The following is a 144179-nucleotide window of genomic DNA, read 5'->3' as shown; positions in this document are numbered from 1 at the left end:
AAGGAAATGAGGGGACAAAGGAAGACTGGATGTCGACGTAGGTGACTGGATGACTGGATGATGACTGGGAAGACTGGATGACTGGATGTTGACTTGGGATGACTTAGAACGAGGTAACAACGCTGGTTGGAGATCATAGAAGTTCGTAGAAGGTAGTTCCCTATCTGTCACTCACTCGACGTTGGTGTCGATGTAGTGACACTAGGGGTCACTCTTGGGAGCCCGAGACACCTCTGGTCTTTGATAAAAGGCCAATGAAAATTGGCGAGTGGTATTTGCATGCCACTCCCCCGAACATACGGGTATAAAAGGAGCTGGTATGCAACCACTCATTCAGATTTTCTCTTCGGAGCCGAACGGTCATGCTCATTGAGCTGAATACTACTGTTCATTCACCTCTGCTGGATCTGACGGCGCATTTCAGCGGCTTCTCCCTCCTCTGCACTGGTGCACTGCAGAGAACGCCCCTGGGCGCTTCGGCAGAAAAACTAGAGAGTATATTTTCTGAAAGAGCATTTTTCCCCTCTAAAAGAGTATATATTTCTCTAAAAGAGCGCACACACGGAACGTCTTTTTAAAGACGCGTCTTTTTAAAGATGCTTTTCCGATTGTGTGTTATTCCTGGTTGTGCTCGTTATCTCTTGCCTTCTAACGGTCACGATCACTGTTTTTCGTGTCTGAGCACTGCTCATGCGGAGACAGCGTTCGTGGATGGTCACATTCTCATTGCGAGAATGTGTCCATGGCAACGTTGCGGTCGTGGCTCGCCTTCGTAAGGAAGCGAGCCACCCCAGAGGCTCCCGCCTTGGTCCTTTTACCCACGGGTTTGAGGCCAGCGCGGCTAGCACTGGGGGCGATTTGGGGACCCCAATGGGACCGCCTCCGCCGGGTATCCCCCCGCGGAACTCCCATTCCCCAGCACGCTCGTCTGCCCCGATCGGGCTTCCGGGTGAGTCCGCCGGCTCGTCTCACGGCGAGTTCGACCTCTTATTCGGAGCCCGCGAAAGTGATGAGCTCTCGAGCGCAGCATCGGAGAGCGGGCTCGTCCAGTCGGAAGCCTCGGCTGGGCTCCTCCCTTCGGGGTCGATCGCCCAGTCACAGGCTGACGCGGAGATGACGACATGCTTTCCCGGACAGCCGCGAGCGTCGGTTAGAGTGGATTTCACCGCTCTTCCCTGAACCCTCGCGGCTCTGTGATTGGTTCCTGGGCTCGCGGCGCCGCTCAAAGCCACGCCCCGCCCCGTTCCTTTCTTCCCGGAAGTGCATGAAGAGCTGACAAGTTCGCGGGAGGCACCTTTTACTGCCCGGTCCCGATCTTTTCAGCTTTCCCGCTCTCACTACCCTCGATGGTGGGGCGGCCAAGGGTTATTCGGCAATCCCCCGGTGGATAAAGGCGCTCGCGGTGCACCTATGCCCGCAGAGCGCCGCCACCTGGCGTGGGTGCCCAAAGCCCCCGTCCAAGGCCTGTAGGTTTACGTCGTCTCTGACGGTCAAAGCCTACGGCGCTGCTGGACAAGCCGCCTCCGCCCTGCACGCCATGGCTCTCCTGCAAGTCTGCCAAGGCGCTAAAGGAACTGCACGAGGGTAGTTCCGCCCCGGGATTGATGCAGGAACTGCGCTCGACGACCGACCTCGCTCTCCGAGCGACGGAGGTCACGGCGCGGTCTCCCGGGCGGACGATGGCCACACTAGTGGTCCAGGAGCACCACCTTTGGCTCAACCTGGTCGAGATGGGTGAGGCCGACAGGACACGATTCCTTGCTGCCCCCATTTTCCAGGCGGGCCTATTCGGCGACACTGTCGAGGACTTTGCCCAGCAGTTCTCGATGGTAGAGCAGTAGATGGATGCTAGCCAGCTTGTCCTGCCCCGGCGTGGCTCAAGATTCCCCCATCTACTCATCGCCGAAGGCGTCCCCCTGCGGTGACTGCACCGGCTCCGCCGCAGCCCGCCCCTCCGGCCCGGCCCCGGCGTGGAGCCCACCGCAGGAAGCCGACGCCACCCGTCTCACAGCCGGCACCGAAGAACCCACGGAGGTCTTCGAAGCGCCCCTGAGACGGGCGACCCAGGGACAACGAAACCCGCTGCTCTGGAGCTGGTAAGCAGATCTTCTTTTTGTTACCTTTTGCATTTAATTGCGCTGCATGCCCAAGTGGCTGCAGTACTCAAGAGCTCCGCAAGAGTGGTTTCCTTGTTCCCTGGGTCACATATTCGGTGTGTACGGCTGGCATCACGACCACCGTCCACCACTCCATTTGGCAGGTTGGCGCTCCAGCGGCGGTCTCCCGCCCTGAGCGCCCAGCTGTGGCACAAATCCGCCACCGATGTGACAGTCTCCACGGGTCATGAGGACAGGCCTCTTCCTCCCCCGTCCCAGGCTGTTCCGGGGGTGGTCACAAGGAGCCAGGTAAGTGCTTCGATGTCCTCGGACTCAGCACGGCCACGATGGGGTGTGGCACCTCAAGCTCCGCCCCGCCGCGAGGCCCCACCCGCCGGTACATCCGATGACGTTGTCCCTTTGGTCCCCCTTGCGCGGAACTCGGGTGCATGGCTTGCGCTTTCCAGTCCGTCGCGAGGGCTGGTCCGGACCGTCCGACTCAGCTGCACGATTCACTTCGCTGGGCATCCGCCCAGGTCCAGCGGTGTCCACTTCACCTTGAAACGCTGCTACCTTGCGCGGAGATCGCTACCCTCCTACGGAAGGACGCGATAGAACCTGTCCCTCCAGCCGAGATGAAGAGGGGGTTTTACAGCCCCTACTTCATTGTACCGAAAAAAGGCGGTGGGTTGCGGCCAATCTTGGACCTGCGAGTACTGAACCGGGCCTTACACAGACTCCCGTTCAAGATGCTGGTGCAAAGACGCATTCTAGCGAGCGTCCGGCATCAAGATTGGTTCGCGGCGGTAGACTCGAAGGATGCGTACTTTCACGTCTCGATCCTTCCTCGACACAGACCCTTCCTGCGGTTTGCGTTCGAGGGTCAGGCGTATCGGTACAAGTCCTCCCTTTCGGCCTGTCCCTGTCTCCTCGCGTCTTTACGAAGATCGCAGAGGCTGCCCTTGCCCCGTTAAGGGAGGTGGGCATTCGCATTCTCAACTATCTCGATGACTGGCTAATCCTAGCTCACTCTCGAGACGGGTTATGCGCACACAGGGACCTGGTGCTCTCACACCTCAGCCGACTAGGGCTTCGGGTCAGCTGGGAAAAGAGCAAGCTCCTCCCGGTTCAGAGCATCTCTTTTCTCGGTTTGGAGTTGGACTCAGTCTCCTTGACGGCGCACCTTATGAACGAGCGTGCCCAGTCGGTGCTGGCCTGTTTGAAGGCGTTCAAACAGAAAACAGCGGTTCCACTGAAACATTTTCAGAGGCTCCTGGGGCATATGGCGTCCTCGGTGGTGGCCACCCCGCTCGGGTTGATGCATATGAGGCCGCTTCAGCACTGGCTCCAGGCTCGAGTCCCGAGACGGGCATGGCGCCACGGGACACACCGCGTGGCCATTACGTCGGTCTGTCACCGTCTTTCAGCCCTTGGACCGACCTCTCGTTTCCACGAGCAGGTGTTCCGCTAGAACTGGTCTCCAGGCGCGTCGTGGTCACGACAGACGCCTCCAAAATGGGCTGGGGCGCTGTTGGCAACGGGCACGCAGCTGCCGGCCTCTAGACGGGTCCGCAGCTGCGTTGGCACATCAACTGCCTCGAGTTACTGGCAATTCTGCTCGCCCTGCGGAGGTTCCGGCCGTTGATCCAGGGCAAGCATGTGCTAGTTCGGACAGACAGCACGGCAGCGGTAGCATATGTCAACCGCCAAGGCGGTCTGCGCTCCCGCTGTATGTCATAACTCGCCCGCCGTCTCCTCCAACGGAGTTAGCAGCACCAAGTCGCTGCAAGCCACTCACATCCCGGGCAACCTCAACACTTCGGCGGACGCGCCGTAACAACAGGTTACCCTCAAGGGAGAGTGGAGACTCCACCTTCAGGTGGTCCAGCTGATTTGGAGTCGATTCAGTCAGGCACAGGTGCACCTGTTCGCCTCCCAAGAATCCTCCCACTGCCCGCTCTGGTACGCCCTCACCGAGGCCTTCCTCGGCATAGATGCGCTGGCACAGCTGGTCCCCTGGCATTCGCAAATATGCGTTTTCCCCAGTGAGCCTGCTCGCACAGACCCTGTGCAAGGTCAGGGAGGACGAGGAGAAGGTCGTCCTGGTAAGCACCCTACTGGCCCGCCCAGACGTGGTGCTCGGACCTCACGCTCCTCGTGACAGCTCCCCCCGGGCAAATTCCCCTGAGAAAGGCCCTTCTTTCTCAGGGAAGGGGCACCATCCGGCACCCGCGCCCAGACCTCTGGAATCTCCATGTCTGGCCCCTGGACGGGATGCGGAAGACCTAAGCCGTCTCCCACCTGCGGTGGTAGACACATTCACTCAGGCTAGGGCTCCCTCTACGAAGCGCCTGTATGCCTTTAAGTGGTGTCTGTTCGCTAAGTGGTGTTCTTCCCATCAGGAAGACCCCCAGAGGTGCGCAGTCAGATCAGTGCTTTCCTTCCTGCAAGAGAGGTTGGAGGGGAGGCTGTCCCCTTCCACCTTGAAGGTGTACGTTGCTGCCATAGCAGCACACCATGACGCAGTCGACGGTGAGTCCTTAGGGAAGCATGATCTGATCATCAGGTTCCTAAGAGGCGCCAGGAGGCTGAATCCCTCCAGACCACGCCTTGTTCCCTCATCGGACCTCTGTAGTTTTTCAGGGTCTACAGAGAGCCCCCTTTGAGTTTTGCAGTCAGCCGGGCTTAAGGCACTCTCCTTGAAGACTGCCCTCCTGACTGCGCTCACTTCCATCAAGAGGGTAGGTGACCTGCAAGCGTTCTCTGTCAGCGAAACGTGCCTGGAGTTCGGTCCGGGCTATTCTCATGTGATCCTGAGACCCCCGACCGGGCTATGTGCCCAAGGTTCCCACCACTCCTTTTAGAGACCAGGTGGTGAACCTGCAAGCGCTGCCCCAGGAGGCAGACCCAGCCCTGGAGTTGCTGTGTCCGGTGCGTGCTTTGCGCATCTATTTGGATCGCATGCAGAGCTTTAGACTCTCTGAGCAGCTCTTTGTCTGCTTCGGTGCACAGCGGAAAGGAAGCGCTGTCTCCAAGCAGAGGATCGCCCACTGGCTCATTGACGCCATAACTATGGCATGTCTCGCCCAAAACATGCCGCCCCCGGTAGGGCTACGAGCCCATTCTACTCGTGGTGTAGCGGCTTCTTGGGCCCTGGCCAGAGGTGCCTCTCTAACAGACATTGCAGAGCAGCGGGCTGGGCAACACCCAACACCTTTGCAAGGTTCTACAACCTCCGGGTGGAACCGGTTTCGTCCCAGGTAGTGGCACGCAACACAAGCGGATAAGCCCGGGATAGCCGGCCGGGTGTATCGCTTGCACATAGCGCCTTCCACCTCCTTTTGAGCTGAAGATGTGCGCTGTTAATTCCCAGTAGTGTTCACAAAGGTTGTTCCCTGGTTGACTTCCTCCGAGCCCTGTGGCAGTCGAGTTTTCGGAGAGACTCGCTGCCGGCCCAGTACACGCGCTCACTAAGAGCCCGGTTCTGGGGTAGGTGCTCCGCATGTGGCGGTTCCCTGTAAGGCTAATCCCATGCGATCTATATCTTCCGCTAGTTCGTTTCCCTACTGGCAAACTGCGTCTTCCTTGGGCAGAGCCCCTCAGTCTCCATGTTGTAGTAACTCCTCCCCCATTGGGTAGGATCTACCTTGAAGGCTCTCCACATGGTTGGAAAGACCATGTGATGTATTCTTCCACTTAAATATCCCCCCTCTCTTGGGGCGAGGTGTGGTCTCCGCGGTGTCCTCCCCTTGGGAGGGACACCCCCCGACTAGACCTGGCGGCCCAGTCGGATAATCCCCCTTCTTTTTTAGGGAGTGGAAAAAGAGAAGGGGAAAGAGGCCATGACTGGGTTAAGCCTGTCTCTATCTCTGGGTAGTCGACTTGTCCCCAAAAAGGGCCGTTCCACACTCATAACTGTGTTGGGGGAGGTTACGTGTCGACCTGGTGTGCTGGCTATGAGGCACACAGCAAGTCTGCCCACCACACACCGCCAGTTCACGTAACACAGTTCAGCCTTGTGGCGTTTTGTATAGGGATCCCTAGTGTCAGTACATCGACACCAACGTCGAGTGAGTGACAGATAGGGAACGTCATGGTTACTGGTGTAACCTCCGTTCCCTGATGGAGGGAACGAGACGTTGGTCCCTCCTGCCACAACGCTGAACTACCCGCTGAAATGGCCGGACCTTATATCGGCTCCTCAGCGTAAAACCTGAATGAGTGGTTGCATACCAGCTCCTTTTATACCCGTATGTTCGGGGGAGTGGCATGCAAATACCACTCGCCAATTTTCATTGGCCTTTTATCAAAGACCAGAGGTGTCTCGGGCTCCCAAGAGTGACCCCTAGTGTCACTACATCGACACCAACGTCTCGTTCCCTCCATCAGGGAACGGAGGTTACACCAGTAACCATGACGGTTTCGAGGTAGGTAGTCTTATAGCTTCTGACAAGGCCAGACAATGACTGAGGGTGTGTGTGCTCCTCTTATAGTGCTGGTGATGAGGGTTGATGAGTGACAGGTGTGCCTGATTAGTACTCCGGTAAATGTGAAGGTTGAGTGAGTGTGGGAGAGCCTGGCATGATCATGACACACTGAAGAAAGCCATATAGGTTTGGAGTAACATTAGATTAGTGTGTAAATAGTGACAGAATTTTAATTTTTGGGTGAACTACTAAATGATTATCTTGGGTCTTTAGTGAATCGGGACCTCATTCCACCCTCTTTACATCCATTCTTTTTTTTTTTTTTTTGGTTATGCCCCCTCCTCTAAAGTGTTCATTTACCTTTCTCATATTAATAGTGTGTGTTACAATTAAAATTGGCAAAAAAATTAATAAAATAAAATAAATCGAATTGTTTAATTACCAACAAGTGCATGGGGTCATAAGTGACACTGTTATCTGATGAAGAAGCAATGAGGAAGTAAACTATAGCAAGTACAGCACAACACACTGAACAGTATGTGTATATTACTGAAATACAGTTTGACAGGCAGTTGTATTGCTAAAAACCGAGGCATGTAATGTTTGGCAAAACACTTATGCATTTAAAGGTTTAGGGGTAGATTAACTAATGATGAATTGTGGCCGGTAAAAGCACCATTTTTTTGCACGTGCTCTCTGCGGCGAGCTAGCGCCCGAATCACTAATATAATTATGCAGATAAGGCAATGGTGCAGACCACTGTATTTGACACACCCTGCTGGGAAGGTACAGCATCACATTGATCCAGACAACTGAATCATCTCTTTAACATGCAGAACTTGTGCTTGACAACACCACACATTTGGATATATGGCAGGTTATTATAACGCTCTTCTCCATCATTTGATGATTATTTGATTAATTCCTGCTGATATGATCAGTTGAAAATGTTCACAAACATCTCGTTTAAATAAAATAAATTTTACTGCGTACTTTCATTTAGCGGTAATAGCACAATCTAAATTGGATTGCACTTGCTAAAATAGATTGCGTGTGGTTTGTGAATAAGATGCAGGTTTTTTAGTAATTGTTTAGTGAATCTGCCCCTAAATCTCTGGGATTTTTTCACCTGTTTTTCATCTGTTCTGCAAACATTGTAAGTCAAATCATTTAGAAAAATCATAGCTCATCTCTTCTCAGCAAGCCACAGGATTTGAGCTATTGTTCATGTTTGTAGCACAAACAGTGCAGGATGAATAATGTGCAAATATTTGTCCAGAAGAAGAACAGGGATAGGGATTTTGATAAATCCAAAAGTCAGAGCAATAGTAATAGTGGCGCCTTGCTATTGCAGGCACTACTGACAACAAGTTTTCTAAACAATTTTCCATTGGACACAAAACAAATAGTCCCACCCTAAACTCACATCATTGGCTGAAATGGAGTTAATTAACAGAGGTTCGGGAGGAGCATGTTCATTTTAATCTGACAAATCACAGCCCACGAGCAGGAGTATATAAGCCGCTGCATACCTGCTTCCTGTGACAACTCTCCTGACATGAGAGTCTTTCCGGCATTCAGCCCCACCCATTTCCCCATGAAAAGACCCAGGCAGATGGATCATCGGATGCAACTTCCCTGCAAAGCATTCGGCTCCACCAGAACAGCTCTTCCATCCAAACAGTCTCGTTATTCAACAGAAGCTGCCACTGTTGAACAGCTTCTGTTGAATAACGAGATGGCTACCACGAGATGGCTACCACGTTAAGTGTTTATATATATATATATATATATATATATATATATATATATATTTTTTTTATCCTGTCTGTCTTTCTATGCTCCATTCGATGAAGCAGTTTATAGCACGTTTGCTGCCGCAAACTGGCTGCTCCTGCACTTTAAAAAATGTAAAACAGCTCTCTACGACTGCTCATATGTTCTCTCATCTAAACTTTCCACCCGGAAAGCAGTGCCATCTGCCTCCGCGAACGGGCGCCTTTCCGGCTTCATGCCATTAGAATTCAATTTTATTTGAAAGCGAAAGAAACAAAGATTAACTATACAATCCAACCACCATTTCAACCCCCAGCATTTTTAATCAGGTTCTGCCGCACAGGTGATGCCTGTCAGCCTCATTACCATGCCACAGCTTGTTTAGGGGGTGTGCTTTATTCAGCGATTGTTCCTAACATGAATATCATGATTGTTTCTCCCTCCAAAGTGCCCTTCGGAGCATGATTTATTTCATTCTGAACACAGGGGCATCATGCAACACAGAACTCCCTTCAATTGACTGATAATCTAATGACAAATTAGTTTCAAACCAACGCAGACATTTTAACGCAAGCTCGCTGCCGCAGTTATACACGGACTCTGTCCGAACAGACACGAGCCGAATTTGGCTCCGCAAGAGGCGGATCATGCACTGCATTCCAACTCATTCATAATCATTCGCTTCCTCTCAGCATTATTGACATATATTGATGTATATTGTACAGCAGGGGGCAGTCATACTCCTAAGGAGCGAATGACCACAACTATATCCTTCAGTAATGATTGCAAGTCCATTTCTCCTGCATATCTGCATGCAGTACAGAGCCGAAGCTCTTATTTCTCAGATCATTTTATGCTGTTTTTCACATTGTTTGTTAAGATGTACTGTATTTCCCAGCACATATCTCCTGCATTTCTGTATGCAGTGCAGAGCTGAACTCAATGCATTCCTAGATAATTCACACCTATTGCTATGTGATGCATTTCCTATGCAAGAAGTATATTGTACTACAGGTGACAGTTATACTCCTAAATAGCGAATGGCCTAAAGTGAATCCTTTAATGATGATTGCAAGTCCATGCATATCTGTATGCAGTACAGAGCCAAAGCTCTTATTTCTCAGATCATTTTATGCTATTTTTCACATTGTTTATGAAGATGTACTGTATTCCCTAGCACATTTTTTCTAAAGTTTGACCTAAATATAATTATTTTGTCTTTTCTACAGCAATGCCTGAAATCGTGCCTTCTGCAGGGCCTCACCAATATTACTTCCAGCAGGTCTCTGTGAGAGCCCATTTAAATTCCTGTCACTGGATTGTACGCAGGTTTACATCTCACTTTCTCTATCTAGGTGTCTTTCCAAGACTTCACCATTACCTACCAAGGAGCCAAAGATGGCAACCATTTTAGTTAAGAAAGCACAACTGCGGTGCTTCTGCCTTCGGCTCAAAACATCCCTAAGCAGCACAAATGTGCTGTACATGTGCCACAACTGCGGCATCTTTTCAGTCATACAACAAACCCCCATGACACCACAAAGCAGCGCAAACGTGCTGTACAGGTGCCGCAACTATAATTATAATAATTTGTAATTATATTTATTCATCACACATTATACATTTGCAAATATACAGTGAAATTCTTTTTTTCACATATCCCAGCTAAGCCGGGGTCAGAGTGCAGGGTCAGCCATGATATGGTGCCCCTGGAGCAGATAGGGTCAAGGGCCTTGCTCAAGGGCCCAACAGTGGCATCTTGGCAGTACTGGGGCTTGAACCCCTGACCTTCTGATCAGTAACCCAGAGCCTTAACCGCTGAGCCACCACTGCCCCTGTCTGGGAACTGCGGCACAAATATGCTGTACAGGTGTCGCAACTGCGGTGTCTTTTGGACCATGCGACAAACTCCCCCCACACCGCAAAGCAGCGCAAATGTGCTGTACAGATGCCGCAACTGCAGTGTCCTTCAGACCATGCAACAAACTTTCATCACACCGCAAAGCAGCGCAAATGTGTTTTTTCCAGGTGCCGCAACTGCGGAACATTTCAGGCCCTGCCACTAAATCTCCCACAACACCGCAATCATGTTTCCTGTTTCCTCTTATGTTTCCTCTTATTAAGACTCGAGGGGCACAGCTCATAAATGTATGCCCATCAAACCGCTATTCAGCAAGTTTTTTTACTCTGTGCCACCCACCATTTGAATGCAGTGTGGGCCCTCCCGTTCGAATGCTATGCAGGCTTTCCCATCGAATTGCAGTGTAGGCTCTCCCATTCGAATGCAGTGTGAACCTCAGTGCATTGGTCGCAGGCTCTCCCATTCGTATCGCAGCGTGGGCCCTCCTGTTTGACCGCAATGCAGGCTCACCCGTTCAAATCACAGGGTGGGCTCTCCCATTCGAATGCAGTGTGAGATTTCACATCATTCATTCCGTGGGCTCTCCTGTCCTAAACGCAGTATGAGCTCTCCTGCTCGAGTGTAGTGGTGGTGCAGTAATCTTAAGAGCCTTTTAGCTTTTCCTGTTAACCATGGCATTGGCATTTCCTTTGCTCATGGTCTAAATGAGCCTGACACAAAATAAGGTGTGCCTAAATGTGTTAGTTAAGAAAGTTGTATTCTTAACTAACCTTTCACTTCCCTCAAAGCTGCATATAAATGTAATTGACATGTTTTCCATAATTAACCTTCTGCTTCCCTTACAGACGTATATAAAGGTACATATTCCTGACTAATATTTGCTCCCCCTACAGGTAAGTACAAACTAACCTTTGCTTCCATTACAGGTGTTGATGATTCTAATGAAGTCTGTTGTGCCCTACTCAATACCGCAGCAACAGTGCCCCGCCATGACAAATGTAATAAAGTTGTATTCTTAAAATTTTTGCTTTCCTCAAAGCTGCATATGAACATAATTGACACGTTTTCCATAACTAAACTTTTGCTTCCCTTACAGACGTATATAAAGGTAATACATTTTATGTATTCCTAACTACCATTTGCTCCACTACAGGTAAGTACAAACTAACCTTTGCTTCCATTACAGGTGTTAATAAATCTAATGAAGTCTTTTGTGCCCTACTCAATACCACAGCAATAGTGCCCCACCCATAACAATTGTGTGTACACAGTTGTTAATATTTTCTCCACAGGCACTTTCAATGTCTATGTTCCATACTTTCATAGAAGTGCATCTACAGCAATGGAAACACAGCAGTGCACCCACAGGAGCTCCTTCACTATGCCCCCAAATGCTCAATCCACTGCTGCCGCAGTGCTTTAAACTATGCTCCCACAGAAGGCCCACTTTACTCTACTGCCGCAGCAGCTTTTTTACCATGCTTCCGCCGAAGCCTTTTTTTTTTCTTCGCTTCTCAGCAGCTGCAGCTAGCATTACAGGAGATAGCGGTGGACAACCTTCTCTTCTCAAAGCACCATATTTCCCTATCTACTGGTAGTCTATTGAGTGAGGCTACCCCCGCAAACAAGCCCCGTTCCTCTCATTCTCATTTTCCCCATTTTTTTTTTGCTTGCTGGGCTTACCCGTTAGAATTCCGTGAGCGCTCTCTCTCTATGGAGCAGTCTCCCATTCGAATCACAGTGTGAGCCCTCCCTTTCGAACACAACATGAGCCAACTCTCATTCTCATTCTTCCCGTTCGACTGCTTGCTGGGCTTACCCATTCATTTGCTGTGAGCGCTCTCTCTCTATAGAGCAGTCTCCCATTTGAATCGCAGTGTGAGCCCTCCCTTTCGAACACAGCGCGAGCCTTCTCCCCGTTCGATTGCTTGCTGGGCTTACCTGTTCGAATGCCGCGAGTGCTCTCTCTATGGAGCAGTCTCCTGTTCGAATCGCAGTGTGAGCCCTCCCTTTCGAATGCAGTGCAAACCAACTCCCATTCTCATTCTCCCCTTTCGACTGCTTGCTGGGCTTACCCGCTCGAATGCTGTGAGCGCTGTCTCTTTATAGAGCAGTTTGAATCGCAGTGTGAGCCCTCCCTTTGGAACGCAGCCCGAGCCAACTCTCATTTTCACCTTCCCTGTTTGCATACCGTGAGCCCACCCACTTCTACGATGAGTGGTGGTCTCTCATTCGAATCGCAGCATAGCCCTCTCGATCAGCAATCGTACAAGAACAAACCTTCAAACAAATGCTTAAAGCACTCCCTCTGTAAAAATTTTTTGGGGGGAAAACAATTCAGAAGCATCCGCCAAGCCAATTTACCAAATAGAATTGTTGCTGGCTTGCTGTTCTAAATAATTCCTGCCATAGTCATGGTACTGTTCTTTCATCTTAACGCCTTTTTGGGGTAATCAGGACTCGAGTCGAGTCTCGAACTCCAAGCCCTCCAGTATTTGGACAGCAAGCCAAATACGTTTACTGCTTCAACACAAGATTACATTAACATACGAACTACTGAAATGGAGTGAATTAACAGAGGTTTGGGAGGAGCATGTTAATTTTAATCTGACAAATCACAGCCCACGAGCAGGAGTATATAAACCGCTGCTTACCTGCTTCCTGTGACAACTCTCCTGACATTCCACCTCCACCCCATCTCCACCTATTCTCTAGATTCATTATCTAAATAAGTCCGTGGTGGGGTAGTCAGGACTCGAGTCGAGTCTCGAGCTCCGAGCCCTCCAGTATATGGACAGCAAGCCAAATATGTTTACTGCTTCAACACAAGATTACATTAACATACGAACTACTGAACCAATGTTGCTGTATCTGGCTGGTCGGAATTTCTCTAACAATCAGAGCTAGACTGTTTACTAGGAATTCAACCGACAAATGGCTTACTTATACAGCAGGTGTCTCTGCATATTACCATAATCTAGGAGAAAGTATTTTAACATATAACAAATTACACACCTTTAATGTGCATTATGCACTGTATACACACTATTTTTCTCACTCTATAAGCTCAATGCAAACCTACAGACACAATCCCATAATGCATTCTTAATGACTACTAAAGCTTTTATCAGGGATTGTTGAGAAGTTTTAGCTAGGTTTAAATATATGAACATAATATGCGGTTAAATTCAAAGCACACACAGCATTGAAGCTTTAGGAGGTGACCTGATCAAAAGCAATCTCAGCATTCCCTAACTAGTTTAAACAAGGTTTGTTTTCATAACGAGTCCAAGTCTATTAACATCACAAGCAGGGATATGAGTGGATCAGTGTGGTGGAAAATAAGCATGTTAACACTGAGTCGCTAACCATACCAAGGGACTAAAAATCAATTGTTCCTTTCTGTAATTATTTTAGGAAGGATCTGCTAAAAGGAAAGGCAATACAGCCATGAGAAGAGGTGAATATATTATTTACAATATATGTAGAAAACGGTGGCGCATTCATCTGATCCAATGCATTTTTTTAAATGAGGCCCAGAATGGAATGATTTCCCTGAGGGAGTGAGTCCCTATACAGAGGAACACTCCCATAACATGAAACAAGAAATTATTTACCACACATTTATCATCGTCACTTGGCAACATGATGCTACAATATTGATCTTCTTTTGTTGTGTTGCAATGTATGTAGTACTTATACAGTATCCTTGCAGTATTCTGAAACATGTTGTATTGTGTTTTTCAAATACTTTTCACTCATTTCCAATTGTAATTAAAAAAAGAGATAAAATCTTTAGGAATGGCTGCCTAGAAATGGATAGAACAGATAGAATAACAGGTAGAAATGGATTTTGTGAATGGTCCCCCGTTAGGCAAAATATTATGCATGATACCACTATTGAACTGGAAATTAACAGATTTATCAAGTGATTTAATCTCATTCCATGTCTCAATCCAAATGACGCATGGCGAGGAAGGCTGGAATGCTGCTGTGAATTTTTTGATGCCACTTCAGCTTTAGATCTGACAAAGATATTACATCAAATTGACAGCAGAAAAATAATTGGTGGGAGAAAAATAAATTTTTTTTTAGACTGCACTAGGTAGAGCTACATTGCTATATGGTTGCTAAGGTGCTAAAAATTGCTTTCCCCCCCCCACCTGTTTAAAAGTCTGCACGCAAAAATGGTAAGTCTGATCATTTATAAAAGATATAGTACACTTTTCCTCAACAAGCCACATGATTTGAAGTATCATTTACTCTCCATAGCACAATGCACAGAATCTTTAAATAAGCAATACAGTATATGTGCCTTTGCAAGCACAACAAATTATGCACAATTCTCAGACTAATTTACTAGTTAATGGACAAACAGTAGTTTTTAGTCATTTTTTATTTAATTGTATTACAGCATATTGATGTATTACTTTATTGGAAATTGGAAAAAAGTATTTGTAATTTAAAAAATTTGAAATGTTCTATTTTGATTCTATTTGTGATTGCAACTGGGAAAAATGTATTTTGTAGAGAACTGATACTGAAAATATATTAATATAATTTAGGTTAAATTTATGAATGTGCATACAGTATTGTTCTTATTCAAGAAAATTACTTTTTTCATGTATTACAAAGGAACACATCTGACACAGTTTAGGTACAAATGGGCTTGTTACCATGGTGGTACGTTATAGGAAAAGATTAGAAAAGGTACATTTTTGTTATATGGTACAAACATTGTCCTTGAAGCTACAAACTGAACTGGTACAAATTTGTTTCTTTACCTGAAGGTACAGTTCTGTCCCATTAAAGGGTACCACCCAGTGGGTTTGTACCTTCTTCCCAAGTACAAAATAGTATGTATTTCCAGTTTTGTAATATTTTAAAATAATGCATTTCTGACATTTACACTGATAATTGAGAACATATCAGTTGAAGGCTCATAAATGAACTGCCATGAATGCATACCAAATGAATAGATATGTATCCTTCACAGTCTTAAATGCTGGGAATGTCAGAACTATATGCACGGTTGCATTAAGTAGGTTTACTTTTCTAACAGAATGTGTGCTTAATATCCAAAGCTGTTTTGTCTATTCCAAACCCTCAATATTCAGACATTATCAAAATCTGATAGGCCTATACACATTGATATGTATATTCAACTAAAAACAGGGAGCAAAAGATGAATCAGACTTAATTTGCATAAGAACAAATGTCTGGAGATGTAGAAAAGCATTACTCCCTCAGTTTGAGCCTAACGGTTTTCATATTCTCAGTCTGCAATGATGATCTTTATGCTAATCCTCCATACCACCCACATGCTTTCCTTTAGGGGGGCATTTCCAGTGCAAGTGAATGCATTGTTTACACTCAATTAACAGGGACAAAAGCCATGACCAATCCATCATTTACAGTTATGACCACTGTATATTACACAACTCAAAATATTGAAAAAACACCCTCTTCTTTTAGGCGCAGCGTTCTTAAATGCAACTTTAAATACAGCCATTCCTAGGCAGCTACAATGGGATCCAAAAGTCTTAGATTGCGTACATTTTTCAGTTCAACTTTACACTCAAATTGTTATGTTGATAATATAAATTGTAATGAAAATAAATAAATAATAATAAATGAAAATAAGTAAATACATTAGAAAAGAATGCAAAATAGAAAAAAAAAATCACTTGTGGTCTCAGAGCTTTGGATCTCACAGTATGATGAAAGACTTCATAATCAATGCTCATTGGAATGCTAATAATATATATATATATATATATATATATATATATATATATATATATATATATGATACATGATAACTGCATTTCAGCTTTGTGAGGCAACATTTTGATATCAGGAAACTATAAGAAAACAAGGTAAATACACTTGCTGCATTTAAAGAACAAAGTGTAAATAAGATGTACCTAATTTTTCACCACTATAAGATGACTTTTATCCTGAAAGCCATTTTCATAAGTTGTGCCTATTTTTGGTTGGCCCCGATACAGGCAGGTGGAGAGTTGGGCTTTTCCTTAGGCAAGTGAGTAGGACACTACCCAAGAGTAACCATGGTGATGTGTCAGTAGAACAATGGTCATGTTCTTGTTCTGCTGCTCTCTGCTTAAAGCGCAGCAAACCACCCACTTGTACATCAGCTTGAGCTTGACATGCTTTTCACTACATGGCTGAACAGATGCTGCATATCAAATCGTTGATATTTAAATGGGATAGGAGGGTCACATGAAACCTGTTAAGAACCTGTCTGGGTCATATTTCACCCGGTAATCTAAAGAATTCTTCCTCAATTCTCATTACTGAATTGTAAAAGACAAAATATATAAATACAAATGATAAAATAATACACATATATATATATATATATATATATATATATATATATATATATATATATATATATATATATACACACACACTACCGGGCAAACGTTTTGAAAAACTTGACTGAAATGTTTCTCATGATCTTAAAAACTTTTGATCTGAAGGTGTATGCTTAAATGTTTGAAATTAGTTTTGTATACAAAAATATAATTGTGCCACCATTTTATTAAAAAACATAGTTTATTAAAACTAAAATCTAATAAAAAATAAAAAAAATAAACGTTTTTGAAATTGATGACTTGGACCGAATAATACAGAAAAGCAGCCAATAAGTGCCCAACATAGATGGGAACTCCTTCAATACTGTTTAAAAAGGATCCCAGGATGATACCTCAAGAAGTTGGTTGAGAAAATGTCAAGAGTACATGTCTGCAAATTCTAGGCAAAGGGTGACTACTTTGAAGATGCTAAAATATAACAGTTTTGATTTATTTTGGATTTTGTTTAGTCACAACATAATTATGCTATTCCATAGTTTTGATGACTTTACTATTATTCTAATATGTGAAAAAACTTTTGATCGGTGGTGTATAATTTAAATATATCTTGCGAAGTATTTACAGCATTTCATTTGTGCTGATTTAAAACAATAATTTCATAAGAGGATTTTTTTTTAACTGTAATACAGAAATAATATACAGTAATATACAGAGTTACATTACTGTGTGATGAGAAACCATTGACATTGAGTGGGATTTGCTTTATTGTCATGAAAATAATGTCACAATGCAAAAAGAAGCTACAAAGAGACTTTATTTTCTTGCATTTTCTTACATTCTTTTTTGCTATTTTTATGCTATGTTTCTTGCAAAAATTAAAATGAATACATACATAAATAAATAAACAAACAACCAAAAAACATGCTTTTCACTGTATGGCGGAACAGATGCTCTGTATCAAAAAACCTTAAGAACATGCCCGAGTCATATTTCAGCCTGAAATCAAAAGAAAGAAATAATAAATATACAGTATGTTGCTTAAAGAAAATGATGCCTTCTTTAAGACTGTTAAGATTTGTTTGCATCGTAACATTATTTTCATAAAAATATGGCATGTTTTATCTGAATCTCATTAATGTTATGCAAAAAATAATGACATTTCCCTATCTGTCACTCACTTGACGTTGTGTCGATGTAGTGACACTAGGGGTCACTCTTGGGAGCCCGAGACACCTCTGGTCTTTGATAAAAGGCCAATGAAAATTGGCGAGTGGTATTTGCATGCCACTCCCCCAGACATACGGGTATAAAAGGAGCTGGTATGCAACCACTCATTCAGATTTTCTCTTCGGAGCTGAAAGGTCATGCTCACTGAGCAGAATTCTCACGATTGTTCATTCACCTCTGCTGGATTTGACGGTGCATTTCAGTGGCTTCTCCCTCCTCTACACTGGTGCACTGCAGAGAACGCCCCTGGGCGCTTCGGCAGAAAAAAGAGAGTTTATTTTCCTGAAAGAGTATATTTCTCTAAAAGAGTGGCACACACGGAATGTTTTTCTAAAGACGTGTCTTTTTGAAAATGCATTTCCGAGTGTGTTATTCCTGGTTGTGGTCGTTCCCTCTCAACTTCAGACGGTCACGATCGCCGTCTTTCATGTCTGGGCACGACCCACACGGAGGCAGCGTTCGTGGATGGTTCATGTTCTCACTGCAAGAACATGACCATGGCAACGTTGCGGTCGCGGCTCACTTTCATAAGAAACGTCTCATGGCGAGTTCGACCTCTTGTTCGGAGCCCGCGAAGCTGATGAGCTCTCGAGTGGGCTTGTCCAGTCGGACGCAGAAGCCTCAGCTGGGCTCCCCCCTTTGGGGACGATTACCCAGTCACAGGCTGATGAAGAGATGATGGACATGCTTTCCCGGGTGGCCGTGAGCGTTGGGCTAGAGTGGAACCCTCTGCTCTTCCCTGAACCCTCGCGGCTCGATGATTGATTCCTGGGCTCGCGGCGCCGCTCAAAGCAGCCGCGCCCCGCTCCAGTGCCTTTCTTCCCGGAAGTGCACGAGGAGCTGACAAAATCGTGGGAGGCACCTTTTACTGCCCGGTCCCGATTTCTCAGTTCCCCCACCTTCACTACACTCGATGGCGGGGCGGCCAAGGGCTATATGGTGATTCCCCCAGTGGATAAGGCGCTCACGGTGCACCTATGCCTGCAGAGTGCCGCCACCTGGTGCGGATGCCCAAAGCTCCCATCCAAGCCCTGTAGGTTCACGTCGTCCCTGACGGCCAAAGCCTACAGCGCTGCTGGACAAGCCGCCTCTGCCCTGAATGCCATGGCTGTCCTGCAAGTCCACCAAGCCAAGGTGCTAAAAGAACTGCACGAGGGTAGTGCCGCCCCAGATCTGATGCAGGAACTGCGCTCTGCGACTGATCTTGCTCTCCGAGCGACGAAGGTCACGGCCCGGTCGATGTCCACATTAGTGGTCCAGGAGCACCACCTTTGGCTCAACCTGGTTGAGATGGGTGAGGCCGACAAGACACGGTTCCTTGCTGCCTCCATCTCCCAGGCTGGCCTATTCGGCGACACTGTCGAGGACTTTGCCCAGCAGTTCTCGACGGTGAAGCAGCAGATGGATGCTATCCGGCATATCCTGCCCCGGTGCGGCTCAAGATCCCGCACCCCATCTGCTGTATCATGACAGATTGGAAAGCGCAAGCCATGCATCTAAGTTCTGCGCGAGGGGGACAAAAGGGACAATGTCTTTGGACGTACCGGCAGATGGGACCTCGCGGCGGGGCGGACCTCGAGGTGCCACACCATGTCGTGGCCATGCTGAGTCTAGGGACATCGAAGCACTTACCTGGCTACTTGTGACCACCCCCGGAACAGCCTGGGACGGGGGAGGAAGAGGCCTGTCCTCGCAACCCGTGGAGACTGTCACATCGGGGGCGGATGTGTGCCACAGCTGGGCACGCAGGGTCGGGGAGACCGCCGCTAGAGCGCCAATCCTGCAAGGGAAAAAAGGTGTACATAAGTGCTTAGGGAAGCACAACCTGATCATCAGGTTCCTGAGAGGTGCCAGGAGGCTGAACCCCTCCAGACTGCGCCTCATTCCCTCATGGGACCTCACTGTAGTTATTCAGGGTCTACAGAGAACCCCCTTTGAGCCTTTACAGTCAGCTGAGCTTAAGGAACTCTCCTTGAAGACTGCCCTCCTGACTGCACTCACTTCCATCAAGATGGCAGGAGACCTGCAAGCATTCTCTGTCAGTGAAACATGCCTGGAGTTTGGTCCGGGCTACTCTCACGTGATCTTGAGACCCCGACCAGGCCATGTGCCCAAGGATCCCACGACCCCTTTTAGGGACCAGGTGGTGAACCTGCGAGTGCTGCCCCAGGAGGAGGCAGACCCAGCCCTGTCGTTGCTGTGTCTGGTGCTTGCTTTACGCATCTATTTGGATCGCATGCAAAGCTTTAGGATCTCTACCAGGGGTGTAGCGGCCTCCTGGGCCATGGCCAGGGGTGCCTCTCTAACAGACATTTGCAGAGCAGCGGGCTGGGCAACACCCAACCTTTGCAAGGTTCTACAACCTCCGGGTGGAACCGGTTTTGTCCCAGGTAGTGGCACACAATACAAGCGGATAAGCCCGGGATAGCCGGCTGGGTGTATCGCTTGCACATAGCGCCTTTCATCTCCTCTGAGCTGAAGATGTGCTTCATTAATTCCCAGTAGTGTTCACAAACTATGTTCCCTGGTTGACTTCCTCCGAGCCCTGTGGCAGTTGAGTTTTCGGAGAGAGCCAGTACATGTGCAAACTAAGAGCCCTGTTCTGGGGTAGGTGCTCCGCATGTGGCAGTTCCCTGTAAGGTAACCCCATGCGATGTATATCTTCCACTGATTCATTTCCCTGTTGGCAAACTGCGTCTTCCTTGGGCAGAGCCCCCTCTGCCACAGTCTCCATATTTGTAGTAACTCCTCCCCCATTGGGTAGGATCTACCATGAGACTTCTCCACATGGTCGGCAAGACCATGTGACGTATTTTCCACTTAAATATCCCTCCCTCTCTTTGGGCGAGGTGTGGTCTCCGCGGTGTCCTCCCCTTGGGATGGACATCCCCCGACTAGACCTGGCTGCCCACTCAGATAATCCCCCTTGTTTTTTAGGGAGTGGAGAAAAAGAAGGAGAAAAGAGGCCACGACTGGGTTAGCCTGTCTCTATCTTTTGGGTAGTCGACTTGTCCCCAAAGGGCCGTTCGACACTCAACTATGTTGGGGGAGGTTACGTGTCGGCCTGGTGCGCTAGCTACGAGGCACACAGTTGTCTGCCCGTCACACACAGCCAGTTCACATAATACAGTTCAGCCAGTTGCGGCATTTTGTATAGGGACCCCTAGTGTCACTACATCGACACAACGTCAAGTGAGTGACAGATAGGGAACGTCCTGGTTACTTGCGTAACCTCCATTCCCTGATGGAGGGAATGAGACATTGTGTCCCTCCTGCCACAATGCTGCACTACCCGCTGAAATGGCCGGACCTTGTCTCGGCTCCTCAGCATAAAACCTGAATGAGTGGTTGCATACCAGCTCCTTTTATACCCGTATGTCTGGGGGAGTGGCATGCAAATACCACTCGCCAATTTTCATTGGCCTTTTATCAAAGACCAGAGGTGTCTCGGGCTCCCAAGAGTGACCCCTAGTGTCACTACATCGACACAACGTCTCGTTCCCTCCATCAGGGAACAGAGGTTATGCAAGTAACCAGGATGATTATTTCAATTGTAAAATATTTCTACTATTCATCATAGTAGTATGTATTGTAATGCCTTTTATTTGCATTGATAAAAAAATAAAAAAACTGTATTAGATATAATTTCTTAATTTTTTCCTTTCGATTTTGGGGTGAAACATGACCTGGACATATTTTCATGAGATTAACCCAAGGAGGTCTAAAATACCTGGAGAAAAAGCTATCCATTAGCATTCACATTATTCACATCAATAACAGTTGCTCAGCTGGTGGATTCATCCCCAGAGGTACGCAACCTGGATTCTTGGACTTGGACTTGGACTTTTTGCTTCATTCATGGGCCCTCAGTTCTGGAAACTTTATTTATTTTTATTTATTTTTTTTGCACTTTATAGAGTATTGAAAATATATGTATGTAAAATTTATTTCATAAGAAAACTTGGCCGTCAATAGAGAAAGATGCTTTTTGCCATCATTATGATGTCTGCCAAACTGCCAAAGCCAACCAGCCAAACCCTGACCTCTCAGATTAACCCAACAATGTAAAACTCTCTCTCTCCAACTCTCTTTTTCTGGGTATTTCTGCCTCATTCTTTCAGTGGTAATTCCATGTCATGGTTCAACTGCTGTCATTAGACTGTTGACGTTATTAAGAACAAATGTCTGTTGTTATAACTTTCTGTAACCACTGAAACTCTGTTTTCCTCAGACAATCGCACCATTTTACAAATTAATCAATGTGTCACAGTTGTTCAACCAGCTATTCTGTGTGTCTTATAGCTTATACAGCAAAATATTCCTGTAGAAAACCTGCAGATAGTGTTATCTCAATAATAGATGGGATTCAATTACAGCACACACATAATAGTTTGTGTAGGGGAAGCGTTCTGGCAGTTATCTGCAGCGATATGTGGGAAACGTTTAATCTGACCTTCTGACCATAACAACAAAACTAAAACAGAGGAATCGTGCAGCATAAGGTGTGAAATTCTCATTATCATGCAGTTCTGAATCAGTGACCTCTTGTTAATCATGTCTTGAAGCCATTCACCAAAGCATTTCTGGCCATCTGGCCACCCAGAAAATTTCTTCAAGTGCTGAGGTTTTGCTTTTTAAATTGATCTGTGGAAGTATCAATGCTTTCTCACCTAACCCTGCTGAAAAGAGCAGCTTAAGCCATCTTACATTTCCATGCTGGTGCAGGCTGAGCTGCTGGTCAGCAGGTGCTATTTCTGATGAAGCTGATTGACCAAGAAAGTCTAGATAGTTAAAGGAATAATTCACTCAAAAATGAAAATTATGTCATTATTTACTCACACTCATGTAGTTGTCTTTCTAGAACACAAAAGATGAAGTTTTGAAGAATCCAGCCACTCTTTTTCGTATTTCCAATTTCATCAATGTAAGTGAATGAGGACCAATCCAAGTGTTGGGATTTTTTTTTTTTTTTTGTGTAGCAAAAAAATATTTCTGCACAAACGTATTCAAACATGCATGCACACAGGTATACAAAAGCTTTAGTGTGTACTGATTAGTGTAAATAAAAAAACTGCATGAGGAAACAAACAAACATCTTTCCACTCATGTGGGAATAACTTAAACCCCCAACAGGCATAATACTTACTTTGCAGCAAACTGTGCCTATATTACCAGAAACGTAGTGAAAAATCTCAGATCTATTTAGAAGAACAGCATGATACTAAACCCTTTCTGCTACTGTCTGAATGTGGTAATCCGTTTGAGGTGAGTATCTTTGTTTTTGTACAGCTAGATGAGCAATACAGCCCTGAAAGTCTCAAAAAAACTTAAGGTAAAATTGAGTGTGTTTTAGTGATGGGTCGTTCATGAACGATTCATTCATTTAGAACGAACCTTTTATGTGACTCAGAAGAACAAGCAGCCTCAGAGAGTGATTCGCATGTGCATTGCGCAACCTCAGTTCGTTTGTTACGTGAAAAACGCATTGGCGCTGTACAGGAAACAGAAATGATTAGTTCACCTCTCGAGTCATCTGGTCCGAGTCATTCGTTCTTTTGTCACGTGACAGCCGTATACACTATGCATTGCTTACACAGGAAACAGAAATGATTAGTTCACCTCTTGAGTCTTCTGAATCGAGTTGTTCGTTCTTTTGTCACATGACAGCCATATACGCTATGCATTGCTTACACAGAAAACAGAAATGATTAGTTCACCTCTCGAGTCTTTTGGTCCCAGTCGTTCGTTCTTTTGTCACGTGACAGCCGTATATCTATGCACATACAGCTGTCACGTGACAAAAGAACTAATGACTCAGACAAGAAGATTCCAGAGGTGAACTAATCATTTCTGTTTCTCATAATTTGTCCTTGGCTGCATTATAAATTTTTCCTTATTTGGGACTTATTTGGGACTTATTTGGGGGGGGGGTCATTTTCAAAGATTCGTTCATTTTGCTGAAAGAGACCCAAAGATTCAAGTCAGTAAAACGATACGATTTTCCCATCACTAGTGTGTTTTAAATGGTAATGCACAAAAGACTAAAAGCAGTCTCAGCTTTATTTATATTTTGGATTAAATCTCCATAGGGTGGTATGGGATGCATCTCTTTTCCACCAGGCTGATAAATACAGTATATCATGCAGATAGAAAAAGCACAAGCAAATATAATCAGCAGTTGGTCTTTTCAAGTAACCCGTACAAACCTGTGCTTTACTCTCTCCAATCTCATTAGCCACTGATACAGTGAATGTTGTTTCCTCTACCATGCAGCAAGAGACATAATAAATGCTTATGGCACCTTATAATGATTCCCTCCCGGCAAGAGTGTTTGCGCATGTTTATTTGGGTCTGGTCAAAACAACAGTATCAAGACAACGTTGATGAGAAATCCAAATAAAGGAAGGAAAACTCATTGATGTCTGATCAATATGTTATTATGTATAAGACAATCAGTGAGCCCATTAAAGCATGCATTTATTCTGACACAAATTCAATATTGCAGATTCTACTTAGAGCTTGTGGAACCATCTATAGTAGTGATTCTCAACTAATGGGTTGCAACCCAAAAATGGGTCGCAGTCTGTTTTGACAGAAGGGTAAATAACAATGCTAAATAAAACTAACCATATAATATTTCATAGTTAGAGTAAATAAGCTTATCAATTTTTTAAAAGAAGAAAATGCTTCCCAAATCTTTTGTTATTGAAGTCAAGGGCAGTGCGCCCAATCAAACTCCAGTCAAACTAAATCAAATTCCAAAAATGCTATTTTAGCAAAAATCCATCATCTACATTAACACTTTGCAGAAGATGGCCAAATTACCCTCATACTTGAAATCCAAGATCAAAACTATGTGAGGTACAAAAATAAAATAAATAAAATAAAAACCTACATTAAATATACAGTATTTATTTGACAAATCACACTTCTTCTGTTGTTTAAGCATGTACAAGTTTGTCAGTTCTCTTACCCTTTTTACATTTTCGGATGTGGAACATGAGAGTATACCATATAGCCAGTGGCGGACTGGCCATTGGTAGAACCGGGACTTTTCCCTGTGGGCCGGCTGCGAAATGGGGCCACATGGGCCGCTGTGTTATGCAGAACACCCCACAAAACAGAGCCGTGATATGCAGAAGGGGGCAGTGATATGCAGAAAAGCATATCGCTTTTATTTACGCAGCTTAATAAGGGGGATACGTGTCAGTCAGTGAAAAGGTTCCATTCAGACCATGTCTTCTTCATAATTTTGCATATTGTTGGACCTATGCAGCTCATTGTAGAATTAATACATTTCAATGTTTGATATTAATGAGATTTACTTTCATTTTTGTACAATACAAATTTTTTGTGCTGTGTTGGGGTTGCCACTTGATTTCCAAAATAAAATCTAGGTCCTGAACCAAAACCAGCTGAGCATGAGTCAACAGTGATATCAGTGATGCCAATTACTTAAGCAATGGTGTAACTGAATCACTTTTTTGTTCCAATTAAATCAGTCTTCCAGTTGACTGCTGATGCGTGCCCGCAAATTCTTTTTAATGTGTAAAAGTTAACATATTGCCCTTTTGCAAATGAACAATGCGACTAATCAAATTTAGCTGTTTCCCTGTGGAAATGCGCATGTTGTCATATGCAGAATGCATTTCATTTCACTAGAGTGGAAAACAATCAGAACATGTGAGCTGCTGTTCTGTAGCTGCTGTAGCATGAAAAGCTCTCGCCACAAACTACATTGGCCATTTTTGATCAATGGCCAGATATGATGATGAACTGATGATTTGTGTCTTGTGTCTTGTGAAATTCAGATTAATTTGGGTTTACATAGCAATTGAATACTGTAAAAGCCTGTTCATGTGAAGAATCACATCTTTTGGTCACATTTATTGCTTAAAAATGTTAATGGGGTCATATCATGAGGAATCAAATTTTTCCATTATATTTTGAAATAAAGTGGTTCATTGAACTATGAAAATATTCTGTAGCTCAAAATGTTCTTACCGGTCCAAAAATACAATTTATTGAAACTAAGCTGCAAAAATGACATGTTTAGAACTTCCTGACATCACACAAATAAATACGTAGAAAACACGTGATCGCCTATATTTATAGATCAACGTCACTGGTTCATTATTTAGAAACTTGCTCCGCCCAGTCACGATAAGGTAATAAGGAAGAAGTAGGATAGCGGGCCCTATTTTAAAAGAGCTAAGCGCAGCGCTATGCTATAAGTCATAAGCCCAAAGTCAGTGGGCATGGCCATTAAGTTCTGGTGTTTTTGTCACCAAAATAGAGCCCAGATCCTATTATTTCTAACACTACAACATCACTACAACACAACATTTGAGTCAAACACAGTCTCTTTGTGTCTTTAATTCCTCATTCATGAAGGAATTGAGTTGCTCACTTTCATTTGGAATGACCCTTTGAATAACATTCCATTCCAATATTGCCCTTTAATGTATGACTTGACTGCTTTAAAGAAAATATTAAAACTCTAGAGGTAATGTAACAATGCAGATGAGTGGTTCTTCACAGTCATGAATTGTATCTTACACTGATCTTGATGTGCTTCATTGACATTTCCATTAGAAAATACAATGTGAGCCTCATTCAGCTCTATTGATTGTAAAGGGCTCTATGTATCAGGATTCTGTGGCCATCCAGTACTTCGGGAAGGTGGTGAGCACTGGTCAGAGATCTTGAGGTTAGTGTTTTATAGCTTTTCAAAGCATCTTAAGTTCAATTCACATGGATTTTTGATGGTCTCTAGCTATAGCTCTGTGATGGAGAAAATCAGAGGCATGGTTCAGTTTTTTTTTTTTTTTTTTTTAGTTCAGTTTCTTTGAAATAACTCTGAAGAATCAGACTGAACAAGAAAAGAAATAGGGACACAGTATCACCAAGATGTTCAATCTTTACAACAATTTTACCACTTTAAGGCTGATGTTGAATGTATGAAGCCATCTGGTCTTTATTATATTAATTTTATTCTAAAATAACTGTAGAACAAAAAAGGTCTTAATGGATATTTATAATTGCCATGTTTACTTCACAATTTGCTTGACTGTCCCTATCAAAATGTGTGTTTTCTTTGCTTGCAACTCCCCTGTTTCCTGACAGCAGCACGAATCTATTAGTGTGTCTATTGTACCAGAAAATGAAGCCTGTTAAGTTTGCGCTGGTAATGCTCACTGTTTGTAAGAGAAAGAAAATGCGGGGCAAGTTTTCTTGACTGACTTGTTAATAGCCATTTTCTTCACATATTTTGTGGGCTAAAAATTGGATTGACTGTAACACAAGATTATAAAAGTATTATTTAACTGTGCCTTATTTATACATTTTCAGCCAGTTCGAAGTATTTGTGAGTTATGCAGACAAAGATCGAATAACAAAAAAGTATCATGGTATTACCATGTTCTTGGTGGTACCATACAATTTATCCCCCCTACCATTTCATCTCCGATGTTTAGAGGTGGAAGTTATGGCATAAATATATAAAGGAAAAAAACTAACTTTTCAATAAATAAATAAGCTTGCATTTTGAGTTATATATTTTTCTGGACATGTACCATGCTGTTTCCATTGTATTTTTTAACAACCCTAACCTTAATCCATATTAAAGACTTGTAGTTACCTAATATTACTCAATACTTTCTTGGATAAGTACAATGTAAGTATACTGAAAGAACACATACTGTAAAATAAAGTGCAACCGCTATTTTCATACTGCGAGGGCACTTTTTTATAAGGGGAGTATAGTAACCATTCAGCACCACAGTATATATCAAAGTACCATGGTATTATCATCCGATACCATAATTGTATTATGGTACTGTCACAGTACTTTTTACAGTTGTGCTCAAATGTTTGCATACCCTGGCAGAAATTGTGACATTTTGGCATTGATTTTGAAAATATGACTGATCATGCAAAAAAACGTCCTGGTTATTTGTGTAACCTCCGTTCCCTGATGGAGGGAACGAGACATTGTGTCGATGTAGTGACACTAGGGGTCACTCTTGGGAGCCCGAAACACCTCTGGTCTTTGATAAAAGGCCAGTGAAAATTGGCGAGTGGTATTTGCATGCCACTCCCCCGGACATACAGGTATAAAAGGAGCTGGTATGCAACCACTCATTCAGGTTTTATGCTGAGGAGCCAAGACAAGGTCCAGCCATTTCAGCGGGTAGTTCAGCGTTGTGGCAGGAAGGACCCATCAGGGAATGGAGGTTACACAAGTAACCAGGACGTTCCCTATCTGTCACTCACTCGACGTTGTGTCGATGTAGTGACACTAGGGGTCCCTGTACAAAACGTCACAACTGGCTGAACTGTGTTACATGAACTGGCGGTGTGTGACGGGCAGACTACTGTGTGCCTCGTAGCCAGTGCACCAGGCCGACACGTAACCTCCCCCAACATAGTTATGAGTGTCGAACGGCACTTTGGTGACAAGTCAACTACCCAAAAGATAGAGACAGGCTAACCCAGTTGTGGCTCTTTTCCCCTTCTTTTTTCCACTCCCTAAAAAACAAGGGGGATTATCTGACTGGGCCACCAGGTCTAGTCGGGGGGTGTCCGTGGAGACCACACCTTGCCCACCTTGCTTGAGCGCAGCATCGGAGAGCAGGCTTGTCCAGTCGGACGCAGAAGCCTCAGCTGGGCTTCCCCCTTCGGGGACGGTCGCCCAGTCACAGTCTGATGCCGAAATGATGGACATGTTTTCCCAGGCGGCCGTGAGCATCGGGCTAGTGTGGAACCCTCCGCTCTCCCCTGAGTCCTCGCGGCTTGATGATTGTTTTCTGGGCTCGCGGCACCGCTCAAAACAGCCGCGCCCTGCTCCAGTGCCATTCTTCCCGGAGGTGCATGAGGAGCTGATGAAGTCATGGGAGGCACCTTTTACTGCCCGGCCCTGACTCCGCAGTTCCCCCGCTTTCACTAACCTCGATGGTGGGGTGGCCAGGGGCTATACGGCGATTCCCCGGTGGATAAGGCGCTCGCGGTGCACTTATGCCCACAGAGCGCCGCCACCTGGCGTGGACACCCTAAGCTCCCATCCAAGCCCTGTGGGCTCATGTTGTCCCTGACGGCTAAGGCCTACAGCGCTGCTGGACAAGCCGCCTCTGCCCTGCACGCCAAGGCTCTCCTGCAGGTCCACCAAGCCAAGGCGCTGAAAGAACTGCATGAGGGTAGTCTGCCCCAGATTTTATGCAGGAACTGCGCTCGGCAACCGACCTCACCCTCCGGGTGATGAAGGTCACGGCGTGGTCTTCACCTGTGGCTCAACCTGGTCGAGATGGGCGAGGCCGACAAGACACGGTTCCTTGCTGCCCCCATTTCCCAAGCGGGCCTATTCGGCGACACTGTTGAGGACTTTGCCCAGCAGTTCTCGACGGTAAAGCAGCAGACGGAAGCAATCCGGCACATCCTGCCCCGGCGTGGCTCAAGATCCCACACCCTGTCTGCTCGTCGCCAAGGGCGTCCCCCTGCAGTGACTGCACCGGCTCTGCCGCAGCCCGCCCCTCCGGCCCGGCGTGGATCCCACAGCAGGAAGCCGACGCCACCCGTCTCACAGCTGGTGCCGAAGAAACCATGGAGGTCCTTGAAGCGCCCCTGAGACGGGCAACCCAGGGATGAGGGAACCCACTCACATGGAGCTGGTAGAAAGACCACTCCATCCCCCGATGGAGGGCCGGGTGGAAAATCTTTTGTTGCCTTTTTGTTTGATTTCGCCGCACGCCCAAGTGAAACTTTTTCAGAGGCTCCTGGGGCATATGGCATCCTCGGCAGTGGCCACCCCGCTCGGGTTGATGCATATGAGGCCGCATCAGCACTGGCTCCAGACTCGAGTCCCGAGACGGGCATGGCACCACGGGACACACCACGTGGCCATCAACGTCTGTCAACGTCTTTTCAGCCTTTGAACCGACCTCTCGTTTCTACGAGCAGGTGTTCCCCTAGAACTGGTCTCCAGGCGCGTCGTGGTCACGACAGACACCTCCAAAACGGGCTGGGGCACTGTTTGCAATGGGCACGCAGCCGCCGGCCTCTGGACGGGTCCGCGACTGCGTTGGCACATCAATTGCCTCGAGTTACTGGCAATTCTGCTCGCCCTGCGAAGGTTCCGGCTGTTGATCCAGGGCAAGCACGTGCTCGTTCGGATGGACAGCATGGCAGCGGTAGCATATGTCAACCGCCAAGGCGGTCGGCGCTCTCGCTGTATGTCACAACTCTCCCGCCGTCTCCTCCGGAGTCGGCAGCACCTCAAGTCACTGTGAGCCACTCACATCCCGGGCAACCTCAACACTACAGCGGATGCGCTGTCACGGCAGGTTTCCCTCAGGGGAGAGTGGAGACTCCACCCTCAGGTGGTCCAGCTGATTTGGAGTCAATTCGGTCGGGCACAGGTGGACCTGTTCGCCTCCCAAGGATCCTCCCACTGCCCGCTCTGGTACGCCCTCACCAAGGCTCCCTTCGGCATAGACGCGCTGGCACACAGCTGGCCCCCTGGCATTCACAAATATGCGTTTCCCCCAGTGAGCCTGCTTGCACATACCCTGTGCAAGGTCAGGGAGGACAAGGAGCAGGTCGTCCTAGTAGCACCCTACTGGCCCACCCAGACGTGGTTCTCGGACCTCACGCTCCTCGCGACAGCTCCCCCTGGCGAATTCCCCTGAGGAAGGACCTTCTTTCTCAGGGACGGGGCACCCTTTGGCACCCGCGCCCAGACCTCTGGAATCTCCATGTCTGGTCTCTGGACGGCACGTGGAAGACCTAAGTGGCCTACCACCCGCGGTGGTAGACACGATCACTCAGGCTAGGGCCCCCTCTACGAGGCGCCTGTATGCCTTTAAGTGGCGTCTATTTGCTAAGTGGTGTTCTTCTCGACACAAAGACTCCCAGAGATGTGCAGTCGGATCAGTGCTTTCCTTCCTGCAGGAGAGGCTGGAAGGGAGGCTGTCCCCTTCCACCTTGAAGGTGTACATTGCTGCCATAGCAGCACACCACGACGCAGTTGACGGTAAGTCCTTAGGGAAGCATGACCTGATCATCAGGTTCCTAAGAGGCACCAGGAGGCTGAATCCCTCCAGACCGCGCCTCGTTCCCTCATGGGATCTCTCCGTAGGTCTACAGACTCCCTTTGAGCATTTGCAGTCAGCCGAGCTTAAGGCACTCTCCATGAAGACTTCCCTCCTGACTGCACTCACTTCCATCAAGAGGGTAGGTGACCTGCAAGCCTTCTCTGTCAGCGAAACATGCCTGGAGTTCGTTCCGGGCTATTCTCACGTGATCCTGAGACCCCGACCGGGCTATGTGCCCAAGGTTCCCACCACCCCTTTTAGGGACCAGGTGGTGAACCTGCAAGCACTGCCCCAGGAGGAGGCAGACCCAGCCCTGTCATTGCTGTGTCCGGTGCACGCTTTACACATCTATTTGGATCGCACGCAGAGCTTTAGAGTCTCCAAGCAGCTCTTTGTCTGCTTTGGTGCACAGCGGAAAGGAAGCGCTGTCTCCAAGCAGAGGATCGCCCACTGGCTCATTGACGCCATAACCATGGCATATCTCGCCCAAAACATGCTGCCCCCGGTAGGGCTACGAGCCCATTCTACCCGTGGTGTAGCGGCTTCTTGGGCCCTGGCCAGAGGTGCCTCTCTAACAGACATTTGCAGAGCAGCGGGCTGGGCAACACCCAACACCTTTGCAAGGTTCTACAACCTCTGGGTGGAACCGGTTTCATCCCAGGTAGTGGCACGCAACACAAGCGGATAAGCCCGGGATAGCCGGCCGGGTGTATCGCTTGCACATAGAGCCTTCCACCTCCTTTTGAGCTGAAGACGTGCACCATTAATTCCCAGTAGTGTTCAAAAAATGTGTTCCCTGGTTGACTTCCTCCGAGCCCTGTGGCAGTCGAGTTTTCGGAGAGACTCACTGCCGGCCCAGTACATGCACTAACTAAGAGCCCTGTTCTGGGGTAGGTGCTCCGCATGTGGTGGTCCCCTGTAAGGCTAAACCCCATGCGATCCATATCTTCTGCTAGTTCGTTTCCCTGCTGGCAAACTGCGTCTTCCTTGGGCAGAGCCCCTCTGCCCCAGTCTCCATGTTTGTAGTAACTCCTCCCCATTGGGCAGGATCTACCTTGAAGGCTCTCCACATGGTTGGAAAGACCATGTGATGTATTTTTCCCCTCTCTTGGGGTGAGGTGTGGTCTCCGTGGTGTCCTCCCCTTGGGAGGGACACCCCCCGACTAGACCTGGCGGCCCAGTCGGATAATCCCCCTTCTTTTTTAGGGAGTGGAAAAAGAGAAGGGGAAAAGAGGCCACGACTGGGTTAAGCCTGTCTCTATCTTTGGGTAGTCAACTTGTCCCCAAAAAGGGCTGTTTGACACTCGTAACTGTGTTGGGGGAGGTTAAATGTTGACCTGGTGTGCTGGCTATGAGGCACACAGCAAGTCTGCCCACCACACACCGCCAGTTCACGTAACACCGTTCAGCCTTGTGGCGTTTTGTATAGGGACCCCTAGTGTCAGTACATCAACACCAACGTCGAGTGAGTGACAGATAGGGAACGTCATGGTTACTGGTGTAACCTCGTTCCCTGATGGAGGGAACGAGACGTTGGTCCCTCCTGCCACAACGCTGAACCACCCGCTGAAATGGCCGGACCTTATATCAGCTCCTCAGCATAAAACCTGAATGAGTGGTTGCATACCAGCTCCTTTTATACACGTATGTCCGGGGGAGTGGCATGCAAATACCATTCACCAATTTTCATTGGCCTTTTATCAAAGACCAGAGGTGTCTCGGGCCAAGAGTGAACCCTAGTGTCACTACATCGACACCAACGTCTCGTTCCCTCCATCAGGGAACGGAGGTTACACCAGTAACCTACGTCTCTAGGACATTCTGATCCGAAAGATATCACTCTCAGCCATTTTGAATAGAAGTCAATGAGGCTGGTTACTAGGGTGCTCTAAATGGTTGCTAGGGCGTGGCTAAGTAGTTTTTCAAGTGGATACATGAAGACTGATTGCTCACCCAAGTGAAACAAGCCAACTGACATGTCTGTAGTCCATTCTGATCCAAAGATATCACTCTCAGCCATTTTGAATGGAAGTCAATAGGGCTGGTTTCTAGGGTGCTCTAAATGGTTGCTAGGGTGTGGCTAGCCAGTGATCAGAGAGATTCTTATTGGCTGATTACTAACCTGACTCAAAAGATCCATTCCCCAAGTGTCTACAAAATTATGTTCTGAAGATATACTTCTGAGCAATTTTGAATGGAAGTCTATGGGGGTGGTTGCTAGGGTGCCGTAAATGGTTGCTAAGGCATGGCTACGCCATTCCCAAAGTGATACTTAAAGACTGATTGGTAGCCCAAGTGAAATGTGCCTGCCCCTATGTCTCTATGACATTCTGATTGGGAGATATGATCCCACAAAATTCATTGTCTTGTCATAATAGGAAAAAACAATTGTTTTCATGGGCAAGAGCCTTGCCATAGTATGCCTATGGGGCATAATTGGGCTGGTTTTAAGGAAGCATTTTACAGTTTTCGGACGCAGCCATATAGAAATGACACGAGACAGAAACGGGAATAATGGGAAAATAAACACATAATATAATTCCAGACATATGTAAACATATCCCTAAAACAATGTGACAGTTAATCATGTCTGGCAACTTGACAAATATGTTTTCAAAATTTTTAGGATATGCAAAAATTAAGGTGACATTTGAATATCTATAATCATTTTGGAAATCACAGATTTATTTGCAAACTAGCATCATAAAAGTCAGAAGACATTGTCAGTGTACCACGTTTCTTCAAATAAATTTATATGCATTCATACACTTATGAAAGCCTTAGACTTAAAAGGATTTCTTATCCTGTGGCTCCCTCTGGTGGACAAAAATATCACAGCTTTCATTTCATTAGTATTACAGCTTTTCATTGAAATGGCTGATTATTTAAAATTTGCTGTTAGCCCCCCGTTCATCATAAATCCATAAAATTTAGTATGATTCCTCAGAATGTCCTGTTTTCCATATTTACACAGTTTTATGAAGTTTGGCATTTGTGCACACAAGATACAGGAATATTAGTCACAATGGGCCACACTAGTCAAATATATCATATTGTATCTTCTAGATGATTTAATGGATCAAAATTCTTTTGATAAATTTTTGCCTGCATGGTCTAGCGCTAACCTGGGCCAAGTTTGGTGAAGATCTGATTTACGCCCAAGGAGTTCGAAAAAGTAGGGTTTTCAGTAAATTAGAATGGCAGAAACATTTTATAAAATGAAATAAAACTGAGCTATACATTTAGTAGAACTTGACGCAAGGATTTAGAGTTAAAAAGCATTTTGATTTTAATGTGCTCGGATGCGAAGTAATTAGCAAAAATGTAAATGTTTTTGTTACAGCACCACCTTGTGGCCGATTCTCACAAAACTTGGTACACAGCCTCATTTTGACACTGCGTATGAATATCTCAAGTTTCGTAATGGCTGGCCATTCAGATTTGATGTTATTAGCTGCTGAAAATTGATTGGCTGCTGACGGCCATGTTTGTTGATTTTTCCAAATGATATATGAGTGATATGTTAGCCTTTGGGCCATAGAAGATGCAAACCAATTTTCAACATCATTGATCATAAGGCTGCGGAGTTATGAGCGTTTTTCAGTTGTAGTGCCCCCTATACACAGAATTTGACGTGACTTGGCGTGCAACCTCAGAATGTCTATGTGTATCAAGTTTCGCTATGTTTGGACTTTTAGTTTGGTAGATATAGGTCAATTTCAATTACATGGACTACGCCTGACCAGTTCGTTGGCTTATATCTTCGTAACACTTAGACAATATAAAATCATTTTGATAACTTTTTGTAAGGAGGTTTCATAGATGATGCATACCAAATTTCATGCGAATCGGACAAACGGCCATGGAGGAGTTCAAAAAAGGAAAATTTCCTGAAAATTCAAAATGGTGGAAAAATTTTATAGACGGAAATGAAATTGGAGATATACATTTTGTAGGGCTTGACTCAAGGAATCAGAGGAACATTTTTCATTCTAGCCCTTACGGTTCCAAAGTTATGAACACAAATGCAAAGGTGCTTATTATAGCGCCACCTAGTGTCTGACGGATTGGTGTGTGGATGCCTGAGTAGTGGGAGGATTTGGAACCATCCTGCCAAGTTTGGAATCTCTACAATTTACGGTCTCTGACGCCAAGACACTTTTAGGGCAGAAAAAAATAATAAAAAGAAAAAATATAGCTGCGAGCAGCAATTAACAGGGTTCAAGCGGTTTAAGGCCTTTAAGCACATGCATAAAAAGATATTATGTTTTATTTATCAAGCATGTAACCACCTAGATCATAGATGGAATAGACCATTTACAACCAATACAGGCAATTTACAAAGGAAATACATGGTTTTTAAAGCTTTTTAAAGCTCATAGCGCCCCCTATGGTCCGATCTCCATAAAAGTCTGCATGCTTGTTTAGAATCATATGTCGCATGTGCTCAGCTAATTTCTAGTTTTTGTTTAGGACTAATGGGCTTATTTGTACTCTTGACCATGCCCATTTTCTAAATGACACTGTTATAGCTACCAAAGGGTAAAGGGTGTCTGATTTCTTTCAAATTTCTCACTGACCTCTAGGGCCAGGAGTCGAACAGGCCCACCGAGTTTTGTGCCAATCGGCTTCCGTTAACCTTGTCTAATAGGTGCTCAAACTTCATTGGCCGATGGTGGCCATGTTTTTTGATCATGTCCTCATAGACAGTCATAGCACCTTGGACAAAGACACTGCATGCCGATTTTCAACTCAATCAGACTAACGGTTGTGTTGTTAGAGCTATTTTCATGTTTTTTCATGTTACAGTGCCACCAAGTGGCCAAACTCCACATTTTACTGTGACCTCAGATTGAGCTCATACACATGTGTACCGAGTTTGGTGGAAATATCTAATTTCGTTTGGATGTTATAGCCATTTTAGTAAAAATGGCCCGCCCTTTTCGAATGTTTTGGCACCCCTTAGTGACCGTGAGTCGAAATTTCAACTTTTATTTTATAATTATTGATAATCAGACTCCAGAGTATATTTCTGCACTGGTTTGGTTCTGATCGGGTGAAAAACCTAGGACTAGTTCACAAAAGTAGGTTTTTAACATTATCTGAAATATTTACCAAACGGTTTGACAGACACCAATGCTTCATGAGGCAAAGTTGTTTAGAATGAGAAGTGCTATCAGATGATATATATATTACTTGTGTTTTTTCACAACACTGCATTATTTACAACCATTAACACCTACAAAAATCATGATAGCACCACCTAGTGGCCGATTTTTTTTTAAAACTTTGCACAACTCTCTCAGACCAAGAGTCAAATAGGTCCACCAAGTTTCGTTCCGATCGGTCATTGTTAACCTTGTGTAATAGCTGCTGAAATTCAACATACGTGAATGTCCATACAGACAATGATGGCAGCTGAGACAAAGACAATGTATGCAAATTTTGAAGTCAATAGGATTAACGGTTTCATAGTTACAGCCAATTTCATGTTTTTTTGGTATTATAGCGCCACCATGTGGCAAAACCATGCCAACTTTTCTGGGCGACCAAAGACTGACCTCTTACATAAGCAAATTGGTGAAGTTATCTCATTTCCTTCAAGAGTTATAGCCATTTATGTCAAATTGGCCACTCCTACTTCCGATGTTTTCGCATACCGTAGCTAGCTCGAGTAGAAAGTTCAAACTTTTTTTGATAACTTTTGATATTGAGATTCCATAAAATAGTTTGGCACTGGTTTGGTCCCGATCGGTCAAAAAACCTAGGACTAGTTTGCAAAAGTAGGTTTTATGAAAAATCCAAGATGGTGGAAATTTTTTATAGGCGGAGCTATTCGTTTTGCACTTGAGTCTATGACAAATGGTCTAGAAGTTATGAGCAGTTTCACATTTTTTTGATCACTGTAGCGCCCCCTACTGACCGATTTCGCCGAGTCCGTGTTTCTGAGTAGCGAGCAATACTACTACCATCTGACCAAGTTTCAAGTCTCTAGGCCTTACGGTTTGCTCTGCCCGATCAGTTTTATGGCAGAATAATAATAATAATAATAATAATAATAATTACAATAGGGTTTCAGCGCTAAACGCTTGAACCCCTAATAAAAATCTTAACAATTACAATAGGGTTTCAGCGCTAAGCGCTTGAACCCCTAATAATAAAAATCTTAACAATTACAATAGGGTTTCAGCGCTAAGCGCTTGAACCCCTAAAAATTTTAACAATTACAATAGGGTTTCAGTGCTAAGCACTTGAACCCCTAATAATAATAATAATAAAAATCTTAACAATTACAATAGGGTTTCAGCGCTAAGCGCTTGAACCCCTAATAATAAAAATCTTAACAATTACAATAGGGTTTCAGCGCTCAGTGCTTGAACCCCTAAAAATCTTAACAATTACAATAGGGTTTCAGCACTAAGTGCTTGAACCCCTAATAATAATAATAAAAATCTTAACAATTACAAAAGGTTTCAGCGCTAAACGCTTGAACCCCTAATAATAATAATAATAATAATCTTAACAATTACAATAGGGTTTCAGCGCTAAGCGCTTGAACCCCTAAAAATTTTAACAATTACAATAGGGTTTCAGTGCTAAGCACTTGAACCCCTAATAATAAGATAATCGGAACAAATACAATAGGGTTCCTGCACCTTCGGTGCTTTGACTCCTAATGAATAGTTAACAGCAACAATCAAAAATTTAGCAAAAAGGTACTGTATAATTTATATATGAAGGCAAGTGCAGAAATAAATGATATATACACATTTAATTACACAAGCCTTTTGGTTTTATATATATATATATATATATATATATATATATATATATATATATATATATATATATATATAAAACAGAAGGCTTGTATATATACAGGTGCATCTCAATAAATTAGAATGTCGTGGAAAAGTGCATTTATTTCAGTAATTCAACTCAAATTGTGAAACTCGTGTATTAAATAAATTCAATGCACACAGACTGAAGAAGTTTAAGTCTTTGGTTCTTTTAATTGTGATGATTTTGGCTCACATTTAACAAAAACCACCAATTCACTATCTCAAAAAATTAGAATACATCATAAGACCAATTAAAAAAAATGTTTTAGTGAATTGTTGGCTTTCTGGAAAGTATGTTCATTTACTGTATATGTACTCAATACATGGTAGGGGCTCCTTTTGCTTTAATTACTGCCTCAATTCGGCATGGCATGGAGGTGATCAGTTTGTGGCACTGCTGAGGTGGTATGGAAGCCCAGGTTTCTTTGACAGTGGCCTTCAGCTCATCTGCCTTTTTTGGTCTCTTGTTTCTCATTTTCCTCTTGACAATACCCCATAGATTCTCTATGGGGTTCAGGTCTGGTGAGTTTGCTGGCCAGTCAAGCACACCAACACCATGGTCATTTAACCAACTTTTGGTGCTTTTGGCAGTGTGGGCAGTTGCCAAATCCTGCTGGAAAATGAAATCAGCATCTTTAAAAAGCTGGTCAGCAGAAGGAAGCATTAAGTGCTCTAAAATTTCTTGGTAAACGGGTGCAGTGACTTTGGTTTTCAAAAAACACAATGGACCAACACCAGCAAATGACATTGCACCCCAAATCATCACAGACTGTGGAAACTTAACACTGGACTTCAAGCAGCTTGGGCTATGAGCTTCTCCACCCTTCCTCCAGACTCTAAGACCTTGGTTTCCAAATGAAATACAAAACTTGCTCTCATCTGAAAAGAGGACTTTGGAACACTGGGCAACAGTCCAGTTCTTCTTCTCCTTAGCCCAGGTAAGACGCCTCTGACGTTGTCTGTGGTTCAGGAGTGGCTTAACAAGAGGAATACGACAACTGTAGCCAAATTCCTTGACACGTCTGTGTGTGTTGGCTCTTGATGCCTTGACCCCAGCCTCAGTCCATTCCTTGTGAAGTTCACCCAAATTCTTGAATCGATTTTGCTGGACAATCATAAGGCTGCGGTTCTCTCGGTTGGTTGTGCATCTTTTTCTTCAACACTTTTTCCTTCCACTCAACTTTCTGTTAACATGCTTGGATACAGCACTCTGTGAACAGCCAGCTTCTTTGGCAATGAATGTTTGTGGCTTACCCTCCTTGTGAAGGGTGTCAATGATTGTCTTCTGGACAACTGTCAGATCAGCAGTCTTCCCCATGATTTTGTAGCCTAGTGAACCAAACTGAGAGACCATTTTGAAGGCTCAGGAAACCTTTGCAGGTGTTTTGAGTAGATTAGCTGATTGGCATGTCACCATATTCTAATTTTTTGAGATAGTGAATTGGTGGGTTTTTGTTAAATGTGAGCCAAAATCATCACAATTAAAAGAACCAAAGACTTAAACTACTTCAGTCTGTGTGCATTGAATTTATTTAATACACGAGTTTCACAATTTGAGTTGAATTACTGAAATAAATGCACTTTTCCACGACATTCTAATTTATTGAGATGCACCTGTATATATATATATATATATATATATATATATATAAAAGTTTAGGACAAAAACTGTCAGTGTTTCTCACTTCTTGCTCATTGTTTTGAATGAATACATCACATTCTTTTGGGTGGTCACATACGGTCTAGTCGCACAAATATTTCAGTGTATCCGAAGCTCAAATCAGATCCGAAATTCTGACTCTGCAGATGGTCGGAATTCCACACAGCCACCGTGCAACACTCCGTTTGAAATGACTGACCTATGGTCGTTTGTCTTATGCAGTAAAAAGGTGGATTCAGTCCAGTAAGATGAAAGAAAATTATCTGCAAAAATGTAGTGAGTACTTTTCAAGTTAAATATAACTGTAAGGAGCAAAAAGTAAAAAAAAATTATTTGGAAATGTAATTAAGTAAAAGTACAAGTATTCTGTTTAAATTGCACTCGAGTAAAGTACAAATCCCAAAAAATAATACTTAAATATAATACTTATTTTTACTCAATTATTTACACCCCTGTAAAAAAATAAAATAAAATAAATAAATAAATAAATACTGTATATATATATATATATAAGTATTTTGTGACAAACCTCACAAGCTTGACAGATTCAGTGAAGTGAGTTACATACCATAATCCAGTGTTTCTCAATCTTAATTCATCTTTAAATTCCATCCATGAAAATAGAATACTAAGTGTCAACATAAAGTTGCATGGTGCACTGTACATGAATATAATTCTTTTTACGCTTTTTTTCTTCTAAAATGTCCTGTGACATAATGTATAGTCCAAAGTGACTTTTTAAAAAATTCCCAAAGAAGGATTTGGGAGGAGTCTGCCCATCTAATCTGTGAATTAGTCACAGAACATGCAGTATAAGCCACTGTATACTTCTCCCTATCGACAATCCTTCCAGAATTTGTCCCCGCCCTATGGTGAGAAACATGTCCGATTCCCTGGTAATAGAGTTCTTCCCCTGAGACGACGATTTCTTCAGTCTCTCTGAGACTCTGCCACCACTTTCGGAGCCCAGACCAGGACCCTCCACTCTTCCAAATACTGAGTGTTCCCGCGCTCACAAGGGTTGCCAGTCTCTGTGGTCTTTCAATCAGTTTCCTAAACATTGCTCCAGAAGACTTCTCTCTCCACCCCAGCAAGAATGCCTCCACTTTCCACAGCTCCTCGTCCCACGAATACTCTAGCTTCATCCTCAACTTCCTCCCACGCGGCAAGTCCTCCAATCCCTGAAATTTCAAAGTGGACATTCAATGGTCTCTGTCAAGCCCTCTCAGATGCAGGGATTGCGTTCCCTTGCATATTCAGTAAAGCTTAGCTTTACGAGAAGTCCTTTCCCAGCAATCCCCAGACAAGACTCATCATCTCAGCATGTAACCCACCTTTCCGCTCACTCTCAAACCTTTGTCGCACCTCCGACGTGAATACCTTCCACTTCCTCTACCCAAATTCCTGGCCATGCCCCTCCGCTTCTCCCGAATCCCTAACTTCCTCATGTCAAATACCTACCACTTAAAACCTCTGCCATTAATTTCAATGTTTATTCCTCGCTTGTTTTATTCTGAAAGGTCCTGCGACATACTGTATAGTCCAAAGCAACTTTTGTATTTTAAATGGAGTTCCCAAATGAAGATTCGGGAGGAGTCTGCCCAACTAATCTGCCAATTAGTTGCAGAACATATAAACCACTGTATACTTCTCCCTATCAACAATCCTTCTGACATTTGGCCCCACCCCATACCAAGAAGCATGCCTGATTTCCTGGAGATCAAAGTTTTCCCTACAGATGACGAGTTCTCCAATCTCTCCGAAACTCTGCCGCCGCTTTTGGAGCCCAGACCAGGACCCTCTACTTGTCCGTCAAGCCCTCTCAGATGCAGGGATTGCATTCCCTCGCACATCCAGTAAAGCTCAGCTTTAAAAGAAGTCCTTTCCCAGCAACTCCCAAGAAAGGTTCCCGACAAACCAGTGAACTCATCTTCTCAGTGCAGAACCCACTTTTCCTCTCACTCTAAAACCTTTGTTGTTCCTCTGACATGCATTCCTTTCACTTCCTCTTACCAAATGCCCAGCTCAGCCCCTCCGCTTCTCCCGAATCCCTCACCTTCTTCATTTCAAATACTTGCCACTTAAAGCCTCGGCCATTCATTTAAATGTTTTTTCCTCAGCAACTAGACATCTTCCCCAGCCTGCTTCTTTCTCCTATCCTCTTTCAGTCCCTGCCATTTGTTTGATCAAAATCACTTGGCTTGCTGAGGTAGACATACCGTATGCTTTTCACTCGTTTGCCCTCCTGTCCAGCCCTGGCTTTTAATGGTAAACTGATTTGACTTGCTGTCTCGGGGCTCTAGATCGAGACTCGATTTGAGCTCCGGAAACCCCCCAGTAAGGAATAGAGTGGGGGAAGTTAGGAAATTAGAGAAAAAGGTGGAGTTGGGGAGGAGCTGGGATGCCTGAAGAATTGTCCCAGGACTATGGTAAGAGGTTGCTTATATATGCTAGTGGCATGATTGACAAGCCTGAATGATTGGGCTCCTCCCGAACTTTCATTTAAAACTTAATTTCACTAGTTCACACTCCCATCCAGCCCTGGCTTTTAATGGTAAACTGATTTGGTTTTCTGTCTCGGGCAGAGGGGCTCTAGATTGAGACTCGATTTGAGCTCCAAAACCCCCAAAAAAGGGATGTTTTATTTTTTTAAGAAGCCCCTAGAAACAGCGAGCCAAAAGTTCACCACCCCAAAAATGTTTTATTTTTTTTAAACTGGGAGTGATGGAATTTGGGGTGTAGGACTCCTGCAGGAGGAGTCACTGCTGTGGCAGTGGAATAATATTTTTGTATGGGGGCTCCTGCGGGAGCTGGGGACAAGCCACTGCTGCGATAGTGGGGAGAAGTGTGAGCCGGGGGAAATTTCACTGCTGCGGCAGTAAGGGGGTATAATTTGCGGTGGCAGTCAGAGCTCCTGTGGGAGCTGAAGGACAAGTCACTGCCATGGCAGTGGAAGGGGATTATTATGTAGGGTATAATTATATAAGGGTTTGGTGTGCTTGCTTAATGTGCGATAGCTTTGTTCTAAAGTATGAGTGGAAGGTGTCTGAGGACCATCTGCTGAGAGTTTTAATTGGGAGCTTTTTTTTTCTTCTATTTTTGTGCTTATTATTGGTAGAGAAAGCAGTGCTAGATTCAACGGCCTGCGAGGTATCAAGGGTTTAGAATAGTCTAGCATGTAATAGTTCCAGAGCACTGTACTGGTTTGTGGATCACAGCAAATAGAAAGAACCCTTCTTTAGAAGAGCCTAGATTGCACTGATAGGGAAATAAATTTATTGTTTTGTAGGAGGCTTAAGTAACAGCCATCAGAGGCCTACAGGCCTTAGAAGGAATATAATTTACACAGAAGTGTAATGAAGTGCATGAGCAGCCATAATGGAAATCAGTGGTCCAAGCAGGTGAATAAAAGGAAGCTTTATTGTAGTGGAGAGATACTATTCTCACCTCTTTACGATTTTAAAGCTGGGGCAGAAGATGCAGAGGCAAACTTCAATTTGTTTGCTGAATTAATTTTCTGTATCATTGTGAAGCGATCAGGATACATACTTGAGGAGAAAAAAGTCATATAATAGTTTACAGAGTTATACATTTGAATAAAAGTTTGCAGAAAGCATTTGTTGCATGGTTATAGGAGCTGTATGGCGAGGTGATCTCAAATGCTGCGAGGAGGCGAGATATAATTGCAGAATGATTCATGAACGAGTTGTGACGCGGAGCGCAACCCACCACTTGCGGAGCCAAACTTGACTCGAGTCTGCTCAGACAGAAGCTGTATGCAACTGTAGTGAGCTGTAGCATGGTCAGAGCTCATGCTAAGAGTTCTGCTCTGGTTTGGAAAGATTTTTGTAAATAGAGTAGTGGTCGTTTGAGAGGAAGCTTGCTTGCTGTGATTGCACCTGTGCTCCAAATGGGATAAATCACCCTCCGAAGGGCACTTTGAAGGGAGAACAATCATGATAGTCTAGATGATGGTAGCATCTTTGAAGGGAATAGGGTGTAGGGATGATTACTTCTGAATGGAATGCACCCTCAACAAGTTGCACAGCAAGGTAATTAAAGCTGACAGGAAGCAACCGGGCTGAAACACTAGAGTGCATTGGAATAATGTTTGAATTAATTTGTTAATCTTTTGATTCCCTCACATTAAGTTAAAGCTGTAACAGAGCTCTAAGTGACATGAAGCCGGAGCAGCGCCCATTTGCGGAGGCAGCCTCACTCCAAATAGGGACCGCTCCAGGTGGAAAGGTAAGATGAGTGGACCTGCAGCCCTATGCAGCCAAAGGGAGCTGTACCACAGGTATAACGGCAAAGCAGTGGCCGCTTGCAGAGGCAGCCTCGACACCAAGGTCTACTTCGCTGAGGAAAGATTAGAATGAAATGAAGACAGTGCTGAGACAATGGTTAAAGTGGCAGCTGCTGTTGCCATGCGATATGGAAATAGTGGGCTAATGCGGCAGCTTGTTGAATAATGTGACAATTGCGATGGAAGACCTTAACTGATAAGGGGAAATAATTCATGCAGAGTAGTGGGTCATCTAAGTCTGTCACGTGGATCTGTCGTAGTTAAGTGGGCGGGGCCAATGCCGGAAGAATTGTCCTGGGACTATGGTAATTGAAAAATTATTGACAGGCCTGAATGATCGGGCTTCTCCCGAACTTTTGTTTAGAACTTCATTTAAAGTCATGCCTATACACGCAGATTTCTGGCACGTGTTCGGCTTAAGGTGGAGAGAATAATTTTTCATTGCAGTTCATTTAACGTTTGGTTGCAAAAGCAGCCCACAAATGTTTGACATGCTGTCCGAAGCACTTTGATACATTTTTCTGTAATCACTCAGTATTCCTTTCTCATTCATCTCCTAGATGACTTCCTCTCTATCTCACCAAATAATTTCCCACCAGCAGCCCACTTGTCAGACATATCATCCAGACAGTTTTCTCAGAACTAGGACATTCCCTCTCACCTGAGAAAACATTAGGAAAACAAAAATCGTCAGGAAGCTTGGGACTATGAATTAACAGGTTGTGTTGGAGAGCACTGGTGAAGATATTAGGATGGTGTAATTTAAAACCATGCAATTCTACAGCTGAAGAATTAGGGCTGAAGGTGAAAAACAAATCCTGGAGATATTTCAATAATCATCCGATGATGAAGAATTAAATTTCTTCTGCAGGTTCTGCAGGTTTGTATGTAAAAACATACAAAAACGAGGAGTTGTTGCGGACAACACCAGTGTCCCATGAAAAAAACGGCCTTTTCCACATTGTTTGGGTTACACCAATTTGTGACCCTTCCGTTCAGTTTGTTTGGGGCCCCGATTACGTTTCAGCGTCTTATGGACAGGGTCCTCAGATCGCACGCTACGTATGCCGCTGCCTATTTGGATGATATCATTATCTTTAGTAGAGATTGACAGCGACACTTGCAGTATCTGAGGGCAGTTCTGAGGTCGCTGCGGCGAGCGGGGCTCACAGGAAACCTGAAGAAGTGCGCGATTCATACATCACATCATACATCATGATCATACATCATGACGGTGCCACGGATGGCCGCCTCGGTGTGAAGCGCTCCTATTCTTTTGTTGTTTTTGTTTGTTTGTCCTGTGTTTAGTAATCTTTTTCCAGTCAGTTATACCAGGGATGAACTGCTGAACATTCGGCAGCATATACCAGACAGTCTTTTCCCGGTTTTTGAATATTCGGATGCTTTGCTGGACATTTTAGTCGAAGGCACAGCTCTGCTGTTCAAGAGACACAGGTGAAGGAAATGTGCCGGCGTGCTGGTCAAGCTCCATCGGCGCGGCTTTCAAACAGCGCTGCCGAGCATTCATCTAGCGAATATACGTTCTCTTTGTTTGTACACCCGTACAAACAAGGACTTTTCAAACTCTGCTGCCTTGTGCACAGAAACCTGGCTGAGTGAAGCCATTCCGGACAGCACATTACATCTGCCGGGCTTTCAGCTGTTCAGAGTGGATTCCACTGTGGAGTTAACAGGGAAAACGAGAGGTGGTGGAACATGCTTTTACATCAATGAAAGTAGGTGTACAGATGTAACAACGTTAAAAAAGATGTGCTGTCCTAATTTGGAAGCGCTCTTTGTTAACTGTATGCCGTTCTACTTACCATGGGAATTTTCTTCGTTTATTCTGATGAGTGTGTATATCGCGCCAAATGCGTGCGTGAGTGCCGCGCTTCAACAGCTGGCTGATCAAATCACAGACACGGAACAACAATACCCGGACTCAGTTATTATTATTGGGGATTTTAACAAAGCATATCTCACACGTGAGCTGCCCAAATACAAACAGCACATTACATGCCCCACCAGAGACAGGAACATACTGGATCATTGCTACACAACAATAAAGGATGCATATCGCTCTGTCCCTAAAGCAGCTTTGGGAATCTCTGATCAAGGTCTGGTTCATCTTCTTCCAACCTACAGACAGAAATGAAAATCTTCTAAGCCTGTAGTAAGGACTGTAAAGGGATGGACCTATGAAGCAGAGCTGGAACTACATGCCTGCTTTGATTGCACTGATTGGAGTGTTTCTGAGGCTGCAGCCACTGACCTGGATGTCTGTGGTCATGAAATCATTTGAGAGACTGGTGTTGGCCCACCTGAAGGACATCACTGGACCCTTTTTAGATCCCCTTCAATTTGCTTATCAAGCAAACAGGTCTGTGGAGGATGCAGTCAACATGGGATTGCATCATATCCTGCAACATCTGGACAGACCAGGGACATATGCAAGGATCCTATTTGTGGACTTCAGTTCGGCTTTCAACACCATCATCCCAGCTATCAGCTCTCTGTTCCCATGTCTATCTGTCAGTGGATTACCAGCTTTCTGATAGATAGGCAGCAGCTTGTGAGATGGGAAATTCACTTCCAGCACCTGTACAATCAGCACTGGTTCCCCCCAGGGATGTGTGCTCTCCCCACTACCCTTCTCCCTCTACACCAATGACTGCATTGCCAAAGACCCCTCTGTCAAGCTCCTGAAGTTTGCAGACAACACCACTGTCATCGGCCTCATCCGAGATGAAGATGAGTCTGCATACAGAAGGGAGGTTAAACAGCTGGCTGTCTGGTGCACTAAAAACAACCTGGAGCTGAACACGCTCAAAACGGTGGAGATGATTGTGGACTTTAGGAGGTACACTCCAACATTATCCCCCCTCACCTTTCTAAACAGCACTGTGGCAGCAGTGGAGTCATTCAGGTTCCTGGGCACTACCATCTCAGAGGAACTTAAGTGGGAGACTCACATTGACTCCATTGTGAAAAAGGCACAGCAGAGGTTGTACTTCCTTCGCCAGCTGAGGAAGTTCAACCTGCCACAGGCGCTGCTGATCAAGTTCTATTCAGCAGTCACTGAGTCTGTCCTCTGCACTTCAATAACTGTCTGGTTTAGTTCAGCTACAAAATCGGATATCAGAAGACTACAAAGGACAGTTCGAACTGCTGAGAGGATTATTGGTTTCCCACTTCCCTCCCTTCAAGAACTATATACTTCCAGAGTGAGGAAAAAGGCTGGAAAAATCACTCTGGACCCCACTCACTCTGCCCACTACATTTTTGAATTGTTGCCTTCTGGCCGACGCTTCAGAGCTCTGAGCACCAGAACCGTAAGGCACAGGAACAGTTTTTTCCCTCAGGCTATCCATCTCATGAACCGTTAAAACTGCCCCATTGAGCAATAATTATGTGCAATTCACAGTCTAGTCTTTTTATATTTATCCAACACATCCAACTTCTTCTGCAATTACATTCCCTTGCACTGTATATAACAGATTTGTATTTAGTTTTGCACTATGCTTGTGTATGTGTGAATGTATGTATGTTTGTGTCTGTGTGTGTATATGCGTATATACTGTATGTATATCTATGTATATTTATATATATATATATATATATATATATATATATATATATGTATTTGTATGTATGTATATGTATATATGTATATATACTGTCTTATTGTGTATTCTATATATACTTTATTTTCTATTCACATTTTTATTATTTTTTATTATTGTCTATATCTTGTTGCTATTTTGTATTGTTGTGAACTGGAAGCTCCTGTCACCAAGGCAAATTCCTTGTATGTTTAAGCACACCTGGCAATAAAGCTGATTCTGATTCTGAACTGGACGGGTGGAGGTACGATATCTGGGGTTCCACTTGGGTCATGGGCAAGTGCGGCCCCAAATTGATAAAACCACAGTGATTGCAACATGCCCAAGACCCAAGACCAAAAAGGAGGTGAGACAGTTCCTGGGGCTGGCTGGCTTTTATCGAAGGTTTGTGCCTAATTATTTGGATATCACCAGCCCGCTGAATGATCTCACTAAAAAGGGAGTTCCAGATCCAGTCCAGTGAACAAGCATTCACGTAGGTTAAAGCTGCACTTTGTGGTGGGCCACTTCTGCATTCCCCTAACTTATCTCTCCCTTTTGTTTTGCAGACAGACACATCGGACAGGGGGCTGGGTGCTGTACTGTCCCAGGTGGTGGAGGGGGAGGAGGGTGCTGTACATTAGTCAGAGGCTCTCTATGAGATAGACTATGTACAGCACCATAGAGAAGAAGTGGGGGGGGGGGGGGTATGGCCAAGCATTCGTCTGGGGAGAGAGGAAGCGATAACTGTTTTCACCTGAGATGAATTGCTGTTAATTGTGATGTTCACGGTGAGAGGTGGGGAGACAAAAAGCTGCCCAAAACCCCAGAGAGGGAGAGAGAGCCGAGCCTGCATGCAAGTGTGACATTTTCTTTAATTGTAAAAAATAAATACCTTTTGAGTTGGATCCGTCACCTCCCGCTTCCTCCTTTCCCACCCCCACAAACTAACCTTAATACAACTTTAATCTCCCAGCATCCAGACATTGGTTTCACAAAAAACTCAAATGCATCCTTTCCTCCTCAACGCATATGTATTCCTCCCATTCTTTCTGTATCGGCGCTGCCACAACAACAACTCAAAGGGGTTTTCCAGACCACCAAATTAAATCGCTCGGCGACTGGTCCTCAGATGCATTTCAGTCTTACATAAGAACCAATATTTAGTTTATATTAAACTAGCTCTCTTGGTTCTGATCTCCAGTTAAATCCCAGGAGCAGGACACATAAATTCACACCTGTCGCAAATTTTAATTCCGTAAAGGTCTTTCCCTACACCACCATTCTAATGCAGTGAGGGACACTGTGAGCTTTATGTATTTACATTCTCCTGTTCGAGTCGCAGTGTGGGCTTTCCTGTTTGAATGCATGCAGGCTATCCAGTTCAAATTGCAGTGTGGGCTCTCCCATTTGTATGCAGTGTGATCCCTGTGCTCTAGTTATAGGCTCCCCTGTTCGAATCGCATCGTGAGCAACCCCGATTAAGCACAACACAAGCTCTGCCATTCAAAATGCAGTGTGGGCTCTCCCATTCGAATGCAGTGTGAGCTTCCATGTAATTTAATCCATGGGCTCCCCCATTCAAATGCAGTGTGAGCCTCCATTTGGATCCAGTGAGGGCTCTCCCGTTCCAATGCTGTGTCATCCCTCATGTTTATTTTCATGGGGTCTCTCCCTTTCGAATCGCAATGTGAGCTGTCCTTTCTGAACAGTTCATGACCAGAGGTACCTCTAGGATTTATATCCCCGAATACAGTGGCCCCACTTGTCCATTCATTGCTGGGGCTCTCACTCTGGGGGAGGCTAGGTATCTACGTCAATATATAACATGGAATACTTCCCTTGGGTGTTGAACTAACTTTTTTGGACGTAGTCTGGTCCATGCCTTTGGGGTCCAGACAGGTCCTATCCCATTTGTGCCACTTGTGAGTTTCCACGGTTTCATGTTTTGTGTGCTGCAACATCACGGATGTGGCGGTCGAGATCCCAAACTTCAAGGAGCCGAAACCCTCCAGTCCAAATGCAGGTTCTTCAGAAGCCAGTCTTGCCTTTTCTGCCGGAAGTGTAGCAGCCTTTAGTGCAGACCTGGGTAACTTATGGCCCACGGGCTGGATCTGGCCCTCCATATGGTTTAATGTGGCCTGCGGCTCATTTATCCTAAAGGATTTTTTTTCGATTGGATTTCAGTTATCTTGCATTGGGACCTAACGTGCCTCCACAAGCATTTAACATGCTCAGGGTTACCAGATAAGAGACGCAACACCCCCAATTTGAGATTTATACTTGTGCAAATTGGAAATATTCCACCTAATGTTATACTTATTTTGTGCAATCTGGCAACCATGCGAGTGCACTCTTTCTAGCTCTTGCTTTCCCCTTTGAACAAACCTATCCATATCTAGTACAATATTCTGCTCAAGGAAAAGTGTTATATGCCCATTCTTGAGGCTGCTTATGATGTTTGGTGCTACTAAGTTTTCAGGTAAACCTTCTCAGTGATGAAATTAAATATTAAAGTAGATCTTGGCATCATTGACACACGGAGTGGTAATCACGCGAGAAAAAGCAAGTGAGATACGAATATGTATGTGTATTTGTTATTTGTGCAATATAGAAATGTTGAAGTCCCTTCAATCCTGGTGGTGTGGGGGGGGGGGGTGGGGGTTAAATCTTATGATAAATAATAGCTCTGCTACAGAGTTTTATGTTAAAACCGATTAAACGTATAAGGATATAATTTCTAAAATATTTAACGAAACACCAAAGATGTATTTATGTGCTTGCGGTCCTTAGTTTACCTACAATAATTTGGGGGGTAAATAAGAGCTCTAGTCTAGCCTCATCCTTGAGCCCCTCCTTTGCGGACAGCAAGCCACACACGTTAAACCTTAACCACTCAAAGATGATAAGGGCAGGTGAACTCATGAAATAGAGTTCCAAAACGAAGGTTCGGGAGGAGCCTGCCCATCTCTTCTGCCAATAAATTGCAGAACATATAAGCCACTGCTTACCTCTCCATAGCGATAATACTTCCGGCATCCCTCCACCTCCCCATCTCCATTTAAGTGATCCTACCTATAGCAATCTTCATCCTTTTAAGTAGTCCCATAGGGGGTAAATAAGAGCTCGAGTCAAGCCTCATCCTCGAGCCCCTACTTTGCGGATAGCAAGCCACATTTGTTTACCTTTTAGCAAATCAAAGATTATATGGACAGGTGAACTCATGAATCAGTGGTGGATACCCCTTCATGGAGTATAAGACTGAAAACGTTTTCTTTAGCTGTGGCATTTTCCACTCTTCGCCAAAATAAAGATACAAATGCAGTTGTGGGAAAACCTTTCCTATATGACCTGAAATACTATGGATATAACAAAGCAAGGAAAGAAAGCCCTTTGTGATCAGCAAACCTACATATTGCTGATTTGAGTCTCAGATTTAATGAAATGCTGAAAGAAAGTTAGAATAAATATTGATTTTTGTGTCGTCCACAAAATTTTGTCACCCATTCTCTGAAGGGTTTGAAGGGTCTGACTGCATGCCACTGATTGTAATTGATGTCAAAAACACTACACAACAAAACACATATGCTTATAGACAAACAGATAAAAACCTCAGTAATAAAGATGTTAGTCATTAACTTGCTAATTATTACAGAGCACAACTGCGATTATGCTATTGAAATATAGCAGAGAAGCGTTTTTAAGTAGCCTATTTAAAGTATTGTGCATAAACACAGTTTTTTTTTTTTTTATGCAAACAGTTTCAAATATTCTTTTCACCATAACATTATTCTGCCATTATTCAGTACTCTCATACCGCTGCCACATGCAACTCCTTGCATCCCCACAGAATGATGTTCCGTCACACCTCTAGAAAAACCATTCAGTTAGTGAACCTGACACTAGTGCATAGCAAGCATGGTTGCAAATTTGCAGAAATATCCTTGACAGTTATTAACATTGATGAATAGGCTACTGTGCAACAAGAATATTGTTTCACTCACTGACGAAATATCAAGTAAAAGCTGTTTATTTGTATGTGAAAGCACACAGAGTTACACATGGGCTAAGTTGTAAACATTTGTTGCTTATTTGTCACATTTTTTAATGAAACATAAACAGAATATCAAATGTGGTTACACAAAATTACTTAAAGCAGATGCTCTTTGATTAAAACAAGCCCAAATGCAACATGATACAATGCGTAGATCTTCATATAATATAACATTTAATACAATATATAACATAGACCTCTTTCGGCTATCAGTACTTGGCTGTGACTTTTTTGTGTTCTTTTTTTCACTCAACAATGCAATTTTGACCAGACGAGTCTTAATCTGGTACAATTTATTGTCTGGAAAACTGTACATGTTTTGATGGTGTCATTTGATTGCAGTATTTTGGCTAATTGCTTGACCTTCTCCATTGCCAATTTTCCATTTTTTGTTGTAAACTGTTTCTTCATGCTTTAGACAACATATACAGGAAATCAAGATGTTAGTTCTGAATTTTTTTTCATCCAAATTCGGACCCGATGTGCAAAATTCCAGACAAGCATGCTGTACCTCTGAGGTCACATTCCTTATGATTTCCGGCTAGCAAGATGCTACATTTGCAAAGAAATTTGTGAAAGAATACTGTTTTAGTCACAATACTGTAATGGTTAGGGTAAAGTTAGGGTTTGATTAGGACAGTGTTCGGGAGTAGTTAACAATGCTACTAACTTCACTACAATTTTAGTAATGTGACAGCTTTTCCTGTAACAAGCAACATTTTTCAATGAGTAGCACTGTAACATCACAAAGTGCTACATTTGTCACATTGTTTGTAGACGCAGCAATGGAGCCCTCGAATACAGCCATATACATTTGAAACTCAGTTGGAAGAGAATGAACTAGCTCCACAACAACAAAAACTATTTTTTATAGAGGTTACATAAGCCACATCCAACATGAAATAAAAATAGCAACAAAGTCAGCTAAACACATTGCATCCGAACATATCAAACAGTTTACTCAAGCCCAGCTGCACCATAAGCCATAAATATCAAACAGTCATCATCAGATGAAACATTTATGAATTAAACTGGTTACTTACAGTTTTGCGGTCAGGTCCAGTAGTGTTTTTAGCTGCCCCATCTTCCAATAACAGTTACATTTACATTTATTCACAAAGCGACATACAAGTGAGGAATACAGCAAAAGTGGTTCTTCCTAAGGAGGCAATAACAAGAGAAGTGCTGCAATACAAAGTGTCAAATTGCTCAGAGAAGTGCAAGTAGGGTGGAAGGTGAGAGACAGTTGCGAAAGACTGGAGTAAGATTTTTTTTTTTTTTTTAGGAAGAAGGAAGACATTAGTGCATTAGTAGGACTGGATTCAGTGCTCATGAAAGAGATGCATCTTTAGAAGTTCCATGAAAATAGTTTGAGAATCAGCTGCTACCGTCAGCGAGGAATGGTGGAAGCTTCTGGAGGTTCACATAGACTTGAAGTAGTGAGTGTAAAAAGGGGGACGCGGAACCAGTAGCTGTTCTGTATGTGAGCATCAATGCCTTGAACTTGACACGTGTAACCACTGGTAGCCAGTGCAGTACACTGAAGAGAGGTGTGACATGCACTCTCTTAGGTATGGTGAAAACCAAACGTGCTGCCATGTTCTGGATCATTTTCAGAGGTTTGAGTGTACTTGCACTAAGTCCTGCTAGAAGAGCATTGCAAGTAGTCCAGTCTAGAAATAGGAAAGGTCTGATTATCCTAATGTTTTACAGTGCAAATCTGCATGATCAAGCTGTCTTTGCGATGTGGTCTTTTTTGGAATTGGGATTGTAGTTAATTGTGGCTGTTTATCACTATATTTTGATTCAGTTATATAAAATAGGGTGTTTTACTATAGAAATTGTATTATTTTATTATATTTTTAATTATACACCTGTCAGCAGTGAGGGAATTACATGTGATAACTGTAAGCAATTAGTTAGGCTTACGGAGAAGATTAATGAGAGACACGCATCCTAACGCTAGTGGAGGTCAATAATAAAAGAGAAGCTGGTAGATATTGTTTCGGATGCAAGAAGTATACACACACTTCGGCTCCTGCAGAAGAGCCCCTGCAGCAGGGCGTTTGGGTGACATCTCTGTGGCAGACTCGCTCAGCAAAGTGACACCACTCTCCCATTCCTGTTAGAGTTTCTAACAGGTTCTCCCCACTGTGATGTACCCACTTGATGTTGATAATGTAGCAATTCTGCCATAGAGCAATGACATCTCAGATCTAGGCCTGTGAATCAATTAAAACTTTATAACTAATTAATCGTACAGTTTTCTGTGATTAATGATGATTAATCTCGATTAAATTATGGTACATGATACCTTACAATAAACAGAAACAAATTATAAAAAACATTATAAATAATATAAATAGTTATAAATACTGTATATTTACTTAATACTTTGTCTCAAAAAACTTGCAAGAAATTGGTTAGTCACCATTTATTTTAATTATTTAAATATGTACATGTTAAAAAAAAATATTTTTTGCAGAGAGAGTTAATTAGACAAATTTTACAGGTATTAATCTTTGATACAAGTATACTATATATATACTTGGCATAAAATCAGTGGACATGTTGTAATTAAAAGTTGGGTAAAATCTTCTGCCGTTTTACAGTGCACATTTTTTTATTAATAGGATGAAATGGGCAGTTTCAATTCATATCAACCTTTATTGGCAAGAGAAGCTTAAGTGTACATTGCCAATGCATTATTAGACACTACGAATACAGATATAAAACATATTGAATGCTGAAGTTTAATTTGCTGAAGTTTAAAATCTAATTTTTTTCTGGCTGCCGTTCTGTTTCTACAAGTATACCTTGCTGAATGACCAGGTCCTTCTCAGTCACTGTAGCGCACACGCTGGGTCTCTCTCACGCAGTTTTGGTTTTGAAACTGGTTCTGATGAAAGTGAGTGAGCATATTTGGGTGATGCGAAGAGATACGGCAGCTTGCCCGAATCCCTCGCATGCCTGGTTCACAGCTTGCTGGTGAATTATTCATTCTCTGTGCAGTAAATCCACTCCCTTGTTTATTATGTTGGGACATGTATCGTGGGTAATGAATAAGTGTGTGCTGCTCCACACCATCAGTTTCTGTGCTAGGATATGCAGTCGAGTCAAGTGTGTACCTCCTAAACTATTATATTTGCCAATTTTAACCACAGAAAGTGGGGAAAATCATTAGTGAAGTTTCGCCCATTGAATAAAGGTGTCTGGGTATGTTCCTGGCAGCCAGCAGATGCCCTAACCCTGCCCCCACCCTGATCCTAACCATATAGAGCCTGTAAGTCTGAGTAGCCTGCTAGGAACAACTCGATACACCTTGCTCTTATCACATGAAGTTTCAGGAAGTAAAAAAATTGTAGTGCATTAATTGTATTCCTTTTGTATGCGTTAAACAATTCCTATTAATTGCAGAAAGTAACACGTTAATTTCAAGCTACAGAAAGGCTCTAAAAGCTACCAGGTCGACATATTAAAGAAAATAACCACAACAATCCTAGGTGTTTATTCAGTGGCTAAATTGACAGGAAACAAAGCTTTGACTGAACCAGATATTTGATCGCAGAACAGCAGCAATGACAAATTAAGTTCAGTTAGGGAACTCTGCTTCACTAACCACTCAGAACCCCTTTTTTCCTCATCGAATTATATATAACCCGCCCACGCAATGTAGCGACACAGCTGCAGCAGCATGGTAACACGCAGCGTTTCTAAAGACTCCCACAGTCATCATTTTGCTATTTTCTCCTTGTTTTTCCACCTCCATCTCAAGCTTCAAACCCAGAAAGTTCCCTTTCCTAGAAGATCGGGGAGCTGATAGAGTATCGTACGAGATCCTGGAATCCCTATCCGCAAACACACTGAAGGAAACGTCATCTTCTGGGCATGCCCGATCCTACTAGGCCGAGTTTTAACATCTCAACGGTGTCGCCGATTTACCCGCGCTGCCACTAAATGCAACATATAAACTGCAGCTGAGGACCCTGTCATGGAAATGATAATGTTATCGAAAGACTTCATAGACAAGCTACACAACATTATTTTTGAGCTAGAATGTTATTACAGGCAGCTATCACCAGAGCCCATAAAAAGGGAGCCTACTAATTCAGCTAACGCGGTAGTCCCACCGTCAACAATGGGTGCTACGCTGGAGAGGAGATAAATATCTTTCTTTGGATATTTCATCAAAGAGTATGTAGAAGATCTCCAGGGTAGGGTTGCACCAGCTGTGCATAAGGTCTCACATAAGTTAGGACGTAAAGTTCACACTAAGGGCTTAGTAACTACTAGCTAGTTTGTAACTAAGTGCTTAATTTGGTTGCACCACCTGTTCTTAAGGCAAGACTTAACTAGTAGGTCGTAAGCTCTCCGTAAAGTAATGCATAGTCGCATAATATGACGTTTACCTGTATTGATCCAATAAACAGCCTTCAAATTTGACACAGAAGTGTTAAAAAGCCGTGAACTTCAATTTGATTTTGTTACAGTTGTTCAAACCTTGATTGCTCATGTAACTGTCAGCTGTAATAAATTATATCCCCACTAATACGATATATACGATAATAAAAGTAATTTGAATAATAGTATATTTGCCCTGTGTAAATAACAATATATAGGAACTGTATCTAAAATACATAAGGGGTGACAAATAAATACTAATACAACAGGCTGCAAAATAGACATTTATTCATTTTAATATATATATTGAATGTGTTGAAACTTGACACTTGGTGACGCATCCTGAAAACTGCACCGTTAGATCTGTTTCATGTTGAAGAGCCGCTTAAAAGTATGTTTTTTTTTCTCTCTCTCGTAAATGTAAACGAGTGTAAATGTCAACATCATACTGTAAGTTGAAAGGATTGAAGCCTGTCATGCAAAACATGAGCTCATTGATGTCATTGATGTCAGAGTCTTCCGTAAATCTATAGTCCATACGTAGGGTTACGTCCTACCTAAGTTTAATGGTGCAACACTCAAATATGTTTTAGTAGTGCGTAAATTGTGACTTAGTGCCCATTTATGCCACAACTAGGCTAAGTTGTAACTTGCGTATAGCTGGCGCAACTGGCCCCAGGCATCACCTGCAGTGACAGCAGGGTCCTTCGGCTGATCGTGACGTCACACCGTTCTTTTGGCAGCAGCAAATCCTTTATCTACAGCTCTGTATGATTCCTTCTGCAGCAGCATACCACTATCCTTCGTAAGAGATTTTAGCAGGTAATGAGATCAATTTTATATTCTGTATTTTACTAGAAGACAATTCAAGCTTTTAAAGACTTTTTTTTATATAGCTGTGTTAAGCCTGCTCTGTACCAGCCAAGTCAGTTTTAAACTGAACAGTATTTCTTATATTTATTTTTTTTTAAATGCTTCGGAAATAGTATTTCAGCAGAAAAGCTATCTGTCTGGCTTGAACACAGTTCCGCATTCAAACCAGACTAGGGCTGGGTTCAGAATTGCAAACTACCATACCTCTCATGCTATTTCTGCCATTGACACGTGACGGAGGCAGTAGGGGTGGTATGCCATTCTGAACTCAGCATAAATCTCCCTATTCTACCAACTCAGCCTCGGTATAAGTATTGTACACTGGTTTTTTATAAATGATGGCAGCTTCAGAGCAGCTTAAACTTGTCATATAAGCATATTTGATTTATTTGATATATTTAAAAGTATAATGGACATCTCAGTTATTTAAAAAAGGGGGGGGGGGGGGGGGGTGCAGTCCCATTGGGCTGTGCGACAAGGCAACAATGTTACTTTCACATAAATTCTATTAAAATGTCATGCAATAAATTGAAAATCCTCATTTTGAATGTAAGCCAGAGACTTGATTCACTACCTGGCATAAGCAGCAAAAATGCACTGCAGCTGTAGTAGCTCTGGGTGTAATGACGGTGTGTGTATGTGCTGTCACGCTGGAGATCTGGGTTTGTATCCCACCCCTTGACATACTTTTAATAAAAAAACAAAAAAATCATTTAAAAAAAGCAGCGCAAATGTGATTTTTAGATGTCGCAAATATGGTATCCTTTGGGATGTACGATAAGTCATCATCTTGTTCCGACCCAATACAAAAATAAAATTTAAAATTTAAAAATTAGAGGTATTTCGCGGTGCATAGAAGGATAGTGTCTGTAGCTACAGACAGGCACTAAAAGCTGCCAGGTCAGCATATTTTAGCAAACTCATAGAAAATTTCCACAACAATCCTAAGTGTTTATTCAATACTGTGGCTAAAGTGGTTAGGAATAAAGCATCGACTGAACCAGATATTCCATCACAGTACAATAGTAATGACTTCATGAATTTCTTTACTGATAAAATTGAAATAATCTGAAATAAAATTGGAATTATGCAATCATCTGTCACAGTACCTCAGAAAACAGTGTCTCATAATTTTCCTTACGTGCAACTTCAATCCTTCACTGTCATAGGTCATGAAGAGCTAATAAATATCTTTAGGATATGTCCTGGTCGAGGCCTTCTAGAAGGCCTTGAGTGACGCAATCATACATTTAAGTAATGTACGTATTGTAATTCAAATGCAAAGAGAGCAAGATCAAGCTGACAGTGTCTGCTATCATCACTGCTGCTATCGCCATTGAGAAAGGGGTTGTTATGGATTTGAAAACCCGAGATGTTCTTCATGACTGTGAGATTATTTAATTTATTAAACAGGAAATGATGGCTGACTTGCAATTCAAGTAAATTTATAAGTGCTTTTTGCATTGTTGTAGCAACATCTGGAGTTTTCTAAGTGTAAATTAGAATGGCTTGAACATTCACTGTCGTTTCAGTTTTGAATATTAATCAGGTACCCTGACGAAACAAAATGTAATGCAAGCAACATTCAATTCGCAAATATTTTTGATTTTTAATTATGATTTTTAAATGTCAGATCGGAAGACGTTCTTTTCACGTTTCAGTTAAAATTAGGCTTGCTTGAGCATTCAGTGTTGTTTCAATCTTCGGCTCTCGTGCATGCCGTGGACGTGTTTTAAAAATGTCAATTGCTATTACTAGTTGGCTGCGACGTAATGTATGATGTCCATAGATATAGTGTGTCTTATTCATTGTGATATGGTGTTTTTTTAATGGCATGAATCACACTGAAGGCCTAGAATTAAAATGCACATGCCATCACTGCTCCCACCGCTTTGTGTCGCTGAGTGATGACTACTAACTGCAGGCTACTACGATGGACTTCCCAGAGGATAAACTGTGGCCAAGTGCCAACTCCAACCTTAAAAAATGGGATACTTCACTGGCCACTGCCTGAACCTTGGACTTGGATACCCCTCATTGACCTCTGCTGCATCATCTTGGTCATAGGATGGACTACTACTACACTCTCTCTTAAAATGGAATACATAGGCAATAAATTAATTGACAACTAAAGCCTTCATCAGCCAAATAACAAAGGACACTGCATCTAGGTGCACTACCACAGTCAATTTGGGATGCACTACAAAGAATTTGTCAATAATCTTACAGTTCATACAAAATCCTTTAGTTTAAACACTAGCCACCAACATCTACTCAGTTTACTAATTTAAACCATGACTTGTATTACATAAAGATAACTAATATTGGCACTACATTCATGCTTTTTAGCCAGAGGGGAACTGTAAGCCTGTTTTCCCCGAGGCTATTTTTCTCCATTAATTACATCTTATGAAGTTTTGTGTTCCTTACCAGTCACCTTTGGCTTGCTCACCTTTGGCCTTAAGACAAATAATATATGTATATATAAAAATGTATAATATAAAAAATATATGTATATATATATAAAAAAATATATGTATAAAAAATATGCGTATAACAAATATATGTTTATATATTTTTTAAGGCATAATCTACAATCACGTTTTTTTTTTTATCAAACTGCACAATGAAGACTTTAACAGACATTACAGCTTCATTTTCTGTTACAGCATAATTTTCTGTAAAGCTGCTTTGAAACAATGTGTGTTGTGAAAAGCGCTATACAAATAAAAATAACGACTTAAAAAAATTCTTTAACTTATTTTCTTCTTTATCCTCTTGAACGTGACTTTGTGCATTTTCCATATAATTTTTGATTTGTAACTAGTAGCCCATAGTAAATATGCAATAATAATAATAATTGAGCAAACAGTTTCTCTAAATGTTGTTGTTATTGATGACCTCATATGGAGGACAGCTGGACTAAGTTGTGAAATATTCAATAATACTAAGCTATAAAATGTCAGATTTATTTATTTTTAAAAAACTGTTTATTATGTTTCCAGGAGTGTCGGTTATTCTTGTAATGAGACAGGAGAGGAATGAGGATCTAAATGCAGCCTTTTTTAATAAAGCAAAAGTAAACCAGGTAACTCAGAACATAATGAAATAAAACACAGGGAACAAAGAACAGCATAAAACAAATGACTGACAAAAAACCAGGGGAAAACAAGGGCTTAAATACACAAGGGAAAACAAGGGAAAGAGGAACACCTGGGGAAACAATCAGGGGAAAACCAATCATGAAAATAAACTACAAAGGACTGCAAAACTCAAAACTAACAGGAACAGGGAATTAAACCAGAATTTCAACAAAAGTCAAAACAAACAACAGGGAATATGTGACAGAGCCCCCCTTTTAAGGAGCGGATTCCAGACGCTCCAAAAAAAACAAAAAAAAAAAAAAACAGGGAAAAAACAGGTAGTTCTGGGGGGGCACAAGGGGCAAGGGGAGCAGAGGAACACGGAAAAGTCAGGGAGGCTTGAAACCAAGGTGGAGCCGGAGGGATGGAGAGCCAGGGCGATGCTGCAGGCTCAGAGGACCAAGGAGACCAGAGCAGATCAGGCAGATGGCCAGGAGACCAGGGAGACCAGAGCAGATCAGGCGGACGGCCAGGAGACCAGGGAGACCAGAGCAGAACAGGCGAACGGCCAGGCGATCAAGGAGACGACCTCAAGGTGGGGACTGGGTCAGGAGTCCTGGGAGGGCCGAGACAGGGTCAGGAAGCCTGGGAGGTGGCCGCAGGGCCGAGACAGGGTTAGGAAGCCTGGGAGGCGGCCGCAAGGCCGAGACAGGGTCAGGAGTCCTGGGAGGGCTGAGACAGGGTCAGGAAGCCTGGGAGGCAGCCGCAAGGCCGAGAAAGGGTCAGGAGGCCTAGGAGGGCCGAGACAGGGTCAGGAAGCCTGGGAGGCGGCCGCAGGGCCGAGACAGGGTCAGGAAGCCTGGGAGGCGGCCGCAAGGCCGAGGCAGGGCCAGGAGGACTGGGAGGAGGCTGCAGGGCCGAGGCAGGGTCAGGAGGTCTGAGAGGCGGCTGCAGGGCTGAGGCAGGGTCAGGAGGCCTGAGAGGTGGCCGCAGGACAGGGACAGGGTCAGGCAGTGTGGATAGTATGCCACTGTGAACACGGCCATAGACTCACGAGCACGGGGCTCGTGAATTGGAGTCATGCCCGATGCGTGAAATAATCACTCTTTTGAGTCAGTTCTTTTTCTTAATGAATTTGTCTTATGTGTGGGCTGAATCATTTGAAGCACTTTGTCATGCAGTAAAACAGTAACGGGATGCTTTAGAAGACAAAGAATAAAAACAATGCTGAATGAAGTGGATATTTACCTAAAATTCATTTAAACAAAACCTGCAGCTGCATTCAATCATTTGCCAGTGATGAAGAGGGTCATGTGCGTGTGCAGCCTGTGAGCGATTTATACTGCAGGTAAAGACATTTCCTAAATAAAAGTGTATCAAAATACAAACATTACTTGAAAGCACTTACTGTAAAAGTACCACAAATTACCAAGCCAATACCATGTTTATTGGACATGTTCCTTGGAGTTGCCTACCATATAAATACCATAATATATTATAAAAAATACCAAGGTTTTTCCATATTGTACCATCACTGTACCATGATACTGCCACAGCAGGCTTTTGAGAAAGATAACTTTGATCAACTTTATCTTGTGCTGTGTAATGTGAATAGGTGTTGTTATATCCACATCAGTATGCAGTAACTGGATTCACTTAGTGGTCTGATCTAACTATAAAACTAGCAGTTTTCAAAATTTAGAAAGGCAAAAAGTCTCCTACTCTAAATTAACAATTCCTTGGTGAGTAATTACTGTAAAGAACAGATAACAATTACTCAGTTAAGGTGGGATAGTGGGCAATTATGACTATAAATGTCAACTACAATTCTTCCTTTCCATTCTTGGGTATATTTATTATTTTAACAAACTGCGGTATTACAAACAAACTCTTTACAAATTTAGTCTGTTTGGTGGCTTGCTAACTCGAGCAGGGAATCTCTTGACATTTTGAGTAGGTGTGACTAGGGGTTCAGTGGGTTTATTTTCACATTGGTCAGAAGTAGACAAGTTTGGCCTACTTTCTGGCAAAGTCAGCTCCTGTCCTGCACTGTCCGGTACCAGCTGTGAAGTGTCCATTGACTGTGGTGGTTCTGTGAGATCCACTATATCAGGGTGACAGTCCAACATTTGGTCTGTATGTCTTTTCCACTGTTTATAGGGTCCAACATGAACAGTATACGACACAGGGCTTGTTTTCGAGGATACCATCCCAGTTTTCCACTTTTACTCCCCACGCCGATAATCCCGAACCAGCACCGAATCACCTACAGCAAATTCTCTGTGTTTGGAATGAGCTGCCGTGCGAACGCATTGAGCCTCTTGTGCCTGGCTAACTGCAGCAGCTACATTAGGTTTCAGAAGATCAAGGTGTGTGCGAAGAAAGCATAGCAGGGGTTTCTTTTGTTGTGCTATGAGGCGTGTTCCGATTCTGCAGTAGAATGCATCCAAACGCTGCTGAATTGATGTTGGTTCTTTAGAGGATTTCAAAGCATGCTTAAATGTTTGTACTAAACATTCCACAAGACCATTTGTAGCAGGATGAAACAGGGCTGAGCACACATTGGCTTTCAGGAACCCGGCAAACTCATCAGATGTGAACTGAGGTCCATTGTTGCTTACCAAACTTTTGGTATGCCGAAACAACTGAATAGTCTCCTCAGTACTTGAATGGTCTTGGATGAAGTTGTGGAATCCATCAAAAAGACTTCTGGCCATTTGGAGTGAGCACCAACTATTACCAGAAACATGCACTCTTCAAAGGGACCAGCAAAGTCTATGTGGATATGCTGCCACTGTGTCGCAGGCCACAGCCATGGATGTAAAGGTGAGACACAAGGAGATTTTTGGGTGAATTGGCATGATAAACAAGTTTTGGACTTCTCTTCAATTTGAGAGTCAATGCCGGGCCACCAGATGTAACTTTGTACCAGAGCTTTCATTTTAATAACACCTGGGTGACCAGTATGCAAGTCCTCTAACACTCTCTGTTGCAATTTTGGTGGAATGATTACTCTGTTACCCCACATTAAGCAGCCCTGCACATAAGAGAGTACATCCTTCCTGGAAAGATATGGTGTCAGTATGCTGTCGTTGCCATTGGTGGAAGGGAACTGTCCAGTAGACACCATCTCCATTACTTTAGAAAGAATGGGGTCTGTTCTCGTTTCTTTACGAATGTCTGCACTACATATTGGTAAGGCCTCAATATGATTGATCAGGTATGTGTCCACAGATGCTGTTTTATCTTTGTCCCACACTGGCAGTGGTAAACGGGATAATCTGTCAGCGTTTCCATGGTTGTCCGCACTTCTGTATTGAATTGTATAATTGTGGTCTGCCAGTAAGAGTACCCACTGCTGAAGCCTAGCTGCAGCCATGGAGGGAGTGGCTTTGTTAGAGCTCAAAATGGTGGTAAGTGGGCGATGGTCCATCAACAATGGTAAATGGCATCCATAAAGGTAAGCATGGAACTTCCTGACTCCAAAGATAATTCCCAGTGCTTCCCGTTCCAGTTGAGCATAATTTCACTCAGCCTTACTCAGTGTTCTAGATGCAAAGACAATGGGTTTCTCTTGTCCATCAGGCATCACATGAGAGATCACTGCACCCACTTAATAAAGTGAATCATCACACGCTAGTCAGACTGGGAGTTTTGGGTCAAAATGAGTGAGGATATTTGGGGACAACAGCTGGTCTTTGGCCTCACTGAAAGCCCTTTCACACAACTCTGACCAATTCCATTTCACATCCTTATGTAGCAAGGTGTTCAAAGGATGGAGGATTGTTGCCAAGTTTGGAACGAATCTTACATAGTAATTTATAAGTCCTAAGAAGGACCAAAGCTGATTTACATTAACTGGAGCAGGAGCCTCAATGATAGCACGCAGGTTGTCTGGGAACTTGTGGAGCCCTGACACGTCAATTGTATGCCCCAAATACTCCAGAGAACTTTTGAAAAACTCACTCTTTTCTCACCTCACATGGAGGTCGAATTTTTCTAGCCGACTTAACACAGCATCAAGATTTTTCAAATGATGTGCATCATCCCTTCCTGTGACCAGTATATCGTCCAAGAAGCAATGCACATTTGGTAGGCCTTAGAGGACTTTACTCTTTGGAATATGGAGGGTGCCATAGTTATTCCAAAGGGTAGCCTATTGTAGCAGAACATACCCTTGTGTGTAGTGATTTTGAGGTATTTGCGGGAGTCCTCGCTGACTGGGACCTGTAGACAAGCATGTGAGAGGTCTAACTTGCTAAATCGTTGTCCACCCGCAAGCATCGCAAAAAGATCCTCGTTTCGGGGTAACAGATAATGTTCCACACAGAGAATTGGATTTACTGTGACTTTAAAGTATCCACAAATCCTCACACTACCCCCTTTCTTCACTACAGGCACAATAGGGGTTGCCCACTCACCGAGTAAGACCGGTGAAATTATCCCTAGCCTAAGGGCATACGGAATGACACGTGCCTGGAAGAATTTGGGCTGCTGTCCTGGTTGCAAATTCAGGGTGGCTTCAAAACCACTGAATGCTCCAAGATCTTCACTAAGCACATTGGCATGTTTTTGAAGTATTGTTTCAAGAGTCTCTGTATTTGACTGGTGTACTGTTTTCACCATTTTGATTTCATGCCAGTTAAGTCTTAATCTGTGAAGCCATTCACGTCCAAAGAGTGGGGCTGCATTTCCCTTCACCGCATAAAAGGGTAGTCGTACTCTTTGTTTGTTCAACTGAACTCGCACTTTGATGACTCACTCTGGGGAAATCACTTCACCTGTGTATGTCTTGAGGACAATGGTGGTGTGACGCAGTCGAATATGGCTTAGATTGCCTTTGTACAGTTCATCTGATATGAGTGACACTGCTGCACCCGTATCTACTTCCATGTCTATTGGCAGCCCCTCAATTTTAGGCTTTATTTTCATCACTGATAACATTAAGCTAGTTGTGTTCTGTACTACACTTACCCGTGCAGTGTCATCATGTACAGCAGTCACTTTGTGAAGTGCCAATTCAGCATCGGTATCAGTAGTTGAATCCTCATCATTTGTTTCAGCACTGGTATCCAGTTTATGAATTTGTCTCTTCTTCATTTGATCTTTTTTTGTGAATTTTTCCTTGACTGTTAGTTATGCAGATCTGCCTTGCTTTTTACTTTTGCACCAGTGAGCAGTATGGCCTTTCCTGTCATAATTGTGGCATTGCTGCTCCTTGTAGTAACATTCACCTTCACTGTGTCTTTCTACATCTGAAGCATTTATTCCTGGCTGATGCAGAAGAAAGGGTTAATGCATTTACTTTCATTGAATTACTGAGGTGCTGTGATTCCCTTGACACAGCTTCCATAGACATGGAAATGTCTACTGCCTCTTGATAAGTGAGGGCTGTTTCTGTCAACAACTTCCTTTGCATAAATTCGCTATTCAAGCCACACAAATCTGTCTCGGAATGCATTGTGCAGATTATCGCCGAACTCATAGTGTTCCGATAACTTTTTCAACACATCCACATATTGAGCCAGGCTTTTCCTTTCCACTTGATTGGGCTAGTGGAATCGGTATCTTTCCAGAATTAGGATGGGCTTGGGGGCAAAATGTGCCTGCAACACTTCCACAATCTGTTTGTATTCCTTAGTCCCGGGCTTCTCTGGAGCAGTGAGACTGTTTAGTAGCCCATATGTTGATGCTCCCATGACACTTAAAAAACAGCCACACATTTAACATCAGCGATGTTGTTTGCCTGTAAAAAATGTTCAAACCTTTCCACATGTGGACCATTGCTCCCTTGATTTGTCAAATGCCTCAACATGACCAATGATCACTGACATCTTTTCTGTCTTGTGAATCAGCAATAGGTTGAAAGCAGTGGGAAACTTTGTCCTCATTGCCAATTTATGTTATATCCGCATCAATATGCAGTGAATGGGTTAATTTAGTGGTCTGGACTAACAATAACACTTTATAGTTTTAACGTCATGGTTACTTGTGTAACCTCTTACACAACTTGTGACATTGTGTCGATGTAGTGACACTAGGGGTCACTCTTGGGAGCCTGAGACACCTCTGGTCTTTGATAAAAGGCCAATGAAAATTGGCGAGTGGTATTTGCATGCCACTCCCCTGGACATACGGGAATAAAAGGAGCTGGTATGCAACCACTCATTCAGGTTTTATGCTGAGGAGCCGATATAAGGTCCAGCCATTTCAGCGGGTAGTTCAGCATTGTGGCAGGTGGGACACAACGTCTCGTTCCCTCCATCAGGGAACGGAGGTTACACAAGTAACCAGGACGTTCCCTATCTGTCACTCACTCGACGTTGTGTCGATGTAGTGACACTAGGGGTCCCTATACGAAACGCCACATTTGGCTGAACTGTGTTACGTGAACTGGCGGTGTGTGGTGGGCAGACTACTGTGTGCCTCATAGCCAGCACACCAGGTTGACACGTAACCTCCCCCAACATAGTTATGAGTGTTGAACGGCCCTTTGGGGACAAGTCGACTACCCAAGAGATAGAGACAGGCTTAACCTAGTTGTGGCCTCTTTTCCCCTTCTCTTGTTTCCACTCAAAGAAGGGGGATTATCCGACTGGGCCGCCAGGTCTAGTCGGGGGGTGTCCCTCCCAAGGGGAAGACACCGCGGAGACCACACCTTGCCCAAAGAGAGGGGGGGATATTTAAGTGGAATAATATGTCACATGGTCTTTCCAACCATGTGGAGATTCTTCAAGGTAGATCCTACCCAATGGGGAAGGAGTTACTACAAACATGGAAACTGGGGCAGAGGGGCTCTGCCCAAGGAAAACGCAGTTTGCCAACAGGGAAACAAGTTAGTGGAATATATATATTGTATGGGGTTAGCCTTACAGGAAACCGCCACATGCGGAGCACCTACCCCAGAACAAGGCTCTTAGTTAGCATGTGTACTGGGCCAGCAGCGAGTCTCTCCGAAAACTCAACTGCCACAGGGCTCGGAGGAAGTCAACCAGGGAACAAAACTTGTGAACACTACTGGGAATTAATGGCGCACGTCTTCAGCTCAAAAGGAGGTGGATGGCGCTATGTGCAAGTGATACACCCAGCTAGCTATCCCGGGTTTATCCGCTTGTATTGCGTGCCACTACCTGGGACGAAACCGGTTCCACCCAGAGGTTGTAGAACCTTGCAAAGGTATTGGGTGTTGCCCAGCCTGCTGCTCTGCAAATGTCTGTTAGAGAGGCACCCCTGGCCAGGGCCCAGGAAGCCACTACACCCCTGGTAGAATGGGCTCGTAGCCCTACCGTCCCGTCCAGGGGCCAGACATGGAGATTCCAGAGGTCTGGTCGTGGGTGCCAGAGGGTGCCCCGTCCCTGAGAAAGAAGGTCCTTCCTCAGAGGAATTTTCCGGGGGGGGGGGCTGTCGCGAGGAGCGTGAGGTCTGAAAATCACGTCTGAGTGGGCCAGTAGGGTGCTACCAGGATGACCTGCTCCTCGTCCTCCCTGACCTTGCACAGGGTCTGTGCAAGTAGGCTCACTGTGGGAAATGCATATTTGCGTAGGCCAGGGGGCCAGCTGTGTGCCAGTGCATCTATGCCAAGAGGATCCTCGGTAAGGGCGTACCAGAGCGGGCAGTGGGAGGATTCTTGGGAGGCGAACAGGTCCACCTGAGCCCGTCCGAATCGACTCCAAATCAGCTGGACCACCTGAGGGTGGAGTCTCCACTCTCCCCTGAGGGTAACCTGCCATGACAGTGCGTCCGCTGTAGTGTTGAGGTTGCCCGGGATGTTAGTGGCTTGCAGCGACTTGAAGTGCTGCTGACTCCAGAGGAGGAGACGGCGGGTGAGTTGTGACATACAATGAGAGCGCAGACCACCTTGGTGGTTGACATATGCTACCGTTGCCATGTTGTCTGTCCGAACTAACACGTGCTTGCCCTGGATCAACGGCCGAAACCTCCGCAGGGCGAGCAGAATTGCCAACAACTCGAGGCAGTTGATGTGCCAATGCAGTCGTGGGCCCGTCCACAGGCTGGCGGCTGCATGCCCATTGCAAACAGCGCCCCAGCCCGTTTTGGAGGCATCTATCATGACCATGATGTGCCTGGAGACCAGTTCTAGAGGAACACCTGCCCGTAGAAATGAGAGGTCGGTCCAAGGGCTGAAAAGACAGTGACAGACCGGCATGATGACCACGTTATGTGTCCCGTGGTGCCATGCCCATCTCGGGACTAGAGTCTGGAGCCAGTGCTGAAGCGGCCTCATAAGCATCAACCCGAGCGGGTTGGCCACCGCCGAGGATGCCATATGCCCCAGGAGCCTCTGAAAAAGTTTCAGTGGAACTGCTGTTTTCTGTTTGAACACCTTCAAACAGGCCAGCACTGACTGGGTGTGCTCGTTCGTAAGGCGCGCCGTCAAGGAGACTGAGTCCAACTCCAAACTGAGAAAAGAGACGCTCTGAGCCGGGAGGAGCTTGCTCTTTTCCCAGTTTACCTGAAGCCCTATTCGGCTGAGGTGTGAGAGCACCAGGTCCCTATGTACGTACAACATGTCTCGAGAGTGAGCTAGGATTAGCCAGTCATCAAGACAGTTGAGAATGCGAATGCCTACCTCCCTTAACAGGGCAAGGGCAGCCTCTGCGACCTTCATGAAGATGCAAAGGGAGGACTTTGTACTGATACGCCTGACCCTCGAATGCAAACCACAGGAAGGGTCTGACAGGAAGGGTCTGTGTCGAGAAAGGATCGAGACGTGGAAGTATGCGTCCTTCAGGTCTACTGCCGTGAACCAATCTTGATGCCGGACGCTCGCCAGAATGCATTTTTGCGTCAGCATCTTGAACAGGAGTCTATGTAAGGCCCAGGTTCAGTACTCACAGGTCCAAGATTGGCCGCAACCCTCCGCCTTTTTTAGGTATTATGAAGTAGGAGCTGTAAAACCCCTTCTTCATCTCGGCTGGAGGGACAGGTTCTATCGTGCCCTTCCGTGGGAGGGTAGTGATCTCCGTGCACAAGGTAGCAGCGTTTTCGTTCTTGACCAAGGTGAAGTGAATACCGCTGAACCTGGGCGGGCGCCTGGCGAACTAAATTGCGTTGCCGAGTTGGACGGTCCAGATCAGCCATCGTGACGGATTGGAAAGCGCAAGCCAAGCGTCCAAGTTCCACGCAAGGGGGACCAAGGGGACAACGTCATCGGATGTACCGGCAGGTGGGGCCTCGCAGCGGGATGGAGCTCGAGGTGCCACACCACATCGTGGCCGTGCTGAGTCTTGGGACATCAAAGCACTTACCTGGCTCCTTGTGACAACCCCTGGAACAGCCTGGGAAGGGGGAGGAAGAGGCCTGTCCTCGTAACCTGTGGAGACTGCCACATTGGGGGCGGAAAGCTGGGTGCTCAGGGGCGGAAAGACCACCGCTGGAGTGCCAATCCTGCAAGAAAAAACCCGTGGACGGTAGTCATGATGACGCACTGTGCACACTGGGTATGTGACCCAGGGAGGAAGGAAACTGCTCTTTTGCTGAACTGTTGGGTACCTTCGTCCCTGGGTCGCCCGTCTCAGGGGCGCTTTGACGACCTCCGTGGGTTCTTAGGCGCCGACTGTGAGACGGGTGGCATCTGCTTCCTGCGGTGGGCTCCACGCCGGGGCCGGGCCAAAGGGGCGGTGCAGTCACTGCTGGGGGACGCCCTTGGCAACGAGCAGACAGGGTGCGGGATCTTGAGCCGTGCCGGGGCAGGATATGCCAGATCGCCTCCGTCTGCTGCTTCACCACCAAGAACTGCTGGGAAAGTCCTCGACGGTGTCGCCGAATAGGCCAGCCTGGGAAATGGGGGCAGCAAGAAACCGTGTCTTGTCGGCCTCACCCATCTCGAGCAGGTTGAGCAAAAGGTGGCGCTCCTGGAACACTAGTGTAGCCATCGTCCGCCCAAGAGACCGCACCCTGACCTTCATCACTCGGAGAGCGAGATCGGTCGCCGAGCGCAGTTCCTGCATCAAATCTGGGGCGGAACTACCCTCGTGCAGTTCTTTCAACGCCTTTGCTTGGTCGACCTGCAGGAGAGCCATGGCGTGCAGGGCAGAGGTGGCTTATCCAGCCACGCTGTAGGCTTTAGCCGTCAGGGACGACGTGAGCCTACAGGGCTTGGACGGGAGCTTAGGGCATCCGTGCCAGGTGGCGGCGCTCTGCGGGCATAGGTGCACTGCGAGCGCCTTATTCACCGGGGGAATCGCAGTATAGCCCCTGGCCGCCCCGCCATCTAGGGTAGGGAACTAAAAGTTAAAAGCAGTAAAAGGTGCCTCCCATGATTTCATCAGTTCCTCGTGCACTTCCGGGAAGAATGGCACTGGAGCGGGGTGTGGCTGCTTTGAGCAGCCACGAATGTTCAGGGGAGAGTGGAGTGTTCCACTCTAACCCGACGCTCGCGGCCGCCCGGGAAAGCATGTCCATCATTTCGGCATCGGCCTGTGACTGGGCAATCGTCCCCGAGGGGGGAAGCCCAGCTGAGGCTTCTGCGTCTGACTGGACAAGCCCGCTCACGCCCAGACACGAAAGAGATAACAACCGCAACCAGGAATAACACACAATCGGAAAGGCATCTTTAAAAAGACGTGTCTTTAAAAAGACGTTCCATGTGTGCCGCTCTTTTAGAGAAATATATACTCTTTTGGAGGAAAAAAGCTCTTTCAGAAAATATACTCTCTTGTTTTCTGCCGAAGCGCCCAGGGGCGTTCTCTGCAGTGCACCAGTGTAGAGGAGGGAGAAGCCACTGAAATGCGCCGTCAGATCCAGCAGAGGTGAATGAACAGTAGAATTCAGCTCAATGAGCATGACCGTTCCGCTCCGAAGAGAAAATCTGAACGAGTGGTTGCATACCAGCTCCTTTTATACCCGTATGTCTGGGGGAGTGGCATGCAAATACCACTCGCCAATTTTCATTGGCCTTTTATCAAAGACTAGAGGTGTCTCGGGCTCCCAAGAGTGACCCCTAGTGTCACTACATCGATACAACATTGAGTGAGTGACAGATAGGGAACTATTCTTAGGTTGCAGGTATGGAACACATCACACACAGGCTGGGTACTACTTCACTTGTGGCTTCTCTTTTACTGAACAAGAAATCAAGGTACATTGTGAATGGGGACACGGTCATGTGTCTGTCAGTGGGGAGAGAGGAAGCAGTAAGAGCCATCACCTGGTGATTATTGACTCTATACACCTGTGTCTCATTTCAGTGACGGCGGAGAGTCCGAGATGCGCACACACACACACCCAGACCAAAGCTGTATGCTGAAAAGCTGTTGGAATAATATAATTATTGAGTTTATGTTGACTGTTATCATTGAAGCTGTATGTGTAAACTGAAATTATTGCTGGAAAGTCCTAAAAGCCCTGATAATAAAAGAACACTCAAGTGGACTGCAACACCGGCTCCCGCTTCCTTCTTGCCTCTCACTCTTAGAACCGCTACACTGGTGCTGAAACCCGGGAATTGGGAAGAAGACTGGCTGCCAAGGACACCTCACCGCTGGGCAAATTCATCCGCATCTTGGCTAGCAACCAGGAGACTCACCACCAAGCTCTCCTCGCCCAGAAGCGGTGCTTCCAGGAACTCCATCAAGCACAGGCCGAGGATCGGCAGGCCTTACGGAGCTGGTTAACTCCAGGCGGGTCCTCTTCTGCGGCCCTGGAAGCAGCGATGAAGCTGCACCTTGTGCTCACAAAGATGGGGCTCCAGGACGATCTGGAGGCATTCATGAGCCTGTTCAAACAGTCGGCCACCCCCTCCGACTGGCCGCGAACACAGTGGGCCCTCCACCTGCTGCAGTTGCTTACCTAGCTCGTGGCACAGCAACTACCCACTGAGGACCGCCTGGACTACTCAAAGCTGAAGACGGCTGTCATGCAACGGGTCGGCTGCATGCCGAACAACATCGCCAGCGGTTCCGCTCCCTCACCCTCAGTGAAGCTGGCCGCCCATTCACATTTGCCCAGCAACTCCGTGATGCCTGCCGGAAGTGGGTGCTAGGCAAGGAAGGCTGCGATGTGGAGGATGTCATCGATCTGATGGTGCTGGAGCAGTTGACCGTTCATCTGCCCTGAGAAACCACAGAATGGGTCCAGTGCCATCGCCCCATGTTGGTTGATGATGCCATCCAGCTGGCCGAAGCCCACACGAAGCCGGCGAGCAGGAGTCCACACCTCTCTCTCTCTCTTGCTGCTCCTCCCCCTCTTGTCCCTCCCTCTCCTCCCTCTCACCCTATACCCACTCCCCAGAAACAAGGAGTGTTTCCACCCAAACCGGCACCACGCTTCCGTGGGCTGCACTATACGCCGGCCCCCCCACCCCTCTCCGTCGCCCTTCCCAGGATGATGTCTCCGCTGCCACGAGTGCAGCTGGGAAACCGGGAAGCCTGGGCCGGTCTGTTGGAGTTGCACAGGACACTCAAACCCATGAAAATACAACCCAGTTATTAGTCCTGAAGAGCCGTCAGGAAACACTTTTCCAGGTGGCTCACCATAATCCTATGGTGGGTCACTTAGGACAAGAAAGGACACTGCACCGGTTAATGGCCCGCTTTTATTGGTCGGGCATTCACGGCGATGTGCGCAGATGGTGTGCGGCATGCCGCGAATGTCAGTTGGTGAATCCACCGGCCACCCCAAGAGCACCATTACGCCCATTACCGTTAATCGAGGCACCCTTCAAAAGAATTGGTATGGACCTTGTCGAATCATTATAGCAGTCAGCACGTGTATATCGGTTTGTATTAGTCCTGGTGGATTATGCAATGGGATATCCAGAAGAGGTGCCTTTGCGCAACATCTCAGCATGCAGTGTTGCGGAGGCGCTCTTCAAAATCATCTCCTGGGTGAGAATTCCAAAAGAAATCCTCACTGATCAAGGCACAACATTTATGTCATGCATACTGCAGGAAATTTATGAATTGCTGGAGATTAAATCAATTCGCAATAGCGTTTACCACCCACAAACTAATATGCTGGTCGAACGATTTAATCTAACCCTAAAAAATATAATTCGTAAATTTGTATACGAGGACACTAGAAACTGGGACAAATGGCTGGAATCCCTATAATTTGCAGTCTGGGAGGTCCCGCAAGCCTCCATGGGGTTTTCCCCTTCAAGCTCCTGTATGGACATCAGCCCTGCGGGGTGCTTTATGTGTGTGGGAGGAGGGAACTTCCCAAAGCAAAAATGAAATTTAGTATGTCCTTGACCTTAGAGCAAAGCTACACACACTGGGTCGGTTGTCACAGGGAAATTTGCTCCAAGCTCAAGAGAGACAAAGCCGGCTCTATAATAGGGGTGCCTAGCTATGGGAATTTGCACCGGGAGATAAAGTCTTTTATTATTGCCCACTTCAAGCTCTAAATTACTCACCAAGTGGCAAGGACCCTTTGAGGTTACACGGCGAGACAGGGATCTCGATTATGAGGTCAAACGAACAGATAGAGGTGGAGCATGTCAAATTTACCACCTCAATCTCCTTAAATTATGGAGAGAGGTGGTCCCCGTGTCCATGGCGATGGTAGTTCCAGAGAGAGCAGAGCTCGGGCCAGAGGTGAAGTTCAAAGCCGATCCATTCATCCCGGTCCCTTGTGGAGACCACCTCTCACCGTCCCAGCTCACGGAGGTGGCGAAGTTGCAAAAGGAATTTGCGGACATGTTCTCCCCTCTTCATACGAACCTCATACAACACCATATTGAGACTCCGCAGGGAGTAGTAGTACGTAGTTGGCCGTACCGCTTGCCCAAACACAAGAAAAAAGCGATTCGGCAATGCTATGAGATGGGAGTAATAGATGAATCGCACAGTGATTGGGCCAGCCCGGTTGCACTTGTGCCTAAGAGCGATGGGTCAGTCTGGTTCTGTGTAGATTATCAAAAAATCAACGCGCTGTCTAAATTTGACACATACTCGATGCCCCAAATTGACGAACTACTCAATCGGTTGGGTGCAGCTCAATTTTAATCGACACTGAATTTAACAAAGGGGTATTGGCATCCTCTTAACTCCATTATCCTGAGAAAAAACTGTGTTTTCCATACCGTTCGGATTACAGCAATTTGTTACTCTTCCATTTGGTTTGTTTGGGGCTCCTGTCATGTTCCAGTGCCTCATGGATAAGATTCTCAGGCCGCACACCGCACAAGGCACTGCCTATTTAGACAATATTATTATATACAGTAATGATTGGCAGAGGCATATGCAGCATCTGAGAGCCATCCTGAGGTAGCTGAGGAGGGTGGGGCTCACGGCAAACCCGAAAAAATGTGTAGCTGGATGGGTGGAAGTACGGTATCTGGGCCATTCAAATTTAAGGTGATCCAGAGGCCAGGGCCGCAGATGGTTGAGGCTGATTTCCTCTCCAGGAATGGGGAGGGGTTAGCAGGCCAAATGGGGCCCAGGCCTGCGTCGGGCGGTGGGGGTATGTGGAGGGGGACATAGTTGTGTGTCTGTCAGTGGGGAGAGAGGAAGCGGTAATGATTATTTACTCTAAACACCTGTGTCTCATTTCAGTGATGGCGAAGACAGGCTTTAAAAGGCCAGCAGAATGCCAGACCGGGAGAGAGAGTCCAAAACGTACACACACACCCATACCGAAGCTGTTCACTGAAAAGCTGTTGGAATAATATAATTATTGAGTTTATGTTGACTGTTATCATTGAAGCTGTGTGTAAACTGAAATTCTTGCTGGAAAGCATATTTTGAGTTTGAAGCCCTGAGAATAAAAGAACACTCACATGGACTGCAACAACGGCTCCCGCTTCCTTCTTGCCTCCTACTCTTAGAACTGCTACATACATCAACAAACACTTGTCCCACAGCGCCCTCTAATGGTTTTAAGGTAGACTAACACAAAAACATCACAGGTGTCAATATGTTTTAGTCCATAGTTTCATTAATACTACACAATATATGTAGGCTACTAAAGAAAATGTTCAAATGATGCTCCTAAAATCATCAGAAATGTATGCTTTGGTGCTGTTTTTGCAAAACATTATAAAAAATAAAATCATAATAATCATAATAATAATAATAACTTGAGTAACTTGGCCTTTTCTTGATTCCTTTGCTTTGCAAGAAAACAGTCCCTTTTCTATAAAAAAAAAAAAATGCCTTGACCAGAAGGCATCACTTCTCTTGTTGTTGTTCATTGTCTGACCACACCTCATAAACTCAAAACGAAACAAAAAACTGATGAAATTAATAACAATGGATTAAAATTGGTGATTTATTGCCATTTGAGCTGAAATTTCACAGCTAGCTAGATCAACTCACTGGAAATAAATGTCTTGTTTATCTCTTCATCTCTGAACCTTGAGAATTCTTTTGCAAATAACATTGCAAGTAACAATTCAGTCAGTAAGCACTTTATCACATATCACTGATTCTTGAGATAAAAACAAAACATGCCCTACAAACAAAACTCCTCTTTATGTTAAAATCAAGAAATTAATAATAATAAAAAATACTGAAAAAGTTACATTCAAACATACAGTACATAGGGCATTTATCACATATATTTTAAAATAATTTAATTATAATTTTTTTAAATGCATTTTTAGTACTTGGAAGCACATGGAACTTGTCCTCAGCTTGAGGTCACAATGTTAAACTACCAAGCAAAGTGCTTAAAAATGCAACAAATTCATAAATATAAATATCAAATGAAAGATATCAAACAATATATGATGTAAACTTTTAAATGGAGTTAATTAACAGAGGTTCGGGAGGAGCATGTTAATTTTAATCTGACAAATCAAAGCCCACGAGTAGGAGTATATAAGCCGCTGCTTACCTGCTTCTTGTGACATTTCTCCTGACATGAAAGTCTTCAGGCATTTGGCCTCGCCCATTGCCCACGAAAAGACCTAGGCAGTCAGATCATCAGATGCAAATTCGCTGCAAAGCATTTGCCTTCATCAGAACAGCTTTTCCATCCAAACAATCTCGTTATTAAACAGAAGCTGCCACAGCAGCTCACTATTTTCAGACATCGTAATATGGCCGCTGCCACTTTAACGCAGTAAGCAGTTTTTCTACTCTGCCTTTCTTCCCTTCCAACCTTTACTCGCTGAAGATCCAATTGCGTCGAGGCTGCCTCCGCAAGACTGCCCACTGCTTAACCGTATACCAGTGCTGTGGTTTAATAAGGCCGTGCTCTGTTCCTTTCATTGTAACTGTCCCCATTCATTCCCACGTGCCTGATTGTTTTATTCCCGTTCTAGCGCACAGGTGGTTCCTCTTAGCTTAATTGCAGTACTTCAGCTGTCTCCTCTCACTCTCTCGCAACTCCTGAGAAAACTCCTCATGCACTGGAGCTTGAAGAGCCCAGTGTGAAAGCTGGAGGAGCTGAACAATCAGCGCCAGCAGAAGCCTGTGCTTTGAGGCTCTGGGCATTGAGCAGATTGTCTCCTCCTCACAAAACTATCACCATGCGATGCATTACCTATGCAAAACTTATATCGTACAGCAGGTGGCAGTCATACTCCTTAGGAGTGAATGGCCACTAGTGAATCCTTCAATAATGATCACAAGTCCATTTCTCCTGCATTTCAGTATGCAGCGCAGAGCCAAAAGCTCTTTTTTTCTCAGATAATTTTATACTGTTTTTCCACACTGTTTATTAAGATGTAGTTCCCAGCACATTTCTCCTGCATTTCAGTATGCAGTGCAGAGCCAAAGCTCTTTATTTCTCAGATCATTTTCTGCCATTTTTCACATTGTTATTAAGATGTATTTTCCCAGCACATTTGTACTGCATTTCCATATGCAGTGCAGAGCTGCAACTCTCTATATTCCTAGATAATTTATGCTGTTGGTCGCATTATTGTTTCTAAATGTTACTAATATTTATTTTATCTTCTCTCTAGACTCATGTTCCCGAAACATTGACTGCATATTTTCCCCTCAAATAAGCATTAGCAGTCTGAGGTTACCCCTCTAATGGTGTAAGTGCAGCCCACACTCCAGTGGCCATGGATCTAAGTTTTCACAGATTTCTTAGAGTTGTGAAATGTGTACAAGTTTCACCTAAATATGAATATTTTGTCATTTCTACAGAAATGCCTGAAATTGCGCCATCCACAAGGATTTCACCAATATTACTTCCAGCAGGTCTCTATGAGAACCCATCTAAAATTCCTTCCACAGGATTGTAAACAGGTTTTCCCTTCTGCTTTCGTTATCTAGGTATCATTCCAAGACTTCACTGTTACCTTCCAAGGAGCCAAAGACGGCAAACATTTAAGTTGCTAGAAAGCACAACTGCGGTGCTCCTACCATTGGCTCTAAACATCCCTAAATAGCACAAATGGGCTGTCCAGGTGCCAACCGCGGCATCTTTCGGGCCATACGACAACTCCCCCAACTCCGCAATGTAGCGCAAACATGCTATACAGGTGCTACAACTGCGGCATCAATCCTGCAAATGATGCAAATGCACTGTCCAAGTACCACATTCATGGGCTTGTTTTCCTCTAATTAAATTCTGGGGGCGTAGCTCATAAATATATATACACATCGCAATCCAGCTCTGCAAAGTCCTCTAATTGTTGCCACCTGCCATTCGAATGCAGTGTAGGCTCTTCCGTTCAAGCGCAGTGGTGGTGCAGTAATCTTAAGAACCTTTTTTCCCGTTAACCTTCGCATTGGCATTTCCTTTGCTCATGGTTGAAACGAGCCCGACACAAAATAAGGTGTGCCTAAATGTAATAAAACCATGTGTGCCCTATTTGATACTGCAGCCGCAGTGCCCGACCAGATAATGTACCGCAGCGCCCACCTTTTCTCGATAATGCCACAGCAGCACCCCTTTTGCATTTTGATACTGTCGTAGCAGTGCCTTGCCATGACAAACGTAATAAAGTTGTTTTCTTAACTAACATTTTGCTTTCTTTAAAGACACATATAACCATAATTGAAATGTTTTCCTTAACTAACCTTTTGCTTCCCTTACAGACATGTATAAAGGTAATACATTTACGTATTCCTAACCAACAATTTGCTCCCCCCCACAGGTAAGTACAAACTAACCTTTGTTTCCCTTACAGGTGTTGATACATTTATAAAGTCATTTGTGCCCTACTTGATACCACAGCAACTGTGCCCCACCTGACACTGCTACAGCAGTGCCTCGTCCATGCCAAATGTAATTAAGTCATGTATTCCTATCTAACCACTTGCTTCCCCTAAAGACGTGTACAAACGTAATTGTCATGTTTATCTTAACTAACCTTTGGCTTCCCTGCAGGTGTGTATAAATATAATAGCTAGGTTTTCCTAACTAACCTTTCGCTTCCCTTACATACATACACAGAGTTATTTCTATTTTCTCCACACTTTCAATTCCTAAGTTCCATGAATTTATAGATGTGTATCTACAGCAATGGAACACAGCAGCGCTCTCACAGGAGCCCCCTTTACCATGCCCCCAAATACTCAATCCACTGCAGCAACAGTACTTTAAACTCCACTCCCGAAGGAGGCCCACTTACTCTAAAGCCGCAGCAGCATTTATGTTCACTTCTCAGCAGCTGCAATGAGCATAACAGGAGATGCCGGTCACCACCCCCTCCTGTTCTTTTCAAGCACCATATTTCTCCATCCCTGGGTAGACTTTGAGTGGGGCTGCCTCCGCAAGCTAGCCGATCTGACAGTATACCTATGGTAGATGAAAAATACCAATGGTACAGCCCCCTATAGTCGCATAAAGGTCCTTCGTACAAACCTTCCACCCAGAGCAGGCCCTCACGTGAGGCTGCCTCTGAAAGCTGGCTGTTCCAATGCAGTTTTACCACTATCTAGCACTTCTGTCAGCCTTCGATTTGGCATTTTTGCATATGCACGTATGAGTATGAAAAGCAGTAAGAGCCCTCCTGTTCAAATGCGACATTGAGCCCACCCAAATTCACACGTATAGCGGGCTCACCCTTTCAAAGTGGATGCAGAGTGGACCCGCGTTCGGATGCATGCTGGGCTTACCGTTCGAATGCCGCAAGCTAAACCATTCTGTCCTTAGAGCAGTCTCCCATTCAAATCGCAGTGTGAGCCCTCCCTTCTGAACGCAGTTCAAGCCAACCCTCGTTCTCATCTTCCCCATTTGATTGCATGCTGGGCTTACCTGTTCGAATGCCGTGAGCTCTCTCTCTTTTTAGAGCAGTTTCCCATTCGAATTGCAGCGTGAGCCCTCCCTTTCGAACGCAGCGCGTACCAACTCTCGTTCTCATTTTCCCCGTTCAATTGCATGCTGGGCTTACCCGTTCAAATGCTGTGAGCCAAACCTCTCTCTCTTTAGAGCAGTCTCCCATTCGAATCACAGTGTGAGCCCTCCGTTTCGAACGCAGTGTGAACCAACTCTCGAACTCACTTTCCCCATTCGATTGCTTGCTGGGCTTACCTGGTCGAATGCCGTGAGCTCTCTCTCTCTTTAGAGCAGTCTCCTGTTCAAATCGCAACGTGAGCCCTCCCTTTCAAATGCAGCATGAGCCAACTCTCGTTCTCAACTTCCCCGTTCGAATGCATGCTGGGCTTATCCGTTCGAATGCCGTGAGCTAAACCTCTCTCTCTTTAGAGCAGTCTCCCATTCGAATAGCTGTGTGAGCCCTCCCTTTCGAACGCAGCACGAGCCAACTCTTGTTTAACCTTCCCCGTTCCAATGCTGTGAGCCCATCCACTTCAGTGACGAGTGGTGGTCTCCCGTTCAAATCGCAGTGTAGCCCCTCTCATCCAGCCATTGTACAAGAAGGCACCTTCAAACAAATTGGTAAAGCGCTCCCTCTATATAGCTTTTGGGGGAAAAACAAAATTTCAGTAGTATCCGCTAAGCCAATTTACCATATAGAATTGTTGCCAGCTTGCTGTACTAAATATTTCCTGCCATTGTCATGGTACTAATTTTCCACCTTAACGCCTTTTTGGGGGTAATCAGGACTCGAGTGGAGTCTTGAGCTCCAGGCCCTCCAGTATACGGACAGCAAGCCAAATAAGTTTACCTCTTCTATACAAGATTACCTTAACATACAAACTACTGAAATGGAGTTCATTAACAGAGGTTCAGGAAGTGCATGTTAATTTTAATCTGACAAATCACGGCGTATATAAATAGGAGTATATAAGTTGCTGCTTACCTGTTTCTTGTGACAATTCTCCTGGCATCCCTCCTCCACCAGGTCTCCTCCTGTTCACTAGATTCATAATTTATCTAAATAAGTCTAGGGACAGGTAAAGTTGTCTTCACTTTGTGTCAACGGCATCATTTCTATTTATTTTTCTATTTTTTTTTATAATCCAGAATAAATCAGACAATGTCAAGGTCAGCTATTATTTTGAGTACCCCTTTCCCACTTCCTGCTCATGGTGGATGCAACAGTAGGACACGTGGTCTGGTAAGTTTTGTGTATTAAACAAACAATGCTTCAGTCTCTGCAGTCACAGCTTCAACATGTCAAATCCATTATCCCATTGTGAATATTCAGAATAGTGTGAAAAGTTAAAAAAATGTATAGAACATCTTTTATCACTTATCTCCTTTACTGAACACTTTTATAAGATAATTAAAGACTTTAACTCTTGTATGGATCGAATTAAAATTGCATACTCATAAGTGTGTCTGACAGAGTTGACACAAATTACTGTAAGATCTAAGTGAAGTGAATAAATGTCTAATTGTCAGAATTTGTATATATATATATATATATATAAACATGTTCTCTTACATGGTTTGTTAGCTGAGACCTTTGTCTACAAATATATCCATTTCAAAATAGTTTTTTTTTTTTTTTTTTTAATACAAAATTAAGATTTAAAACATATTTTGTCCCTTATCTCAAGAATCAGTAATAATTTATATATGCAGATGAAGGTGTATATATAATCACTCCTAATAAGTTTTGCCATTGACACATTGATGACACCTTCCTCTTCATCAATATTAGATACTATTTTTGCTGGAAATCAAGCTGCCTATTGGGTACTGTGAGCTTGAGTTCAGTCAAAATTATGATGATTATCACACTACAACTCTTACAATTATAAATGGAGTGATTTTATACATAGCCAACATAATGGAAGGACCTGTTTGCCTGAGCCATCATTATGATTGTTACCACTGTGTAATTTCATAGAAAAGTCAAACAAAAGAGTAATTGTCATCCTGGGGCTCATCAACAACTGCTACTCATCAGGATATGTCACAGGCCTTGGGGAACAATTTTTTGAGATGGCACACACATCACTGACTCTAATTACTAGTTGTAAGGAGTTATGGCTCCCATAGTTGAGTTTACATTTTAGGTCTAAAATTAAAATTACTCCACTGATGGTCACACTGTAAAAAGAACACAGTGAAATGTACAGTAACTGACTGGCAGCAATTAGCTAGTAAGTTGCTGTAGTACATTTGTAAGGAACTGGAGGAGGCTGTCAGATTAGAATCCATATGTGGAAGTTTATTAAAACAAACAGGTGAAATACAAACTCCAAAACAGCAAACAGGTGTCTTAGTAATAGTCCAGGCAAGGGTCTTAAACATGGTGAGGTAGATACACAGCAACCAAATCCAAGACAGTAATCCAAAATCGTAATCGAAAGAAACAGGCAGAAAAGTCCATACCATGTCACAATGAGAAAACGCACAGAAAGGCAGGGTAAACTGGCAATACTTTGCGCTGAGTAGCCAGACCATTTGACCAGGCTGAAAGTGCATAGTCCTTCGATCAGCTTGGACTTTTTGGTTTCTAATGGCTTGTTGAATCCTGATATGAGCGCTGTCTCATACCCTCTCACTCCTGATCCAGTCATCCATGGCAGGTACCTCAGAGGGTTCCCCATGGTGGCTTCACACAACTATAGTGTGTGAAATTCTTGGGTGCAGTTCCGAGCAACATAGCAGTCGTGACAGTGATGAGACATATACCAATCTACAATAAACATCACATTTACACAACACAATTTAAAATCAAATATACACATAATTACACACAACACAATATACAAATAATAACATACAATGTAAATTATACAATACACACAATATAGAATACACATTATACAATAAAAAAAAAGTATATATAGTATATATAAAATGTACAGCAGGTTGTATTGTACTGTATTGACATTCAGGCTGTCGGTTGATAGTCAGTTGCCAGTGTGTTGTTAAGAGAATATAATTTATGACAGTCCAGTGTGAGATAATAAGATTAATAAAGTGCAGTGCTGGTGTATATTGATCGTGAGAGATCAAGAGTTCAAAAGTCTGATTGCTTGGGGGAAGAAGCTGTCATGAAGTCGGCTGGTGTGGGTCCTGATACTGCGATACCGCCTGCCTGAGGGTAGCAGTGAGAGCAGCCCATGGCTCGGGTGGCTGGAGTCTCTGATGATCCTCCAAGCTTTTTTCACACACCGCCTGGTGTATATGTCCTGGAGGGAGGGAAGCTCACCTCCGATGATGTGTCTGGCAGTTCGCACCACCCTTTGCAGGGCTTTGCGGTTGTGGGCAGTGCTATTGCTGTACCAGGTGGAGATGCAGCCAGTCAGGATGCTCTCTACAGTGCTGGTGTAGAACCATTTGAGGATGTGGCGGTTCATTCCAAACTTCCTCAGCTGTCTCAGGAAGAAGAGGCGCTGATGAGCCTTCTTCACAACAGCCTTAGTGTGGACGGACCATGTGAGTTCCTCAGTGATGTTGACACCCAGGAACTTGAAGCTGCTGACTCTCTCCACTGGTGCTCCATTGATGGTGATGGGGCTGTGTTCTCTTTCTCTTCTCCTGAAGTCCACCACAAGCTCCTTTGTCTTACTGACGTTGAGGGAGAGGTTGTGCTCCTGACACCAGCGTGTCAGAGTGTGCATCTCCTCTCTGTAGGCTGTTTCATCATTGTCAGTGATCAGACCTACCACCGTCGTATCATCTGCAAACTTAATGATGGCACTGGAGCTATGTGTTGCCACACAGTCATGTATGTACAGGGAATACAGGAGTGGGCTAAGAACACAGCTTTGCGGGGCTCCAGTGTTGAGGGTCAGTGATGAGGAGATGTTACTGCCCATTCTAACCACCTGGCATCTGCTTGACAGGAAGTCCAGGATCCAGCTGCACAACGATCTGTTTAAGCCCAGAGCCCGGAGTTTCTCATCTAGCTTGGAGGGCACTATGGTGTTGAATGCTGAGCTGCTAATGTACGGAAGCATACAGCATAATCCGCTGCAGTTGGGTTGCCTTGGCGTATGTGTAATAGCTGAACAGAGACATCTTTACCTCCAGCAGGATATTCAAAAACTTCTCTGATTTGCTGTGAAAAATATGAAAATTTGATAATCGTTATCCCAGACTGCCGTGCCCCATTCTAAAGCTTTTCCGGTAAGAAGTGACATAACAAACGCTGATTTTGACTGTTCATATTTAAATGACTCAGGTTGCTGTGAAAAGTATATGGAACATTGATGTAGGAACTCTTTACACTTATCTGCAGAGCCATTGAATTTGTCAGGAAGTGCTAATCTTACAGATTCAGCTTGAGGGGGAGGCAATGACTGAATGTAATGAGTTAAATGTTCATTGGCTGCTCGTAAATTCATGAGTTGATCTTGATAGGTTTTGAGCATTTCACCTTGAGGTAGATACACAGCCGCCAAATCCAAGACAGTAATCCAAAATCGTAATCGTAAGAAATAGGCAGAAAAGTCCATAACATGAAATCCAAAATCACAATGAGAGGGTGAGAATGAGCAGAGTATAAATACACATGAAGCTGATGAGGTAACTGGAAACAGGTGTGGGGAAGATGGTGGGAGCAAAGGATGCTGTGTGTTGAAGTTCAGAACCAGGTTAGTATTCAGGCAATGGCACCCTCTGGCTACTGGATGCATGGTCCATGGACTGAGATGTTACAACATTTCACTGTATGCTTACTGTAAATTTAATCACAGTACCTATAAAATACTGTAATTTTTTATTACAGTAATAATCACAGTACTCTAACTGTAATCAGAGTAATAGGATGCTGTATTTTTTAGCACAGCAAATATTATACTACTTTAACAGGCATTACTGCATTAATTTTAATACTGTAAACTAATAACTGTAAAATAATTACATACTGTAAAATGAAGACACTGTTTTTGTCAGAAAAATTAAATTTATTGTATAATTTTATTCAACTTTCAACATTTTAAATTTGAAAACACATAGGCACTAAATAGATTTTATTTTGTATTTTTCATTTTGTAAAATATATATATATATATATATATATATATATATATATATATATATATATATATATATATATATATATATATTTTGTAAACAAAAACACTACTTTCCTGAACATACAAATCCTTCCTCTTTGTTCAAGTTACCCTGACATTGTAAACTGCATGGCCTGAAATTCTTTTTTTAAACTTTCATGCATATTTAGAGAGTTTAAATATGATTTATTTATTGTTTGAGGAGTTTTAGTTAATTTGAATGTACTTCTAGAGACAAATATAAAAGAAAGAAAAAGAAAAAACAAAGGGAAGGAGTTGTTAATCATAAAGATGTGTGCAAGTCCTCTATTGTTTTACATTTGCTTTCTGAGACTCATTGACAGTCACATGTATCCTAGTAACGTTGATTCAATGTGAAAAAATACACAAAAACATCACTTTGTAGAAAGCTCTGTCACACGTTATTTTCAAGTAATTTTTTTTACAAACAAAACAGTCAAATCCAGGCACTGGAAGCAATTAAAATGTTCAGTTAAATGTGGAAATGTATAAAAACTTGAGGAAACTGTGCTAAATTAATGTAGCATTGCAAAATAATGAGCAAAGTTACCTTGCTGAAGTCAAAGGCTGAAGAAAGTATGGAATCTTGTCAGTAAGCTCTTGCAACAAAATAGTGTGGAGAAAAGCAGGTGGCCATCAGCATATCATTATATTCCCATTGTTTGTGTAATTGTTAACATTATGGAGAATATAAACATGTTGGGTCCTCCTCGTCTGCAGGATAACAAAAACTAGAAAACGTTTATGTTGGAAAAAATGCAAAGTGTACCATCAGCAAAGACATATTATTGTTTCTACTACTGAAAAAAAACAAAAAAAAAAAAAAAATCCCCCTCAAAATTACTGTATTATGATTCAAAGGAAAATATATTTACTGTAGAATTCACCCACCAAAGAAATTTGAGCATGATGCTTTGCAGATCTACAGCAACATGCTGTATACAGGTTGTACAGTAAGCATTTGTTCATTATACAGTAATAATGCTGTGAAAACTACAGAAATTTGTTAGGGTTAGGAGATAGAGTTAATAATATGCATTTCTATTGCCTGCATTATACAGTTTACAACTAAAAATACAATTAGCTTTTGGCACAGAACAAAACAGCTATTTCTAGTCTTCATCTGTTGTGATGTACATACATTTAAATACACTTTTCAAAGGCATTATTCATTTCTGTGTGGTTACTTAATGACCCAAGGTCCAAAGTCTCTGTGATATTCTAATCCCAAGATGTGGCTCGGGCCTCCATCAATGTAAATCTATAGAACCCTGTTTGCCCATTTATCGTCCACCAAGCGAAAATCCTGAGTCTGATCACTTAGAAAAGTAATATTCTAACCTCTTCTAAACAAGCCAAATGATTTCATGTATCATTCATGTCTGTATCACAAGCAAATTACACATTGAAGTTTAATATGCAGGGTTTTCAAAACAATAATTTGCAAAACAGAAATAGCCTTAACAAGCTACACTATTTATCACATGGGAATAATGGAATGTTTTAAAATGTAATGGCAGGGATACTGTAAATGGTTGTCAAATGACAATGTTGTTGCAGTTCTGTTATTTGTTATCGCAGGTGTCTATACCACAAGCCACTTTTGTTCAGCTTTGATTTTCCATTTTCTCTCTGATTGAACCCATTGCCTCCATCTGAGCATCCATATGAACATTTACTCTCCCAGAAATACCATTGCTGTTGTCCACACGCTTAAAGGTTGCTATTGTGGAACACACTCCTGCTGAGCTTTTAGTTGGACCCTTGATTTGTATTTAGTGCTGCTGCCTGAGCCACAAGCATCCTAGACCATAATATTTGCAATCTCGTCGAGAAAAGTGTTTGTAACATTCTCCTTGGTCTCTCTGGGGAAAACTGTCTAAGAATGAATTTCACCCACTGAGTGTTTTTTTTTTTTTTTTTTTTTTTTCTGTGGCACCTGGTTCATTAAAAGAGTTGTGCAAATCATGTAATCATGCCCAAATATTAAGTTCTGAACACTGTGAGTTTGCACAGCTTGCTGGTCGGTTCTCAGTGTTACAGTAGGCTGTGGAGAATGCTATAGACTGCCACAATCTGCACACTTTGTGAGTCGACGTGATCCAAAAGTGACATAGAAGCACCACAAACTCACATGGTTGCTTTTGTAATTGTGTTTTTCATATCACACATTTACTTTTTATGGCACTATCAGGTTTGGGGTAGGGAGGCAGGTTTTGTTGATTTAAAAATCAATAGAGCATTAACCTTAAAAACTTTATCTGTTTGGGAGACAATTTAACATCCTTTTTTTTTTTTTAGCAGAACTGCTACTAGTACATACCGTATAAGCAGCAACATAATTTCATTTTGCAAAAATGTTGCCACAGTCAAGGTTTTTTTTTAAATTTTTTTAATGACTATTTGTACTAGGTGTAAATAGCACCTGCCATACAGCATGGCTATTTGCACTCAAATAGTCTGGTTGAATCACAGAAATTGAAGACAAACTGCACCCTCAAGCTGCAGTGGCGTGATGTGTAAAAATGGTTGGATGTTTTTTTGTCCGGATGACCCAGGTTCGATTCCGCCTTTTGTCCCACTTCTTCCCATCCTGTTTACTGTCTCCACTCTTAGTATTTCCTTTAATATTACTTAATACATGAAAAAAGAGAAGAGAGCTCACACACTTATTTACTGCTCCAAAAGATCTTTTAATAAATAACCATGTGGTTAACGTTTTCACACTAGAGTCTTCTTTAGAAGAAAAATTAGGTTGATTTCCTCGCAGTGATTTAGTCACAGTGAAGGTTGATGAGTTGAGAGAAAGGTTGGATCTGGTTAAGTTTTTACTATAGTAATCAGGGCCATATTAACCATATGAGGAATTGGGCATGTGCCCAGGGACACAACATCCGGGGGGGCACCACACGATGGCATTTAAAAAAATGTCTTAGGTCTGTTTTTATTTAAATGGTTATTAAAGTTTTTCAGTATCATTAATAAATCAGGTGTAAATCATTGTCCAGAGGTCCATAACACTACTGAAACAGTGTACAGACACATGGTAACTGTTACTTTTCTCAGCACTGGCCTGGATGGGCCAAACACAGTCCTTTATTTTTACTGGATGAGGATTTTAAAAATGCTTTTATAAATACTGCTGAGGCAGATTTCCATTTACAGGTATAAATCCTTGCAATAATAAGTATCCAGTATCTCCAATAAAATATAAAAACAATATGAGATGTTCACTATATGTGTTCAGGCCCAGGGGCATTATAGAGTCTTAATCTGGCCCTGATAGTAATATTGTAGTAACCATGTTTTTTTGGCAGATGCCATAATTTTAGTGCAATTAACCATGGTGGTACTACAGTAATATGGTGTTAATATAGTAACCATGTTTAATTGTGTGGTTACTGTGATTTCATTGCAAAATACTTTCATGATACTATTGCTACTGTAGTAAAAACATTGTTAATATTTTTAAGGTAAGGTTTGGGGTAGAGGTTAATTTAGGGTGTCTGTGGGACTCTAAATTAGCACAACAAAATTGCTGCAGTGATGCCCCATACTATATGTTAGTATTTAATTCTGGATATAAATAGTATCTGCCACTATTTGCACCAGGGTAAAAATAGCATCTTACACCATTTGCACTTAGTGCTTCCTGTCATGAGATCATTACTTACCCGTGTGGTGACATGTTTTCATTTTGAATGCTGTTTCTTTGGAAAGCTTGTCTTCTGCATTGGGATATCTCTGCATGTTTTCAAGGTTTAAAATAATTATCTGTATAACTAGAACCAACCGATTATTATTAATTATTTAAAACTCAAATACTTCTATTTGAGTTTTAAATTTGTGAAGTTGGTTTGGCCTTCTTTAACCTACTCAAAATATAATGAACCTTTTAAAATGTCAATGAAGAGTTTCACTGTACAGTTGTGCTCAAATGTTTGCATACCCTGGCAGAAATTGTTACGTGTTGGCATTTATTTTGAAAATATGACTCATCATGCAAAAAAACTGTCTTTTATTTAAGGATAGTGATTATATGAAGCCATTTATTATCACATAGTTGTTTGGCTCCTTTTTAAATCATAATGATAACAGAAATCACCCAAATGGCCCTGATCAAAAGTTTACATACCCTTGAATGTTTGGCCTTGTTACAGACACACAAGGCGACACACACAGGTTTAAATGGCAATTAAAGGTTAATTTCCCCACACCTGTGGCTTTTTAAATTGCAATTAGTCTCTGTGTATAAATAGTCAATGAGTTTGTTAGCACTCACGTGGATGCACTGAGCAGGCTAGATACTGAGCCATGGGGAGCAGTAAAGAACTGTCAAAAGACCTGTGTAACAAGGTAATGGAAATTTATAAAGATGGAAAAGGATAATAAAAAGATATCCAAAGCCTTGAAAATGCCAGTCAGTACTGTTCAATCACTTATTAAGAAGTGGAAAATTCAGGAATCTCTTGATACCAAGCCAAGGTCAGGTAGACCAAGAAAGATTTCAGCCACAACTGCCAGAAGAATTGTTCAGGATACAAAGAAAAACCCACAGGTAACCTCAGGAGAAATACAGGCTGCTCTGGAAAAAGACGGTGTGGTTGTTTCAAGGAGCACAATATGATAATACTTGAACAAAAATGAGCTGCATGGTCGAGTTGCCAGGAAGAAGCCTTTACTGCGCCAATGCCACAAAAAAGTCCGGTTATAATATGCCCGACAACACCTTGACAAGCCTCACAGCTTCTGGCACACTGTAATTTGGAGTGACGAGACCAAAATAGATCTTTATGGTCACAACCATAAGCGCTGTGTTTGGAGAAGGGTCAACAAGGCCTATAGTGAAAAGAATACCATCCCCATTGTGAAGCATGGTGGTGGCTCACTGATGTTTTGGGGCTGTGTGAGCTCTAAAGGCACGGGGAATCTTGTTAAAATTGATGGCAAGATGAATGCAGCATGTTATCAGAAAATACTGGCAGACAATTCGCATTCTTCTGCACGAAAGCTGCGCGTGGGATGCTCTTGGACTTTCCAGCATGACAATGACCCTAAGCACAAGGCCAAGTTGACCCTCCAGTGGTTACAGCAGAAAAAGGTGAAGGTTCTGGAGTGGCCATCACAGTCTCCTGACCTTAATATCATCGAGCCACTCTGGGGAGATCTCAAACGTGCTGTTCATGCAAGACGACCAAAGACTTTGCATGACCTGGAGGCATTTTGCCAAGACAAATGGGCAACTATACCACCTGCAAGAATTTGGGGCCTCATTTTTTTTACTAACTCCCAGCATGGGTTTTTAGCACAAAGGACAAATTACTGCATGGCCATGACTGACACCTCAAAAGACGTGAAGAACTCTGAATCACAAAAGAATTACTTAGACTATTTTAATGACCAGTTTAACAGTTAGGGGTTTAATAACAAGATATGCAAATGTGTTTCATGCTAATATTACTCATGCTCAACTGTGGCAACATCACAAGTGCTTACATCTGCATTGTGTTTTCAAGTATTACTGCTTTATTTTATGTTGTTTAATTTTCTCAGTCATAATGAATGACCTTGAAAAACACTTTGCAACTGTTTGACATTCATTGGGTGAGTGGCCTTAAATGACTCTTTATTCAGTACAAATGACTTTGAGTGCTGCAATTTTATCATCAAAGCTACTAGATTGAGTGGCCTGGCCAGTGCAGGTGAGTACCGTATGTGATACACACTCTCATGGTCAAACTGTAATGATTCATATGACTTTTCTAAATTTGACTTATTCCTATGATATCGTACGACTGCACTCGTATGAATTTGTACGACTTTCACAACAGCCAGTGATGTCACTGGACATTGTTTCCATCTAATACGTGACAATAACTTGCTTCTGTCACACACAACAGCTTCCTATAATGTTTACACACTCTACTGATCAGTTAGGTTTAGATAAGGGGTTTGGGTAAGGGTATAATATTAATAAGCATGTCTTTATAACCTCATGAGCGAAACTCACGCTTACCTCTCCATAAGACATCCGGGCATTTGCACGTGATGAAATCGTACAAATGTACAGGTGCATCTCAATAAATTAGAATGTCGTGGAAAAGTTCATTTATTTCAGTAATTCAACTCAAATTGTGAAACTCGTGTATTAAATAAATTCAATGCACACAGACTGAAGTAGTTTAAGTCTTTGGTTCTTTTAATTGTGATGATTTTAGCTCACATACAAAAACCCACCAATTCACTATCTCAAAAAATTAGAATATGGTGACATGCCAATCAGCTAATCAACTCAAAACACCTGCAAAGGTTTCCTGAGCCTTCAAAATGGTCTCTCAGTTTGGTTCACTAGGCTACACAATCATGGGGAAGACTGCTGATCTGACAGTTGTCCAGAAGACAATCACTGACACCCTTCACAAGGAGGGTAAGCCACAAACATTCATTGCCAAAGAAGCTGGCTGTTCACAGAGTGCTGTATCCAAGCATGTTAACAGAAAGTTGAGTGGAAGGAAAAAGTGTGGAAGAAAAAGATGCACAACCAACCGAGAGAACCGCAGCCTTATGAGGATTGTCAAGCAAAATCGATTCAAGAATTTGGGTGAACTTCACAAGGAATGGACTGAGGCTGGGGTCAAGGCATCAAGAGCCACCACACACAGACATATCAAGGAATTTGGCTACAGTTGTCATATTCCTCTTGTTAAGCCACTCCTGAACCACAGACAACGTCAAAGGCGTCTTACCTGGGCTTGGGCTAAGGAGAAGAAGAACTGGACTGTTGCCCAGTGTTCCAAAGTCCTCTTTTCAGATGAGAGCAAGTTTTGTATTTCATTTGGAAACCAAGGTCCTAGAGTCTGGAGGAAGGGTGGAGAAGCTCATAGCCCAAGTTGCTTGAAGTCCAGTGTTAAGTTTCCACAGTCTGTGATGATTTGGGGTGCAATGTCATCTGCTGGTGTAGGTCCATTGTGTTTTTTGAAAACCAAAGTCACTGCACCCGTTTACCAAGACATTTTGGAGCACTTCATGCTTCCTTCTGCTGACCAGCTTTTTAAAGATGCTGATTTCATTTTCCAGCAGGATTTGGCACCTGCCCACACTGCCAAAAGCACCAAAAGTTGGTTAAATGACCATGGTGTTGGTGTGCTTGACTGGCCAGTAAACTCACCAGACCTGAACCCCACAGAGAATCTATGGGGTATTGTCAAGAGGAAAATTAGAAACAAGAGACCAAAAAATGCAGATGAGCTGAAGGCCACTGTCAAAGAAACCTGGGTTTCCATACCACCTCAGCAGTGCCACAAACTGATCACCTCCATGCCACGCCAAACTGAGGCAGTAATTAAAGCAAAAGGAGCCCCTACCAAGTATTGAGTACATATACAGTAAATGAACATACTTTCCAGAAGGCCAACAATTCACTAAAAATGTTTTTTTTATTGGTCTTATGATGTATTCTAATTTTTTGAGATAGTGAATTGGTGGGTTTTTATTAAATGGAGCCAAAATCATCACAATTAAAAGAACCAATGACTTAAACTACTTCAGTCTGTGTGCATTGAATTTATTTAATACACGAGTTTCACAATTTGAGTTGAATTACTGAAATAAATGAACTTTTCCACGACATTCTAATTTATTGAGATGCACCTGTATATGAACAAACTTGTACAAAATCATACAAAATAGCCAACTCATAAAATATGTATGGATTTTCATGAGACTGGGTTGGTATATGGAATGTGCTTATTACTCTATGGTTCTTTCAGTGTAATGCAATTGAAATTGGGTCTCATTTGACCATTTTCTTTTGTTCTGTAATTAGTTGGCAGGGTTGTTAAAACAATTATTTGCCCTTTTGTTAAAACAGCTATCTATCAGCTATCTGCACTGTGTCTATTGATAATCTGTGATGTCCTATGTTGTCATATTTATGGCCTATGTTGCCATAATGTCTGATCTTACATGTGATTTCAAATGCCAATATTTTCTGAAGGGTTTTATTTTAAACTGCTTCTACCCACAGATTACTTTCTCAAAGCATGATAAGAAACACAATTCTATAAGAAGTTATCCACAATTCCCAATGCTTGCTGAGGGTGTATGTATCTCAAGACATTGCTCCACACAAACTCTAATTCTGTCTCTTTTCTGTGCCTATTTAAAGGCTTTGGGTGTGTTATTTAAAGTGAATAACACATTCAAAGGTGTATGTCAGCTGTAAATTACTTGATAATTTTCCTGTGTGAGCCACCTGCCTCCTCTGAATGTCATTATAGCCTTGGAGGGCTATTTTATCTCTTTCAGCAATATAAACCTTCAGAGACCTTCGAAAAGCTTCTGAAAAGCTGTGTTGATTAAATCTGTAGAAGCTCTCTAAATTAAAGTAAACAATGGCTTTATAAAAACCAAAGCAAAGCATGAAGTATTAGCTAGCGCTCTGAGATCTCTGAAGACTGCAATGTCCAAGATTTTGATGATATTTAGAGAAGTTATCAAAGGAACACTTTCTTTTCTTTCTTTCTTTTTTTTTTTTTTTTTTTTGGCTTTCCCTTGCCAAATTTTATCCACTTGTACCAATTTCTAAAAGTAGATACATTTTGATGTTATCATTGTCTGGAAATCTTACTGTCAGTAATCTGAAATTAAAGATTTATTTGCAGTCTAGCAGTGCTGGAGAAGCAACTTTAAAACTGTAGCATCACAAGCTACAAGGTAAACTACAGTCAAGCTGCTCTTTTGAAAAAGTAGGTAGCTACACAGCCATCATGATCATAATGAAAATCAACATGCTGCTACTGAATGTTCATGTACCCTGAAATTGACCCCATTCTGCCTTTTTCTCCCAGTTTGGAATGCCCAATCCCCAATGTGCTTTTAAGTCCTCGTGGTTGCGTAGTGATTCGCCTCAGTCCAGGGTGGAGGGGGACGAATCCCAGTTGCCTCCGCATCTGAGACCATCAATCCACGCATCTTATCATGTGGCTTGTTGAGCGCGTTGCCATGGAGACATAGCGCATGTGGAGGCTTCACGCCATCCACCGCGGCAACCACGCTCAACTCTCCACGCGCCCTACCGAGAACAAACCACATTATAGTGATGACGAGGAGGTTACCCCATGTGACTCTACCCTCCCTAGCAACCGGGCCAATTTGGTTGCTTAGGAGACCTGGCTGGAGTCACTTCGAACTAGCGAACTCCAGGGGTGGTAGCTCCCCCCATTCTGCTGAATTAATGACAACTATCAGACATTTTAGCATCAGTTCAAATATCTTCACCTTTCCCTGATGCGCAAACAATCTCCGGGACATGGGTTCTGGTCCCATGGCAACCTTGAAATAGCAATGTTCACATAAATAGTGATTATGAGGTTGCATTTTTGCTTTAAAATGTAAATTATTTCTCCATTGCTGGTTAGGTTAAGGGTAGAGGTTTGGGTTAGGGGGTTAACGCCTAGTTATTTAAAGCAAATCTCATTTCAGTCGGTTAGAAACCAACATGATCACATGGTTAGTCGGCATGTGGTTTCTGAGAGGTCCAGTAATAATAATAGTAATAATTCATTACTTAATAATTCATTTTTATAGGAATTATTTTATAATTTAGCACAAAGTTCTCACTAAACATAAAATCAAAACACACTCAGTAAAACAAAACACATTCCCACAGTAATAAAAGAAAGTCTTTACAAATGAGTTTTTAGTCGAGACTTAAAAACAGACACAGATTCAGCAGATATAATATCCCAGGGCAGGTTGTTCCATAATCGTGGGGTATTCACTACAAATTTTTTATTTTCGAATCACACAACCAAGCGGTAATGTATATAGTGAAAACAATATTGGCCCTAACAGTGATCCTTTGGAACACCAAAATTAATTGTTGAAGAGGAGGAAATCTCATCTCCAACAGACACTACAAATTTCCTATTCAACAAGTAAGAAACAAGCCAGCCTAAAGCCACCCCAGATATTCCCACCCATCTGTTCAGTGTATTAATTAAAACTGAATGATAAACAGTATCAAACACTGCAGTTAAATCAAACAAAAATGGAGCACTCTCCAGCATCCTTCACCATCAATAAGTCATTAGTCACCATAAGAAGGGCAATTTTTGTACTGTTGTTTTCTCTAAATCCTGACTGAAGTACCCTGAGATCCACCATGTTATGCCTACTCACTGACAAGTGGCATCTCCAATCAGCATTTTTACATCAGCTCAGCTATTTTTATCTTCCAATGCGGTGGACCGGAAGTGCATGCATCAGACTCAGCAGCATGGGAGACACAGGTTTTCGAATCAAGTGATAAAACCAGGAAGTAATCATGTTCACATAATAGTGACAAGAATGATTCGGAGTTTGCATTTTCCCCCTAACATTACATTTTTACTCCTCTAATGATAATTAGGTTTAGGTTTGGGTTGGCGGAAACAGATTATAAAATATGTATTCCTTTTCACTGTATTACAGCCTGTACAGCTGAAAACAACTCGCTTCACAACTCGCTTTTGGTGCCCCTCTTTAGACATTTCACCATGAAAATGGAGATCACACATGCCCATATGCCCAACAACACTTACTGCTTTGGCCACTGGGTGCAGTGTTTTGTAAATCTGTAAGCACAGAACGATTTTACCTAAAGAAAAGTCAACCTACTGTTTCCAGTTTTCAAAAAACAAATTGGTCTTTTCATTTTTTATTTCTCCAATCTGTTGCTGACCTTTTTAATTATTAATTAAAGCCAATGGTTGATACTTCACAGAGTGAAGCTATTTGCATAAAGTTGATCTTTTTCAACATTGATATGTCAACCTTTTGGCCTGTGTTTCAGCATCCCTGATTGCATAACTGTTAATTGCTTGACACTGCACCCTTCCATTGCAAATTAATGACTAGTGAAGTCACTTTAAAGGTGACGTGTGTAATTTACCCAATGTTAAAAATACAGTCTACTATCCCAGCTCAATGTGCAGAGACAACTACAGGTAAGCCAGTATTTTAATTCCCCTGCAGTGGTAGCCTTTGAAGCTGATATGACAAACTCAAATACAAACAAACCCTGCAGTGGAATGTCCATACTTTATTGACTGAGGTGGTCCATGTGGGGGCGCAGACTCATTTAAGAGTGGCATGAAGAGTAACTCAACATCCCTGATAATAATAATTATAATAATAATAATAATAATAATAATAATAATAATATGTACATTTTCAGGAATTTCAAGTATAATGTTATTTATTTAAAAAATTGATTGTTATTAAACGTTAATACTCCAAAACTCAAAATTTATTTTTTTTAAAAATTTCAGTATAATTTTTATATATGTAGTATCTTTCAAAACTGCATAAATATTATGGACACTGGTAATATATTTACTGTTTCTAAATATGTGATGTGTCCCGTGGCGCCATGCCCATCTCGGGACTCGAGTCTGGAGCCGGTGCTGAAGTGGCCTCATATGCATCAACCCGAGCGGGATGGCCACCGCCGAGGATGCCATATGCCCCAGGAGCCTCTGAAAACGTTTCAGTGGAACCGCTGTTCCCTGTTTGAACGCCTTCAAAAAGGCCAGCACCGACTGGGCACGCTCGTTCATAAGGCGAAAAAGTCCAACTCCAATCCGAGAAAAGAGATGCTCTGAACCGGAAGGAGCTTGCTCTTTTCCCCATTGACCAGAAGCCCTAGTTGGCTGAGGTGTGAGAGCACCAGGTCCCTGTGCACGCACAACATGTCTCGAGAGGATTAGCCAGTCGTCGAGATAGTTGCGAATGCGAATGCCCACCTCCTTTAATGGGGCAAAGGCAGCCTCTGTGATCTTCGTAAAGACACAAGGAGACAGGGACAGGCCGAAAGGGAGGACTTTGTACTGATAAGCCTGACCCTTGAACGTGAACCGCAGGAAGGGTCTGTGTCGAGGAAGGATCGAGACGTGGAAGTATGCATCCTTCAGGTCTACCGCCACGAACCAATCTTGATGCTGGACTCTCACCAGAATGCGTTTTTGCGTCAGCATCTTGAATGGGAGTCTGTGTAAAGCCCGGTTCAGTACTCGCAGGTCCAATATTGGCCGCAACCCACTGGCTTTTTTCGGTACTGTAAGTAGGGACTGTAAAACCCTTTCTTCATCTCGGCTGGAGGGACAGGTCCTATCGCGTCCTTCCGTAGGAGGGTAGCGATCTCCGCACGCAGGGTGGCAGCGTTTTCGCCCTTGACCAAGGTGAAGTGAATACCGCTGAACCTGGGCGGGCGCCTGGCGAACTGAATCGCATAGCCGAGTTGGACGGGCCGGATCAGCCATCACGACAGATTGGAAAGCGCGAGCCATGCATCCAAGTTCCACGCGAGGGGGACCAAGGGGACAACGTCGTCGGACGTACCGGCAGGTGGGGCCTCGTGGCGGGGTGGAGAGTGAGGTGCCACAGCACGTCGTGGCCGTGCTGAGTCTAGGGACATCGAAGCACTTACCGGGCTCCTTGTGACCACCCCCGGAACAGCCTGGGATGGGGGAGGAAGAAGCCTGTCCTCATAACCCATAGAGACTGCCACATCGGGGGCGGCTATGTGCCACAGCTGGGTGCTCAGGGGTGGAAAGGCCACCGCTGGAGCGCCAATCCTGCAAGAAAAAGCCCATGGATGGTAGTCGTGGTGACGACCGTACACACCGGGTATGTGACCCAGGGAGGAAGGAAGCCGCTCTTTTGCTGAATTGATGGGTACCACAGCCACTTGGGCATGCGGCGAAATCAAACAAAAAGGCAACAAAAGATTTTCCACCCGGCCCTCCACCGGGGGATGGAGTGGTCTTCTTACCAGCTTACCAGTGGGTTCCCTCGTCCCTGGGTCGCCCGTCTCAGGGGCGCTTCGAGGACCTCTGTGGGTTCTTCGGTGCCGGCTGTGAGACGGGTGGCGTCAGCTTCCTGCGGTGGGCTCCACGGTGGGGCCGGGCCGAAGGGGCGGGTTACGGTGGAGCCGGTGCAGTCACCACGGGGGGAAGCCCTTGGCGACGAGCAGAAGGGGTGCGGTATATTGAGCCACGCCGGGGCAGGATGTGCCGGATTGCCTCCTTCTGCTGCTTCACTGCCGAGAACTGCTGGGCAAAGTCCTCGTCGGTGTCGCCGAATAGACCCACCAGGGAAATGGGGGCAGCAAGGAACCGTGTCTTGTCAGCCTCGCCCATCTCAACCAGATTGAGCCAAAGGTGGTGCTCCTGGACCACTAGTGTGGCCATCGTCCGCCCGAGAGGCCACGCCGTGACCTTCGTCGCCCGGAGAGCGAGGTCGGTCGCCAAGCGCAGTTCCTGCATCAAATCTGGGGCGGAACTACCCTTGTGCAGTTCTTTCAGCGCCTTGGCTTGGTGGATCTGCAGGAGAACCATGGCGTGCAGGGCAGAGGCGGCTTGTCCAGCAGCACTGTAGGCTTTAGCTGTCAGGGAATGACGTGAGCCTACAGGGCTTGGACGGGAGCTTAGGGCATCCGCGCCAGGTGGCGGCACTCTGCGGGCATTGGTGCACCGCGAGCGCCTTATCCACCGGGGGACTCGCCGTATAGCCCTTGGCCGCCCCGCCATCGAGTGTAGTGAGAGCGAGGGAACTGCGGAGTCGGGGCTGGGCAGTAAAAGGTGCCTCCCACAACTTCGTCAGCTCCTCCTGCACTTCCGGGAAGAATGGCACTGGAGCGGGGCTGCTTTCAGCAGCGCCGCGAGCCCAGAAACCAATCATCAAGCCGCGAGGGTTCGGTGGAGAGCAGAGGGTTCCCCTATAACCCGATGCTTGTGGCCGCCTGGGAAAGCATGTCTCTCATTTCGGCATCGGCTTGTGACTGGGCAATCATCCCTTAAGGGGGAAGCCCAGCTGAGGCTTCTGCGTCTGACTGGACAAGCCGCTCTCCGATGCTGAACTCTTCGCAGGCTCCGAACAAGAAGCCAGACTCGCTGTGAGACGAGCCGGCGAACTCATCCGGAAGCCCGATTGGGGCAGATGAGCGTGCTGGGGAATGGGAGGTCCGTGGGGGTATACCCGGCAGAGACGATACCATTGGGGTCCCCAAATCGCCCCCAGTGCTAGCCGCGCTGGCCTCATACCCGTAGGTAGAAGGACCGAGGCGGGGAGCCGCTGGCGCGACCGCAACGTTGCCATGGTCATGTTCTCGCAGTGAGAACATGAACCATTCACAAATGCTGCCTCCGTGTGGGTCACGCCCAGACACAAAAGACAGCGATCATGACCATCTGAAGTTGAGAGATAACGACCGCAACCAGGAATAACACACAATCGGAAAGGCATCTTTAAAAAGATGCGTCTTTAAAAAGACGTTCCGTGTGTGCGCTCTTTTAGAGAAATATATATTCTTTTAGAGGGGAAAAAAAAGCTCTTTCAGAAAATATACTCTCTAGTTTTTCTGCCGAAGTGCCCAGGGGCATTCTCTCCAGTGCACCAGTGCAGAGGAGGGAGAAGCCACTGAAATGCACCATCAGATCCAGCAGAGGTGAATGAACAGTAGTATTCAGCTCAATGAGCATGACCATTCAGCTCCGAAGAGAAAATCTGAATGAGTGGTTGCATACCAGCTCCTTTTATACCCGGATGTCCAGGGGAGTGGCATGCAAATACCACTTGCCAATTTTCATTGGCCTTTTATCAAAGACCAGAGGTGTCTCGGGCTCCCAAGAGTGACCCCTAGTGTCACTACATCGACACAACGTCAAGTGAGTGACAGATAGGTAACAAAGGTGAACATAATAATAATAATAATAATAGATGGCTTTCAAAATTGCTGTGTTAAAGATGAAGGAAAAAACTTTAAGTTAATAAATTTAATTAATGGAGAGACATAATATTGCAAATGTTAATTATAGTGATATTAGTAGTTGTGATCATGATAGTAACAACTATTACAGAACAGTTAAATGAGGGAGAGGAAAATTACTTAAAAACACTACAATTTAAGGAAAAATGGATTGAGAGCTATGTGGGTCAGGCGGGGCATGAACACACCAACTAAGTTATATCAATGTTTAACGGTATGAGAAGTGGAGTAACGAGTTGTATGAATGTATGTAGTTGATTTTTAAAAGAGGCAGCCTGTCTCTCCTTAGTGACATGATCTCTTAACAGTTTAAACCATTGTGTAATTTAAATTTGATCTTTATCTTTCCAGTTGACAAGAATGTTTTTTTTTTGGCGGTAGCTAGAGACAGAATGATTGTGTGTTCAATGGGAGAATTTATATGTGAGAGATCCCCTAAGAGGCATAGAGATGGAATGGTAGGAATACTGTATCTGAGAAAGTCTGATATCTTGGCAGTTATGTTAAACCAAAAAGCAGCAACAGGTGGGCATGACCAGATTGCATGAAAGTAATTAGATCTTGGGTGTCAAGATTGCAATATGTACACTTGTCTGGATTTATAAGTCCCATTTTAAATTTCTTATATTATGTCATGTGTGTTCTATATATGATTTTATATTGGATTAATTGTATATTTGTATTTGTACTTGTATTATATATTATTATTATTATTATTATTATTTTAATTATTATTTATTTTATTTTTTTACACATTTGTTTCCAGAAGATATTGTCTGTGATATTGCACACTTTTCATATCAGTATTAATGAGAGATATTGGACGATATCTTGTGCGTAACATCAGATTTTTATATGGTTTAAGAAAGACTGAAAGTAAAGCTGCATTCATGTGAAGTGGAATAGAGGAACATGTTTCATGTCTGTGGTCATAGGTAAGAATAGATGTGAGATAGTTGGCCAAAAATGTTTATAAAATTCTGGAGGATAGCCATATAGACCTAGAGCTTTATTGTTTGGTAATGAGTAAAGTGCCTTCCTGTATTCATCTATGGTTAGTGTAGCTTCTAGCATTTCTGCTTGGGTCAAGCTTAATTTAGGTAGGATTATGTTAATTAAAAAAATAATTTTCTTTGTTATTTCTCTGTAAATTTTCATAGAATGCTTGAAATGCATGGAAGACAGGTGGTGGTGTTCAGAAAATCAGTTTAAAAACAGATCATTACTTTTGTAATTCTGCTGACACTAGAAGTGCAGAAATTACAAAATTCACCTTTAAGCTCACAGGGAAATTTAAGCAACTTTTAGGTTGATTCTAGGACTCGTAGAATTAACAGCATGTTATTTGTCAGTGATACTGGTGTAAATTAGGGGTTTTCCTGTATTTTATTATTCTTTAAATACCCTGCAATATCCACTCACAGCACAGATTGAAATTAAATGGATTTGCAGAATTGATAGTCTGCTTTGTGATCTGTACACTGAATACCCAAGACCCATCAAACCCTTTTCAGACTGGAGATAATGCACTGATGTGTTGTCACCTTGTTAATTCACTATTTTGTGGAATAGACAGAAATTTAAGTCATTATTCACTTTAAATCTCATTTGAATATGTGCAGAACCAATGATATTCTGCATTATTGATGTCAAACCTTTGATGACACATCTTGAAGTGCCATATTGGAATGTACATCAATGTGAATGAGATTTGAGAAATGCTGCAAAAAAAGATGATTTTCAGTGAATAATGACTTAAATTTCAGTCTTTTCTTCACACAATTCTTCACCATTCACTTTCATTCTAAGAAAAGAGCAGTGCAAACATTCTGCTGAACTTCTCTTTTGGTGTTCCACTGAAGAAAGTCAGGTTTGAAATACAGGTTAAGAATAACATTAAGGTGAGTAAATTAGGAATTTTCTTTTTTGCATTAAATATTTCTTCTAACACACAACAAAGTAGCAAGTCACTATGTATTTGCAAAAAATTCATATCATTCTATTCTTTTGAACTGGGGCTCAATTAAAGCACTCCAAGATCTTCATCTCAGACTGACTGGCATTCAAATGAGATCAAAGATGCTATTTGATTTCATTGTAGATCTGCAAACACATGCATCACCTGGAAACAGATGAGAATGGCTTTTCTGGCAGGAAACTCATGTCATTGTCAATCGTCTGTGCTGGCTGCATCTTTAGTGAGGTCCAGATGGGTTGGCGTGCTGGAAGCATTGCCTGTGTAGACTAAAGTACTGGATACAGTGCCTCAGAGAAAGAAAATATCTGTCTGTTGACATGCACAGCATGAATCTGGATTTAGATCAAGAAGCAGGTGAGGCTGACTGCCGGCTCATCAGAAATATTGGATGCAAATGGATGCCAGACAACAATGTAACCAAGATTTTACCAAACTTTAGTCTAAATACGAAGTTTCTTTTAGTTGGTTAAACCTCAAATGCACTGCTTATTTTACAGCATTGACTATGATATTTAGCATACACACATTTTTAAAGGATGAACATTTTGTCATTACTATGCTGTTATTTTATATGTGTAGAACACCAAAGGAGAATTTTTGAAGAATCTTCATGCTGCTCTTTTCCATACAACATCAGTTCATGATAAAGTCGGCAACGCGTCTTGTACTGGGTGTGTGGTTTAGCGCGGGGGAAAAAAAACACCTGCTACCATAGTTGCTCATTCATTCCTATGAGGAAAATGGGGATAAATATCAGTTATGTTTGGCTATTTTAAAAATGAAAAATACTGTAAAAGTTGTTGTGTAGTTCCCTATCTGTCACTCACTCGACGTTGGTGTCGATGTAGTGACATTAGGGGTCACTCTTGGGAGCCCGAGACACCTCTGGTCTTTGATAAAAGGCCAATGAAAATTGGCGAGTGGTATTTGCATGCCACTCCCCCGGACATCCGGGTATAAAAGGAGCTGGTATGCAACCACTCATTCAGATTTTCTCTTCGGAGCCGAACGGTCATGCTTATTGAGCTGAATACTACTGTTCATTCACCTCTGCTGGATCTGACGGCGCATTTCAGCGTCTTCTCCCTCCTCTGCACTGGTTCCCTATTCGGCAATCCCCCGGTGGATAAAGGTGCTCGCGGTGCACCTATGCCTGCAGAGCGCCGCCACCTGGCGCGGGTGCCCAAAGCCCCCGTCCAAGGCCTGTAGGTTTACGTCGTCCCTGACGGCCAAGGCCTACGGTGCTGCTGGACAAGCCGCCTCCGCCCTGCAAGCCATGACTCTCCTGCAAGTCCGCCAAGGCGCTAAAGGAACTGCACGAGGGTAGTTCCGCCCCGGGATTGATGCAGGAACTGTGCTCAGTGACCGACCACACTCTCCAAGTGACGGAGGTCACGGCGCGGTCTCTTGGGCAGACGATGGCTACACTAGTGGTCCAGGAGCGCCACCTTTGGCTCAACCTGGTCGAGATGGGTGAGGCCGACAAGACACAATTCCTTGCTGCCCCCATTTCCCAGGTGGGCCTATTCGGCGACACCGTCGAGGACTTTGCCCAGCAGTTTTCGATGGTAGAGCAGTAGATGGATGCTAGCCGGCATATCCTGCCCCGGCACAGCTCAAGATACCGCACCCAGTCTACTCATTACCAAGGGCATCCCCCTGCGGTGACTGCATCGGCTCCGCCGCAGCCCGCCCCTTCGGCCCGGCCCCGGCGTGGAGCCCACCGCAGGAAGCAGATGCCACTCGTCTCACAGCCACCCAGATCCCGTGAAAGGCTTCAAAGCGCCCTTGAGACGGGCAACCCAGGGACAACGAAACCTGCTGCTCTGGAGCTGGTAAGCAGATCTCCATCTTTTTGCTACCTTTTGCATTTAATTGCGCTGCATGCCCAAGTGGCTGCAGTACTCAAGAGCTCAGGAAGAGCAGATTCCTTGTTCCCTGGGTCACATATCCGGTGTGCACGGCTGTCATCACGACCACCGTCCATCACTCTATTTGGCAGGTTTGGCGCTCCAGTGGCAGTCTCCCGCCCCTGAGCGCCCAGCTGTGGCACAAATCCGCCCCCGATGTGACAGTCTCCACGGGTCACGAGGACAGGCCTCTTCCTCCCCCGTCCCAGGCTGTTCCGGGGGTGGTCACAAGGAGCCAGGTAAGTGCTTTGATGTCCTTAGACTCAGCACGGCCACGACGTGGTGTGGCACCTCGAGCTCCGCCCCGCCGCGAGGCCCCACCTGCTGGTACATCCGACAATGTTGTCCCTTTGGTCCCCCTTACGTGGAACTTGGACGCATGGCTTGCGCTTTCCAATCCGTCACAAGGGCTGGTCCGGACCATCCGACTCGGCTGCGTGATTCATTTCGCCGGGCATCCACCCAGGTTCAGCGGTGTCCACTTCACCTTGGTGAAAGATGAAAACACTGCTACCTTGCGCGGAGATCGCTACCCTCCTACGGAAGGGAGCGATAGAACCTGTCCCTCCAGCCGATATGAAGAAGGGGTTTTTCAGCCCCAACTTCATCGTACTGAAAAAAGACGGTGGGTTGCAGCCAATCTTGGACCTGTGAGTTCTGAACTAGGCTTTACACAGACTCCCGTTCAAGATGCTGATGCGAAAACGCATTCTGGTGAGCGTCCGGCATCAAGATTGGTTCGCGGCAGTAGACCTGAAGGATGCGTAGTTCACGTCTCGATCCTTCCTTGACACAGACCCTTCCTGCGGTTTGCGTCTGAGAGTCAGGCGTATCAGTACAAAGTCCTCCCTTTCGGCCTGTCCCTGTCTCCTCGCATCTTTACGAAGGTCGCAGAGGCTGCCCTTGCCCCGTTAAGGGAGGTGGGCATTTGCGTTCTCAATTATCTCAACGACTGGCTAATCCTAGCTCATTCTCGAGACATATTGTGCGCACACAGGGACCTGGTGCTCTCACACCTCAGCCGACTAGGGCTTCGGGTCAACTAGGAAAAGAGCAAGCTCCTCCCGGTTCAGAGCATCTCTTTTCTCGGTTTGGAGTTGGACTCAGTCTCCTTGACGGCACACCTTATGAATGACCGCGCCCAGTCGGTGCTGGCCTCTTTGAAGGCGTTCAAACAGAAAACAGCGGTTCCACTGAAACTTTTTCAGAGGCTCCTGGGGCATATGGCATCCTCGGCAGTGGCCACCCCGCTCGGATTGATGCATATGAGGCCGCTTCAGCACTGGCTCCAGACTCGAGTCCCAAGATGGGCATGGCACCACGGGACACGTTGCGTTGTCATCACGCCGGTCTGTCACCGTCTTTTCAGCCCTTGGACCGACCTCTCGTTTCTACGAGCAGGTGTTCCTCTAGGACTGGTCTCCTGGCGCGTCGTGGTCACGACAGACATCTCCAAAATGGGCTGGGGCGCTGTTTGCAATGGGCACGCAGCCACCGGCCTCTGGACGGGTCCGTGACTGCATTGGCACATCAACTGCCTCAAGTTGTTGGCAATTCTGCTCGCCCTGCAGAGGTTTCGGCCGTTGATCCAGGACAAGCACGTGTTAGTTCAGACAGACAACACGACAACGGTAGCATATGTCAACCACCAAGGCAGTTTGCGCTCTCGTTGTATGTCACAACTCGTCCGCCGTCTCCTCCTCTGGAGTCAGCAGCACTTCAAGTCGCTGCAAGCCACTCACATCCCGGGCAACCTCAACACTACATTGGACGCACTGTCATGACAGGTTACCCTCAGGGGAGAGTGGAGACTCCACCCTCAGGTGGTCCAGTTGGTTTGGAGTCGATTCGACAGGCATGGGTGCACCTGTTCGCCTCCCAAGAATCCTCCCCACTGCCCGCTCTGGTACACCCTGACCCAGGCCCCCCTCGGCATAGACACGCTGGCACACATCTGGCCCCCTGGCATGTGCAAATATGCATTTCTCCCAGTGAGCCTGCTTGCACAGACCCTGTGCAAGGTCAGGGAGGACGAGGAGCAGGTCGTTCTGGTAGCACCCTACTGGCCGCCCTGATGTGGTGCTTGGACCTCACGCTCCCCGTGACAGCTCCCCCCTGGTGAATTCCCCTGAGGAAGGACCTTCTTTCTCAGGAACAGGGCACCATCTGGCACCCACGCCCAGACCTCTGGAATCTCCATGTCTGGCCCCTGGACGGGACGCGGAAGACCTAAACGGTCTACCATCTGCGGTGGTGGAAACGATAACTCAGGCTAGGGCCCCCTCTATGAGGCGCCTGTAGGCCTTTAAGTGGTGTCTGTTCGCTAAGTGGTGTTCTTCCCGTCGGGAAGACCCCCAGAGATGCGCAGTCAGATCAGTGCTTTCCTTCCTGCAGGAGAGGTTGGAAGGGAGGCTGTCCCCTTCCACCTTGAAGGTGTACATTGCCGCCATAGCAGCACAGTGGATGGTAAGTCCTTAGGGAAGCATGACCTGATCATCAGGTTCCTAAGAGACGCCAGGAGGCTGAATCCCTCCAGACCGCACCTTGTTCCCTCATCGGACCTCTGTAGTTCTTCAGGGTCTACAGAGAGCCGCCTTTGAGCCTTTGCAGTCAGCCGAGCTTAAGGCACTCTCCTTGAAGACTGCCCTCCTGACTGCGCTCACTTCCATCAAGAGGGTAGGTGACCTGCAAGCGTTCTCTGTCAACAAAACGTGCCTGGAGTTCGGTCCAGGTTACTCTCACATGATCCTGAGACCCTGACTGGGCTATGTGCCCAAGGTTCCCACCACCCCTTTAGGGACCAGGTGGTGAACCTGCAAGCGTTGCCCCAAGAGGAGGCAGACCCAGCCCTGTCGTCGCTGTGTCCGGTGCACGCTTTATGCATCTATTTGGATCGCACGCAGAGCTTTAGAATCTCTGAGCAGCTCTTTGTCTGCTTTGATGCACAACAGAAAGGAAGTGCTGTCTCCAAGCAGAGGATAGCCCACTGGCTCATTGATGCCATAACTATGGCATATGTCGCCTAGGACATGCCGCCCCCCAGTAGGGCTACCAGCCCATTCTACCAGGGGTGTATCAGCTCCCTGGGCCCTGGCCAGGGGTGCCTCTCTAACAGACATTTGCAGAGCAGCAGGCTGGGCAACACCCAACACCTGTGCAAGGTTCTACAACCTCCGGGTGGAACCAGTTTCGTCCCAGGTAGTGGCAAGCAATACAAGTGGATAAGCCCGTGATAGCTGGCCGGGTGTATCGCTTGCACATAGCACCTTCCACCTCCCTTGGAGCTGAAGACGTGCGCTATTAATTCCCAGTAGTGTTCACAAATTTTGTTCCCTGGTTGACATCCTCCGAGCCCTGTGGCAGTCGAGTTTTCGGAGAGACTCACTGCCGGCCCAGTACATGCGCTAACTAAGAGCCCTGTTCTGGGGTAGGTGCTCCGCATGTGGCAGTTCCCTGTAAGGCTAACCCCATGCGATATATATCTTCCGCTAGTACGTTTCCCTGCTGGCAAACTGTGTCTTCCTTGGGCAGAGCCCCTCTGCCCCAGTCTCCATGTTTGTATCTACCTTGAAGGCTCTCCACATGGTTGGAAAGTGTGACATATTCTTCTCCACGTGTGACATATTCTTCCACTTAAATATCCCCCCCTCTCTTTGGGTGAGGTGTGGTCTCCGCGGTGTCTTCCCCTTGCGAGGGACACCCCCCAACTAGACATGGTGGCCCAGTCGGATAATCCCCCTTCTTTTTTAGGGAGTGGAAAAAGAGAAGGGGAAAAGAGGCCACGACTGGGTTAAGCCTATCTCTATCTTTGGGTAGTCGACTTGTCCCCAAAATGGGCCGTTCGACACTCATAACTATGTTGGGGGAGATAACGTGTCGACCTGGTACGCTGGCTATGAGGCACACAGCAGTCTGCCCACCACACACCGCCAGTTCACGTAACACAGTTCAGCCTTGTGGTGTTTCGTATAGGGACCCCTAGTGTCAGTACATCGACACCAATGTCGAATGAGGGACAGATAGGGAACGTCATGGTTACTGGTGTAACCTCCGTTCCCTGATGGAGGAAATGAGACGTTGTGTCCCTCCTGCCACAACGCTGAACTACCCGCTGAAATGGCCGGACCTTATATCGGCTCCTCAGCATAAAACTGAATGAGTGGTTGCATACCAGCTCCTTTTATACCCGTATGTCGGGGGGAGTGGCATGCAAATACCACTCGCCAATTTTCATTGGCCTTTTATCAAAGACCAGAGGTGTCTCGGGCTCCCAAGAGTGACCCCTAGTGTCACTACATCAACACCAACGTCTCGTTCCCTCCATCAGGGAACAGAGGTTACACCAGTAACCATGACGTTTTATGAACTTCAAGCACAACAATCCAACAAAAATAGAAGCCAAAATAAATCAGTATACCAACTGTTTCTATAGTGACAATGGGCTCTATTTTTGTGACCGTGCTAGGCGCAGCGCTATGAGCTACGATTCTGTCATGGAGCAGGGTATGCATTGCGTACAGCCCATTTACACTACCAAATTCTTATGAATGGGTTGTCTAATGTATACTGAGGTTGCTTGCAGGAAATTGAATATATAATAGGATGCAGATGATACAATTACTGGAGAAGAACCTCAGAATTAAACTGCACTTGACCCAGCCCATAAGTGCTTTGTATGCGTGATTTCGCCAAACCCACTTGCACCTAGACCTAGAATGCTTTCACGAAAATACCAAAACTTCTTAGCTATGCCCACTGACTTTGAACATATTTAGTATTTGGGAAGCTACTTTGAAACTGTAGTTTGACAAACTACAAGCTTCTCATAATAAAGTAGTTAAGCTACAGTCAAGCTACATATTTGAATGTTCATTTACTGTATATGTACTCAATACTTGGTAGGGGCTCCTTTTGCTTTAATTACTGCCTCAATTCGGCGTGGCATGGAGGTGATCAGTTTGTGGCACTGCTGAGGTGGTATGGAAGCCCAGGTTTCTTTGACAGTGGCCTTCAGCTCATCTGCATTTTTTGGTCTCTTGTTTCTTATTTTCCTCTTGACAATATCCCATAGATTCTCTATGGGGTTCAAGTCTGGTGAGTTTGCTGGCCAGTCAAGCACACCAACACCATGGTCATTTAACCAACTTTTGGTGCTTTTGGCAGTGTGGGCAGGTGCCAAATCCTGCTGGAAAATGAAATCAGCATCTTTAAAAAGCTGGTCAGCAGAAGGAAGCATGAAGTGCTCCAAAATTTCTTGGTAAACGGGTGCAGTGACTTTGGTTTTCAAAAAAACACAATGGACCAACACCAGCAGATGACATTGCACCCCAAATCATCACAGACTGTGGAAACTTAACACTGGACTTCAAGCAACTTGGGCTATGAGCTTCTGCACCCTTCCTCCAGACTCTAGGACCTTGGTTTCCAAATGAAATACAAAACTTGCTCTCATCTGAAAAGAGGACTTTGGACCACTGGGCAACAGTCCAGTTCTTCTTCTCCTTAGCCCAGGTAAGATGCCTCTGACGTTGTCTGTGGTTCAGGAGTGGCTTAACAAGAGGAATACGACAACTGTAGCCAAATTCCTTGACACGTCTGTGTGTGGTGGCTCTTGATGCCTTGACCCCAGCCTCAGTCCATTCCTTGTGAAGTTCACCCAAATTCTTGAATCGATTTTGCTTGACAGTCCTCATAAGGCTGCGGTTCTCTCGGTTGGTTGTGCATCTTTTTCTTCCACACTTTTTCCTTCCACTCAACTTTCTGTTAACATGCTTGGATACAGCACTCTGTGAACAGCCAGCTTCTTTGGCAATGAATGTTTGTGGCTTACCCTCCTTGTGAAGGGTGTCAATGATTGTCTTCTGGACAACTGTCAGATCAGCAGTCTTCCCCATGATTGTGTAGCCTAGTGAACCAAACTGAGAGACCATTTTGAAGGCTCAGGAAACCTTTGCAGGTGTTTTGAGTTGATTAGCTGATTGGCATGTCACCATATTCTAATTTGTTGAGATAGTGAATTGGTGGGTTTTTGTTAAATGTGAGCCAAAATCATCACAATTAAAAGAACCAAAGACTTAAACTACTTCAGTCTGTGTGCATTGAATTTATTTAATACACGAGTTTCACAATTTGAGTTGAATTACTGAAATAAATGAACTTTTCCACGACATTCTAATTTATTGAGATGCACCTGTATATATATATATATATATATATATATATATATATATATATATATATATATATATATACACACACACACTACCGGTCAAAAGTTTTGAAACACTCATTCTTTATTATCACATTTTAGAATAATAGTAAAGTCATCAAAACTATGACATAACATAAATGGAACTATGGGAATTATGTTGTGACTAAACAAAATCCAAAATAAATCAAAACTGTGTTATATTTTAGCATCTTCAGAGTAGTCACCCTTTGCCTAGAATTTGCAGACATGTACTCTTGACATTTTCTCAACCAACTTCTTGAGGTATCACCCTGGGATGCTTTTTAAACAGTATTGAAGGAGTTCCCATCTATATGCTGGGCACTTACTGGCTGCTTTTCTTTATTATTTGGTCCAAGTCATCAATTTCAAAAACTTTTTTTTAAATTACATTTTAGTTTTATAATGAAATAAATTAATATGGTGGCACAATTATATTTTTGTCTACAAAACTAATTTCAAACATTTAAGTATACGCCTTCAGAGCAAAAGATTTTTAAGATCATGAGAAACATTTCAGTCAAGTGTTTCAAAACTTAAAACGGTAGTGTGTATATATATATATATATATATATACAGGTGCATCTCAATAAATTAGAATGTCGTGGAAAAGTTCATTTATTTCAGTAATTCAACTCAAATTGTGAAATTCGTGTATTAAATAAATTCAATGCACACAGACTGAAGTAGTTTAAGTCTTTGGTTCTTTTAATTGTGATGATTTTAGCTCACATACAAAAACCCACCAATTCACTATCTCAAAAAATTAGAATATGGTGACATGCCAAATCAGCTAATCAACTCAAAACACCTGCAAAGGTTTCCTGAGCCTTCAAAATGGTCTCTCAGTTTGGTTCACTAGGCTACACAATCATGGGGAAGACTGCTGATCTGACAGTTGTCCAGAAGACAATCATTGACACCCTTCACAAGGAGGGTAAGCCACAAACATTCATTGCCAAAGAAGCTGGCTGTTCACAGAGTGCTGTATCCAAGCATGTTAACAGAAAGTTGAGTGGAAGGAAAAAGTGTGGAAGAAAAAGATGCACAACCAACCGAGAGAACCGCAGCCTTATGATTGTCAAGCAAAATCGATTCAAGAATTTGGGTGAACTTCACAAGGAATGGACTGAGGCTGGGGTCAAGGCATCAAGAGCCACCACACACAGACATATCAAGGAATTTGGCTACAGTTGTCGTATTCCTCTTGTTAAGCCACTCCTGAACCACAGACAACGTCAGAGGCGTCTTACCTGGGCTAAGGAGAAGAAGAACTGGACTGTTGCCCAGTGTTCCAAAGTCCTCTTTTCAGATGAGAGCAAGTTTTGTATTTCATTTGGAAACCAAGGTCCTAGAGTCTGGAGGAAGGGTGCAGAAGCTCATAGCCCAAGTTGCTTGAAGTCCAGTGTTAAGTTTCCACAGTCTGTGATGATTTGGGGTGCAATGTCATTTGCTGGTGTTGGTCCATTGTGTTTTTTGAAAACCAAAGTCACTGCACCCGTTTACCAAGGAATTTTGGAGCACTTCATGCTTCCTTCTGCTGACCAGCTTTTTAAAGATGCTGATTTCATTTTCCAGCAGGATTTGGCACCTGCCCACACTGCCAAAAGCACCAAAAGTTGGTTAAATGACCATGGTGTTGGTGTGCTTGACTGGCCAGCAAACTCACCAGACCTGAACCCCATAGAGAATCTATGGGGTATTGTCAAGAGGAAAATGAGAAACAAGAGACAAAAAAAATGCAAATGAGCTGGAGGCCACTGTCAAAGAAACCTGGGCTTCCATACCACCTCAGCAGTGCCACAAACTGATCACCTCCATGCCATGCCGAATTGAGGCAGTAATTAAAGCAAAAGGAGCCCCTACCAAGTATTGAGTACATATACAGTAAATGAACATACTTTCCAGAAGGCCAACAATTCACTAAAAATGTTTTTTTTATTGGTCTTATGATGTATTCAAATTTTTTGAGATAGTGAATTGGTGGGTTTTTGTTAAATGTGAGCCAAAATCATCACAATTAAAAGAACCAAAGACTTAAACTACTTCAGTCTGTGTGCATTGAATTTATTTAATACACGAGTTTCACAATTTGAGTTGAATTAATGAAATAAATGAACTTTTCCACGACATTCTAATTTATGGAGATGCACCTGTATATATATATATATATACATATATATACACACACACAGAAACAAGCCCTGTGTCTCTATTTACATATTATCCTTACACAATATTATGTGACGTTTTGTGCTTGTCACATAATATTTAGTATGGATAATATGTAAATAGAGACACAGGGCTTCTTTCTTCCTTCACCTTTGTTCTTGTTCATTGTATTTTCTGACTTTTTTTGTAATTGACACGCAAGTGCCAGCTTTCCAGGTCACATACAGAGGTTGCACTACAAATATCTGACAGACTGAGTTGTAAAATTTACATCATGGTCTATTTCATTCGTCATATTAGTTTAAATGTCCCTGATATAGGCTACGTATAGTATAGTAGTTGTCTCGATATAGTCAACATTTTCATTTAAAAATAGCTTTGCGTCGTAAGCGTGAGTCTGGTACTCTATTTAATAATTTGCAGAATTGGAGAACGTACTTTTAAAAGTGTACTTACGTTATTGATGTTTCTTACTGAAAGTGGCAGAGCATATCTGGCAATCTCTTTCCCGCACACACATAGGCTACAGCACGCAGAGAGCGAGGTGGGTTGGAGAGAAAGAACGTGTAAAAAAGTATTTTCAAAGAGTGCGCGCTCTGCCAGTCTATGTCAGAATAATCACATAAGGACATGTATACGTATGAAAACTGATGTGCATATCAAAAACATAGATTGTCCTAATTGTAGAGAGCACATCAATATGAAGACAAAGCCAAATCTCAGTCATTTAAATGCTGAAATCCTGGGTGGACGTTTTTTTCAGGTCCACAAAAAGAGGATGTGGATGGGAAAAATAGGACATATGGTCACCCTATAGTAGATAGAAATAGAATACATGCTAGAAATAATACATGCCATAATTTGCCATGCCACATTTCTTTTGCCAGTAATTTTATGAATTTAACATAAACATCATATTTAATTAAGTGCTTAGAAATAGTCATGCATGATAGGAATTATTTCTCTTGCTGCTCCCAATAATGCACAGATAATGAAAAACAAAATAACAACATTCAGAACAGAAAATAAATCCCTCAAAAGGCAAAAACTTATTGAACTGTATTATATATAAAAAAAAAAGAAAAAAAAAGGTAAATATGCTGTTGTGTTGTCTATTTATTTATTTTTTCTTCCCTTTTCAGCATGCCCAATTTCCCATGCACTCTAAGTTCTCGTGGTGGCGTAGTGACTCACCTCAATCCGGGTGGCAGAGGATGAATCTCAGCTGCCTCCACGTCTACGACCATCAATCCACGCATCTTATCATGTGGCTTGTTGAGCGTGTTACCGCGGTGACATAGCGTGTGTGGAGGCTTCACGCTATTCTCCGCGGCATCCACGCACAACTCACCATGCGCCCCACCGAGAGCGAGAGCCACATTATAGCAACCATGAGGAGGTTAACCCATGTGACTCTACCCTCCCTAGCAACCGGGCCAATTTGTTTGCTTAGGGGACCTGGCTGGAGTCACTCAGCACACCCTGGATTCGTATTTGTGACTCCAGGGGTGGTAGACAGCGTCTTTACTCACTGAGATACCCAGGCCCCAGTTGTGTTGTCTATTAAAGAGCACCTATTATGGTTTTTCAAATATTACCTTTCATGTAGTGTGTTATATAGCTGTTTGTGAATGTAAAAAAGTCTGCAAAGTTTCAAAAATCAAAGTGCACAACAAATGGAGTTATTGTCTCCCAAAAGAAAGAACCAATTCTGAACACCTGAAACAAGTCATTAGTAATTCCAGACTTACTTCCTGTACTAACCTACGTAATTTGGAAACAAAAAACCCGCCTCTGGTCTTCATTGGCTGCTCGCGAACAGCTTTGACCCGCCCCCAAACACTACACTAAGAAGTAGACCACTCACAACAGATTGGAACATCTGACCAATCAGAGCAGAGTAGGATCTCTGAAAGGAGGAGTTTATAATGAATTGGATCACTGAACGAGTCGTTTTTGACACTGGGGAAAAAGGTAATGCTGCAATTTAAATTATGAGCAAATTAAAGTGTTTTTTGACCTTGGATGCATGTAAATCTATTGTATGAGACCTTTAAAACAAAATTAGGCATGTTTAAAAACCATAATAGGTGCTCTTTAATAACAAAGTGTCTGAAACATTCTTGGTGTTCTTTTATCATTTTCAGATTTACCTGCCTCTGTAAACTGTGGTTGGTTGCTTTACATAATCATCAGACAGCCTCTTCTTATCCGAGTGAGCCATAATAAGCTGCCCACAGATGGTAGTAATACACTATTTTAGCTTGTGATCTGTTGTTACAAAAGAAGAAGAAGAAGAAGAAAGCCGCTGCCTGATTCTGAGCAGCAGCTAGAATACGCTTTAAGTTCGTCAGATGTTTTGCTGGTAGAAGTTTGGCTTCTTCGCAATAAAGACAGCTATTAGTTATAATCTGACCAATATAATATAGCGTTTGGTCGTGCTACATCGCTTCTTCCTGGAAAAAGTAACTTGCAACTGGAAAAGCTACACTGTTTTAAAAGCAGCTGAGCTACTGTCAAGCTACTGAATTATGTAATTAAGTGAGTAGCGTCACTACATGTAGTTATCTATTCCCCAACAAACTCAGAAAAAAGAACACTAAAGACCCCACAAAGTGAAGACCAAGTTCTTCCCATCTGCCAAAGCTCTGAAATCTTGGAAAGACATCACTGACCTAATGTGGACATGCCAGTTTGAATATGCCAAATGGAAAATGGCATTTAATAGCGGGAAAGATTTGAAATGAATAAGTAGCTACATTTCTGTCTGCTCCTCATATAAACTACCTTATAGATTATACTTTTATGGTGCTTTTATGTTGTTTAATGCCCTTTTAGTAGCTTGACAGGTATGGTCACTAACTGCCATTGTATGGAAAAGACTGTTGTATTGCATGCACTGCAATACAACAACAGCATATGGATTTGGAACAACATAGGGATGAGTAAATAATGACAATTTTAATTTTTGTGTGAATTGGTTCTGTGTGCACTTGCTCAAGTGTCTGATACGGAAACTCTCCAGGTGGTTGATCACCCTTTTTAGCTAGTGAATATAGGACCCTTTTGTAACCAACCCAGATATTTTATCAATCATTTTCCACCACCCTAAAATGCATAAGCAGTTATCCATTCACTGATCTGTGTGCTGTTCGAGTAAAATGTCCCAGTTAAATATTGTTTAACATTTTAGAACTACTGTTGTAAGAAACATCGTGTTTGTGTGTGTAGGGGATATAATATATAGTAAATTCATCCAATCATTTTGAAGTAAATAGACAGACTGGAGATAATTTCAGATTTTAGCCAACAGTATTTGTTTTTTATAGTTAATTAATTCAGTACAATAATTATAGTGCACTTGATGTCGTAACATGAGTGTTAGCTTTCATTTATGCACAAACACTTTTCACCACCCCCAAGAGAAATACTGTAATGAATTTGGAGAGAGAAAATGGCACTATTGCTGCATCAAATGACTGTTGTGAAATTATTTGAAATTGTATTGAATTTTAATGAATATGACTAAACCTTCTTAACATTTACTCAAGCATACAAAGATAGCTTTTGTGCAAGATTTGGGTAAGAAAAAATATGAAGGTCTTGTTTCAGATGAAGTCCACATTTGAATTTCTGCCACCAGCTATTTGCTTTATCTTAAAATACTAGTGGCAAGTTTGAAGAGAGTACTTTTATGAAGTGCACCCTACACAACCTAGTTCATGCTCATCAAATAGTGATTGCAATAAATTGAAAGAAATTTCCAGAATGCCTACACTGCCACGCTCCACAATTTCTACAATTACACTGAAGCTGATAAAATGTGCAATTTTTCATAGAGCAGTGGAGCAACAAATGGCAGTTTAACTTTATGTACCTGGGGGGGGGGGGGGGGGGGGGTTTGCTTAAGGTATTGTGCACATATTACTCATGTATTTCCTGCTTTTTGCCTAATTGCCGGTCAATGAATACTGAGCTTAAAATGTTGAAATAAACATGAGGCTTTGTCATATGCACAACCAGAATGTGGAAAATATTTCAGAATCTGTTTTTAAGATAATTTAATAATTTCATTTCATTTAACCCATAAAAAATATCAAACTAAATATGAAAAATACCCATTAGTTCACATGATCAAAGACACCTTAATTGAGAAGCTTACAATATTAGTGACAACATTCACAACATATTTGGGCCTACCCAAAAGAGATCTAGGACCACCCAGAATATTAGAGATTATTCTTTTACTTCAAATATATATTTATAAAATAGTTGAAAAAATGCATAAATTCTGTTCCCTGTCTGTCACTCATTCGACGTTGTGTCGATGTAGTGACACTAGGGGTTCGATCTTGAGAGACCCAATCACCTTTGCTTAAAATAGAAAAGGCCAATGAAAATTGGCGAGTGGAATTTGCATGCCACTCTCTCCCCCGGACATACGGGTATAAAAGGAGATGGTGTGCATCACTCATTCAGATTTTTTCTTCGGAGCCAAATGCATGTATTGTGTTCGTCCTCTTACCTTTCGCTTACGCTGCTGGATTTTACAGCGCATATCAGCAGTCACACTCGCAGAGTGTTGTGTTTCCCCTGGGCGCTTCAGCGGCTGAGTCCACGGGTGCTAAAAGAGTATATTCAAAAGAGTATATTTCCTTCTAAAAGAGCTCGCGCAAACGCTTGGCTTCCGCGTTTGCGCTACTGGATGTGGCCATTATCTCTCCGCTCCGGACAGCCATGAATTCTGTCTCGAGTGCATGGGGCGCCAGCACGCCAAGGCAGCTTTCGTGGAAGGGTTATATTCTCATTGCGAGCACCTGTGGCTCAACCTTGCGGAGATGCGTGACGCCGAGAAAGTCCGCTTTCTCGATGCGCCCATCTCCCAAGGGGGGCTTTTTGGTGACGCTGTCGAGGATCTCGCCCATCAGTTCTCGACAGTGAGGAAGCAGACCTCTTGCCGTGGCATATCTCGGCCGCCTTCAGGCCTCCGAAGTCCTGTGCCCCATCTGCTTCTTGCCAGAGCCGTTCCTCTGCGGTCCATCAGAGCCCGTATGCCGGCCTCAGAGAAGATCCTCCTGCAGGAAGTCAGCTCCACCTGCCCGTCAGCCAGCCCCAAGAACCCCGGACGGGCTTCGAGGCCGCCCTGGCACGGGCAACCTGGGGATGAGGCGACTGACTCCAACGGGTCTGGCCCGGGTGAACTCTCCAGCCCCACCATTGCCCCTGGGCCAGCGTGTGGTAAGTATTATATCGACGGGTGCCCTCTGGACCTTGGCGCCCACATGGTCAGTAAAACAGCAGTTTCCTCATTCCGTGGGTCAGCGCACTTGTGATGGCCAGGCGCTGAAAGTCTTTCCGGTCAATCAGGCAAATGCGAGTACCTCCTGTTCCCTCGTTCTCTGTCGAGAGACAGCCGGCAAACAGGTAACTGTGCTTGTCTCTGGGATCACTCGCCCTCCCCAGGCACCGGCCACCATTGCGCGCTTGTGAAGCAGCACGTCCCCCCTGGGCTGTCTTCCAGGTGGGGCGCCTGCTCTGCCTTGCCGTGAACCACCCTGCCTGGGCACGGTAAGTCCAGTCATCCCCTGATGCCGCTGGCACGGAGTCTGGAGGCCTGTTTAGCGCTCTCCAGCCTCTCGCTGTGGCTCATCAGGACGATTTGCCTCGGCTACACGATCCAGTTCACCAGGCGCCCGCCCAGGTTCAGTGGCATCCTCTCCACTACGGTGCGGGGCGAGGGTGTCTCCGTCCTCCGGGCGGAGGTTGCCACCCTTCTTGCGAAGGGAGCAATATAGCCCGTCCCGTAGGCGAGTTGCACAAGGGCTTTTACAGCCTTATTTTATCGTGCCCAAGAGAGGGGGAGGGTCACGCCCAATCTTGGATCTGCGTGCTTGAACAAAGCCTCACACAGGCTTCCATTCAAGATGTTAACGCAGAAGCGCATCTTGGCATCAGAACGGCATCAGGATTGGTTTGTGGCCATCAACCTGAAGGACGCGTACTTTTACGTATTGATCCTTCCTTGACACAGACCCTTTCTTTGGTTTGCCTTTGAGGGAGGAGCATACCAGTACAAGGTTCTCCCCTTCGGACTGTCCCTGTCCCCTCGCATCTTTACTAAGGTCGCAGAGGCTGCCCTGGCCCCACCGAGGGAGAACGGCATTGACATTCTCAGTTATCTCGACGACTGGCTAATCCTAGCTCATTCGAGAGATCTATTGTGTGCGCACAGGGACCTTGTGCTTCAGCACCTCGACCGACTCGGGCTTCAGGTCAACTGGGAGAAGAACAAGCTCTCCCCTGTGCAGAGCATCTCTTTTCTCGGTATGGAGTTGGACTCGGTCACTCTCAAGGCACGTCTTATGACCAAACGTGCTCAGTCAGTGCTGACCTTCCTCAAGACCTTCAGGCAGAAGGTAGTGGTGCCAGTGAAACAATTTCAGAGGCCGGGACATATGCCAACCTCGGCGGCAGTGTTGTTTCTAAAACAAGATAAATCAAATTGATCTTTTGAAAGCAATACAAAAATTATTATCAAGAATATGATTTTTGCCCTAAAATCAAAGTTCTTACTAGAAAAAAAAAAAAAGAAATTATGATCCAACGTGAATTTTCTTGATAAAAAAATATGATCTTGCCTGGTAACATGTGCATGTAAAATGGCTAGAAATAGCATTTTAGCTTAGTGTAAAGCTGACAGTTTACACAAGGTTTATTTCTATTTCTTCTGCTCCAAACGTACTTCAAACGTACTTCTCTGTCTGCTCATATAAATGTAACTCATCATAAGAAAGTGTTTCACTGCTGTTCAAATGCACTTTGGATCACATAATTTATATGTATAAATGTTTTCCATCTGAAAGGACTAAATATTAAATGAAACAAATGACAATAAAATGCAAAGTAATCTCTTCAGTACTCAAAATACTTTTTGAATGAAACTGTATTCTAATTATCAATGATTTAAATTTTACTGTAGTGGAATACAGTTACTTATATTTTGTATTTTAAATACGTAATCCTGTTACATGTATTCCGTTACTCCCCAACACTGGCCATACATAGTTTTCATTTATCAATTAACATCATACAAAGTCCAGTAAACATAAAAAAAAAAAAGCTTATTGGAGAACTTACCACAGTTCTATTTAGGCTGTCTCGGTTGTTTCTGTCTCTTCATGTAATCCCAGACTGACTTAATGTTGAGATCCGGGCTCTGTGGGGGCCAAACCTTCTGTTTCAGGGCTCCTTGTTCTAATTCTCAATTATATTTGCAAAGTGAATGTTGAACACTAACATTGATATTTCCTACTGATACACTAAAAGCAGAATATTTAAAACAGCCATTTATAGATAAATGTTTTTGTGAAAAATATAATGTACCTAAGACATTTGTAAAGTACTGTACAGTATATGAATCAAATTTTCTCAAATTTTTACCCATACTGTTCTCTAGCTCCCCGACCTGCACCAATGGGTACTGCATATTTCCCACAAATTGCTTTCTTTCCTCTGAAACGGGGTTTGTGCACACATGCTGTACACGTGTCCACACACCCAAACACACACACACACACACACACACACACAGAGTATTTATTATTATTATGATTATTATTATTATGATGATGATTATTATTATTATTATTATTATTATTTTACAGTTTTGAACAGGTAATTTGTAATAAATAAGTTTTCACGATTTTATATGATAGGGTACAATGGGGCTAAAGGCTAGCCAATGGTAAAAGACCTATTGAATGTTATTTTCTCAGAAAACATTAAATGGCAGAAATAATTGTTACAGCACCTTACTAAGCTCCTGTTACACTGCATCAAAATGTTTGACATAGTGGGAAGGAATGGATTTGTTGCAATGGATGTGCAAATTGGGCCCATTTTGACTAGAAATGGCAATAGAGATTCATTAATAAATAAGAAATTGTTTTAATATAGTTGAGATAATATAAGTGATTGAAGTAAATTGAGACATCATTTGCCAATTTTTGCAAAGTCTTAAAATATTTTTTTTATTTTTTTATTATTACTATTCTTTAAAATTATGTCACTACATTAATATTCAGAATATATTATTTTTTCCCCTTATCATTATCTACTTTGGGACCACAGCAAAACAGATTTTCATTAAGGGGGTCTTTAATGAAGACTAATCAAGAATGAATGCATTTTGAAGGGTTTTCAATATGGCTAAAAAATGACCCGAAGGACAATAGGAGGGTTAATCATTTATGTATAAATCAATGTGAATCAACAGCTATGCAGTTTATCCACAGCCTGGCAAATTTTTTACAACTTTTATTCGCAAAAAAAAAAAAAAAAAGAAAAGAAAATCAACTGCTATGACTGTAACAGTTATGAACTGTTTATACAATTTTATTTTATTTATTTTCTTTATTATTTTTTTTTTTTTTTTACAAATGTTGCTGATGACATGTTAAAGGTGCAATATGTAAAACTTTTCATGTAATATTAAAAAAAAAAAATTGCCAATGTGTGAACGGTTTGTAACGCAACTAAAAAATGAGCCCTTCCCGGACTTCCTAGGTTGCCTATTAAAGCCTGTAGACTGATTTTCATGTGAAGGGAGCAGGTCACTTTTGCTGGGAAAATCCAAAGGATGTGACGGTTTTGGGGATCAAAACCGACCCTGAATTGGCATTCTTCTTATTGGACAGGAAAGCTTACATAACTGCAAAGCATGTGAATTATAGTGCCATAAGGATTGATTTGTGTAATTTTAGCTAACTTGATCTTGCCTGCTGATGAATTGCAAGCTACCTTGCTTCGTAACTTTCAAATAATTCAAGGATCGTCTCTTTATACTAAAAGTCAGGTATGCTGATTCACAGTAACTGACAATCAATGTTAATCTGTAATTATTGAGCAAGGTAAACTACAATAACACATGAAATGTATGCTAGACAATGTTCAAGATAATGCAAAAAGCTCCATTCATTAGTGTAACATAACTTGGTTATACAGAAAATATATACATTCTGTTATTATAAAACAATAGCGCATCGATATATCAAAATGACAGTTGTGATAGAATCACATCAATACTGAATTGTGTCAGCATATTTATAATGTACAGTCTATTTTATAAACAGCTACTGTCATCCACCAAAGTTAGCTAACAGCTATTGATAAAGCTGGCTAGCTAGCTAACGCCGAAATAGGCTATCATATAAATGCAGTCAATGAATCATGCAAAGAAAAGTGATTACTTCAAACTACAGTCTCTCATAGTACGACCTATATCCACACTTTGTTTTAGCCCTGTTCCAGCACTGGAGAGTCAAATATAATATGCAGTCTCAAAGTTTGTAGAAAACAATCATAACTGTGTAATTTTAATTATGCTACATCATCTGTCAGCGTAATGTCGGTGAATCACATTCAGCCTCTTTGTACGTTACGTCATTGTTTTGGTTGATGCTCGCTCGCGTCCCTATGGAGTGTGTGCGCAAACACGAGCAACAGGTAGCTGGCTGCAGTTCACTTAACGGCCACAGGTGTCATTAATAACAAGGGATTCTGAATCTTACATACTGCACCTTTAAAGAAAAGGTTCAACCAAAAATCATAATTTTCTCATAATTTAATCACCCTTATGCCGTCTCAGACTTTCTTTGTTCTGCAAAACACAAACAATGATTTCTTGATCGGTATATGATATGTGTTAGTCCATACAATGCAAATCAATGGGGTCCAAAACTTTCAAGTTCCAAAAAGGAGCAAAAGGCAGCATAAAGGTAATCCACACGAGTCAAGTGGTTTAATCCATGTTTTCTAAAGTGATGCAACTGGTTTTGTGTGAGAAACAGATTAATTTGTGGCCATTTTTTTCTAGAAATCTTGACATCAGTAGTTGCCTAGGCATGATAATGATTTGAAGCTTGATTACACTTCCTCACGTAATGCATGCGAAGGGCATGTGTACAGTGAATTTGTTTTTTATACCCTTAGAGTTACATTTTGGTCTGTTTCTCACCCCAAACCGATCTTATCGCTTCAGAAGACATGGGTTTAACCACTCGAGTCATATGGATTACCTTTATGCTGCCTTTATGTCCTAGTTGAAGAAGATTTTGGCCCCACTGACTTGCATTGTATGGATATATTCACATCATATCTCCATCAAAAAATCTTTCTTTGTGTTCAGAAGAAGAAAGAAAAACTTACAGGTTTGAGACGGCATAAATGAGGAGAGAATTATAATTTTGGGGTGAACTATTTCTTTAATCCTTGTAGCCAATTCAGACTTTCACAGGTGCAATACATGCTCAGTCCAGCAGTATTTCAGACCTTACATTTACATGTATGCATTTGGCAGATGCTTTTATTCAAAGTTATTTAGAGTACATTTGGGTTATACATTTTTATGAGTTCATGTATTCCCTAGGAATCAAACCCATGACCTAGGCATTTCTAGTGCCATGCGCTACCATCTGAGCTACAGGCACACTAATTGTGCTGGAGATACTGTCATTTTTTTCTTCTGTACTGTGCCGTGACAGTTCTCGTCCCTTGATGCTTAATCCAGAATTCAAGGATGTCACTCTGCTTTCTATCCAACGAGAGCTGGAAGATGTCAGAAAGACTTCTGTTGAATGTAATCCTTTTGCCACAGGCATTTAAATCCTGGAAGGAATTCGCCAGTGACATTGTTGTCCATACAATAGCTCAGAATTTAAGGCAGATCTCTGTCTGGACTCTTGAAAATAGCAGAATGAGAGAATAATAGAGTAACTGTGAAAAAGGATCAAATTACCTCCTGCGGCATGCACTGACCTTCACTTGCAGCAAAAGTGCTTTGCGGCTAGGCTAACTGCATCTACACTGCATTGATAAGAGTACCACGCCATACTGCCTTGGGCTCCAGTCCTTATAAATATCTCCCATATTGCGAATTCCTTATCTATGGCAGAGATGGCTTCAAAGCGGTATTCTGATTGAAAGGTTTAGTCTCTGCAGGAATTTAAAAAAAAAATCAAAATTCATTCCCCACTGAGTGCCAGTCCTAACTACTTCAATAGTAATATTGCATATGTTGTGTGGTGATAATCAAGGAGGACACAAGAGAGAACATGTCTGCTGTGAAGCTGACAGTGATTTTTAACTCTTGGATCTTACTGTCTATTCAGTGTATTTGATGTTAATTTGGTATTCCACTGTGTCTGATGTTAATATAAGCCCCACTGTCTATTCTATAATACATTATCAGTCCATCTTCCATCAACCTTTGCAAGGACATTGTAGACCCTGATGTGATATTACTATCCTTATGGCGCACATGTGTGTGTGTGTGTGTGTGTGTGTGTGTGTGTGTGCCCTGCCCGAATATACAAGCAATTTAGTATTCAAGTGCAATGGTTAAGTTGAAGCATTAATTGTGATGAATTTGTCAGTTTGACTCTAATTAGGAGCACAGAAACACATGCGGTGGGAAAGGTGACAGCTTAGACGAGTTTAGAAACAAATATACATCAAAAACATTATAATCGTGGTCTCTGTTGGTTTTGCTTCAGGACTCATATTTTAGCTCAGTAGTTCACAAGTGGATAGTGTAAACGTGTGGCTCGTTGTCCTGGGCTCAAGGGGCTCAAGGCTCGACCTGAGCTCGAATAGACAAAGCATGAGAGTAAGCACGAACATCCTCACCTTCCATTTATTTATGACTATAGAATGTTTGTAATAACTGAGAAACACTACGCTTTTCTCGAAAGGTTTCTCTCAGGTACACAAAGAGTTCATATGATCGCCTTGGTTCATTCCCCATCTGTAATCTGAACTCTTCTAAGGCTGCACCCTTTAAGTACGAGGTCTAGCTGGTCCACTGTGGTCTGATTTCTAGCATGTAACACCCTCTCTACTTCTTCAATAAACTCGTCAACATATCTCCCATCTTCGCTGAAATTGCCACTAAATGGTTGGATGTAATGCTCTCTTGGCACATTTACATAAGACCTAGTTGGCTCTCTATTCAAATTGTGTAGTGTTGGAGGGCCTCCAGGAACAGGGTTGGGAACAACTGCGGTAGAGGCTAATGTCAAAAGAAAATACAAACAGGGCATTAGCCTACCCACATGCCTTAACACAAAGTACTTAATACATGCTTATATCATTCACAGCATTTTATGCATTTAACACATGCTTAATCACTCAAAGCTTATTATGCATTTAATACATGCTTAAAAATTCACATTATTTTACTTATTTTTAACCAGGCTTTACATATTTACACATTTACAAGCACACATATTTTCACATAAAACACATATAACACTTATTTGGAAAACACTCTGGGCTATAAATCATTAAATAAGATATGATTTATATACCCAGTTCTTGCACATGTGCACAAACGTGGTCAAACTCCACACATGCAATCCATAAGAATCCTTAAAAAATTATCCATAACAAACACTCAGTTTTAGCATACGACTCTTCTGAACACATATTCAATGCAATTTATAAGCATTGTGCGTAAAATTGGATATTTACCCAAAGAATTATCAACCGATGAACAAAACCGGGAGCTCTCTTGCACAACGTTTGTTTTCACATCTCTTCACGAGAGAGTACCGTAAAGCGGGTGTTGCAAAACTATTTAAAGGGGCCACATCCAATTTATGGCTAGAGTTAAATTACATGAAATTTCTCCACTTAGCTACATACTGTGTATATATATATATATATATATATATATATATATATATATATATATATATATATATATATATATATTATAAACACCTGTAAAACATCTGTTTGAGGTGTGACATCAATATCACATTGTGTCCATCCTCACAGCCCTCCACATGATACAAGCGAATATGATTACAAAAAAAAAGTCTGTATGTTGTTTCGTAGAGTTCTGGTATCCTAGGATCTGCCACATTATGCTGACCCACTGACAAGCTCCATCTCAAAAGACATTTTTGTATCGGCTCCAGTGTGTTTACCTTCCCTTGTGGTATGACCAGAAGCTCTTGTGGGAGACCCCTGTTCGGATCCTGCATCAAAACCAGGGAGTAAACTATTCGGAGGTTGGACTTTTCCCTTTAACTTTACATTTTTACTCTACTGACGATTAGGTTTAGGTTTGGGTTGGTGGTACAGTTTATAAAATATACTGTCTGCATTCCTCTTCACTGTATTACAGCCTGTACAGCTGAAAACTACTCGCTTCACAACTTGCTTTTTGCGCCTATATGTGCCAGCATGCACAACGAAACTTACCTCTTTGGCCACTGGGGCAGTGTTTCACATTTTGGTAAGCACACACCGATTTTACCTAAAGAAAAGTCAACCAACTGTTTCCGATTTCACTGTGAGATCAGTCTGGACAAGTACTACAAGTCAAAATTTTGGAAACACGTCACTGAATTTATGTTTGTAATTACCATAAAAAGCTTTTGATCTGAAAGCTTAGGCTGAAATGCTTGAAATTACCTTTGTAGACAAATGTAAGCTGTGTCTATAGAACATACTGTATACATTTCTTCACAAAATGTAAATTTTATTTATTTATTTTTGCTAAATGGATGAGATGGAGCAGATAGTAAAGGAAAAGCAGCAATGTTAGGGAGTAGCTTACTAAAAGGTATAAAAGTTATAATGCTACTGACATTTTCATTATCCAGTAGTGTGAATGTAGTTCAGCTATTTTCACAATTGTGCAGTTTTCCTGTAATTACGAGCTTCATTTTCCAACGGTGTAGCAGGACCAAACACTACATCACTGTTTTAAATGTCGAATTATTTGCACATGCAGCTTTACTGCCGATCAAGCCATAATCAAACGTGCTCACCTAAACTCTACTTTTTCCTCATATGCAATGGTGTAAATTCTGACTCATTATAGTGAACCATATCATCCTAAGTGATCCTCGTTCTCATACGTAACACTGAAGTTTCCAAGTCATTCTTGTGAATCAGGTCCTAAAACATCTCCTGTGTATCGTTGGAGAGTACGTTTCATTCTAGTGAATTGTTTCTATTGGACTATTTCTGTAACCACAAAAAAAAAAAAAAAAAGGATTCATCAATACAAGTCCCTCCATGCTTGGTATTTTAGGATATCTTTTTCCCCCATAGCAAAACATTTAGTTAAATGCTTCTGTTCATTACTATGCTTATGACTCAGTTTTTGTATATAAAATAATTTGTATTCTTTATATATATATATATATATATATATATATATATATATATATATATATATATATATATTATTGTTGTTGTATTTAGTGTAAATACATCTATTTAATGCTCTTACCCAAATAAAGATTGCTTGATTGTTTTTGTGCTAGAAAAAAACAAATGGCTATAATTAAATTATAAATTATATTATCAGTTTTGAGAATATGAAATTCTTAAAAAAAAATAATGCTTATGTGTCATCAGGGGCAGACTGGGAACCAAAATCGGCCCCGGAGAAAATGTATCAAGTGGGGGGTAGGGGGGTGAGGGTTGATGTGAAGTTGTCAACCAGGGGTAGGTTAGTGGCAATGTGTTTTTGTCCCCATCTGCATACTGTGGCCCACTTTGGCATATCGTGGCCAGCCCACCGGGAAAAGTCCTGGTTCTTCCGATGTCCAGTCCGCTCTTGTGCGTCAGTGTAGTAACCAACTTTTTGTAAGTACCGTTTAGTGTAGCTAACAACATTTTCAAAGAGTAGCTTGACTGTTTAACTACTTAAAATAATAAGCAGCTTGTAGCTTGACAAACTACTCTTTCAAAGAAGCTTTCCAAACACCACCATCAAGTGCTCAGCATTAAAGGGAACTAGTTTAATACTATAGAAAAAGCATTTTAGGATGCAGCTCATGAAGTTGTTTAATGGGATAGTTCACCCAAACATGAAAATTCTCTCATCATTAACTCACCCTCATGCCTTTCCAAATGTGTTTGACTTTCTTTCTCCTGCTGAACACAGTTAAAGATTTTTAGAAAAATATTTCAGGTCTGTTGGTCCTCACAATGCAAATGAATGGATACCAAAAAATGTTAAGCTCCAAAATCACATAATGGCAGCATATAAGTAATCCATAAGACTCAAGTGGTTAAATATATATCTTCAGAAGCGATATGATAAGTGTGGGTGAGAAACAAAAAAGGACTTTTATATAAACTCAGCAAAAAAAGAAATGTCCTCTCACTTTCAACTGCTTTTATTTTCAGCAAAATTAACATGTGTAAATATTTGTATGAACATAAAATATTCAACAACTAAGACATAAACTGAACAAGTTTCACAGACATGTGACTAACAGAAATGGAATAATGTGTCCCTGAACAAAGGGGGGGTCAAAATCAAAAGTAACAGTCAGTATCTGGTGTGGCCACCAGCTGCATTAAGTACTGCAGTGCATCTCCTCCTCATGGACTGCACCAGATTTGCCAGTTCTTGCTGTGAGATGTTACTCCACTCTTCAACCATGGCACTTGCAAGTTCCCGGACATTTCTGGGGGAATGGCCCTAGCCCTCACCCTCCGATCCAACAGGTTCCAGACATGCTCAATGGGAATGCGATCCAGGCTCTTCGCTGGCCATGACAGAACACTGACATTCCTGTCTTGCAGGAAATCACGCACAGACCGAGCAGTATGGCTGGTGGCATTGTCATGCTGGAGGGTCATGTCAGGATGAGCCTGCAGGAAGGGTACCACTTGAGGGAGGAGGATGTCTTCCCTGTAACACACAGCATTGAGATTGCCTGCAATGACAACAAGCTCAGTCCGATGATGCTGTGACACACCGCCACAGACCATGACGGACCCTCCACCTCCAAATTGATCCCGCTCCAGTGTACAGGCCTCGCTGTAACGGTCATTCCTTCGACGATAAACGCGAGTCTGACCATCACCCCTGATGAGACAAAACCGCAACTCGTCAGTGAAGAGCACGTTTTGTCAGTCTTCTCTGGTCCAGCGAAGGTGGGTTTGTGCCTATAGGTGACATTGTTGCCAGTGATGTCTGGTATGGACCTGCCTTACAACAGGCCTACAAGCCCTCAGTCCAGCCTCTCTCAGCCTATGCGGACAGTCCGAGCACTGATGGAGGGATTGTGCATTCCTGCAGTTGTTGTTGCCATCCTGTACCTATCCCGCAGGTGTGATATTTGGATGTACCAATCCTGTGCAGGTATATTTACACGTGGTCTGCCACTGCAAGGACGATCAGCTGTCCTTCCTGTCTCCCTATAGCGCTGTCTCACAGTACGGACATTGCAATTTATTGCCCCAGCCACATCTGCAGTCCTCATGCCTCCATGCAGCATGTCTAAGGCACGTTCACGCAGATGAACAGGGACCCTGGGCATCTTTCTTTTGGTGTTTTTCAGAGTCAGAAGAAAGGTCTCTTTAGTGTCCTAAGTTTTTATAACTGTGACCTTAATTGCCTACCATCTGTAAGCTGTTAGTGTCTTAATGACCGTTCCACAGGTGCATGTTCATTAATTGTTTTGTGGTTCATTGAACAAGCATGGGAAACATTGTTTAAACACTTTACAATAAAGATCTTTAAAGTTATTTGGATTTGTACAAAATTATCTTTAAAATACAGGGTCCTGAAAAAGGGACGTTTCTTTTTTTGCTGAGTTTATTTATCTATTTTATATGTTTTTGGTGATTCACATTCTTCATGCATATCGCCACCTACTAGGCAGGGAGGAGAATTTATAGTATAAAAGGACTTACATATTGGTCGGTTTCTGCACCCACACTTATCATATCGCTTCTGAAGACATGGATTTAACAACTGAAGTTTTATGGATTACTTTTATGCTGCCTTTATGTGCTTTTTGGAGCATCAAAATTTAGGGGCCCATTCACCTGCACTGTGAGGAGAGAGCTGAAATATTCTTCTAAAAATCTTTATTTGTGTTCTGCAGAAGAAAAAAGTCATACACATCTATGGCATGAGAGTGGGTACATTTGATAATTAACATATTTGATGAACTATTCTTTTAAGAGACAATGGCCAAAGTTTGCAAAGCTTTAATCTAGAGAGTGGCTACATGCATGACATAGTTGCACTGTGTGATATGTGAATCTTTTTCAGAGTAGATACTTTCTTTTATTATTATTATTAATCTAGTGCTGAAAAGGTTTCTTTTAAGAAAGCACTTCCATACTTTAGGCAACAGGGATCTTTTTCATTTGTTTCGCTCCTAAATAATTATTAGGCTATTTTGCAGCCCCGATCTATAATTTTTATTTAATGAAAACGCTTATCTAATTTAATTAACATTTAGGGCAGCAATATGTACAGTCATAGCAGTCATAGCAAAATATTATAATGAGGTCATCATGAGCAAATCAAGGTTCCATTGAAGAGTTGGGAATTTAATAAACACATCTGATAAGAAATTGGTGCCGTGAGCATTCAGCTTAGCACACTGTAATTGCAGCAGATTTCTCGTGCTTCACAATGGAATTGAAATTCTAAGGGGTATCAATTAAGTGTTGAAACTGGCTAAATACTTTACTTTTAAGGAAGTTCACAGCAAAATAAAAATTCTGTCATTACTTATTCACCCTCATGTTTTCCCAAACCCTAATGATTTTTGTTCTTCTGTCGAACTCAAAGGCATGTTGCATAACAGTTGTCCATATACTACTTGTGAGCTATATTCTCTGAAACTAATGCTTATCATGAGGCACAAACCAAAATTCAACTCTGAAATCTCATTTGTGTGATCTTATTATTTGTTCCCTGTCTGTCACTCACTCAATGTTGTGTCGATGTAGTGACATTAGGGGTTCGAGCTTGAGAGCCCCAATCACCTTTGCTTAAAATAGAAAAGGCCACTCTCTGCCCCGGACATACGGGTATAAAAGGAGATGGCATGCATCACTCATTCAGATTTTTTCTTCAGAGACGAATGCTTGTGTGTTCACAGCCTTTGGTGACTATTCAGTGTATGGATTTGTGAAGAACACACTGCTGGCTACCAATTGTGTACTTTTTTCTGTTGTAGAGGTGGAAAGACTATGGCTTCCTGCTTTTGAGGGCATGAGCACACAGGAGGAAGATCTGCTGGACCAGGAACTACTGCAGGAAGACCCGGACCATGAGGAGATGGAGGATGAGATGGAACCTGATCCCCAGCCAAGACCATCAACTGGGTATATATGAATGTGTATGTAATGTTTGTTTCCATTTCTCATATAACTGATACTCACAGTAACACTAACACTGTCACTCTTATTATTTTGGGTATGGCTAGCCATGGCCCGCCCAGGGATGAGGTGACCACTCCTGACCGGTCTGGCCCGGGACACCTCTCCAGCCCCACCATCGCCCCTGGGCCAGTGTGTGGTGAGTATGACATCGCCGAGTGCCCTCTGGGCCTCGGCACCCACATGGTCAATAAAAGAGCAGTTTCCTCATTCCCTGGGCCAGCGCACTCGCAACGGCCAGGCACTGGAAGTCTTTTCGGTCAATCAGGCGAACGCGAGTACTTCCCGTTCCCTCATTCTCCATCGAGAGACAGCCGGCGAACAGGTAAATGTGCTGGTCTCTGGGGCCGCTCGCCTGCCCCAGACACCGGCCACCGTTGCAGGCTTGCGGAGCAGCACGTCCCCCCTGGGCTGTCTTCCAGGTGGGGCGCCTGCTCTGCCTTGCCGCGAACCACCCTGCCCGGGCAAGGTAAGTCCAGTCGTCCCCCTGGTGCCGCTGTCACGGAGACTGGAGGCCTGGTTAGAGCTCTCTAGCCCCTCACTGTGGCTCATCAGGACGATTCGCCTGATGAGCCATCAGGACTGAAGACCTTCAGGCAGAAGGTAGCAGCACCAGTGAAACAATTTCAGAGGCTCCTGGGGTGTTGCGTCCTCCTGGGCACGGCAAGGGGGGCCTCTCTAACAGACATATGCAGAGCTGTGGGTTGGGCTACGCCCAATACCTTTGCGAGGCTTTATAACCTACTCATAGACCCGGTTTCGACCTTAGTGTTACATGGTAACAGCAGGTAGACCTGGCGGCCGGTTGGGTGTACTGCTTGCATTGCGCCTTTCCCCTTTTTTCAAAGGTGATAATGTGCACTTTTTGTCCACAACAGTTCCCCGTACCGGTGAACTCCGGACGCCTCTTTAATTCTTTAGCACTGTCCGGTGACGAACTCGGTGGAGGAGTATCAAAGATAATTATCAATTATTAAAATCAATAGAACATTGATTTGAATCAGTGTTAGCTCTTTTAATCCTTCACATCAACAATCAAAGATAACCATCAAATTCAACAGAATATTCATTATTATCAAAGACAATCATTCATTATTAAAATCAATGGAACATTGATTAGAATTAACACTAGCTTATTGATCCTTCAAATTCAACAATCATCAAAGATAATTATCAATTATCAAAATCAATAGAATATTAATATTAATATCGCCAGGGCACCACCCTGGAATCATGGAATAATAACCAGACAGTATAACAGTCTCAATATTAGATTGTTCTCTTAGGAAAATTGATGTCCGGAGAACATTGACCTTCAAAAAAACAAAAAACAAAAAAAACAATGAAGGTTTGAATCTGAGCACTGACATCCCCTGCCAGCCTTTGACACAGGTGTATGCAAAACAAGCCAAAACATTTTTTGTTTTATTGATGCAGTAATACAAATTAATAATCAATAAAATGCAGTCAATAAACTTCCGACTTACAACTACAAACTAGATTAGTATGGCTGCTGCGTTGCGAGCTCCAACACAACATAGCAATGTTTTGTTTGTTTTGTTCACAATTCGTATGTTTTTTGTCTTGGATGTTGTCTGCCTTATTGTCTACGACAGACAAACACTTTTGGACATTGGTTCAGCGATCTCACACCGAAAACCGGACTTCACATTCCTCAATGCCAACCCACTGTTTACAAACACGCAAGCAGAGCCCTTTGTCTGGGCAGCACGGCCGCGGAAACGCAGGAGGAAAAGGGGAAACAGAGCCGGCGTTCTCATCAGAGTAAGACGCCGTGCAAATCGACCCCCGCTACCCACTATTCTACTGGCAAATGTTCAGTCTCTGGATAACAAGCTCTGCGAGCTGAAAGCGCGGATCTCTTTCCAACGAGAGACGAGGTACTGCTGCATTATCTGCCTAACAGAAACTTGGATGTCTGCGGAGATTCCAGACTCAGCCATTGAACCCACGGGGTTCTCTGTGCACCGAGCGGACAGAGCGAAAGACTTCTCAGGTAAAACTAGAGGAGGTGGTGTATGTTTTATGATCAACAAATCCTGGTGTGATCAGAGGAACGTACATTCCATCAAGTCTTTCTGTTCTCCTGATCTGGAATTTCTTATGCTTCTGTGTCGACCATTCTGGCTACCGAGGGAATTCACAGCAGTCATTATCACAGCTGTGTACATTCCCCCACAAGCCAACACAGACCGGGCACTCAAGGAACTGTATGGGATTATAAGTGAGCAGGAAACCGCGCACCCTGAGGCCGCGTTCATTGTGACCGGGGACTTTAATAAAGCCAGTTTAAAATCAGTCGCACCAAAATATCACCAGCACATTAGTTTCAACACACGAGGGGACCGGGTTTTGGATCATTGCTACTCTCTGTTCCAGGATGGCTACAAATCCCTCCCCCGCCCACCATTTGGCAAATCGGACCACTCTTCCATTCTGCTTCTGCCGCTTACAGGCAGAAATTGAAACAGGAAGCACCCACCCTCAGAACGATCCAGTGCTGGTCGGATCAATCAGACTCTATGCTACAAGACTGTTTTGATCACACGGACTGGGAGATGTTCCGGTCTGCCTCTGATGACGACATCGAGCTTTACGCTGATAGCGTAATGTGTTTCATCAGAAAGTGCGTAGAGGAAGTGATTCCGACCAGAACTGTACGAATTTATCCGAATCAGAAGCCGTGGATCAATAGCGATGTTCGCGCGGCACTTAATGTGCGGACCTCCGCTTTTAATTCCAAGAACGCGGAGGAGCATAAACAAGCCAGTTATCAAAACAGCAAAACGCCAGTACAGGAGCAAGATTGAAGGACAGTTTAACACCACCAACTCTAGAAGCATGTGGCAGGGAATTAACATCATCACGGACTTTAAAGGGAATAAAAACTCCGCCATGAACACCGCTGCCTCTCTCCCGGATGAGCTAAATACTTTTTATGCTCATTTCGAGGGAAATAACACTACCCTCGCGGAGAGAGCTCTCACGGCCGAAGCTGCAGAGGTTAGTTCACTCTCCGTCTCTGTAGCGGATGTAACCCGATCCTTCCGACGGGTGAATATCCGCAAAGCCGCGGGCCCAGACGGCATTCTGGGCCGCGTCATCAGAACGTGCGCGAACCAGCTGGCTGGTGTTTTTACGGACATTTTCAACCTTTCCCTCTCTTTGTCTGTAGTCCCCACATGCTTTAAAACATCCACCATTGTGCCTGTACCAAAACAATCAAAAATAATTTGTTTAAATGACTGGCGTCCTGTTGCTCTGACCCCCATCATCAGCAAATGTTTTGAGAGACTAATCAGAGATTACATCTGCTCTGTATTGCCACTCAATCTTGACCCGCTGCAGTTTGCTTACCGCAACAACCGCTCCACTGATGATGCCATTGCATCTACAATACACACTGCTCTCTCCCACCTGGAAAAAAGAACACTTATGTGAGAATGCTGTTTGTAGACTACAGCTCAGCATTCAACACCATAGTGCCCTCCAAGCTAGATGAGAAACTCCGGGCTCTGGGCTTAAACAGCTCGCTGTGCAGCTGGATCCTGGACTTCCTGTCAAGCAGATGCCAGGTGGTTAGAATAGGCAGCAACATCTCCTCATCACTAACCCTCAACACTGGAGCCCCGCAGGGCTGTGTTCTCAGCCCACTACTGTATTCCTTGTACACACATGACTGTGTGGCAACACATAGCTCCAATGCCATCAAGTTTGCTGATGACACGACGGTGGTAGGTCTGATCACTGACAATGATGAAACAGCCTACAGAGAGGAGGTGCACACTCTGACACACTGGTGTCAGGAGCACAACCTCTCCCTCAACGTCAGTAAGACAAAGGAGCTTGTGGTGGACTTCAGAAGAAAAGACAGAGAACACAGTCCCATCACCATCAATGGAGCACCAGTGGAGAGAGTCAGCAGCTTCAAGTTCCTGGGTGTCCACATCACTGAGGAACTCACATGGTCCGTCCACACTGAAGTCGTTGTGAAGAAGGCTCATCAGCGCCTCTTCTTCCTGAGACGGCTGAGGAAGTTTGGAATGAACCGCCACATCCTCACACGGTTCTACACCTGCACTGTGGAGAGCATCCTGACTGGCTGTATCTCCGCCTGGTACGGCAATAGCACTGCCCACAACCGCAAAGCACTGCAAAGGGTGGTGCGAACTGCCAGACACATCATCGGAGGTGAGCTTCCCTCCCTCCAGGAGGCGGTGTGTGAAAAAAGCTTGGAGGATCATCAGAGACTCCAGCCACCCGAGCCATGGGCTGTTCTCACTGCTACCATCAGGTAGGCGGTATCGCAGCATCAGGACCCGCACCAGCCGACTCCATGATAGCTTCTTCCCCCAAGCAATCAGACTTCTGAACTCTTGATCTCCCACGATCAAAATACATCAGCACTGCACTTTATTACCCTTACTCTTATATCTCACACCGGACTATTATAAATTATATTATTATTATTATATTATGTTCTCTCTTAACAACTGACTATCAACTGACAGCCTGAATGTCAATACAGTACAATACTGTACATTCTATATATATATATATATATATATATATATATATATATATATATATATATATATATATACTTTTTTTTATTGAATAATGTGTATCTATATAGTAAAAAATAAATAAATAAATAAATAAATAAATAACAGCGTATTGTATACTGTACAGTGTATGTTATTATTTGTATATTGTTGAGTGTAATTATGTGTATAACAGATGTTTAAATTGTGTTGTGTTAATTGATGTTATTGTAAATTGGTATATGTCTCATCACTGTCACGACTGCTATGTTGATCGGAACTGCACCCAAGATTTTCACCACCATTGCACTTGTGTATATGGCTGTGTGACAATAAAGTGATTTGATTTGATTTGATTTGATTACAAATACAAGCGAAATTTTAGGCCAGAGAATATGGCAGCGAATGTGGGCAGAGAGAAGCCGGTTAATGGTGTCTGCCCCTTTACCGCGTGTCTCCGCTTGTACGATAACTTAGGGACAAAGCTGAGCTTTCGTTAATTGTTAACATAGATGAAACATTAATTAAAATTAACACTAGCTTATTGATCATTCAAATTCAACAATCATCAAAGATAATTATCAATTATCAAAAATCAACAGAATATTAATAAGGATTAACATTGACGGGGCACCACCCTGGAATCAGGGACTAATAACCAGATAGTAAAACAGTCTCAATATTAGATTGTTTTCTTAGGAAAATCGATATCCGAAGAATATCGATTTTCAGGAAAAAAAACAGTGAATGAAGGTTTGAATCCGAGCACTGACATCCCGTCAGCATGACACAGGCGTATGCAAAACAAACCAAAACACTTCTCTTTGTAATATAAACAAAGTTTATTTATGCAGTAATACAAATTAATAATCAATAAAATGCAGTCAATAAACTTCTGACTTACAACTACAAACTAGATTACAACTACAAGTGAAATTTTAGGCCAGAGAATATGGCAGCGAATGTGAGCAGAGAGAAGCCGGTTAATGGTGTCTGCCCGTTTACCGCTTGTCTCTGCTTGTACGATAACTTAGGGACAAAGCTGAGCTTTATCACTAATTTATCTACTAGCTAAAAGTGTGTGCGTGAATGTTTGTGAGGGGCCGCGTGTGTATGTGGTTAGTACAAGAGAGAGAGAGAGAATAAAGTGGCAGCACCAAAGCCGGTTTCGCGATCGTGGGAGAGAAAGCAGCTGTTAGTTTATCACTCAGAGACGCGGTGAACGGCTCGTAAACCGTCCCGTGGTCTTTGGTTCTTTAATGGATAACTCAGTGTACCAGTCTCACCCGCGATGGCGGAAATACACAACAGTCCAATGTGGTTGGACTACAACACAGCAAATCTCTCATTCATGATAACAGTACGTTACAGTAATACCTTAGTATTATTAGCAGCAATGAGTGGACTCGGCGGTCCGTAAACTGTACAAGCAATAACATTGATACACAAGAATAACACACTATAATAATCTATCTCTGCCCAGACGTAAACGTCTTATTTGAATCGCATGAGGAGGCAGGTTGAATGTGTGTTCATCCGTTGTTTGACTCCGACTCGCTTCCTCGAGGCTCAAGTGATGAAGGGAGGCCGTTTCCTCGCTCTGTCAGCGGGCGGTAAGGCTGCTGATTCTCGGCGGGCTGGCAGAGAAATCAGCAATGTCGACTTGGTTGAAGAGGCAAGAGAAATCTTCTTTCTTCACTTCTGCAGGCAAACAGATGAAGATGCGGATTGCTCGGTGGTCTTCTTCGGATCCGTTAGAATGTTCGGTGGATCACAGAGTAATCTCAACTCATCCATCGAGATGGAGATTGTATGGCCACAGTTTCAAGTCATATGTTACTTCCTTGTGCCACGAGGCTACACCTGAGAGCAGCGATGAGCTGTGTCTACACACGGCAAGCAAAGTTGCTGGAAGCGATGCCCAGATGGATCTCAGAGGTATTTCTACTCCCGATGATGTCATGGTTGAGGGCCGTTCTGTCATGCGCCTCATCCAATAGGAGTTGAGAGTTCGATCCTTTGGAATTTCACACACAGGTGCAAAGTGAGCAAAGCTTCATGGGATTTGTCGTCTGTTTTGGACTCCCTTTGTTTGATTTTGGCATGGTTTTTCAGTAAGATTTACGACTGTGTATGTAGGCCTCAGTCAGGCTTACGACTGTGTTAGGCCTGCCTTTGTCTTATATCGGAATACATGAGGCCCAACATTCCCTTTGGTCTGAAGAATTGGTTGTTGTCCAGCATCTTTAGAGCAACTGAAGGGCCAAACAGTTCTTGTCGGTTCACAGTAACTTGTGGGTTACACCATCTATGTATTCCTGATAGGAAAGAAACGGTTGCACAGTCCATACAGTTCATTACAGTTCACAGAGGCACATCTGGGCATAGAACTTTTAGCTAAATCTAAAACTACATTCATCACACATAAACATTTAAAGTTATTGGAAGGCACAGCATTAAATGTAACACAATCCTTTGTTGTTATTTGGTCATAACACAAAATCAAAGTAGAACCTGACAATCGTTACTAGGACCAAAATGTTGGAGGAAAGGAAAGGAAGGTTAAAGGTTAAAAGGCTTATCCTTGGAAATGATTGGGGTTAACCTATGGGATGGGCTCAGACTGGTGTGTAAAACGCGGCTGTACGAGAAGGAGGGAGTCCAGACTGGCCTGTAGGTGTTGAATGTACCTGTACATGGCGTGTGCAATAATTGCCGTGATAATCCAATCACTAAGGAGGAGCCAGAGGGCAACCAAACTGATAGGGTGTTCTTGGTAAGATGACGATCTCCTTATGTGTCTAGGAAATATAGTGGTCAAGCCAGTCGGTTTGAGACTGAACTTCACTAATTTCGTCCCTTCAGCCTGAAGCTGCTGTTGAAGGGTGTCATCAGTTGTGAGGTTGTGACCTCTAAATGCATCCATGATCTCAGTTTCTGCGTCGTGTTTGTCGACGTTGAGATGATGGAGGACAATATCATCAATATGCACGGTGGCTCCTTGGGGAACCCTTAAGAACACCGTTTGGTTTGGTAGTGTTAGTTTAGTGGCTGTATCATGGCAGTCGTATGACATTTGAACTTCGGTGGCTGGTATATTAACGAGCCAGCGATTGCCTGCTCGCTCTACCCTTGTCTCTGTTCCTTCATCTTTAACAGACATGCTACCTTGACACTTGTTCAGGGGATTCAGCTCTCTAACAAAGGGATTGCTTGGACAAACCCAATGAATGTCCTTTGTCTTGTTACACATGTTTAGGTTAGGGATAAGGTAGAGCAAGGGGTCCTCATCATGGTAGGCGAGTGTTGGTGGTATTTTGAGGTGAATGTGTGCATTACCTCTCTTAAAACCAACATTAAATACGGACTTTAGTCTGTATATATTCTGCCTTTCTATGATGGGTAGATTGAGGATAAATCCTATTTCGAGGTTCTGAGGATTTACATGGATTGGAACTGCACTGCCAAGACTATATGCCAGGTGCATATGTGAAGGTTGAACAACGGAGGTAGTACAGATCTAAGGATTTGTTCGACAAGGTCTAGGGAGACCAGGTGAGCTGGAATTCTTCCACCACTGACTGTTGACTGAGGAGTAATTTCCTTGATGAGGTCCTGAATTAGATCTCTAACGATACACAAATAAGTTATGTCTTCTGACAACCTCTGATAAAGTCCCTGAAGCGTGTAAAGTGTTATTGAAAAGAGCGGAGTACAAATTTACAGTGACTATAGTACCCTGGAGAGTTTTACCCCGGCCCTGTAATTGTTCTTGGAGGAGTCTCTTTTGGATTTCTGGATAATGGTGACTTGTCCATCTGAAGCTGGCAAACTGTTTTCTGGACCAAGTGGGCTCGGTGTATCAACCTGAGCCAACATGTGTCCACGACGGCAGTCGATGAGTGGAGCCAGTCGGTTCAGTAGGTCCTGGCCAATTAACAGTGGTTCCATATTAATGGGACATACGTAAACAGGGTGTACAAGCATCATCCCTTGAAAGGTAATGTCGATCCACGCCCGTTTTGTGATAGACGACCTATCTTGCATTTAGCTTGTGATGCTTACGTTGTAGGTCTCTGTCTGTAATGGTTTGCCAAGAGCTGGGAGAGCTTTGCTCTAGCCACCTCTGCAAAGGTGTTGGAACCCATTAGACTTATTTCAGAACCAGTGTCGAGTAGTGTGTTGGAACCGATGCACCCCCCTACCATGACTGATGTATATATGCGTCGGCCGTTGCCCTTACAGACCAGATCGCCAAAAAAGGTCAGAAAAGGAGGGTGTGGCATGTTAGGAGTGACTGTTTTGGGGAGCAATTTGGACTCCCCTGTTCCCCTTTCCCCAACCTACAAAGTAAACTTTGGCATTAATGGGAGGGGGGTACATCGTCTAGTCATGCTGTCGGGGGTTCAGCGGCGTGTTCCTTTGAGTAGTTTGGCGGATCTGGTGAACGGAGCACGTTAAGCTTCGTTACTAACTCAGTCAAGCATCTCCTTATATCCTCCATTTTCTTCCTCAAATCTTGTTCTCTGAGGGGGTTTGAAACCTTGTCTTCCCACTCACCTTCTTGTTTGGGTTTTTGTTTGAACCGTACCTTTCCTTTCGGCTGGCGAACGTTTTGGCGTTTTGGCCTGGCGTGACCCTGGGGGTGTGTCTGGTCACCACCCCCTGATTCTGTTGCCTACCCTGCTGGCGGGGTGATCGCCGCCTGTGGGGTCCTGTTCTAGCATTCATCTTAACGCGAGGCATTTCGTGGCCTTCAAGCGCTAGGTCTGCACTTTCTGAGGCTTGGATCCCCAGGACTCTGGCATCGCCTTCGTGCCCTTAGGCAGGGCACACACATGTCTCCCATGCCAGTTGCGCGTACCTTCTGATTTCCTGCATGGTGGGGTTGCCCGTTCTGCAGTGCATCGTGACATCATATCGCCCACTCTCATGGAGGTTGTGAAGGAAAAGAGACTTGAAAGCCCGTTCCTCCTCCAGACCTGGTGCGTTACGTCCTTGGAAGTACGCAGTTCTCAGGCATCTGTAATACTCACGCGGAGGCTCATGCCTCTTCTGTGCGATGGCAAAAGCGCCTAGGGTTGTGGAGGCTTCGTCAATATATAGCAAATACTCCTCATGTAGCGCTTTACACAGAGCTGAGTAGCGGTCTTGGGTACCAGTCGGTAGCGTTTCCATGAACACATGGACACTCCTTACCGTGGTCTTCCATATGAGCTTGAGTTTTTCCCGTGACGAAGCATAAGGCAAGTCAACCAGGCAGTGCTCTATTTCTCTGAGATAATCCTCGATGTTTGAATCTCAATTACTCTGGTCAAAGTGCTCTATGTCCCCTGCGAGGGACTCGAGTTGTCGATGAGCCTTGGTGTCGGTATGACCATGGGTCGACCAAGTCATCCGAAACACCATAGTCACTCAGATCGCTATAGCGATGAGGACGACTTCCTCCCCTTCGTGGTGGGGAAGGAGTCCAGTCGACGCGTGGGGGTGGACCCTGGGTTGCGTACAGCTCCCTGGCTAATGGTATCCTCGAGCGGCTTACACCACTCTGAGCTTGGAAGTAATTTTCCCCCCTCCGTGGTGTGGAATCAGTCGGTTTGAAACGCAAGGTGGCATGACTGAAAACTGACTGAGGGGGGCAACTGTAAGGAGGGGCACCTGCATCCAACCAGCGGGCCACTGGAGGAGCTTGAAAGGTGTCTCAGAGAACAAAGTCAGAGACTGTACCACTAGGGGCAGCTCGGCTCCTAGCGTGTGTCCCTGGGTTTCTCAGGGGCACATTTCTACGCATAGCGCTAAAGAGGGGGCCCTCTTCTATGTCAGATGTTGTGCTGTGCGTTTCAGCTGCACTTACCTGATTTGACTCCACTCTTAGCTGGGCAGCTTGAAGCTGCCTGTGCAGGGTTTCATTTTCCTCCTGCATCCGGGCATTATCTTCTGGTGCCTGGACTTTCTCAGCTTGGGTGCACCTAACTTCTTGGTGCAGGCTGAGATTTTCCCTCTGCACCGCTTGGTACCTGCTCTGCAGCTGGGTGAGCTGGGCCTGATGCTCTGCGGTTTGCAGTTGGGTTCTGCGGTGATGAAGAAGGAACATTTGGGCCACGAGGTCCGGGATTGTGCACTTTGGCTTCCCAACTGAGTTGTTGACATAACCAACTAGTTCCTGCAATGCTATTAGTTCCTGGTTATCTCTCTCCTCTACGGAGAGACGGAGGACAGCAGCGACCACATCTTGCAGTGCTGGGTCATCTGACCTCTGAGGAGCTTCAGCTCCAGTCACGCGGGGCGACAGTTTACAGTTGTGTTACAGTTACAGTTTCTATAAAGCTGACACGAATGCACAGGTGAGAGGCTTTGACCTGTGGCTTACGGGTTACTGTTATACAATGTGTGAATTTCACTGCATTCTCTGCTTGGTGGACATCAATTAAGTGACTTGAGACCTCTCTGTAACATCTAGTTAAAAAGCGTTAGGAGTTAAATAACAACAATAGTAGGCTTTGAGCAAACTATTGTAAACTTACCAACCCCTAATTCATTCTTAAGAGCACTTTCACACCACACTGGCTTATGCTTGGCAAGTTGTGAGAGAAGTAAATTGTCAAACAGAACCAAACTTTGAAGTAATGATTCAAGTTATTACTTTGGATTCTTATGCATACACACTGTGACAAACTGGCATGTAGGATGCCTCACACGGTGCACCAATAATTATGTAGGTGCTACTGGTTTTTTAGATCAGTTTTACTATCAGAAATAATTAATTCTTTCTTATTAATTATTAATTATTATTTAAATAAAATAATAGAATCTAACTCATTAAACACTTACACGGGGTACCAGTAAATGCAGTGCGCTACGTTCAGGAGCAGGTTTGGATATTAGCAATAATTAATAATTATCAAAGATAATTATTAATAATTATCAAAGATAATTATCAATTATTAAAATCAATAGAACATTGATTTGAATCAATGTTAGCTCTTTTAATCCTTCACATCAACAATCAAAGATAACCATCAAATCCAACAGAATATTCATTATTATCAAAGACAGTCATTCATTATTAAAATCAATGGAACATTGATTAGAATTAACACTAGCTTATTGATCCTTCAAATTCAACAATCATCAAAGATAATTATCAATTATCAAAATCAATAGAATATTAATAAGGATTAATATCACCAGGGCACCACCCTGGAATCAGGGACTAATAACCAGACAGTATAACAGTCTCAATATTAGATTGTTCTCTTAGGAAAATCGACATCCGGAGAACATCGACCTTCAAAAAACAAAAAAACAATGAAGGCTTGAATCCGAGCACTGACATCCCCTGCCTGCCTTTGACACAGGTGTATGCAAAACAAGCCAAAACTCCTGGCGCCTCTCAGGAAGCTGATGATCAGGTCGTGCTTCCCTAAGGACTTACCGTCCACTGTGTTGTGGTGTGCTGCTATAGCGGCTACATACACCTTCAAGGTGGAGGGGAACAGCCACCCTTCCAACCTCACCTGCAGGAAGGAAAGCACCGATCCGACTGCGCATCTCTGGGGGTCTTGGTTGCCTGGAATGTGCGTGGCTCGCAGCGACTTGAGGTGCTGCTGACTCCAGAGGAGGAGACGGCAGGCGAGTTGTTACATACAACGAGAGCGTAAACCGCCTTGACGGTTGATGTATGCCACCATTGCCGTGTTGTCTGTCAGAACTAACACATGCTTGCCCTGGATCAACGGCCGAAACCTCCCCAAGGTGAGCAGAATTGCCAACAACTCGAGGCAGTTGATGTTCCAATGTGGCCACAGGCCCGTACAGGAGCCAGCGGCTGCATGCCCGTTGAATACAGCACCCAAGCCCGATTTTGAGGCATCTGTTGTAACCACGACGTGCCTTAAGACCTCCTCTAGGGGAACGCCTGCCTGTATAAATGTGAGGTTGGTCCAAGGGCTGAATAGGCGGTGACAGACCGGCATGATGGCCACGCGATGTGTCCCGCGGTGCCATGCCCATCTCAGGACTCAAGTCTGGAGCCAGTGCTGAAGCGGTCTCATATGCATCAATCTGAGCGGAGTGGCCACCGCTGAGGATGCCATATGCCCCAGGAGCCTCTGGAACAATTTCAGTGGAACCGCTGTCTTCTGTCTGAATGCCTTCAAACAGGTCAGCACCGACTGTGCGCTCATTCGCGAGGAGCGCCGTCATTGAGACTGAGTCCAACTCCAAGCCTAAAAAAGAGATGCTCTGAACCGGGAGGAGCTTGCTCTTTCCCCAGTTGACCCAAAGACCTAGTCATCTGAGGTGCGAGAGCACCAGGTCCCTGTGTGCACACAACACCTCCCGAGAGTGAGCTAGGATTAGCCAATCGTCGAGACAGTTGAGGATGCGAATGCACACTTCCCTTAATGGGTCAAGGGCTGCCTCTGCGACCTTCGTGAAGACGTGAGGGGACAAGGACAGGCCGAAAGGGAGGACCTTGTACTAATACGCCCGACATTCGAATGCAAACCGCAGGAAGGGTCTGTGTCGAGGTAGAATCGAGACGTGGAAGTACGCATCCTTCAGGTCTACCGCCGCAAACCAATCTTGATGCCGGACGCTCGCTAGAATGCGTTTTTGCGTCAGCATCTTGAACGGGAGTCTGTGTAAAGCCCGGTTCAGTAATCGCAGGTCCAAGATTGGCCGCAACCCACCGCCTTTCTTCGGTACAATGAAGTAGGGGCTGTAAAACCCCTTCTTCATCTCGGCCGGAGGGACAGGTTCTATCGCACCCTTCCATAGGAGGGTAGTGATTTCAACGCACAAGGTAGCGGCGTTCTCACCCTTCACAGAGGTGAAGTGGATGCCGCTGAACCTGGGCAGACGCCTGGCAAACTGAATCGCGTAGCCGACTCGGATGGTCTGGACCAGCCATCACGATAGGTTGGAAAGTGTAAGCCACACGTCCAAGCTCTGGGCGAGGGGGACCAAGGGGACAATCTCGTCGGACATACTGGTGGGTGGGGCCTCGCGGCGGGGCAGAGCCTGAGGTGACATGCTATGTCATGGCCGTGCTGAGTTCAGAGACATCGAAGCAATTACCTGGCTCCTTGTGACCACCCCTGGAACAGCTTGGGATGGGGGAGGAAGAGGCCTGTCCTCGTGACCCGTGGAGACCACCACATCGGGGGCAGATTTGTGCCACAGCTGGGCGCGCATGGGCGGGGAGACTGTCGCTGGAGTGCCAAACCTGCCAAAATGGAATGGTGGACGGTGGTCATGATGACGGCCGTGCGCACCGGGTATGTTACCCAGGGTACCCTTTTGCTGAGCTCTTGGGTACCGCAGCCACTTGGGCATGTGGCGAAATTAAATGAAAAGGTCACAAAAGATTCTACTACCGGCCCTACACCGGGGGACGGAGTGGTCTGCTTACCAGCTCTAGAGCAGCGGGTTTCGTTGTCCCTGGGTCGCCGTCTCAGGAGTGTTTTGAAGCCTTTCGCGGGTTCTTGGTGGCCGGCCGTGAGACGGGTGGCAACTGCTTCCTGCGGTGGGCTCCATGTGGGGCCGGGCTGCAGGGGCGGGCTGCGGCGGAGCTGGTGCAGTCACCTCAGGGGGACACCCTTGGCAATGAGCAGACAGGGTCTGGGATCTTGAGCCACGCCGGTGCAGTGTTGGGCCTCGTGTATTCAGATAGAAGACAAAGGCAGGCCTAACTCCCACATACCAAGTCGTAAATTATACTGATAAAAATTGCACCAAAATCAAACAAAGGGTGTCCAAAACAGACTACAAATCCCATGAAGCCTTGCTGACTAAAGGATCGAACTCTCAACTCCTATTGGATGAGGCACACAACAGAACGCACCTCAAACCATGATATCATCAGGAGTTGAAATACCTCTGAAATGCTTCCGGGATTTGCTTCCAGCAACTTTGTTTGCAGTGTGTAGACGCAGATCATTGCTGCTCTCATGTGCAACCTCGTGGCACAAGGAAGTAACGTCCAACTTGAAACTGTAGCCATACAATCTCCATCTCGTTGGACGAGTTGAGATTACTCTGTGTTCAACCAAACACTCTAACGGATCCGAAGGAGACCGCTGAGCAATCCGTATTTTCATCCGTTTGCCTGCAGAAGTGAAGAGATTAAAGATTTCTCTTCCATCTTCAATCAAGTTGACATTTCTGAGTTATCCGCCAGCCCGCCAAGAATCAACAGCCGTACTGCCCACCAACAGAGCGAGGAAACGGCCTCCCGTCATCACCCGAGCCTCAAGGAACCGGGTCGGAGTTAAAGGACAGAGGAAAACATATTCTACCTGTGTCCTCATGCGATTCAAGTAAGAGGTTTACGTCTGAGCAGAGATAGAATATTACAGCATGTTATTCTTGTGTTTCAAGGTTTTTTTTGC

The 144179-nt window shown here is 43.8% G+C and overlaps 1 pseudogene; it reads right to left on the bottom strand.

Annotated features, from left to right (window-relative positions):
* Positions 1 to 61862: 61862 nt before the first annotated feature.
* LOC127437082 (uncharacterized protein K02A2.6-like) lies at positions 61863 to 64263 on the bottom strand (annotated as a pseudogene).
* Positions 64264 to 144179: the final 79916 nt, after the last annotated feature.

This window comes from Myxocyprinus asiaticus, chromosome 4 (genome assembly GCF_019703515.2).
Source record: "Myxocyprinus asiaticus isolate MX2 ecotype Aquarium Trade chromosome 4, UBuf_Myxa_2, whole genome shotgun sequence".
Classification (NCBI taxonomy): domain Eukaryota; kingdom Metazoa; phylum Chordata; class Actinopteri; order Cypriniformes; family Catostomidae; genus Myxocyprinus; species Myxocyprinus asiaticus.
The sequence above is the reverse complement of the archived record's forward strand: the minus strand, read 5'-3'. Positions and strand labels throughout refer to the sequence as shown.